This window comes from Ascaphus truei, unplaced genomic scaffold (assembly GCF_040206685.1).
Source record: "Ascaphus truei isolate aAscTru1 unplaced genomic scaffold, aAscTru1.hap1 HAP1_SCAFFOLD_311, whole genome shotgun sequence".
NCBI classification, from domain to species: Eukaryota; Metazoa; Chordata; class Amphibia; order Anura; family Ascaphidae; genus Ascaphus; species Ascaphus truei.
Genome location: NW_027456082.1, coordinates 222,908 through 365,438, shown reverse-complemented (window position 1 = coordinate 365,438; position 142,531 = coordinate 222,908). Strand labels below are relative to the sequence as shown.

The following is a 142,531-nucleotide window of genomic DNA, read 5'->3' as shown; positions in this document are numbered from 1 at the left end:
ATGCTCCAATGAGACAGACCACTTTAATGAAAGAGACTGCACTCTAATGAGACAGGCCGCGCTCTGAGACAAACCACGCTCCAATGAAAGAATCCACGTTCCAATGAGTCAGCCGGCCCTCCAGTGAAAGAGACCATGCTCCAATGAGACAGACCACTTTAATGAAAGAGACTGCACTCTAATGAGACAGGCCGCGCTCTGAGACAAACCACGCTCCAATGAAAGAATCCACGTTCCAATGAGTCAGCCGGCCCTCCAGTGAAAGAGACCATGCTTCAATGAGACAGACCACTTTAATGAAAGAGACTGCACTCTTAATGAGACAGGCCGCGCTCTGAGACAAACCACGCTCCAATGAAAGAGACCGTGCTCCAATGAGACAGACGAGACCTTCTCCCAGCGAGAAACACTCTCCAGTAAGTGGGAGACTCGGACCCTCCTTAGAGGCGAGGAGGAGGGCGGCCTTTCTGATGACACCCAAGGGATAAGGAGGGGAGGGTGTGGGGGATGGATAAGGGAGAGAGGGGGTGCGGGAGGGATAGGGGGGAGCGGGAGGGAGAGAGTGGGAGCTAATCTACCAATCTAATTGGTAGGTAGGAAGAACGTACAGAGACAGTAGGAGGGAGTTCTGGTAAGTGCGTCTGCAGGGGGCCAAGCTTTATGTATCATGTATCGTGCATACGGTGATACCCATATGCTTCGTTAAGCAGGTGTGTTTTATGTTGGGCCTTAAAGGTGGATAGAGAGGGTGCTAGTCGGGTACTGAGGGGAAGGGCATTCCAGAGGTGCGGGGCAGTCAGTGAGAAAGGTTTAAGGCGGGAGAGAGCTTTAGATACAAAGGGGGTAGAAAGAAGACATCCTTGACCGGACGCAAGAGTCGGGGTGGTGCATAGCGAGAAATTAGGGCTGAGATGTAAGATATCGTAACCACATTGTGCCTGACGGATACAGTTTGGATATATTCTATTTGTAATTCTATGACTTATTACAATCTCAATGACAAGCCTGTGAGCCACTGGTTGTTGTACCTGGTCGGCTATGTATCTGGCACGTGACATCATAATGCACATAGCCTGGTGGCAGATAGGGAGAGTCGGCTTGCTATAAAGTTTACCCAGGAAGCAGACGAAGAAAGAGAGAGAGGAAGTCAGTGTGTCGCGTGACATCATAATGCACATAGCCTGGTGGCAGATAGGGAGAGTCGGCTTGCTATAAAGTTTACCCAGGAAGCAGACGAAGAGAGAGAGAGAGGAAGTCAGTGCGTTGCGTGACATCATAATGCACATAGCCTGGTGGCAGATAGGGAGAGTCGGCTTGCTATAAAGTTTAACCAGGAAGCAGACGAAGAGAGAGAGAGAGGAAGTCAGTGCGTCGCGTGACATCATAATGCACATAACCTGGTGGCAGATAAAGAGTGTCAGGTAGCTATAAAGTCTACCCAGGAAGCAGACGAAGAAAGAAAGAGAGGAAGTCAGTGTGTCGCGTGACATCATAATGCACATAACCTGGTGGCAGATAAAGAGTGTCAGGTAGCTATAAAGTTTACCCAGGAAGCAGACGAAGAAAGAAAGAGAGGAAGTCAGTGTGTCGCGTGACATCATAATGCACATAGCCTGGTGGCAGATAAAGAGTGTCAGGTAGCTATAAAGTTTACCCAGGAAGCAGACGAAGAAAGAAAGAGAGAAAGTCAGGGTGTCGCGTGAGGACAGAGTTAGGCTACGGCCCCTGTGCCTGCGCTGCGCCTGCGAGGCTGGCGGCGCGTGCAGCCGAGTTCCCCGGTCTGCAGTGAGCTGCAGGGGGAAAGACGGGGGGGGACAGGGGTATCCGAGGGGGCAGGAGAGATACGAATCTGAGGGGGCAGTGAGTCACAGGAGGCAGGGAATCAGATGGGGCAGGGAAGTCAGAGAAAGTCACAGAAAACACACACCCACACAGCCTCACCTCTCTACTACCCATGCTGCTTCCCCCTGCTCTGCTTGGCCACACCCCACAGGCTCCTGACACAAACGGGTGCGGTATTGTAACATTTTTCGGACCTGACTCCATGACTTTGTGTCTGCCCTTGGATGGGCTGGCCGGATGCTTCAAACACAGTTTGTTTCCATTGTTTCTATTTAATTTGAATGTGCGACTTGTACGATGTCTGTATACTTTGGGTACGAGTTTTCCGTACGTGGCATCCTGTTTTCATGCGCCATCATCTACTACCCTTATATCACCATTTGAATGTCTCCTATAACTCCCTAAGCCCCGGTGTCAGTGCGTTGGGACTTCTTCAAAATCTCTGTTCGCACGAAATAGTTTCAAGTGGGTCTTCTTTCTTCAACCTTGAAACTTTGCTGATGTCAGAGGTCGCATTGACGATGCGTTATTCTAATTTTTCGCGCCGTTAGTTTGGGTTGTTAAATTGGGGTTTGGTGTATTTGCGCCTGCTTGAGAAAAATTCTGTTGGGCACCGAAACGTCGGAAGAATGAAGTCATTTTGATTGAAAGTGGGGTGCCTGTACCTTACTGAGGGAGAGTGCCCTCTAATGAGTGAGACTGCCCTCCTGTGAGTGAGACTGCCCTCCCAATGAGTGGTGACTTCCCTCCCAATGAGTGGTGACTGCCCTCCCAATGAGTGGTGACTTCTCTCCCAATGAGTGGTGACTGCCCTCCCAATGAGTGGTGACTTCCCTCCCAATGAGTGGTGACTTCCCTCCCAATGAGTGGTGACTACCCTCCCAATGAGTGGTGACTACCCTCCCAATGAGTGGTGACTTCCCTCCCAATGAGTGGTGACTGCCCTCCCAATGAGTGGTGACTTCCCTCCCAATGAGTGGGAGTGCCCTCCCAATGAGTGGTGACTGCCCTCCCAATTAGTGAGACTGCCCTCCCAATGAGTGGTGACTGCCCTCCCAATGAGTGAGACTGCCCTCCCAATGAGTGAGACTGCCCTCCCAATGAGTGGTGACTGCCCTCCCAATGAGTGGTGACCTGCCCTCCCAATGAGTGGTTACTGCCCTCCTAATGAGTGAGACTGTCCCACAATAAGAGTGAGTCTGCCCTTCCAATGAGTAAGACTGCCCGTCCATTGAGTGGTTACTGCCCTCCTAATGAGTGAGGCTGTCCCACAATGAGTGAGTCTGCCCTTCCAATGAGTGAGACTGCCCTCCAATGGGTGAGATTGCCCTCCAATGAGTGAGACTGCCCTCCAATGGGTGAGACTGCCCTCCAATGGGTGAGACTGCCCTCCAATGGGTGAGACTGCCCTCCAATGGGTGAGACTGCCCTCCAATGAGTGAGGCTGTACTCCCAATGAGGGAGACTGGCCCCTAGTGACTGAGACTGCCCTCCCAATGAGTGAGACTAAGATATAAATAAATATATTTATTAAATACACAGTGTATATAAACCCCATGTGTGAGGCATAAATCATACTTCACAATACTTTGTAGTACTACATAATACTACTCATACTCTTTGATACTCTGTCACACTCCCATTAATCTCCCATACTCATTAATACTCTCCCATACTCCCTGATAGTTTCATAGTCACTTTCACTCTCCCATACTTCCCATTCCTCTCACACTCCCTGAGACTCTCGCACTCTGTTACACTCTCACACTCCCTGAGACTCTCGCACTCTGTTACACTCTCACACTCACTGAGACTTTACATTACTCTCACACTCTCACACGCCCATTGGTTTCTCGTACTTCATGATACTCTGTCATACTCCCTGATACTCTCTCAGCCCTCTTCCCCCACCCCGCAGGCTGACAGACGGGCGTTTGGCTCATGGGCGTTTTGGCTCGTCTCCCTGTCACTGTGAAAGACGGGGGGGACGTGGGACGACGACGACGAGCCCTGGGCGTCACCGCGCTGTCACGCAGGCGAGCGCGCCGTACTCAGGGCTCCATGACCTGTCCCAAGAAGAGCAGTGACCCTGCGAGACAAACAGAGAGAGCGTCACCGAGGCGTCTTACAAGTCGTGTGTTTTTAGCATCTCGTTAGGTTAACGTCCATGTGTAATTAGTGGGTATAATGTGTAATTAGCCTTTTGTGATGTTGACGTCTGTGTGTATTTAAGCTTCTAGCTACAGTAGGTTGATATCGAGGTGTAATTAGCCTCCCGTTAAGTTGAAGTCGCTATATAATCAGCCACTCGTTAGGTAGAAGGTGTGTAATTAGCCTTTCACAGTGTAGAAGTCTGTGTGTAATTAGCCTCTTGTTAGATTGAAAATCGGTGTGTCATTAGCCTCTATGGTTTAAGTCGGTGTGCAATTAGCCTTTCGTTAGCGGAACGGGACGTTGAGCCACAACAAAAACGTCGCCGGCATCAGGGCAGGTCGCCGCAAGATATTTTACCGCGATATCTGCCTGCACGCCCGACCCAACAAGCCAGGATTGCCATGCCCGCCATGCCATGCCCGCTCCGACAACTGCGTGTTTAAATGACCCCGCCTGGAACGGCTACACAGACTAGACAGGCCGCTCATGCGCGTCATCTTTAAATATCGTAGCGGTCTGTCTAGGCCGTGTAGCGGCCCCCACGCCGGACGCGTAAACATGCAGTTGTCGGAACTGGCGCTCGGGCACGGCAGACCTGACTTGTCGGGGTCGCTAACACGTCGAACAGCGGGCGTTCGGACGCGGGAGCGGATATGGCGGCTACACGTGTCCGGCGGCGAAATGCCAGTGGCGTTCTGGTCGCGGCCAAGCGTCCTAGATCGCTCGTTAGGTCGAAATCGGTGTGTAATTTCGGGAGCCAGTTAGGTATGGAGGACAGGGGGTGTAATTTAGAGGGGAACAATTAGTTTGAGTGGAAAATTATTTGGGGAGGATAAAGCAGTTATTGGGAGGAGGGCAAATTGTAGGTGGGGGGCAGTTATTGAAAAGGGGATTGCTGAGGGAGTCGTCAGGTTGTCCCGGTCAGGTCATGTGATGTTGGAGGTGGTGGCAGGTCCAGATCCTCACCGGTTGGGTTGTGTCTCACGATGAACAGGAAGGGACGATCCATGATGACCTCGAGAGGGGACATCCGGGCGAAGAAGACAGCGGCTGAAGGGGAAAGCAAGGGGTTAAACACAGCTCTCTGGCATAACTGACTACTGTCTCCTACCGAGCGGTCTCTTCCCAAACTGTGTGTCTTACCCCACCTGCCTCTTTTTCCTGTCTCTCTTCTGTAACTGGCTGTCGGTGTCACACCTTGGCGCCTGTCTCTGTATCCCAATTATCTCACTATTCTTTCTTTTTCTGTCTTCATACACGTGAAAGATACGCGCGCTCGTCTCTTTTAAACAAGACCCTCAGAACATTTATTAAGAATATATACGGTAGAAGACTATTAGAGCACGACGTTTCAGGGTATACACGATCCCTTCTTCTGGTGAAATACAGCTTATTGTGATCTCCTATCCCATCACAGGAGGACAATGCAATATGCAAAATGTAGTATCTAGAGCAGTGTTTTTCAACACGGTTCTTAGGAACACTTGGGTTCTCCGGGCATCCCTGAAGGGTTCCCTGCAATTTTCAGGCCATTTGAAAATTGTACCAAATACAGAAGAATCTACAATGCATCTGATCTCAGACGCGCTATTAGAGAGGGTTGGGGTTCCTTACAATGCATCTGATCTCAGACGCGCTATTAGAGAGGGCCGGGGTTCCTTACAATGCATCTGATCTCAGACGCGCTATTAGAGAGGGTTGGGGTTCCTTACAATGCATCTGATCTCAGACGCGCTATTAGAGAGGGTTGGGGTTCCTTACAATGCATCTGATCTCAGACGCGCTATTAGAGAGGGTTGGGGTTCCTTACAATGCATCTGATCTCAGACGCGCTATTAGAGAGGGATGGGGTTCCTTACAATGCATCTGATCTCAGACGCGCTATTAGAGAGGGTTGGGGTTCCTTACAATGCATCTGATCTCAGACGCGCTATTAGAGAGGGTCGGGGTTCCTTACAATGCATCTGATCTCAGACGCGCTATTAGAGTGGGTCGGGGTTCCTTACAATGCATCTGATCTCAGATGCGCTATTAGAGAGAGTTGGGGTTCCTTACAATGCATCTGATCTCAGACGCGCTATTAGAGAGGGTCGGGGTTCCTTACAATGCATCTGATCTCAGACGCGCTATTAGAGTGGGTTGGGGTTACTTACAATGCATCTGATCTCAGACGCGCTATTAGAGTGGGTTGGGGTTCCTTACAATGCATCTGATCTCAGACGCGCTATTAGAGAGGGTTGGGGTTCCTTACAATGTATCCGATCTCAGACGCGCTATTAGGGATAGTTGGGGTTCCTTACAATGCATCTGATCTCAGACGCGCTATTAGAGAAGGTTGGGGTTCCTTACAATGTATCCGATCTCAGACGCGCTATTAGGGAGAGTTGGGGTTCCTTACAATGCATCTGATCTCAGATGCGCTATTAGAGAGGGTTGGGGTTCCTTACAATGCATCTGATCTCAGACGCGCTATTAGAGAGGGTTGGGGTTCCTTATAATGCATATGATCTCAGACGCGCTATTAGAGAGGGATGAGGTTCCTTACAATGCATCTGATCTCAGACGCGCTATTAGAGAGGGTTGGGGTTCCTTACAATGCATCTGATCTCAGACGCGCTATTAGAGAGGGTTGGGGTTCCTTACAATGCATCTGATCTCAGACGCGCTATTAGAGTGGGTCGGGGTTCCTTACAATGCATCTGATCTCAGACGCGCTATTAGAGAGGGTTGGGGTTCCTTACAATGCATCTGATCTCAGACGCGCTATTAGAGAGGGTTGGGGTTCCTTACAATGCATCTGATCTCAGACGCGCTATTAGAGAGGGTTGGGGTTCCTTGCAATGCATCTGATCTCAGACGCGCTATTAGAGAGGGTTGGGGTTCCTTGCAATGCATCTGATCTCAGACGCGCTATTAGAGAGGGTTGGGGTTCCTTACAATGCATCTGATCTCAGACGCGCTATTAGAGTGGGTTGGGGTTCCTTACAATGCATCTGATCTCAGATGCGCTATTAGAGAGGGTTGGGGTTCCTTACAATGCATCTGATCTCAGACGCGCTATTAGAGAGGGTTGGGGTTCCTTACAATGCATCTGATCTCAGACGCGCTATTAGAGAGGGTTGGGGTTCCTTACAATGCCTCTGATCTCAGACACGCTATTAGAGAGGGTTGGGGTTCCTTACAATGCATCTGATCTCAGACGCGCTATTAGAGAGGGTTGGGGTTCCTTACAATGCATCTGATCTCAGACGCGCTATTAGAGAGGGTTGGGGTTCCTTACAATGCATCTGATCTCAGACGCGCTATTAGAGAGGGTTGGGGTTCCTTACAATGCATCTGATCTCAGATGCGCTATTAGAGAGAGTTGGGGTTCCTTACAATGCATCTGATCTCAGACGCGCTATTAGAGAGGGTCGGGGTTCCTTACAATGCATCTGATCTCAGACGCGCTATTAGAGAGGGTTGGGGTTCCTTACAATGCATCTGATCTCAGACGCGCTATTAGAGAGGGTTGGGGTTCCTTACAATGCATCTGATCTCAGACGCGCTATTAGAGAGGGTCGGGGTTCCTTACAATGCATCTGATCTCAGACGCGCTATTAGAGAGGGATGGGGTTCCTTACAATGCATCTGATCTCAGACGCGCTATTAGAGAAGGTTGGGGTTCCTTACAATGCATCTGATCTCAGACGCGCTATTAGAGTGGGTTGGGGTTCCTTACAATGCATCTGATCTCAGACGCGCTATTAGAGTGGGTTGGGGTTCCTTACAATGCATCTGATCTCAGACGCGCTATTAGAGAGGGTTGGGGTTCCTTACAATGTATCCGATCTCAGACGCGCTATTAGGGGTAGTTGGGGTTCCTTACAATGCATCTGATCTCAGACGCGCTATTAGAGAAGGTTGGGGTTCCTTACAATGTATCCGATCTCAGACGCGCTATTAGGGAGAGTTGGGGTTCCTTACAATGCATCTGATCTCAGACGCGCTATTAGAGAGGGTTGGGGTTCCTTACAATGCATCTGATCTCAGACGCGCTATTAGAGAGGGTTGGGGTTCCTTATAATGCATATGATCTCAGACGCGCTATTAGAGAGGGATGAGGTTCCTTACAATGCATCTGATCTCAGACGCGCTATTAGAGAGGGTTGGGGTTCCTTACAATGCATCTGATCTCAGACGCGCTATTAGAGAGGGTTGGGGTTCCTTACAATGCATCTGATCTCAGACGCGCTATTAGAGTGGGTCGGGGTTCCTTACAATGCATCTGATCTCAGACGCGCTATTAGAGAGGGTTGGGGTTCCTTACAATGCATCTGATCTCAGACGCGCTATTAGAGAGGGTTGGGGTTCCTTGCAATGCATCTGATCTCAGACGCGCTATTAGAGAGGGTTGGGGTTCCTTACAATGCATCTGATCTCAGACGCGCTATTAGAGTGGGTTGGGGTTCCTTACAATGCATCTGATCTCAGATGCGCTATTAGAGAGGGTTGGGGTTCCTTACAATGCATCTGATCTCAGACACGCTATTAGAGAGGGTTGGGGTTCCTTACAATGCATCTGATCTCAGACGCGCTATTAGAGAGGGTTGGGGTTCCTTACAATGCATCTGATCTCAGACGCGCTATTAGAGAGGGTTGGGGTTCCTTACAATGCATCTGATCTCAGACGCGCTATTAGAGAGGGTTGGGGTTCCTTACAATGCATCTGATCTCAGACGCGCTATTAGAGAGGGTTGGGGTTCCTTACAATGCATCTGATCTCAGACGCGCTATTAGAGAGGGTTGGGGTTCCTTACAATGCATCTGATCTCAGATGCGCTATTAGAGAGAGTTGGGGTTCCTTACAATGCATCTGATCTCAGACGCGCTATTAGAGAGGGTCGGGGTTCCTTACAATGCATCTGATCTCAGACGCGCTATTAGAGAGGGTTGGGGTTCCTTACAATGCATCTGATCTCAGACGCGCTATTAGAGAGGGTTGGGGTTCCTTACAATGCATCTGATCTCAGACGCGCTATTAGAGAGGGTCGGGGTTCCTTACAATGCATCTGATCTCAGACGCGCTATTAGAGAGGGATGGGGTTCCTTACAATGCATCTGATCTCAGACGCGCTATTAGAGAAGGTTGGGGTTCCTTACAATGCATCTGATCTCAGACGCGCTATTAGAGTGGGTTGGGGTTCCTTACAATGCATCTGATCTCAGACGCGCTATTAGAATGGGTTGGGGTTCCTTACAATGCATCTGATCTCAGACGCGCTATTAGAGAGGGTTGGGGTTCCTTACAATGTATCCGATCTCAGACGCGCTATTAGGGATAGTTGGGGTTCCTTACAATGCATCTGATCTCAGACGCGCTATTAGAGAAGGTTGGGGTTCCTTACAATGTATCCGATCTCAGACGCGCTATTAGGGAGAGTTGGGGTTCCTTACAATGCATCTGATCTCAGACGCGCTATTAGAGAGGGTTGGGGTTCCTTACAATGCATCTGATCTCAGACGCGCTATTAGAGAGGGTTGGGGTTCCTTATAATGCATATGATCTCAGACGCGCTATTAGAGAGGGATGAGGTTCCTTACAATGCATCTGATCTCAGACGCGCTATTAGAGAGGGTTGGGGTTCCTTACAATGCATCTGATCTCAGACGCGCTATTAGAGAGGGTTGGGGTTCCTTACAATGCATCTGATCTCAGACGCGCTATTAGAGAGGGTTGGGGTTCCTTACAATGCATCTGATCTCAGACGCGCTATTAGAGAGGGTTGGGGTTCCTTACAATGCATCTGATCTCAGACGCGCTATTAGAGAGAGTTGGGGTTCCTTACAATGCATCTGATCTCAGACGCGCTATTAGAGAGGGTTGGGGTTCCTTACAATGCATCTGATCTCAGACGCGCTATTAGAGAGGGTTGGGGTTCCTTACAATGCATCTGATCTCAGACGCGCTATTAGAGAGGGTTGGGGTTCCTTACAATGCATCTGATCTCAGATGCGCTATTATATATATATATATATCTACTAGATACACTCTGAAACACTAACGGGAAGTGCAGGGCAAGTACTTTTTCTTCTTGGTTTCTTTCTCTGTCTCCCAGTCTCCCCATCGCTCGCTCTCATATCTCTTCTGTCTTTGGTTGTCTCTTCCTTTCCCAAAGCCCGGAGACTCTCTCCATAGTTGTCACTCCCCCCGCCCCTACTTCCCAGACTGTCTCCCTTCTACTGTTCCTTTCCCCAGCTGCCTTGCACTTTCTTTTTTTCGGGGCTGTCTCTCACCAGTAGCTGCGGACGCTCTCGTCCCACTCTCGGTCACCTCCACCTTGATTTTCTGGAAGGCTTGAGACACGTAGAGAGGTCTCTCGGCTAAAACCAAAAAGAGAGACAGTGTGAGTGCAAGCCTGTTCTACCCAGCCCTGTCAGACCGACAAGACCAACCTCTTGTGTTCCCATTATCTCCTCTGCTGTCACTTACGAGACAGGCGGCTGAAGTCTGCAGTCTCCGCGCTGAACATGTCGGTGACACCGAGACGCTCCAAAGGAGACTTTAGATCCACCTCACTCTGCAAGGAGAACCTGGGGACAAGGTTACACGTTATTACACGAGGACATGTCATGGCACAGGGACACAATACAACATTGGGACAGATATGACACGGGGACATGTAACTATACAGGGACACTGACACATCATGATAAAAGGGCACTTTATTACACAGGGACACCCATAGCTCTGTGTCACTGTGTCACCCTACGGGGGGAGGGACGAGCTCATAGCTTCCTTCTGTCTGTGTCACTGTGTCACCCTGCGGGGGGAGGGACAGACTCATAGCTCCCTTCTGTCTGTGTCACCCTGCGGGGGGAGGGACAGACTCATAGCTCCCTTCTGTCTGTGTCACTGTGTCACCCTGCGGGGGGAGGGACAGTCTCATAGCTCCCTTCTGTCTGTGTCACTGTGTCACCCTGTGGGGGGAGGGACAGACTCATAGCTCCCTTCTGTCTGTGTCACTGTGTCACCCTGCGGGGGGAGGGACAGACTCAGCTCCCTTCTGTCTGTGTCACTGTGTCACCCTGCGGGGGAGGGACAGACTCATAGCTCCCTTCTGTCTGTGTCACTGTGTCACCCTGCGGGGGAGGGACAGGCTCATAGCTCCCTTCTGTCTGTGTCACTGTGTCACCCTGCGGGGGGAGGGACAGACTCATAGCTCCCTTCTGTCTGTGTCACTGTGTCACCCAGCGGGGGGAGGGACAGGCTCATAGTTCCCTTCTGTCTGTGTCACTGTGTCAGCCTGCGGGGGGAGGGACAGGCTCATAGCTCCCTTCTGTCTGTGTCACTGTGTCACCCTGCGGGGGGAGGGACAGTCTCATAGCTCCCTTCTGTCTGTGTCACTGTGTCACCCTGCGGGGGGAGGGACAGGCTCATAGCTCCCTTCTGTCTGTGTCACTGTGTCACCCTGCGGGGGGAGGGACAGGCTCATAGCTCCCTTCTGTCTGTGTCACTGTGTCACCCTGCGGGGGGAGGGACAGGCTCATAGCTCCCTTCTGTCTGTGTCACTGTGTCACCCTGCGGGGGGAGGGACAGGCTCATAGCTCCCTTCTGTCTGTGTCACTGTGTCACCCTGCGGGGGGAGGGACAGGCTCATAGCTCCCTTCTGTCTGTGTCACTGTGTCACCCTGCGGGGGGAGGGACAGACTCATAGCTCCCTTCTGTCTGTGTCACTGTGTCACCCTGCGGGGGGAGGGACAGACTCATAGCTCCCTTCTGTCTGTGTCACTGTGTCACCCTGCGGGGGAGGGACAGACTCATAGCTCCCTTCTGTCTGTGTCACTGTGTCACCCTGCGGGGGGAGGGACAGGCTCATAGCTCCCTTCTGTCTGTGTCACTGTGTCACCCTGCGGGGGGAGGGACAGACTCATAGCTCCCTTCTGTCTGTGTCACTGTGTCACCCTGCGGGGGGAGGGACAGACTCATAGCTCCCTTCTGTCTGTGTCACTGTGTCACCCTGCGGGGGGGGGACAGACTCATAGCTCCCTTCTGTCTGTGTCACTGTGTCACCCTGCGGGGGGAGAGACAGACTCATAGCTCCCTTCTGTCTGTGTCACTGTGTCACCCTGCGGGGGAGGGACAGACTCATAGCTCCCTTCTGTCTGTGTCACTGTGTCACCCCGCGGGGGGAGGGACAGACTCATAGCTCCCTTCTGTCTGTGTCACTGTGTCATGGAACAGACAGCGTATGGGAGCGGGACACACCATATGTGAAAAGATAAATCAAACAGTGTACAGTGCAACACTGTATGTAACGGAAATGCTGGATCAGCTTCAGAACCCTCCAATGGTTATACTCACATATGTGTGAGCTGACTAAGCATGTCACACAATAACCTCACAAACGCGCACTCACGTCGTGCAATAACAATAAGCACAGGATAATCAGCGCGGAGCGAGGACGACCTCCCCACTCCTCGTGTCAGGACCGCGCTGCTGGGCACGAACGTCGAGCGGCTGCTGCTCCTTGATGCGGCCGCTAGAAGCAGCAGGACTGCTCCGCGAGGCCCTATCATGAGGTGGCTCCGTCTCCTCTCAGATCCTACGCGTTTCGCAATCTAAAAATACCTTCGGATCCTACGCGTTTCGCAATCTAAAAATGGCTTCGGCAATTGCGAAACGCGTAGGATCTGAGAGGAGACGGAGCCACCTCCGGATAGGGCCTCGCGGAGCGGTCCTGCTGCTTCTAGCGGCCGCATCAAGGAGCAGCAGCCGCTCGACGTTCGTGTCCAGCAGCGCGGTCCTGACACAGTGAGAGAGGAGTGGGGAGGTCGTCCTCGCTCCGCGCTGATTATCCTGTGCTTGTTGTTATTGCACGACGTGAGTGCGCGTTTGTGAGGTTATTGTGTATTACATTTTCTGCATATACAGTCTGCGCCGCGGTGCGCTCTTGTCTTGTACCATAGGACACCGTGCAGCTCCCCTCATCCCAGAGGTCACTTGGTTCGCCCTGGATCCGTGTCACTGCACATCAAACGATTGCGTGTGACATGCCTAGTCAGCTCACACATATGTGAGTATAACCATTGGAGGGTTCTGAAGCTGATCCAGCATTTCCGTTACATACAGTGTTGCACTGTACACTGTTTGATTGATCTTTTCACATATGGTGTGTCCCGCTCCCATACGCTGTCTGTTCCATGTTCTCTAAGGAAAAAGAAGACTTTTCCCCACACGTAGTGCGAGTGGGACTACCTTTTTGTGATTATTTGGTGTCACTGTGGGTTTATGAGTGTCACTTTTGAGTCTGTTCCAAATTTTCTCGCTCGTGGTGTCATGTTCACGTTTCACCACTAGAGGTCATTTGTTCACGACTGGATTTTCCCTATCTCACTGTATCTCTGCCTTTCTGTTATAATCTCCACCTGTCGCGCCATTCCTGTGTTTGTGTTTGCATATCTGTGTCACTGTGTCACCCTGCGGGGGGAGGGACAGACTCATAGCTCCCTTCTGTCTGTGTCACGGTGTCACCCTGCGGGGGGAGGGACAGACTCATAGCTCCCTTCTGTCTGTGTCACTGTGTCACCCTGCGGGGGGAGGGACAGGCTCATATCTCCCTCCTGTCTGTGTCACTGTGTCACCCTGCGGGGGGAGGGACAGGCTCATAGCTCCCTTCTGTCTGTGTCACTGTGTCACCCTGTGGGGGGAGGGACAGACTCCTAGCTCCCTTCTGTCTGTGTCACCCTGCGGGGGAGGGACAGGCTCATAGCTCCCTTCTGTCTGTGTCACTGTGTCACCCTGCGGGGGGAGGGACAGACTCATAGCTCCCTTCTGTCTGTATCACTGTGTCACCCTGCGGGGGGAGGGACAGGCTCATAGCTCCCTTCTGTCTGTGTCACTGTGTCACCCTGCGGGGGGAGGGACAGGCTCATAGCTCCCTTCTGTCTGTGTCACTGTGTCACTCTGCGGGGGGAGGGACAGTCTCATAGCTCCCTTCTGTCTGTGTCACTGTGTCACCCTGCGGGGGGAGGGACAGGCTCATAGCTCCCTTCTGTCTGTGTCACCCTGCGGGGGGAGGGACAGGCTCATAGCTCCCTTCTGTCTGTGTCACTGTGTCACCCTGCGGGGGGAGGGACAGGCTCATAGCTCCCTTCTGTCTGTGTCACTGTGTCACCCTGCGGGGGGAGGGACAGTCTCATAGCTCCCTTCTGTCTGTGTTACTGTGTCACTCTGCGGGGGGAGGGACAGTCTCATAGCTCCCTTCTGTCTGTGTCACTGTGTCACCCTGCGGGGGAGGGACAGACTCATAGCTCCCTTCTGTCTGTGTCACCCTGCGGGGGGTGGGACAGGCTCATAGCTCCCTTCTGTCTGTGTCACTGTGTCACCCTGCGGGGGGAGGGACAGGCTCATAGCTCCCTTCTGTCTGTGTCACTGTGTCACCCTGCGGGGGAGGGACAGATTCATAACTCCCTTCTGTCTGTGTCACTGTGTCACCCTGCGGGGGGAGGGACAGTCTCATAGCTCCCTTCTGTCTGTGTCACCGCGTCACTTTCCGGAGGGAAGAACAGTTCTTACTTGGGCAGAACGAGGAGGCGGGTCGCTCGCACCATGCTCGCTTTCCATTGGCTAATGAGTTTGGGCGTCAGGATGTCGGTGATCACAGACAGGGGGACACCCTTCTCATAGGGGGCAGCGATCAGCATGCTAAGTTCTGTCCCCTCGTACGGCAGCTCGATGACATCATAGAACTCTCCGTCCTTGGTTGTGAACTCACCTGCAGGGGGAAGTCACCATGAGTATTATAAGTGTGTTACTCTAGCTTACAGGCACCAGTAAGCAGCACATTGCAATTCACAAGTTACATATATCAATGCAGTGTCTGTCTCTGTGTGTGTGTGTCTGTCTGTGTCTTTGTGTGTGTGTGTCTTTGTGTGTGTGTGTCTTTGTGTCTTTGTGTGTGTGTGTGTGTGTGTGTGTATCTGTGTGTGTGTGTCTCTGTATCTGTGTGTTTGCATCTCTGTGTGTCTGTGTCTCTGTGTGTCTGTGTCTCTGTGTGTCTCTGTCTGTGTCTCTGTCTGTGTGTCTGTGTGTCTGCATCTCTGTGTGTCTGTGTGTCTGTGTCTCTGTCTGTGTGTCTGCATCTCTGTGTGTCTGTGTCTCTGTCTGTGTGTCTGCATCTCTGTGTGTCTATGTCTCTGTGTGTCTGTGTCTCTCTGTGTCTGTGTCTATGTGTCTGTGTGTTTGCATCTCTGTGTGTCTGTGTGTCTCTGTCTCTGTGTCTCTGTGTGTCTCTGTGTCTGTGTCTCTGTGTCTCTGTCTGTGTGTCTGTGTCTCTGTCTCTGTGTCTCTGTCTGTGTGTCTGTGTCTCTGTGTGTCTCTGTGTCTGTGTCTCTGTGTCTCTGTCTGTGTGTCTGTGTCTGTGTCTCTGTGTCTCTGTGTCTGTGTCTCTGTCTGTGTGTCTGTGTCTGTGTCTCTGTCTGTGTGTCTGAGTCTGTGTCTCTGTGTGTCTCTGTGTCTGTGTCTCTGTGTCTCTGTCTGTGTGTCTGTGTCTCTGTGTCTCTGTCTGTGTGTCTGTGTCTCTGTCTGTGTGTCTGTGTGTCTGTGGTTTCCATGCTGTTTTCAGTATTTTTAATGTATATTTACCCCTCAGTGGGGTAGGTATGCTTCCATAGTGTCTCCTGTACTGCTTGCTTGGTATTTATTTACCCCTTAGTGGGATAGTTATATATTTCCATGTTATCTCCTGTAACATGTGGTAGATATTTGCCCCACAACGGGGTATTTGGATAGGACACTCACTATAGTTGTACCGCCCGGTATTTGCCATCATGGCGACTTGCACCCGAGACCCATCAGATCGGTAGAATGGCCGATCACGAGTCGCTTTCTCCGGGAACGGGAGGAGCCAGCGACCCCCGAAATGCACAGCGCTGAGCAGGACGAGGCGGGTGAGAGGGGGGAGGGAGGTGCTCCCCAACAAATCCTGGATCATCCCTGAGAGAGGAGAGGAGTGTCAGAGCAGGGAGAGAAGAGGACGGCCAGAGGAGGGAGAGAAATGTCAGAGCAGGGAGAGAAAAGGAAGGGGGAGAGAAGAGAGGAGGGATAGAAGAGGATGAGAGGAGGGAGAGGAGTGTCAGAACGGAGAGAAAAGGAGGTAGAGGAGAAGAGGAGGGTCAGAGGGGGGAGGGAGGAGAGTCAGAGCAGCCCCCAAGGAAATCCCAGATCACCTGGCATGGAAAGGGTTAACCATCTGATCTCGTCTCTCTTGGCCTCTCTTCCTCCCTCTCCTCTGGTGGCTTTTTCTCCTTCTTTTGACCTCTCTGACCTACCCATGGGCTTCTCCCCAGCTTTGCTTTGCCCTGTATCCTTACCCCCATCCCCCGGACCTTTACCCATCATTGACATGTCCACTTCCTCCCCTCTTCCCTTTCCGACCTTCCCCTGACATTTCACCCCAGTGGACCTCTTGTGCCCTTTGACCTCCCAAGCGCCCTGAACTTTTCATGACCTTTTAACCTTCAGTGTGCCTCTTATCTGCCTGACCTTCCCCCAGCCAATGGCCTCTCCCCGTCCCACCCCAAGACCTTTCACCCATGCCCTCACCTTGGGTGTGGTTCTCTACCCAATGGTTCAGGATGTCCCTGGCCTGTGACTGGTCTGTGAAGTTGACTTGGGTTACATGGCGCTGGAAGGTGGTGTGGAATCTCCGCAGGAAGCCGGGGGTCAGAGGAAGGTCGCGCTGCACAAAGAGACCGTCCGCAATGTGCACCGACCCCGGGTCATCCGTGAGGACCTCGCTGGAACCCGGGGATCCGCATATTGTCTCTCTCAGCCTGCGGACAGAAGCAGTCACAGCCCGCTCTGCAAGACAGAGGGGGGAGTTAGGGGGAGATACATATACACCCCAACACTGATACCTGTATCTTTCACTCACACATCCCAATACATTACTACAACACCTAATACCCATAATGTTACCTCCCGATACCATCATTACTGCACACTCTCACATCCCAATACATTACTACTACACCTAATACCCGTAATGTTACCTCCCGATACCATCATTACTGCCCACTCACACATCCCAATACATTACTACTACTGCACCTAATACCCGTAATGTTACCTCCGATACCATCATTACTGCACACTCACACATCCCAATACATTACTACTACACCTAATACCCATAATATTACCTCCCGATACCATCATTACTGCACACTCACACATCCCAATACATTACTACTACACCTAATACCCGTAATGTTACCTCCCGATACCATCATTACTGCACACTCTCACATCCCAATACATTACTACTACTGCACCTAATACCCATAATGTTACCTCCCGATACCTTCATTACTGCACACTCACACATCCCAATACATTACTACTACACCTAATACCCATAATGTTACCTCCCGATACCATCATTACTGCACACTCACACATCCCAATACATTACTACTGCACCTAATACCCATAATGTTACCTCCGATACCATCATTACTGCACACTCACACATCCCAATACATTACTACTACTGCACCTAATACCCATAATGTTACCTCCCGATACCTTCATTACTGCACACTCACACATCCCAATACATTACTACTACACCTAATACCCATAATGTTACCTCCCGATACCATCATTACTGCCAACTCACACATCCCAATACATTACTACTACACCTAATACCCGTAATGTTACCTCCCGATACATCATTACTGCACAATCACACATCCCAATACATTATTACTGCACCTTATACCCGTAACATTACCTCCTTATACCATCGCAAGCTGTAATTGTGTCTTTCACTAACAAATCACCATCTGTTACTAATTCAGGTAATACCTATAATACCTCACTGATACCAACATAGCCCTTCCTAATACCACCAAATACCCCAGTACGTCTAATCAATAATTCTAAACATCCAAGAATTCCTCACTCATACTCTAGTATCTGATTCAGTACACACGTTTATATACCAAAACAATGCACTAATACCCCAGTAACTATTTCTGCAGCCCCCTTACACCCCCTTCATACAGTATGTAATTACTAGCCACTTATACCATAGTACCTAATACTAATGGTCCAATACACTCCTTCCAAACAAGACAAGTATCTGTGGTATTCATACGTCCCATGTCATCCTGAATACTTGCTAATACTCAAATACCCATCACTAGTACTCCTGTTTAGTTGATGCCCCCGTTCTGTATCTGCTCGCTCTCACCTTTGGGTCCATACTGCAGGGATCTGTGGATCTGATCCAGCGTTGCCCCCGCCGCCCCGGCCTGGAGTATGTTTAGAGCAGAGGTCGCCCCATAGGGCGAGAAGCCCAGGTTCCTCTCCCCGTGATCCCGCAGAACCTCACGGAACAGGCGTACCCCCAAATCAGCGCCCCGGCGCGCCATGCGGACCAGCGGAGGGGGACCAGCGGCTACCGAGGTCAGGGAGAGGAGGGTGACCACTATCAGCCTGGGGAGGAGAGAGGTGAGGAGGAGGAGGGTCAGCGAGATCAAATTGTAGGAGAGGAGTCCGCATGATGAAAGTATTGGGGAAGAGAGGGTCAGCATGAAGGTATGGGGGGAGAGAGGAGAGGGGTCAGTATGATGAAGGTATGGAGGAGAGGAGAGGGTCAGCAGGATGAAGGTATGGGGGAAGAGGAGAGGGTCAGCATGATGAAAGTATTGGGGAGAGAGGAGAGGGGTCAGTATGATGAAGGTATGGGGGAAGAGGAGAGGGTCAACAGGATGAAGGTATGGGGGAAGAGGAGAGGGTCAGCAGGATGAAAGTATGGGGAGAGAGAGGAGAGGGGTCAGTATGATGAAAGTATTGGGGGAGAGAGGAGAGGGGTCAGTATGATGAAAGTATTGGGGGAGAGAGGAGAGGGTCAGCAGGATGAAAGTATGGGGAGAGAGAGGAGAGGGGTCAGTATGATGAAAGTATTGGGGGAGAGAGGAGAGGGTCAGCAGGATGAAAGTATGGGGAGAGAGAGGAGAGGGGTCAGTATGATGAAAGTATTGGGGGAGAGAGGAGAGGGTCAGCAGGATGAAAGTATGGGGGAGAGGAGAGGGGTCAGTATGATGAAAGTATTGGGGGAGAGAGGAGAGGGGTCAGTATGATGAAGGTATGGGGGAGAGGAGATGGTCAGCAGGATGAAGGTATGGGGGAAGAGGAGAGGGTCAGCATGATGAAAGTATTGGGGAGAGAGGAGAGGGGTCAGTATGATGAAGGTATGGGGGAAGAGGAGAGGGTCAGCAGGATGAAGGTATGGGGGAAGAGGAGAGGGTCAGCATGATGAAAGTATGGGGAGAGAGGAGAGGGGTCAGTATGATGAAAGTATTGGGGGAGAGAGGAGAGGGGTCAGTATGATGAAAGTATTGGGGGAGAGAGGAGAGGGTCAGCAGGATGAAAGTATGGGGAGAGAGAGGAGAGGGGTCAGTATGATGAAAGTATTGGGGGAGAGAGGAGAGGGTCAGCAGGATGAAAGTATGGGGGAGAGGAGAGGGGTCAGTATGATGAAAGTATTGGGGGAGAGAGGAGAGGGTCAGCAGGATGAAAGTATGGGGGAGAGGAGAGGGGTCAGTATGATGAAAGTATTGGGGGAGAGAGGAGAGGGTCAGCAGGATGAAAGTTTGGGGGGTGGGGTCAGTATGATGAAAGTATTGGGGGAGAGAGGAGATGGTCAGCAGGATGAAGGTATGGGGGAAGAGGAGACGGTCAGCATGATGAAAGTATGGGGGGAGAGAGGAGAGGGTCAGCAGGATGAAGGTATGGGGGAGAGGAGAGGGTCAGCAGGATGAAGGTATGGGGGAGAGGAGAGGGGTCAGTATGATGAAAGTATTGGGGGAGAGAGGAGAGGGGTCAGTATGATGAAAGTATTGGGGGAGAGAGGAGAGGGGTCAGTATGATGAAGGTATGGGGGAAGAGGAGAGGGTCAGCATGATGAAGGTATGGGGGAAGAGGAGAGGGTTAGCAGGATTACAGTATGGGGGAGAGGGGTCAGCGTGATGAAAATTTTGGGGGGTGGAGAGGTCAGGAGTGGAGAGGTCAACGTGATTAAAGTGTTGGGGGAGAGGAGAGGGTCAGCAGGATGAACGTATTGGGGGGAGAGGAGAGGGTCAGTGTGATGAAAGTATTGGGGGGAGAGAGGTCAGCGTGATGAAAATATGGGGGGAGAAAGTGAGAGGCAGAAAACATGACTTAGTCAGGTTGCTGAGGTCCTTGGCCGCAGAGCTGACACTCGTACAACATCCCTCCAGACTACGGGCGCACTCACCTCATCTTATCCATCATCCGCTCCAGGCTCTGACACTCCAGATGTTGTGTGGACGCTGGACTCTCAGGCTCTGACACTCCAGATGTTGTGTGGACGCTGGACTCTCAGGCTCTTGACACTCCAGATGTTGTGTGGACGCTGGACTCTCAGGCTCGGACACTCCAGATGTTGTGTGGACGCTGGACTCTCAGGCTCTGACACTCCAGATGTTGTGTGGACGCTGGACTCTCAGGCTCTTGACACTCCAGATGTTGTGTGGACGCTGGACTCTCAGGCTCTTGACACTCCAGCTGTTTATACCAGAGGCTCTGAGGCTCCCAGCTGTTGTGTGACTGAGCAGTGCCGGCTCTGACTTTATACCCACTCCCCTCCTGACGCTCCTCCCCGGGTGTTTCCCAACACGTGAGGAAACCCTCAGCTCTGCCTGGAATTCCAGATGTGAATAATACCACCGCCCCCCTCCCGTGTCTCGCCCTGTCAGAGCACGGCTGAACTGTTCTAATGTGTGCTGATATATATATTTATTTATAAAAACGTGTTACCAGGAAGTAATACAGTGAGAGTTACCGCTCGTTTTCATGTGTGTCCTGGGCACAGAGTTATGGTAACAGATTCATGGTTACAAATACATAGTTACATTATGTGAGCAGGGTTAAACATTATATACAAGACATTACATGCACAGTTAGGGATAATATATGTTATAGGCGTATGTAACAGTTACAGGTAATATATATTATAGGCGTATGTAACAGTTACAGATAATATACATTATAGGCGTATGTAACAGTTACAGATAATATACGTTATAGGCGTATGTAACAGTTACAGATAATATACATTATAGGCGTATGTAACAGTTACAGATAATATACGTTATAGGCGTATGTAACAGTTACAGATAATATACGTTATAGGCGTATGTAACAGTTACAGATAATATATATTATAGGCGTATGTAACAGTTACAGATAATATATATTATAGGCGTATGTAACAGTTACAGATAATATATATTATAGGCGTATGTAACAGTTACAGGTCATATATATTATAGACGTATGTAACAGTTACAGATAATATATATTATAGGCGTATGTAACAGTTACAGATAATATATATTATAGGCGTATGTAACAGTTACAGATAATATATATTATAGGCGTATGTAACAGTTACAGGTAATATATATTATAGGCGTATGTAAAAGTTACAGATAATATATATTATAGGCGTATGTAACAGTTACAGATAATATATATTATAGGCGTATGTAACAGTTACAGATAATATATATTATAGGCGTATGTAACAGTTACAGATAATATATATTATAGGCGTATGTAACAGTTACAGGTAATATATATTATAGGCGTATGTAACAGTTACAGATAATATATATTATAGGCGTATGTAACAGTTACAGATAATATATATTATAGGCGTATGTAACAGTTACAGGTAATATATATTATAGGCGTATGTAACAGTTACAGATAATATATATTATAGTCCCATGTAACAGTTACAGATAATATATATTATAGGTGTATGTAACAGTTACAGATAATATATATTATAGGCATATGTAACAGTTACAGATAATATATATTATAGGCGTATGTAACAGTTACAGATAATATATATTATAGGCGTATGTAACAGTTACAGATAATATATGTTATAGGCGTATGTAAGTTACAGATAATATATATTATAGGCATGTGTAACAGTTTCAGATAATATATATTATAGGCGTATGTAACAGTTACAGATAATATATATTATAGGCGTATGTAACAGTTACAGATAATATATGTTATAGGCGTATCTAACAGTTACAGATAATATATATTATAGGCGTATATAACAGCTACAGATAATATATATTATAGGCGTATGTAACAGTTACAGATAATATATATTATAGGCGTGTGTAACAGTTACAGATAATATATATTATAGGCGTATGTAACAGTTACAGATAATATATATTATAGGCGTGTGTAACAGTTACAGATAATATATATTATAGGCCCATGTAACGGTTACAGATAATATATATTATAGGCGTATGTAACAGTTACAGATAATATATATTATAGGCGTATGTAACTGTTACAGACCAGATTACAATGTGAGACAGCTTTAGTTATGAAAGAACTTAGACTGGTGGTGGCTGTGAGAGTCTCCGGTAGACTGTCCCAGTTTTGGGGTGCACGGTAAGAGAAGGAGGAGCGGCCGGATACTTTGCTGAACCTTGGGACCATGAACAGTCTTTTGGCGTCAGATCTCAGATAAGTGCTGGGTGTGGTAGGGGCGAGGAGCTTGTTCAGGTGTTCAGATATCTGTCTATATATATATAATAGAAGGGATATATTGGGATGGAATACTGCTATTTAAGTTTAATATAGGGGAGGAATCCTGCTATTTAAGTTTAATATAGGGGAGGATATATTGGGATGGGATCCTGCTATTTAAGTTTAATATAGGGGATATATTGGAATGGATCCTGCTATATGAGTTTAATATATGAGTTTAATATAGGGGAGGATATATTGGGATGGGATCCTGCTATTTAAGTTTAATATAGGGGATATATTGGGATGGATCCTGCTATATGAGTTTAATATAGGGGATATATTGGGATGGATCCTGCTATATGAGTTTAATATAGGGGATATATTGGAATGGAGTGGGCCACCCCGGGTTTAAATAAACCTTTTTGTGGGATCTGGAAGTGTCCTGTGCTGGTTCCTATGTCCCTGTTGGGAATTAGTAGGACATTTATATTCGCTCTGCACGGACTGGCGTTCTCCAGCCATTTCATCTTGTTGGTCTGGACTGTGCAGAACCCCCCCCCCCCCCCCCTGTGCTACTATTGTCCTCATACATATTGGGATATTTGCCATGACATATTGGGATATTAGTCATGACATATTGGGATAATTGTCATGACGTATTGGTATATTCATCCTGACATATTGGGATATTCGTCATGACATATTGGGATATTCGTCATGACATATTGGGATATTCGTCATTACATATTGGGATATTTGCCATGACATATTGGGATATTCGTTATGACATATTGGGATTTTCACCATTACAGATTGGGATATTTGCATCATGACATATTGGGATAATCGTCATTACATGGTGGAATATTTGTCATGACATATTGGGATATTCACAATTACCTATTTGGATATTGCTTATTACAGATTGGGATATTCATGTCATGATATATTGGGATAATCGTCATGACATATTGGGATATTTGTCATGGCATTGGGATATTCGTCATGACATATTGGGATATTTGTCATGACATATTGGGATATTTGTCATGACATATTGGGATTTGTGTCATGACATTTTGGGATATTCCTCATTACAGATTGGGATATTCGCTTCGAGATATTGGGATATTTGTCATGACATATTGTGATATTCCTCATTACATATCGGGATATTCCTCATTATACATTGGGATATATCTCATGACATATTGGGATATCCCCCTCAGTTTAATCCGCATGGAACGACCCTGTGTATAGGAAGCTGACTCGGGTTGGGGGGGGGGGGAGAGGAGCGGGACGTTTGGGGAATGTTGGAAGCTTGCTTACCACATTCTCAGAGTCGTGGGGGGGGGGGGATCATGACGGGATTTGATTGGGAAGGAGGGGGGTGTTGGAATTGAGTCACTGCCTGTCACATGCAGACACCCCCCCCCCCCCTCCCGTTAAGGTGACAGGGTCTGTGGGGGTATGTCCCTGAGTCACAGATTTGCCAGAATTCTGAATCAGCCACAATATGCACACTGACTGCAGCACGTCCCCCCAGCCCCGGCGTCTGTCACTGTCACTGACCTGTCTACTCTCTCTGCTCTGTCTCTCCCTGCTGTTATTTCCCATCCTCTCTCCTCCTCTCTCTGTCCTCCATCTCTCTCCCTCCCTCCCTCCCTCTCTCCCTCCATCTCTCTCCCTCCATCTCCCCCTCTCTCTCCCCCCTCTCTCTCTCCCCCTCTCCCTCTATCTCCCATTTTCACACACATATGGGATATTCTGTGTGGGTTTCTGTTTGTATCGTCATCAAAACACAGTTTAAAAATAGCCTCTTTATCTCCCCCCCCAGCGCCTGTCAGAACTGGAACATGCTGGGATCAAAGACCAAAATAAAGGAGATTTGGAAAATCTGAGGCAAATTATGACATTTTAATGAAATGACTCTTAGCTCAGAAAGTGGCACTATTTATATCCATGGTATCTAAAAATAATTCTGCCTGTGTCATGCTGCGGGGTTAGGGACAGGCTCATAGCTCCCTTCTGTCTGTGTCACTGTCACCCTGCGGGGGGAGGGACAGACTCATAGCTCCCTTCTGTCTGTGTCACTGTGTCACCCTGCGGGGGGAGGGACAGACTCATAGCTCCCTTCTGTCTGTGTCACTGTGTCACCCTGCGGGGGGAGGGACAGACTCATAGCTCCCTTCTGTCTGTGTCACTGTGTCACCCTGTGGGGGGAGGGACAGTCTCATAGCTCCCTTCTGTCTGTGTCACTGTGTCACCCTGCGGGGGGAGGGACAGACTCATAGCTCCCTTCTGTCTGTGTCACTGTGTCACCCTGCGGGGGGAGGGACAGTCTCATATCTCCCTTCTGTCTGTGTCACTGTGTCACCCTGCGGGGGGAGGGACAGGCTCATAGCTCCCTTCTATCTGTGTCACTGTCACCCTGCGGGGGGAGGGACAGACTCATAGCTCCCTTCTGTCTGTGTCACTGTGTCACCCTGTGGGGGGAGGGACAGTCTCATAGCTCCCTTCTGTCTGTGTCACTGTGTCACCCTGCGGGGGGAGGGACAGTCTCATAGCTCCCTTCTGTCTGTGTTATCCAGTGTTAAAATAATCCCCTTTTTATCTCTCTGTGTGTCACTGTCCCCCCCCCTGAATTAACATGGTCCCCTCTCTCTCTGTGTGTCACTGTGTCCCCCTCGTGATAACATGGTCCCATCTCTGTGTGTCACTGTGTCCCCCCTGTGATAAGATGCCCTCTCCCTCTCTGTCACTTGATGGTCCCCTATGGCTGTCACTGTGTCCACCTGTGATAAGATGCCCTCTCCCTCTCTGTCACTTGATGGTCCCCTATGGCTGTCACTGTGTGCCCCTGTGATAAGATACCCTCTCTCGGTCACCTGATGGTCCCCTATGCCTGTGACGGTCCCCTCCCTTCTCTCAGGCGCTCTGCGTATAGTACAGTTACACCACCCTCTGCCTCACGCACAGACGAGTCACAGATTGTAACCCTGCTGATAAGCTTCCCCAGCACTGGGTGATCAGTCTGTGACCCTTGGTGGAATGTGATAAGCTCGCCGGGGTTAGCGTGGGGTCAGGATATCCGGTGGGACAACCTCACAGCCACGTCAGGCCCGGAGAGACCTTCTCAGCCCGTTATTTAGGGGAAATGGAAAGTGGGAAATAACCCTAATTTCTCTGACTCCCGGACCTCACGTCAAATCCATGACTTATCTTTCTATGTCTCAACTTGTAGGGTCAGCGGAGATTCGGGCAGAGAGAGGGGCCACCTAAGCAACCCACTCTCCTACATGTAGGAGCTCTCTCTGTGTGTGTCTGTCCCTCCCTCTCTCAGAGAGTGACTGTCTCTCGTCTGCCCTCTCCATCCAACTCTTATTCTCTACCTATCTGATTCCCTCTCTCCATCACTCTCCCTCCCTCTATCTCCATCACTCTCCCTCCCTCTATCTCCATCACTCTCCCTCCCTCTATCTCCATCACTCTCCCTCCATCACTCTTCTTTTCCCCTCCTCTCTCCCTCCATCACTCTTCTTTTCCCCTCCTCTCTCCCCCCATACTCTTCTCTTCCCCCCCCATACTCTTCTCTTCCCCCCCATACTCTTCTCTTCCCCCCCATACTCTTCTCTTCCCCCCCATACTCTTCTCTTCCCCCCCATACTCTTCTCTTCCCCCCTCTCCAGCATATGCATCTCTCTCTCTCTCTCTCTCTCTCTCTCTCTCTCTCTCTCTCTCTCTCTCTCTCTCTCTCTCTCTCTCTCTCCCTCCCTCCCTCCCTCCCTCACTCCTTCCCTCCCTCCCTCCATCTCTCTCTCTCCATCTCTCTCCCTATCATAGTCTTCTCCCCCCCCTCTCTCTCTCTGCCCCTCCCTTCTGTTCTCTCCCTCTGGCTCTCTCCCCCTCACTATGCTGGGGTCTCTGTGGTAGGAAGCCAAGAAAGGAAAGTTTTGACAGTGAAGTAAGAAACTGAGGCCTTCAGGAAAGAGATAACATGTGTAACCAGTAACCCTTTAAACTGTCCCCCAATGTGTAACCAGGAACCCTATTAACCCTCCTCCCGTGTCTGTAACCAGTAACCCCTTAACCTCTCCCTAAGTATGTAACCAGTGACCGCTTAACCCCTCCCCCAGTCTATAACCAGTAACCCCTCCCAGTTTGTAACCAGTAACTCCTTATCCTCTCTCCCAGTGTGTACCCAGTAACCCCTTAACCTCCCCCCAGTCTGTACCCAGTAACCCCTTAACATCTCCCCTAGTCTGCAACCAGTAATTCTTTAACCTCTCCCCAGTCAGTAACCAGTAACCCCTTAACATCTCCCCAGTCTGTAACCAGTAACCCCATAACCTCTCCCCCAGTCTGTAACCAGTAACCCCATAACCTCTCCCCCAGTCTGTAACCAGTAACCCCTTAACCTCTCCCCCAGTCTGTAACCAGTAACCCCTTAACCTCTCCCAGTCTGTAACCAGTAACCCCTTAACCTCTCCCCAGTCTGTAACCAGTAACCCCTTAACCTCTCCCAGTCTGTAACCAGTAACCCCTTAACCTCTCCCAGTCTGTAACCAGTAACCCCTTAACCTCTCCCCCAGTCTGTACCCAGTAACCCCTTAACCTCTCCCAAGTCTGTAACCAGTAACCCCTTAACCTCTCTCCCAGTCTGTAACCAGTAACCCCTTAACCTCTCTCCCAGTCTGTAACCAGTAACCCCTTGACCTCTCCCCCAGTCTGTAACAGGTAACCCCTTAACCTCTCCCAGTCTGTAACCAGTAACCCCTTAACCTCTCCCCAGTCGCTAACCAGTAACCCCTTAACCTCCCCCAGTCTGTACCCAGTAACCCCTTAACCTCTCCCAAGTCTGTAACCAGTAACCCATTAACCTCTCTCCCAGTCTGTAACCAGTAACCCCTTAACCTATCTCCCAGTCTGTAACCAGTAACCCCTTAACCTCTCCCCCAGTCTGTACCCAGTAACCCCTTAACCTCTCCCAGTCTGTAACCAGTAACCCCTTAACCTCTCCCCAGTCTATAACCAGTAACCCCTTAACCTCTCTCCCAGTCTGTACCCAGTAACCCCTTAACCTCTCCCCCAGTCTGTACCCAGTAACCCCCCTCCCATGTCTGTAAGCAACACCCTCCCCTGTGAGTATATACCCCTGTCTGTAAGCAGCACCCTCCCCCCTGTGAGTATATACCCCTGTCTGTAAGCAGCACCCTCCCCCCCTGTGAGTATATACCCCTGCGGATGGGGCGGGATTGGATGGGGAATTTGGGTCGCTGCTTTAACCTGTCGGGGATTCATTTTGACAAATTCATAACATTCCCCCTGAGGTAAAACTGTCTCATGTAACAATAATAATAATACAAATCACTGTGTATACAGCGCAGGCGGCTGTAACACTATACACAGGGCCATTAATAAGAAGAATATCATTATTACTGAAAATTATATCTCTCCTTTCTTTCTCCCCCCTCTCCTCCTTTCTCCCCTCTCCCTCTCTTTCCTTCTCCCCCACTCTTCTCCCCCCTTCCTTCCTCCCCCTCTCTACCCCTCTCTCCTCTCCTCCCTTATCCCCCTTTCCTCTCCTCCCCCCCCCACTCCTCTCCATCTCTCTCTCCTTCCCCCTTTCCTCACCTCCACCCTCACTCCTTCTCCTCTCCCTCCTCTTCCTCCTCTCTCTCCCTCTGTCTCTCCCCTGGTGACACCGCCCTTGTTCACTTTGCTAGGTGAGTCTCCCTTGTGTCTGCCTTCTTATCTTCAACGCCCACTGCTAACAGTCACCCAGCTGAAATACTCACCACCACTCTATCAGCCAGCGCCTTCCCCTCCCTGCTCATACACAAACAACCTTTTCACACTTATTATCCCAATGTATTCCCATGAGGCAGCGTCTGTCTGGGACTACAGACACTATATTTATAGCAACTGCTCACAACACGCAAAAGGGTTAGGAGAGTAGTGTAACTGTCTGAAAATGGCAATAATCACAAACAATGCAATATACAGCCATAAAGGTTCTTATTCTATCAAGTGCAATGGGGCAATAGGAGGAGTTATAGGGAGGGGATATATGGGGCAATAGGAGTTATAGGGAGGGGATATATGGGGCAATAGGAGGAGTTATAGGGAGGGGATATATGGGGCAATAGGAGGAGTTATAGGGGGGGGTATATGGGGCAATAGGAGGAGTTATAGGGAGCAATAAGAGGAGTTATAGGGAGGGGTTATATGGGGCAATAGGAAGAATTATAGGGAGGGGTTATATGGAGTAATAGAAGGAGTTATAGGGAGGGGCTATACAGCTCTTGCTGAATCCGAATTTTCTATTCAAACATCCCAACATTTACGCTCAAACCTTCTTGCATTGCAACGCACATAAGACCCACTCCTGTCGTATATCAACTACATGGACTGACATTTTTTGTGACTGGGAAAGAGCCCTCTAAAAAGACGTTTTAAACCTGGCTAAATATATGAGAGTCGACAGAGAGAGACCTCTCTCAGTCTGAAGAAGATGCAGTGAAGAAGGTTGTGTGCTACCTGGGAGGTTATCAAGGGTACAATAAAAAAACGTACAGCTCAACCCCCTTATAACGCTGTGCTTGGGGGTCCAAAGAATCACATGGCGCTATAAGCGGATCGCGTTAAAAATAATGTACAACTGTATGCATTGTACAATAAAGTATTTAAGACACCAATAACCGTGTTGTAAAGTATTCATAAATATGAAAATTGGGAGCCACGCTTACATCGCGCTATAAGCGAATCCGCGTTGTAACGGATCGCGCTATAGCGGGGTTGAGCTGTACAAGGTTGTACTAGAAAGGAAATCCCAGCTCCAATGTAGTAATGATAATTGTCACGTACACCCAACCCCCCCCCCCACCCGGAAACCCCAAATATTGTATTTTTAAACCTAACTGATTGCACCATTAACCCCCGAGACACCCGGTGGATTAAAATACATAATATCTCATGATATTATCATGACAGTAATACTAATAATAATAACGTCTTCAAACTTTAATCAGCACATTTAAAATAAAGGCGAAGTGCAGAACAAACATAATATTCCACATATAATTAATACGAATAAAAAATGTGTACAGTCCTATACAAAGATACCAGGCAGTAAACAAATATCTAATTCACACTATAAATATGTACAAATGATTATATAAATACACGTACACACGCTAGTGTATAGGGGGCTGTGAGTATTGGTGTCAGTGTTGCCCGTCACGGGTCACTCCGGAAGCGTTTGGGACAGTAATACCCTGTTTACATGCTCAGGGAAGAGTTAAGTATATTAAAGGGATAGAGGAACGTATATTAAAGGGTTAGAGCAAGGGGGCGGGTTAGGAAAGGGTTACATTGATGAAAAGGAGGAGTTATAGGGAGGGGTTATATTGATAAATAGGAGGAGTTATTGGGAGCGGTTATATTGATAAATAGGAGGATTAATTGGGAGAGTTTATATTGATAAATAGGAGGAGTTATAGGGAGAGGTTATATTGATAAATAGGAGGAGTTATAGGGAGAGGTTATATTGATAAATAGGAGGAGGTATTGGGAGAGGTTATATTGATAAATAGGAGGAGTTATAGGGAGAGGTTATATTGATAAATAGGAGGAGTTATAGGGAGAGGTTATATTGATAAATAGGAGGAGTTATAGGGAGGGGTTATATTGATAAATAGGAGGAGTTATAGGGAGAGGTTATATTGATAAATAGGAGGAGTTATTGGGAGAGGTTATATTGATAAATAGGAGGAGTTATAGGGAGAGGTTATATTGATAAATAGGAGTTATAAGGAGACGTTATATTGATAAATAGGAGGAGTTATAGGGAGGGGTTATATTGATAAATAGGAGGAGTTATAGGGAGAGGTTATATTGATAAATAGGAGGAGTTATAAGGAGACGTTATATTGATAAATAGGAGGAGTTATAGGGAAGGGTTATATTGATAAATAGGAGGAGTTATAGGGAGAGGTTATATTGATAAATAGGAGGAGTTATAAGGTGACGTTATATTGATAAATAGGAGGAGTTATTGGGATCGGTTATATTGATAAATAGGAGGAGTTATAGGGAGCGGTTATATTGATTGATAAATAGGAGGAGTTATAGGGAGAGGTGATATTGATAAATATCATGGAACAAGAACTGCACTTCTGTTTCACCCCCCCCCCCCCCCCCCCCTTTCCTTGCAGCCCTGCTTGTCAGCTTCTTAGTGCCAGCTGTATGTGTTTGGCTCTGTACACAAACACAGGGCTTGTGTGATAAATACAGTGCCATTTCCTCTCTCCTAGCAGCTTGCTGTATTAGAGATGCAACATTATTGCTACATGTTGTAGCTCCCCCAGACACTCCTGTGAGTTGCCATAGCAGCCCCAGCCTTTCTCTCTAATGGGCTAGTCTGCTCTCTCCCCCTCTGCTTTGCCCACAGATGGTCTGTCCCCAGACTATCTTACTACCCAGCATACATTGGCACTTCCTTTCCACCACACCGCTGGACGAGTGAGTACCTTGCTGTAACCCCTGTAATGGTACTGCAGGATTATCTTTTCACCTCCCTTTACTACTAAGCACACACAGAGATATTTAGACCTACACCTCTACACAAGAGACTGTTTTTCCCCTGCTTTCTACAAATAAAGTAAGAAAAGAAACAGACCTTGTCGTGCTTGGAAAAGAGGGCCGAGTTGACACTATCTGAGCTAAGTCATCTTACACGTGACCCTCTGGCTTCCAGAATAGTGAAAAGATATCGTGTGCCTTACAGACACTTACAGGAGCTGCTACTCCAGACTCCATGATAAAACAGAGCAGTCTCTGCAGACAAAGGAAGCACCAAGTAGCTCAAACTGCACACAGCCTGCAGCCTTAACAGACAAGCAGTAGCCTACACTGCACAGCAGCTTTGCAACAAACAGTGCTTCTTACACAAAACCTAACTGCCTTTCTCTGTCTGAGTTCACCCTCTGCACAGCCCCATAGTGAGGAGCCACCATCTCACCTACCCCTGCGCACGTCCCCACGGCTAGCGCCATCAAGGGCCACGCTACCGGACACCCGCCAGGACACGGGTCAGGGCCACCGGACACCTGTGAGTACAGCTACCCCTACGCTGCACGCTGCAGGACACCGCTCGGCATCATCTGAGACAGACGCCCATCGCTGACAAGGTAAAAGACCGCACGCCACACGCACTGGCAAAAGGCCTATACACACCTACAGCATGGCAGAACTCAGAGCCTCATCAGAGATATCACGCAGGAGAGCGATCACTCAGACACAGAGACCGCTGCGCAACTGCAACAGGCGCAGGCAGAGGCAAGGCCCAAATGGACAGTCACACTGACACAAAAGGCCCGCGAAAAATACGAGACTGACATTGAAGCGCACCGCGCTAAATTAGAGTTGGCCTGGAACACTACCACACTTGGGATACGCAATGTCGCCGCCGCTTGTCAATTCTGTACAACAGCTCGAGCAGGCAATAACTCAATTAAAGATAGATCACTTATGCTACCAAGGGCTATCAGAGGCATACGTCACTTACCTGGCCAGGGCTAATACCGGCGAAAGCCTGCATGAAAGGGACTTACAGCATAACATTGACTTGACACGTGACAGCCGCGTGCGAACCTCTATCACGGAAGCCGAGAGTAAGAGGAAAGACCTTTTGCTGGAAACCGCATCGCAGCGCTCAAGCACATCCAGCCATTCTTCAAGGTCAGCAAGATCAGCGTGATCTAACGCGTCCAGCGCTAGCACAAGCGCTACCAAGGCACGAGCCTCCGCAGAGGCTGCACGTGCCAGGGCCGAATATGGTCGAAGAGAGGCAGCCGTAAGGGCAGAAAGGGCGCGCATAGAAGAGGAGGAGCAGAACGCCGCTGCTGCCAATGCCGCCACCGCTGCTACTGCCGCCGCTGCCAATGCCGCCGCCGATGCTACTGCCGCCGCCGCTAATGCTGCCGCCGCTACCGCCGCCACCGCTGCGCGCAGAAAGGCCGAATTAGACGCGGATCTAGAAGCTCTAAGCAAAGAAGAGGACGCCGCTGACGCCATGGCCCAAGCCGAAGTCCTAGAAGCAGCCGCGCAACAGGATGGCGGGGAGCAACCGTACAGACGGATTGCCTCAGAGGATCCAGTCCAACGCACTGAAGACTACGTAAGGAGCCTTTTCAGCGTAAACACCAGCGCGCCATCTCAACACGGGGGGAGTGACTCCACAGACACCAAAGACTTGCTAGGGCCACAAGGAGAAGACGCTGTTCCTTCAATGGTACATGCTGCCTGGGATAGCCACAGCCGCAACAGTGATCCACACGCCAGCGCGCACACGGATGCACTGCAACAGGCTCGCCATCCAGGTGCACCCACACGGGAAAACACAGCCCCTCACACCGGCCAGCAGCCATCACGCGTCCACGCCAAGGAAGAGGCGACCGCACGGACCCTCCCAGCAATTACCTCAGAACGGGACCAACACGCCGATGCCTCAGGCCTGACAGACATAGCCAAGTACATGATCCGGCGTGACCTGGTGCACGCAGGACTCATCAGCTTCGACGACCGCCCTGAGAACTACCGGACGTGGAAGTTCACGTTCAAAGATGCAATCAGCAGCTTGGACTTCTCAGCAAGGCAAGAGCTCAACCTGCTATTCAAGTTCCTGGGGAACGAATCCAGGAAGCACGCCAAGCGGCAAACGCGCATCAACCCCAAGTGGGTCTTGACCTAGTGTGGGAAAGGTTAGAAGAGACCTACGGCAGCCCCGAAGCGGTCGAGGATTCGCTCTTCAAAAGAATCGACAGCTTCCCCAGGATCACAACTTAAGACTACTCGAAGTTACGAGAGCTCGTGGACCTGCTGCAAGAAATGGAGTTCGCGAGGAAAGACCATTCCTTAATAGGTCTCAATGCCCTAGACTCAGCTCGTGGAGTGAGACCCATCCTGGAGAAGCTACCCTACAACCTCCAAGAAAAATGGATGTCACAAGGCTCCAAATACAAAAGGGAGAAGCAAGTCGCCTTCCCCCCATTCTCATTCTTCGTGAGCTTCGTCCGCGAAGCGGCAAGGACAAGGAACGATCCCAGCTTCATCTTAGGTGCGCAAACCACACACAGTGCAAGCAGCCTGAGGAATGAGAGACCCGTGGTGAGATACGGTAACACTCAAACACCCATCTCGGTCCACAGGACGGACGTGCCTCCCACGACCCAAACTACTCCCGATCAGTCGGTCGCCGGAGACAAGGAACCGAGGGACCCAAACAAGGAATGTCAAATACACAAGAAGCCACACCCACTTAACGAGTGCTTTGGGTTCAGGATGAGGTCACTAGAGGAACGCAAGAAGTTACTTGGAGAATTCAGAGTTTGCTTCAGGTGCTGCGGTTCCACAACTCACCTAGCCAGAGACTGAAAAGAAGAGATCAAATGCACAGTGTACGAAAGTGACAAGCACATGACATCGTTACACCCAGAGGCACTGACACTCCACCAACTCCACAACCCATCCTCCGTAGCGGAGCATGGCGGTGAGAAAGAAGAAGGAGAACCAACATCCGTCACATCTCAGCGCACCGAGGTTTGCGGAAAGGAAGGTGACAAAATGTCCTGCTCAAAAATATGCCTTGTCGCATTACACCCCCAGGGTCAACCTGAGAAGGCTATTCGGATGTACGCAATCCTCGATGACCAAAGCAACAGATCATTGGCGAAGACGGAGTTCTTCAACCTATTCAACTTACAGGACAATGCCTCACCCTACACCCTCAGAACCTGTGCAGGGTCAACTGAGTCAACAGGGAGAAGAGCAAGCGGTTACGTCATATGTTCAGTGGATAACAGAGTGAAGATAGCCCTCCCCACACTCATCGAGTGCAACCACATGGCCACAAACAGGGACGAGATCCCCACACCAGACGTGGCACGCCATTACCCGCACCTCAAAGGAATAGCCAACTACATCCTGCCGGTAGAACAAGGCGCCAAGATCTTGCTGCTGCTCGGCAGGGACATCATGAGGGTACATAAAGTCCGTAAACAGCATAACGGACCCCACAACGCGCCATACGCCCAAAGACTTGACCTAGGATGGGTGATAGTGGGCAACGCGTGCACTGACAAAGAGCACGGACAAGACTGTGTTGACGCCCGCAGAACGGTGGTAACAGAATGTGGACGCACATCTCTCTCTGAACCATGTCTTGGCCATCTCCAAGTGACCGAAGGGCCAAGTGAAGAGAAAAGACAAGGTCATATCCCTGAGATCAACAAAAACATCCTCGCATCGAGGGGATGTGACAATGGCCTAGGATGCTCAGCAGTCCAGACAGCTAAGGATGATGAGTCGATTCCACCGAAGGAAGAAAGTAACCTCCCAAAGGTGACCGACAAAGGGGTCATCCAAAAGACAATAAACAATCGGACGATCCTCTCGCGAGCAATGGCACGGCTAGGACGTACAGTCGCTCCTCTCCACAGAGTATCCAGCGACAAAGCAGCCAGCTGCCACGGCTGGCTTAACCGCAAAAGATTGCGCCCTACAGGTGACGCCACAGTGTCAAAGGCACTGTTCGTTCACACACGTAAGAGGAGACAGTTGCAGAGACATTTCCCAAAAGGATTTACAAGGACAAAAGAGACTGTTCTTCGTCATGTCCAGGGAGAGAACAACCTCCTGAGGGCAGTCAACAAAGAGACACAAAAGCGTTTCACCAAATTACGTGGAGATGTTCTCGTGCAAGAGAAAAGCACCGATGACCTACGGTGCACAGCGTTCCAGACAACAAGGGACAACGACAAGCAAACACCATCGAGGGAAGATAGAGGATTCCTGAGGTTAACAACCAAGGAGCTCTCCAAAGACGGACCAGGCAGTTGGGTGAACCCGCTACCATTCCGTTCACCAAGAAGGCGCTTCCCAAACAATGGAAAACATGCCATCTCTAGGTTCACTTTGCACCTCTGCGACCTACAAAGGGAACCAGAGTACCAAAAACAACTTTGTGGCCTTCATCCAGAAGATATTCCTTACCGGCCACGCAATGCCAGCACCTCTAATGAAGGAAGGTGAAGAATGCCGGTACCTCCAATCATCTAGGGCCTACCACTCTCAGGAACCCGATCAAATCCGGGTAGTGTTCGGCCCCAGCGCTCAGCTCCAGGGAGTCTCCCTGAACGACGCCCTCTTTACTGGGCTAGACTCGACAACCAGTCTTCCAGGAGTGTTGTCCCGCTTCCACAAGGAGCCAAAAGCCATCTCCTTCTGCCAAACGCCAGGTGATAGAGCGACAAGCTACCACAACTGGCACACCTACAAGGGGATGCACTCTGTGGGTAAAACTACAGAGACAAAATGACTGTTTTCTCACAAGGCTAAAAGGAAACAGTGCCAGAGACTCTTACAAAAGGACATTGTGGTGCAACCAGCAAACCTGGAGCGGTTCATCCACCCAACATCCTTTGCTAAAAGACTTTGCCAAGGGATTTCGACGCCAGTGGTACCGAACGGTATCACCTCGTTATATGGACATGGACTTTGCATTATTATGTTGTTATGTCTGTTTGCATTGCACATATGTTCCACACATCCAAGTCACATAGTGGTATCTCCAGATACCAGACGGGGAGTATCATGGAACAAGAACTGCACTTCTGTTTCACCCCCCCCCCCTTTCCTTGCAGCCCTGCTTGTCAGCTTCTTAGTGCCAGCTGTATGTGTTTGGCTCTGTACACAAACACAGTGCTTGTGTGATAAATACAGTGCCATTTCCTCTCTCCTAGCAGCTTGCTGTATTAGAGATGCAACATTATTGCTACATGTTGTAGCTCCCCCAGACACTCCTGTGAGTTGCCATAGCAGCCCCAGCCTTTCTCTCAAATGGGCTAGTCTGCTTTCTCCCCCTCTGCTCTGCCCACAGATGGTCTGTCCCCAGACTATCTTACTACCCAGCATACATTGGCACTTCCTTTCCACCACACCGCTGGACGAGTGAGTACCTTGCTGTAACCCCTGTAATGGTACTGCAGGATTATCTTTTCACCTCTCTTTACTACTAAGCACACACAGAGATATTTAGACCTACACCTCTACACAAGAGACTGTTTTTCCCCTGCTTTCTACAAATAAAGTAAGAAAAGAAACAGACCTTGTCGTGCTTGGAAAAGAGGGCCGAGTTGACACTATCTGAGCTAAGTCATCTTACACGTGACCCTCTGGCTTCCAGAATAATAAATAGGAGGAGTTATTGGGAGAGGTTATATTGATAAATAGGAGGAGTTATAGGGAGACGTTATATATTGATAAATAGGAGGAGTTATAGGGAGACGTTATATTGATAAATAGGAGGAGTTATTGGGAGCGGTTATATTGACAAATAGGAGGAGTTATAGGGAGAGGTTATATTGATAAATTGGAGGAGTTATTGGGAACGGTTATTGTCACGGTAGCTTATGATAAGGTATAATGAACACCAAATACCTGGGTTGAACTGAACGAGGCTTAGATATAATAAAATATAATTTATTCCTTAAAAAAAGGCGAACACAGCAATATAGTACAATTAACAGACAAGATGGTAACACTTACTTAGGGTTGGGGAATGGAGAAGTATCAGCTAGCAATTCTCCAGCAATCCGGTGACATTCAACATGGTATCAGAAGCACAACTAAAAACTGTAGGGTTGACACAGTTTATATACATGTGAACCCTATTCTTAACATTGAATACAGACTATTGGTGAACAATTATCTGTATCCAATCCCTAACGTGGAGACACAGATTAAATCATGCCCCCCAGCTAATTAGCCCATGTGTACTGGGACTCTATGGGTAGCCACATAATTAAATCAGGGGCGACGACCAATCTACAAAATGAAGTATCTGGTAGGATCTGCATTGTTTGTAGGTGTAGACATAACACTACAAAACACTCCAGTTTGATGATTCTCCGCCCTCAGGTAACAATTAGAGTGGCAGAGTCTGTTGATTAGTACTTGGTCTGTTGATTAGTACTTAGGCTCAATCATCTGGCTGCCCTTCCTGACCTATTTAGCATAGCAGATGGAGTCTGCATTTTTCAGAGCAGATCCAAAATACCATACATATACTTTAATATCTACACATATTAATAAGTTCCATTCTGGTGGGCTCAGTGGGTCAAAATTTGCCAGTTTTTAATGCCTACAGTGACTCCGCATATTGGCCAAATATCAACTCTCTGCGACCTCCAGAACTGGAGATACAGAAATGCACTTTAAAACATTAAAATACAGGATTATAATGAAACATGGGAACAGGGGAACATACATTTTTCATGACATGACAAGGTGTAAGCCACATTCCTGGACCGCAGTCCAGTTAACCCCTTGCCTCCCTGGTGAGGTCAGGGGGTGGCCATATGGGGTGCAACCCCTTTAATACCGGGCCAACCCCCCTCTCCCTCTACAGTTATATTGATAAATAGGAGGAGTTATTGGGAGAGGTTATATTGATAAATAGGAGGAGTTATAGGAAAGGGTTATATTGATAAATAGGAGGAGTTATAGGGAGAGGTTATATTGATAAATAGGAGGAGTTATAGGGAGACGTTATATTGATAAATAGGAGGAGTTATTGGGAGCGGTTATATTGACAAATAGGAGGAGTTATAGGGAGAGGTTATATTGATAAATTGGAGGAGTTATTGGGAACGGTTATTGTCACGGTAGCTTATGATAAGGTATAATGAACACCAAATACCTGGGTTGAACTGAACGAGGCTTAGATATAATAAAATATAATTTATTCCTTAAAAAAAGGTGAACACAGCAATATAGTACAATTAACAGACAAGATGGTAACACTTACTTAGGGTTGGGGAATGGAGAAGTATCAGCTAGCAATTCTCCAGCAATCCGGTGACATTCAACATGGTATCAGAAGCACAACTAAAAACTGTAGGGTTGACACAGTTTATATACATGTGAACCCTATTCTTAACATTGAATACAGACTATTGGTGAACAATTATCTGTATCCAATCCCTAACGTGGAGACACAGATTAAATCATGCCCCCCAGCTAATTAGCCCATGTGTACTGGGACTCTATGGGTAGCCCCATAATTAAATCAGGGGCGACGACCAATCTACAAAATGAAGTATCTGGTAGGATCTGCATTGTTTGTAGGTGTAGACATAACACTACAAAACACTCCAGTTTGATGATTCTCCGCCCTCAGGTAACAATTAGAGTGGCAGAGTCTGTTGATTAGTACTTGGTCTGTTGATTAGTACTTAGGCTCAATCATCTGGCTGCCCTTCCTGACCTATTTAGCATAGCAGATGGAGTCTGCATTTTTCAGAGCAGATCCAAAATACCATACATATACTTTAATATCTACACATATTAATAAGTTCCATTCTGGTGGGCTCAGTGGGTCAAAATTTGCCAGTTTTTAATGCCTACAGTGACTCCACATATTGGCCAAATATCAACTCTCTGCGACCTCCAGAACTGGAGATACAGAAATGCACTTTAAAACATTAAAATATAGGATTATAATGAAACATGGGAACAGGGGAACATACATTTTTCATGACATGACAAGGTGTAAGCCACATTCCTGGACCGCAGTCCAGTTAACCCCTTGCCTCCCTGGTGAGGTCAGGGGGTGGCCATATGGGGTGCAACCCCTTTAATACCGGGCCAACCCCCCTCTCCCTCTACAGTTATATTGATAAATAGGAGGAGTTATTGGGAGAGGTTATATTGATAAATAGGAGGAGTTATAGGAAAGGGTTATATTGATAAATAGGAGGAGTTATAGGGAGAGGTTATATTGATAAATAGGAGGAGTTATAGGGATAGGTTATATTGATAAATAGGAGGAGTTATAGGAAAGGGTTATATTGATAAATAGGAGGAGTTATTGGGAGCGGTTATATTGATAAATAGGAAGAGTTATTGGAAGCGGTTATATTGATAAATAGGAGGAGTTATTGGAAAGGGTTATATTGATAAATAGGAGGAGTTATAGGGAGAGGTTATATTGATAAATAGGAGGAGTTATAGGGAGGGGTTATATTGATAAATAGGAGGAGTTATAGGAAATGGTTATATTGATAAATAGGAGGAGTTATAGGGAGAGGTTATATTGATAAATAGGAGGAGTTATAGGAAAGGGTTATATTGATAAATAGGAGGAGTTATAGGGAGAGGTTATATTGATAAATAGGAGGAGTTATAGGAAAGGGTTATATTGATAAATAGGAGGAGGTATAGGGAGAGGTTATATTGATAAATAGTAGGAGTTATAGGGAGGGGTTATATTGATAAATAGGAGTTATTGGGAGAGGTTATATTGATAAATAGGAGGAGTTATTGGGAGAGGTTATATTGATAAATAGGAGTTATTGGGAGAGGTTATATTGATAAATAGGAGGAGTTATTGGGAGAAGTTATATTGATAAATAGGAGGAGGTATAGGGAGCGGTTATATTGATAAATAGAAGGAGTTATAGGGAGCGGTTATATTGATAAATAGGAGGAGTTATTGGGAGTAGTTATATTGATAAATAGGAGGAGTTATTGGGAGAGGTTATATATTGATAAATAGGAGGAGTTATAGGGAGAGGTTATATATTGATAAATAGGAGGAGTTATAGGGAGAGGTTATATTGATAAATAGGAGGAGTTATAGGGAGCGGTTATATTGATAAATAGGAGGAGTTATAGGAAGACGTTATATTGATAAATAGGAGGAGTTATAGGGAGACGTTATATTGATAAATAGGAGTTATAGGGAGAGGTTATATTGATAAATAGGAGGAGTTATAGGGAGCGGTTATATTGATAAATATGAGGAGTTATTGGGAGAAGTTATATTGATAAATAGGAGTTATTGGGAGAAGTTTTATTGATAAATAGGAGTTATTGGGAGAGGTTATATTGATAAATAGGAGGAGTTATAGGGAGAGGTTATATTGATAAATAGGAGGAGTTATAGGGAGGGGTTATATTGATAAATAGGAGGAGTTATTGGGAGAGGTTATATTGATAAATATGAGGAGTTATAGGGAGCGGTTATATTGATAAATAGGAGGAGTTATAGGGAGGGGTTATATTGATAAATAGGAGGAGTTATAGGGAGAGGTTATATTGATAAATAGGAGGAGTTATTGGGAGAGGTTATATTGATAAATAGGAGGAGTTATAGGGAGGGGTTATATTGATAAATAGGAGGAGTTATTGGGAGAGGTTATGTTGATAAATAGGAGGAGTTATTGGGAGAGGTTATATTGATAAATAGGAGGAGTTATTGGGAGAGGTTATATTGATAGATAGGAGGAGTTATTGGGAGAGGTTATATTGATAAATAGGAGGAGTTATTGGGAGAGGTTATATTGATAAATAGGAGGAGCTTTTGGGAGGGGTTATATTGATAAATAGGAGGAGTTATAGGGATGGGTTATATTGATAAATAGGAGTTATTGGGAGAGGTTATATTGATAAATAGGAGGAGTTATTGGGAGAAGTTATATTGATAAATAGGAGTTATTGGGAGAAGTTATATTGATAAATAGGAGGAGTTATAGGGAGCGGTTATATTGATAAATAGGAGGAGTTATTGGGAGAGGTTATATTGATAAATTGGAGGAGTTATAGGGAGGGGTTATATTGATAAATAGGAGCAGTTATTGGGAGAGGTTATATTGATAAATAGGAGGAGTTATAGGGAGAGGTTATATTGATAAATAGGAGGAGTTATATGGAGAGGTTATATTGATAAATAGGAGGAGTTATTGGGAGAGGTTATATTGATAAATAGGAGGAGTTATTGGGAGAGGTTATATTGATAAATAGGAGGAGCTTTTGGGAGGGGTTATATTGATAAATAGGAGGAGTTATAGGGATGGGTTATATTGATAAATAGGAGTTATTGGGAGAGGTTATATTGATAAATAGGAGGAGTTATTGGGAGAAGTTATATTGATAAATAGGAGTTATTGGGAGAAGTTATATTGATAAATAGGAGGAGTTATAGGGAGCGGTTATATTGATAAATAGGAGGAGTTATTGGGAGAGGTTATATTGATAAATTGGAGGAGTTATAGGGAGGGGTTATATTGATAAATAGGAGGAGTTATTGGGAGAGGTTATATTGATAAATAGGAGGAGTTATAGGGAGAGGTTATATTGATAAATAGGAGGAGTTATATGGAGAGGTTATATTGATAAATAGGAGGAGTTATTGGGAGAGGTTATATTGATAAATATGAGGAGTTATAGAGAGGGGTTATATTGATAAATAGGAGTTATTGGGAGAGGTTATATTGATAAATAGGAGGAGTTATAGGGAGAGGTTATATTGATAAATAGGATAAGTTATTGGGAGAGGTTATATTGATAAATAGGAGGAGTTATATGTCTTGGCATAGTATGTGTATATGTGTATAGTCTGGCTGTGTATTTGCATGGTTGGCCTGTGTGCATTTGTACAGTCTGTGTACATTATTAGTCTGTGTACATTGGATGTGTGGGCCTCAGGGTGCATGTTCTGTGTGTGTCTTTGCCTGTCTGTGTGAGTCACACAGCGGTGACGACACGATGCAGTATGTGTGTCTGAGTCACAGCCCGGCAGCACAGACTGTTCTGTCACCTCTCCTTACAGGGGAAGAAAGGAAAGTTATGCACACAATACACAGCTCTGCATGTGAAGGGGTCTCCTGCAACTGCTCCCTGTGTGTGACAGGGGGGACAGAGACAGGGGCAGAGGGGACAGAGACAGGGGCAGAGGGGAGAGCAGAGGGGACAGTGACAGGGGCAGACGGAAGAGCAGAGGGGACAATGACAGGGGCAGAGGGAAGAGCAGAGGGGACAGGGGCAGAGGGAAGAGCAGAGGGGACAGGGGCAGACGGAAGAGCAGAAGGGACAGGGGCAGATGGAAGAGCAGAGTGGACAGGGGCAGAGGGAAGAGCAGATGGGGCAGAGACAGGGGCAGAGGGGACAGTGATAGGGGCAGAGGGAAGAGCAGAGGGGACAGTGACAGGGGCTGAGGGGACAGTGACAGGGGCAGAGGGAAGAGCAGAGGGGACAGTGACCGGGGCAGAGGGAAGAGCAGAGGGGACAGTGACCGGGGCAGAGGGGACAGTGACCGGGGCAGAGGAGACATTGACCGGGGCAGAGGGAAGAGCAGAGGGGACAGTGACCGGGGCAGAGGGAAGAGCAGAGGGGACAGTGACCGGGGCAGAGGGAAGAGCAGAGGGGACAGTGACCGGGGCAGAGGGAAGAGCAGAGGGGACAGAGACAGGGGCAGAGGGAAGAGCAGAGGGGACAGAGACAGGGGCAGAGGGAAGAGTAGAGGGGACAGTGACAGGGGCAGAGAGAAGAGCAGACGGGACAGTGACCGGGGCAGAGGAAAGAGCAGAGGGGACAGAGACAGGACAGGGGCAGAGAGGAGATCAGAGGTGACGGGGACAGGACATAGGGGCAGAGAGAATACCAGAGGGGGATAGCTATCTCTCCATCTATCTACATAACATATATATATATATACACACACACACACACATATACACACATATACACACATACACACACTATGTGCTCAGCTCACATGTTTGAGCCATATGTGGAAAGGAGTTTGGGGGAATCAGGTATTCAGTGGTTGATGGTGTGTGTGTGGGGGGGGGGGGGGAGGATTGGGGGTCTCCTCTGGGGGTCATTGGTTTTCCCTCTGACTAAGGATGTGGGAATTTGGCATCTGAGCTGACGCTTCATCCGGTGAATGTCCTCATTCCATAATATCTCCCCTGAGGGAGCAGAGGAAATTCCACACTCTCCATCAAAGTATTAATGGGAAACAGGGAGTCAGAGCAGGGGGCACAGGGAGTCACAGAGCAGGGAATCACAGAGCAGGGAGCACAGGGAGTCACAGAGCAGGGAGCACAGGGAGTCACAGGGCAGGGAGCACGGAGTCACAGAGCAGGGGGCATAGGGAGTCACAGAGCAGGGAGCACAGGGAGTCACAGAGCAGGGAATCACAGAGCAGGGAGTCACAGAGCAGGGATCACAGGGAGTCACAGAGCAGGGAGCACAGGGAGTCACAGAGCAGGGAATCACAGAGCAGGGAGCACAGGGAGTCACAGAGCAGGGAGCACAGGGAGTCACAGAGCAGGGAGCACAGGGAGTCACAGAGCAGGGAGCACAGGGAGTCACAGAGCAGGGAGCACAGGGAGTCACAGAGCGTGGAGCACAGGGAGTCACAGAGCAGGGGGCACAGGGAGTCACAGTGCAGGGGGCACAGGGAGTCACAGAGCAGGGAGTCACAGAGCAGGGGGCACAGGGTGTCACAGAGCAGGGAGCACAGGGAGTCACAGAGCAGGAAACACAGGGAATCACAGCACAGGTAGTCACAGAGCAGGGGGCACAGGGAGTTACAGAGCAGGGAGCACAGGGAGTCACAGAGCAGGAAACACAGGGAATCACAGCACAGTGAGTCACAGAGCAGGGAGCACAGGGAGTCACAGTGCAGGGGGCACAGGGAGTCACAGAGCAGGGAGTCACAGAGCAGGGAGCACAGGGAATCACAGAGCAGGGAGCACAGGGAGACACAGTGCAGGGGGCACAGAGAGTCACAGAGCAGGGAGCACAGGGAGTCACAGAGGAGAGAGTCACAGGGCATTGGGTACAGGGTTCTCTCCCTGGAATGCATGGAACGCTTTCTGAGGTAATAGACAGTGTGTGACTTCATTATTTCCTCTCACGTGTGTCAGACACGCAGGGCCCAGATGTCTGCTCTCCCCTTCTCCCCCCCTTCCTCCTTTTCTCTCCTATCTTCTCCCCTCTTTTCTCATCTACTGCCTGCCTCTCTCCTTCTTCCCCTCTCCTTCTTCCCCTCTCCTCCTACCCTCCTCCTCCCTTTTTTCTCCTCTCTCCTAAAAACCCTCCTCCTCCCTTCCTTCTCTTCCTCCTCCTCTTCCCCTCTTCTTCTTTTTCTTCTCTCCTCCTTTTCTCATCTCCTCCTCATCCTCTCTTACTTTCCCTCTTCCCCTCATCTCCTTCTCCTCTCACCCTTCCCCTCTTCTCCTTCCCTCCTCCTCCTCCTCTTCCCCTCTCTTCCTCCTCTTCCCCTCTCCTCCTCATCTTCTCTTCCTTCCCCTCTCTACCTTTTCCTCTTCCTCCTCTTCTTCTCCCCTTCATCTCATCTCCTTCGCCCCTCCTCTCTTCCTCTCGTGTATCTACTACAGCCCACAACATTTCAACATCCCTCCCGTGAAACCCCCTGACATGTTTGGCTCACGCGTAGAGGTGAAAAAACACATCGACCCAAACATCTATATCTGTCTTTGCCCTGTACGGCTGGGCTGGTAAGTCTCGGGGAGCACTTATCCCAGTAATGTTCTTCGTCACCCCCCCCAACTCTGGGGATTGTAGTATTTTTACACTGTAAATAACCTTCACGTGTGTATATTAGTTGATGTAATAAAATGGTATTATTGTTGGTTCTTATTGGACCCCCTTTGGATGTTTAAAAGTATAGTTCACCACATGGTGAGGTTTGACAGCCATACGTATGAGATATATCTGACAGACTTACTGTATATAGGCTTATCCTAACCTTCCGCCGTGAGTGCATTTAATAGAGACCTTTTTTGACCCTTTGGGGATCATTGATGTACAGTTCAACCCCCTTATAACGCTGTGCTTGGGGTCCAAAGAATCACATGGCGCTATAAGCGGATCGCGTTAGAAATAATGTACCATTGTATGCCTTGTACAACAAAGTACTTAAGACGCCAACAATCGTGTTGTAAAGTATTCATAAATACGACAATTGGGAGCCACGCTCACATCGCGCTATAAGCGGATCCGCGTTGTAACGGATCCGCGCTATAACGGGGTTGAGCTGTACCTGACCGATCACATCCTCTACTTCCACTATCCTGCTCGGCTAAACGACTGATCGTTGTGTTAACACAGGGAGACTTCCTCCCCAAATATACACCCACCCCAGAAGAAGAATATTATCAATATCAGCAACAACCGCCTCGAGTGTCAGAGAGACCAGCGCCGTATAATATTATTACTACTGATGCGATGAGAAGGAGAATAATGGTATTTAGTGGCGGGAAAAACGGCCGTCCTCTTGCCCTGTGTGAAACCACAGAGGCACCCCCAGCTCGTTATAACCGCCCCGAGCTAACGATCTCCGCAAAACGTTTCCCGGCTACAAAACGGACAGGAAAGAGGATTCTCTCAGAGAGAGGCCGGAGCGTTTCCTGAGGATTATAATGCTGGGACCGTTTTATTTTCACCCATTTTCCCTCCAGTTTTGCAGTTGTCAATGTTTAGTAAACAACCCCTATAATATCTGGGGCGGCATCTGTAACCATGCAGTCTTTTTTGCATGTAAATAGCATATGTAAATTATAGGGACTGGGGCTTGACCTGTTTTAGCCGTTATTAGGTAAATCAGAGGGATTTTTGAAAGCACTTATCCAATGTATTTTGCTTACATACAGTACATATATACACACACACATACTGTATATACATGCACACACAGTTATATATATATATATATATATATATATATATATATATATACTGTAAAGCTGTGTAATGCAGCGAGCATAAGCTTATAGGGGTCCATGTCAAAATGGATTTCAAGCAAAAGGTGGCACTCTGTGCTCATTTGCATGTAATTTCCGAGAATCCCTTGCTGCAGTGGAAGCACTGTATGCTGGGCGATAATGGTGAAAGGCAGGGCTGCAGACCTGAGTAAGACATGTGAATGCGCACACAGTAATAATCTCTCTCTCTCTCTCTCTCTCTCTCTCTCTCCACATATATCTATATCTATATATATATAACTGAAATGTTTGTCTGTGGTGTTGTCTGTGGTGTTGTGCGTTATGTGATTGGTTGGCCCCTCTCAATGGCAAGCTCTCCCTTGGCTGAGGGGCGGGGTTCTGCACGTCGCTCCCACACATTCCCTCATCCCATCCTCTCCAGCCCGTGTCTCCCCACTGCTGGATGAAGCCTCCCCAGTGATCCCCCAGGTCCTGCGGTTACAGCCTCTCTTCTCCACGTCGCTCCCACACACTCCCTCATCCCATCCTCTCCAGCCCGTGTCTCCCCACTGCTGGATGAAGCCTCCCCAGTGATCTCCCAGGTCCCGCGGTTACAGCCTCTCTTCTCCACGTCGCTCCCACACATTCCCTCATCCCATCCTCTCCAGCCCGTGTCTCCCCACTGCTGGATGAAGCCCCCCCAGGTCCTGCGGTCACAGCCTCTTCTCCACGTCGCTCTTACACATTACCTCATCCCATCCTCTCCAGCCGTGTCTCCCCACTGCTGGATGAAGCCTCCCCAGTGATCTCCCAGGTCCTGCGGTTACAGCCTCTCTTCTCCACGTCGCCCCCACACATTCCCTCATCCCATCCTCTCCAGCCCGTGTCTCCCCACTGCTGGATGAAGCCCCCCCAGGTCCTGCGGTCACAGCCTCTTCTCCACGTCGCTCCCACACATTCCCTCATCCCATCCTCTCCAGCCCGTGTCTCCCCACTGCTGGATGAAGCCTCCCCAGTGATCTCCCAGGTCCTGCGGTTACAGCCTCTCTTCTCCACGTCGCTCCCACACATTCCCTCATCCCATCCTCTCCAGCCCGTGTCTCCCCACTGCTGGATGAAGCCTCCCCAGTGATCTCCCAGGTCCCAGACATCTCTCTTTACTTCTTTGCGCTTTGCCGAGTTCGTGCATGTGCAGAAGGGGGGAGGGGCCGAGTTTACGCATGCGCAGAAGTGGTAGGAGACACGAAAAATCCCAGATGGACATAGCAAATGCTATGTTCCGCTTTTCGATGATTTTCGGTTTCCATTGGCGGCCTGGAACGGAACCCGCTATATGAGCATATATATGTCCTGTGAATTTGATACAAGTTTCTAATGTAACATACAGAGAGAACCTAAAAGAAGGGCTCAAAGAACCCCACTAGAATGCACTCATAGCATTTAATCCTATATAGAGATACCCTCCTGAGGTCAAACGAACAGATCAAACATAGTGATTAAAAGGGTGACTGTAACAAGGGACTTGTCGCTGTTCAAAAATATGCCTCTAATCCAGCAGTTTGGTGGTTAACTGCTGGTAGTCAATTAACCAACACCACCTGGCTGATTAGAGGTTTGTTAGAATAGCCTGCCTTTGAGACCGGAAGAGAGATTCCTGAGTCTCACAATTGGGGGGACTGACCAGAGGAACGGCTGTCTTGAGCTGCAGAAGGACTGGACTGTAATGCTGATAGCAAGACAAGGGGACCAGACCTCAAAACCTGGACAAACATTGCTGTAGCACACAAAGGTGCTTACCCAAGATAGCAGAGAGGACTTCCCCTACAGCTTCAGGAGACAGATAAGACTTTCTTTTGGAACTGGTACATATCTGTATATATGTTTATATTTTGGGGCTGGTAAATAGCTTAGCTAACCAACTCAGTCAGAGAGGGCTGAGCTACATGTGTAGATAGTCTCCAAAGCGGAGATAGGTTTTTGTTTGGCTTATTTTCAGATGTTTTGCTATGTTAAAGGGACAGGCGCAATAAAGCCTAATTTTAATTTCACCTTTAAAACAGTCTCCATTGCATACCTCTGAACACGTCTCTTACAGTGACCAAAACAAAAACGTTTTATTACATCAATTAATACACACTAAATGGTTAAATTTCATAAAATTGTTCCCCACGGAGGAGATCCGGAGAAAAAGAGGGATTAATTGCCACTGGATTTAATTGCCACTGGATAGCTATAATTAGACTGCTGGCAAAACACTCCTTATCTCCTGCGGTCCCATGTATCATATAGTAACCATTATCCATATGTGGTGGGAGTACTATTGTACTCAAAATACAGATCTAATTAGATACTCTTTAAGTCTCACACTAGCCCAGTAGGTAGTATGGATTACACTATATACATAAAAAGAGTAGATGGTAGGTATAAGTCCAGATGTGATATCAATTAGTAAGGGGTTAATACCAAAGCTTGCCTTACCACAAAGACTATGCAATTGGTACTGTAGAATTGAATATCAAACTGCCAGTATGGCAGATCTCAGGTATTTTGTACTATCCACCATATAATGTAACATTGGTGTATCTGTGTACCCCAGGCAGTGTAGTGTAGAATGTAGACCGACGTTTCTAACGTAGAAAGAGCTGGTGACCCTATAGATATAGCATGTTTACAGTGTGCATCGTGTAAATACCCTCTCCCTGTGGTCTATGCATTGCAGCACCACCTGCTGCTCAGCGGAGGTATTGCTAGTTATCTGTGTGTGTGACGGGAAAACTGCAGAAGGAACCGATAACTGATAACTAGTTGTGTGTGTGTGTGTGTGTTAGATGGAGGCTACTGTAACTAATCACATGTGGCAGAAATAACTGACTATAACTAGTCCCTAATATGTGGTGTGATACTGTGCGTTTAACCAGTTCTGTATGTAACATAACACATACTGTAAGTACAGATATAGGATAAGTATCTGTCGTCTAAATTTAGCAGAGGTTGAACTTGATGGACGCCTGTCTTTTTTTCAACCTCATCAACTATGTGACTATGCAACTATGTGACTATGTAACTACTATGTAACTATGTGACTATGTAACTACTATGTGACTATGTAATTACTATGTAACTATGTAAGATGAATTGGTAATTATAACTAGTCCCACATGTGTGGTGTGATAGTGTGTATAACTAGTTCCATATGTAACATGAGTTGGTAACTATAACTAGTCCCTCACGTATGGTGTGATACTGTGTGTTTTAACTAGTTCTTTATGTAACATTAATTGGTAACTATAACTAGTCTTGTTACCCACACGTGTTATGTGACGTGGTGTGTGCCACTAGTTCTCTGTGTGACAGGAGCTGGTAACTATAACTAGTCCTATATGTGGTGACCCTGTGGCTTTCACCCTGCGGGCAGCAGCAGTGCCAGCCTCCCCCGCTCACACATTACTCAGGGCAAAGCCTTTCACAATATCAGCAGATTCTCACTAATTTGGCAGCAGGAATGTCTCTCTGCCAGTAACCCACTTAACCCTGTCACTGCCAGGTACCCACCTAATAACCCTCTCACTGCCAGATACCCACCTAATAACCCTCTCACTGCCACATACCCACCTAATAACCCTCTCACTGCCACATACCCACCTAATCACCCTCTCACTGCCAGCTACCCGCCTAATCACCCTCTCACTGCCACATACCCGCCTAATAACCCTGTCACTGCCAGATACCCGCCTAATAACCCTGTCACTGCCAGCTACCCGCCTAATAATCCTCTCACTGCCACATACCCGCCTAATAACCTTCTCACTGCCATATACCCGCCTAATAACCCTGTCACTGCCAGCTAACCACCTAATCACCCTCTCACTGCCACATACCCGCCTAATAACCCTGTCACTGCCAGCTACCCGCCTAATCACCCTCTCACTGCCACATAACCGCCTAATAACCCTCTCACTGCCAGATACCCACCTAATCACCCTCTCACTGCCAGATACCCACCTAATAACCCTCTCACTGCCAGATACCTACCTAATAACCCTCTCACTGCCAGATACCCACCTAATAACCCTCTCACTGCCAGATACCCACCTAATAACCCTCTCACTGCCAGATACCCACCTAATAACCCTCTCATTGCCAGATACCCGCCTAATAACCCTCTCACTGCCAGATACCCACCTAATAACCCTCTCACTGCCAGATACCCACCTAATAACCCTCTCACTGCCAGATACCCACCTAATAACCCTCTCACTGCCAGATACCCGCCTAATAACCCTCTCACTGCCAGATACCCACCTAATAACCCTCTCACTGCCAGATACCCGCCTAATCACCCTCTCACTGCCAGATACCAGCCTAATAACCCTCTCACTGCCAGATACCCGCCTAATCACCCTCTCACTGCCACATACCCACCTAATAACCCTCTCACTGCCAGATACCCGCCTAATCACCCTCTCACTGCCACATACCCACCTAATAACCCTCTCACTGCCAGCTACCCACCTAATCACCCTCTCACTGCCAGGTATCCACCTAATCACCCTCTCACTGCCAGCTACCCGCCTAATCACCCTCTCACTGCCAGCTACCCGCCTAATAACCCTCTCACTGCCAGATACCTACCTAATAACCCTCTCACTGCCAGATACCCACCTAATAACCCTTTCACTGCCAGATACCCGTCTAATAACCCTCTCACTGCCAGATACCCACCTAATCACCCTCTCACTGCCACATACCCGCCTAATAACCCTCTCACTGCCAGCTACCCACCTAATCACCCTCTCACTACCACATACCCGCCTAATAACCCTGTCACTGCCAGCTAACCACCTAATCACCCTCTCACTGCCAGCTACCCACCTAATAACCCTCTCACTGCCAGATACCCACCTAATCACCCTCTCACTGCCAGCTACCCACCTAATCACCCTCTCACTGCCACATACCCACCTAATAACCCTGTCACTGCCACATACCCGCCTAATAACCCTCTCACTGCCACATACCCGCCTAATAACCCTCTCACTGCCACATACCCACCTAATAACCCTCTCACTGCCAGCTACCCACCTAATCACCCTCTCACTGCCACATACCCGCCTAATAACCCTCTCACTGCCAGCTACCCGCCTAATCACCCTCTCACTGCCACATACCCACCTAATAAACCTCTCACTGCCAAATACCCACCTAATAACCCTGTCACTGCCAGATACCCACCTAATAACCCTCTCACTGCCAAATACCCACCTAATCACCCTCTCACTGCCAGCTACCCGCCTAATAACCCTGTCACTGCCAGCTACCCGCCTAATAACCCTCTCACTGCCACATACCCGCCTAATAACCCTGTCACTGCCAGCTAACCACCTAATCACCCTCTCACTGCCAGATACCCGCCTAATAACCCTCTCACTGCCAGCTAACCACCTAATAACCCTCTCACTGCCAGATACCCACCTAATCACCCTCTCACTGCCAGCTACCCGCCTAATCACCCTCTCACTGCCAGATACCCGCCTAATAACCCTCTCACTACCAGCTACCCACCTAATAACCCTCTCACTGCCAGATACCCGCCTAATAACCCTGTCACTGCCAGCTACCCGCCTAATCACCCTCTCACTGCCAGCTAACCACCTAATAACCCTCTCACTGCCAGATACCCACCTAATAACCCTCTCACTGCCAGATACCCACCTAATAACCCTCTCACTGCCAGATACCCGTCTAATAACCCTCTCACTGCCAGATACCCGTCTAATAACCCTGTCACTGCCAGATACCCGCCTAATAACCCTCTCACTGCCAGCTACCCACCTAATAACCCTGTCACTGCCAGATATCCGCCTAATAACCCTCTCACTGCCAGCTACCCACCTAATCACCCTGTGACTGCCAGATACCCGCCTACTAACCCTCTCACTGCCAGCTTCCCACCTAATAACCCTCTCACTGCCAGCTACCCGCCTAATAACCCTGTCACTGCCAGCTACCCGCCTAATCACCCTCTCACTGCCAGATACCCACCTAATAACCCTCTCACTGCCAGATACCCACCTAATAACCCTCTCACTGCGCAGATACCCACCTAATAACCCTCTCACTGCCAGATAACCACCTAATAACCCTCTCACTGCCAGATACCCACCTAATAACCCTGTCACTGCCAGATACCCACCTAATAACCCTGTCACTGCCAGATACCCGCCTAATAACCCTGTCACTGCCACATACCAGCCTAATAACCCTGTCACTGCCAGATACCAGCCTAATAACCCTCTCACTGCCAGATACCCATCTAATAACCCTCTCACTGCCACATACCAGCCTAATAACCCTGTCACTGCCAGATACCCGCCTAATAACCCTGTCACTGCCACATACCAGCCTAATAACCATGTCACTGCCAGATACCCGCCTAATAACCCTCTCACTGCCACATACCCACCTAATAACCCTCTCACTACCACATACCCACCTAATAACCCTCTCACTGCCAGATACCCACCTAATAACCCTCTCACTGCCAGATACCAGCCTAATAACCCTCTCACTGCCACATACCCACCTAATAACCCTGTCACTGCCAGCTACCCACCTAATAACCCTGTCACTGCCAGATACCCGCCTAATAACCCTGTCACTGCCACATACCCGCCTAATAACCCTGTCACTGCCAGATACCAGCCTAATAACCCTCTCACTGCCAGCTACCCACCTAATCACCCTCTCACTGCCAGATACCCACCTAATAACCCTGTCACTGCCAGATACCCGCCTAATAACCCTGTCACTGCCAGATACCCGCCTAATAACCCTCCCACTGCCAGATACCCGCCTAATAACCCTCCCACTGCCAGATACCCGCCTAATAACCCTGTCACTGCCAGATACCCGCCTAATAACCCTGTCACTGCCAGATACCACCTAATAACCCTGTCACTGCCAGCTACCCACCTAATAACCCTGTCACTGCCAGCTACCCACCTAATAACCTTCTCACTGCCAGGTACCCACCTAATAACCCTCTCACTGCCAGATACCCGCCTAATAACCCTGTCACTGCCAGATACCCGCCTAATAACCCTGTCACTGCCAGCTACCCGCCTAATAACCCTGTCACTGCCAGCTACCCACCTAATAACCCTGTCACTGCCAGCTACCCACCTAATAACCCTCTCACTGCCAGATACCTACCTAATAACCCTCTCACTGCCAGCTACCCGCCTAATAACCCTCTCACTGCCAGATACCCACCTAATAACCCTCTCACTGCCAGTTACCCACCTAATAACCCTCTCACTGCCAGATACCCATCTAATAACCCTCTCACTGCCAGCTACCCGCCTAATAACCCTCTCACTGCCAGCTACCCACCTAATAACCCTCTCACTGCCAGCTACCCGCCTAATAACCCTCTCACTGCCAGCTACCCGCCTAATAACCCTGTCACTGCCAGCTACCCGCCTAATAACCCTCTCACTGCCAGCTACCCGCCTAATAACCCTGTCACTGCCAGATACCCGCCTAATAACCCTCTCACTACCAGATACCCGCCTAATTACCCTGTCACTGCCAGATACCCGCCTAATAACCCTCTCACTACCAAATACCCGCCTAATAACCCTGTCACTACCAGATACCCATCTAATAACGTCAGGAAAGTCCTGTCGGCACTCGCTCCAGACCAGCTGGTGGCCGGATGGCTCCTCCGACTCCGCAGGTCTCTCTCGGCCAATCCCCCTCCTACTGGTGTCCAACTCGTTGTTTGGTATGTCTACTAGATTACTCAGTTAGGTATGATTACCTTTTTGGTAGTGTGTCTCCTTTAATAAGCAAATTGCTGGACTATTTAAGAAGCTAGGACAGGTCTAATTTCCATACACTAAGCCCCTGAGGAAAGCGGAGGTACCCGTGAAACGCGTAGGGCGGAGCTACCATATCCCCTACGTCATCGCGGATCAACGTGCACATGCTTGCGCAATCATGTCTTGGAGGACGTTTGCTCAGCCTTTGGCGGTCTGCCTGGGATCTGTTTCCTGGAGTCCCGCTGCACTATCAACACTAGCGGGCGCAGCAACAACAGGACGGATTCCAAACAACAAGTTGGACACCAGTAGGAGGGGGATTGGCCGAGAGAGACCCGCGGAGTTGGAGGAGCCACCTGGCCACCGGCTGGCCTGCAACGAGTGCCGACGGGACTTCCCGGTCTGCGGAGCGCTGACGGCAAACCCAGCAAAGAACGCATTGAAGGCACATTTCCTACTGTCTTAGCGGACGGGAGGAGTAGATTCATTTGGCTGACAGCACCTGTGTTTTATATTTCAGTATTAAATGTTCCTTTTTTTTATCTTCCTTTCTGGATCTTTTTTCCTACCTCTGAGGAATTATACAGTATGTTCCTTATTTATGTAGTTTAGCCTGCTTTAGTTTAACACAGAACTTTTTTGTTTCCGTGGCCCGGTTATTGTTATACTTCTCCTTCGTGACCCACTAAAATAGTGAGCGTCCGGCCCCGCGCACTGGGACACACCGACGCCACAACGCGACTGCGTGACTTCCGGGTGTTGCGTGTTCTCGCGATTACCCGGATCCTACAGTCTCCCACGTCACCGCACCTCAGAATGTTTCCCAATGAAACTGACTGAACGTACTACTACGGAGCTTCAACCGGCAACCAGATCGCAAGTCGCGCGCCTCTCCCGCCGACCGCGCAGCCTGGCCATTGGTTGGGCTGCCTTGCCGCGAGCGACGAGACTCCGAAACGGCGCGGACGGAGCGCGTCGTTCGTCTCGATTTCATTGAATTATTTATTCAACAGTCCCGATTCAACGCTATTTACTCGAGTGTCGGGGGAAAAAAACGAAAACCCAAAAAACGAAACCCCCTAGGTTTTCGAGAGTTTTTTTTTTAGGCGACCCGGCATTTTGCTTTCGTGGCCCGGTGCCGGTCGCGGCCCACCGTCTGCGAAACGCTGGTGTAACAGTATTACACTATGTTGTTTTTTTCTCTTTTCTTACATGTGCTGAATACCATCACATCAAGCACGTATGGATTAAGTTGGACTCCTTGCGTGTATATCACAACCACGGTGATATTGTTTGGTTCTATTTTATTAGCACTATACAGGCATACCCCGCATTAACGTACGCAATGGGACCGGATCATGTATGTATAGTGAAAATGTATTTAAAGTGAAGCACTACCTTTTTCCCACTTATTGATGCATTCACTGTACTGCAATCGTCATATACATGCATAACTGATGTAAATAACGTATGCGTAACAGGCTCTATAGTCTCCCCACTTGCGCACAGCTTCGGTGCAGGTAAGGAGCCGGTATTGCTGTTCAGGACGTGCTGACAGGCGCATGCGTGAGCTGTCGTTAGCCTATTGGGCGATATGTACTTACTCGCGAGTGTCCTTAAAGTGAGTGTCCTTAAACCGAGGTATGCCTGTATACAGTTGATGTTACAATTGCTCTTATATGTTTAGGCGCCCTCTAGTGCTGTTCTTTTCATTCTGTATATTTTTCTCTGTCCCGGGTGCTCAGAATCACTGGATAGGCAGCCGCACTATTAACACTAAAATATTTTATTTAAGTGGTAGTTACACCTATTCATATTTTCCTTAAATCGGATAGCGCAACACATTTTTTTCTTTATATATATATATATATATATATATATATATACTAGCTTTTGTACCCGGCTTCGCCCATGGAATGTAATACTGAATATATGTCCCCGCCCAAGCCCCTCCCCCAGTGCCACACACACACAGTGCCACACACACACAGTGCCACACACAAAGTGTCACACATACACACACACTAAGTTTGCAGCAAGCAAAAGCAGCCTCTCTCCCTACCTCAGCTCACATGTAAGGAGAAGAAGCAGCAGCCCCCCCTCCTTCCCCCCCTCCCAAGTGCCGGGCTGCTAGAGCAGCTCCGAGGAGGGAGAGCGGAGGGGGGAGAGGAGGGGAAGGGGGATAGGAGGGAGGAGGAGAGCGGAGGGACACTTCTCCACGGAGCCCCGGCAGAGAATCACATTCACTGCACATGACACGCACAGCTCCGTCACAGGCAAGGACACGCCCCCTCCCTTAGTAGCCACGCCCCCCGCCCCTCTGTTCCAGCACTAAGGTTTTTGCCTGACATTAGAATGTCCATAACTTGGCTGGTGAGTGACATGTGAAGCCCAAAATAGTTGCGTTGACCTACAAATCCGCCGCAGAATGTACAGTGAAAGTTTCGTGGTGCTACGTGGTGCCGTTTGTGAGATTTCGATGCTTCTGACATACAAACGGAATCCAACTTAGAATTATAGTATAGATATAAATATGAAACTATTCTTTAAAAAGTGATGCTTTGGGCTCTGAAGTAACTGTTGCACGCTCTGGACAGAGTATTTACATGTTCGGACACATTTAGCTACAACGGATTTTTGTGTGTTAAGTGCATAGTTTTTTTCCCCCTATATTTAACAGGGACCCGAGACCCTGGCAGAGATATATTAATGATATATTTTGCATAGTTCTTGGGTGGTGGAAGCAGATAGATATTATTGCAATGGAGTAAGGGGTTAATTTTAACTCATTGTAAGTACCTTGCGCAGAAGAAAGGCGAGTTGGCTAGAGTGTGTATTAAAGCTGCAGACCAAGCAATATGCTGCATGTGTGTTTTTAATAAATCAGTTCAGTACTCTGAGAAAATACTTGTAGCATGTAAAAAAAAAAACAACTCTGAAAGACATTTTTAATGTATTATAATGTAACAAGCATTTATTTTTCTATAGCAACCATTTACAAAGTCACATCCCCTTCCTCTTCTGAAACAGGCTCTGGCACACACCCCTTTTTGAGCCCCGCCCTCTCTCTAGCAGTGCACCAATTGTATCTAGTGACTGCCTGGTCACATGATCTTCCCCCGCAGAAATTTGCATCTTTGGTCCTCTTCTGCCGCACCGACAGCCATTTAGTGAACCCCCCCCCCGAGCCGAATCTTCGCCGATCGATCACAGGAGAACGGAACGATCGGCAACTTAGGTAATGACTTATCATTGTGTGGATTGTATTGATGCGCATATTAAAGGGGGAGGGGGGGAATACCGACAGCTTTAACCCTGGTTACATATCTAAGTTACGTGCTCACTTGTGCGCTGTTCGTGACAGGTGGTATATGGGGGCGGAGTGAGGGGAGATATTGGTTCTTTGAGGGACCTTTGTGAAGGTGAGAAGTAGGAGCGCTTGCGAGCTGTGTATTAACCCTTGTCCCGTATACAGATCACATGCTCACAGGCGTGCCGTATGTGAGAGGGGGGGAATGTAGCATTGCTGCTGTAACGCAGCGTTGCAGAGCTTTGAAGCTACCCGCTGGCACGTAATGAGTTAAAACAATACCGGTGCTATGTGGATCTGGGCCGAAGGGCCGACGGTGTGAACAGCTTCCTACACGAATAACAGTAAATTGTCCAGTTACAAAAACGACATTCTCTAAGTGACCACTAGAGGGCATCATAAGACAGAACACAAATCACGTGAACGCAGGGCACAGAGCGATTTATATTCTCACAGTGTAACATACAGAGTGCTGTGTAAAAAATATATATATATTCCTCTGGCTTTGCATCTGATTCCCAAGCTGTGCTTTAAAGCTGTGTTAGCAGCGAGCATTAGCTTATATGGGCTCCATGTAACAATGGGTTTTCAGGCAAAAGGTGACACGTGTGCTCATTTGCATGCCATTTCCCAGAATCCCTTGCTGCAGTGGGAGCACTGTGTGCTGGGTGATAATGGTGAAAGGTGGGGCTGCATGTCATTTCCCAGAATCCCTTGCTGCAGTGGGAGCACTGTGTGCTGGGGGATAATGGTGAAAGGCGGGGGGTGCAGACCTGTCTAAGACATGTGAATGTGCTCACAAGTGATATTCTTTATTTGCTATATGCAAAACGGTGGAGGTTTCTTGTTGCCTTTTTCACCCACCATAACTTAAAACGTGTGTGTGTGTATATATATATATATATTATAATATATTTTAGATAGATGTGTGTGTGTATATACACTCCCCTTTTATACATAGGTTATGACAAACACATTACTATTTTTTCTCGTTTAATATAAAACTCTGGTTTAAATCAAATAAATTATAGAATTATGTAAATGACAAAAAAAAAGTTATAAATATATATGAGAGATAAAGTGACTGCAGCATGGGGGGGGGCTGAGACAGGGTACAGAGAACGTGGGGGAGGAGTGGGGGGCAGAGAGACAGGGTACAGAGAACGTGGGGGAGGAGTGGGGGGGGGCAGAGAGACAGGGTACAGAGAACGTGGGGGAGGAGTGGGGGGGGGCAGAGAGACAGGGTACAGAGAACGTGGGGGAGGAGTGGGGGGGGGGGCAGAGAGACAGGGTACAGAGAACGTGGGGGGAGGCAGAGAGACGGTACAGAGAACGTGGGGGAGGAGTGGGGGGGGGGCAGAGAGACAGGGTACAGAGAACGTGGGGGAGGAGTGGGGGGGGGGGCAGAGAGACAGGGTACAGAGAACGTGGGGGAGGAGTGGGGGGGCAGAGAGACAGGGCACAGATAACATGGGGGAGGGGGCAGAGAGACAGGGTACAGAGAACGTGGGGGAGGAGTGGGGATGGAGACAGGGTCCAGTTCATGGCAATGGCAGGGGGGGGAGGGGGGTGGAGAAGAGGCCTGATCCAGTACACAGCAACGCAGTGACATCTTAACCCCCCCCCCCCCCCACTCCTGGGGGTGGGAGGTCGTTCCTGTGAGTGTGATATTAACTAGAAATTGCTGCCTATCGGCTTCCCTCACTCCATCTCTCCTCCACCCACTCTAGCCTCTCTCTATTTTCTCCCTCTCTCTATCCTCTCCCTCCCTGTATCCTCTCTGGCCACGTCTCTCCCTCCCTATCTTCTCTCACCTCTCCCTGCTTCTCTCACCTTGAACCTCTTCTGCTCTCTCCTTATAATCATTGCTGTAGTTATGTAGGTGCAGGACAAGGTGCGTCTCAGATAGGCCCCCCCCCCCTGCCCGTTGCCCGGTGACATCCTCTGAGCGTGTACAACAACACACACTGTACAGTACAAGGGACAATTACAGGGCTGTAAAGCCATAACATAGGGATCAAAAGGCACCGCTTGGCCCGCAGCGCGCTCTGCTCTTTTCAGGGGCCATACCACACTCTCTGCTGTGCTGGGGGCCAGACTTCACTCTCCTGGGGGCCACTCCTAACTCTACTGTTCCGGCGTCCACTCATTGCTGTCTGCTGTTCCGGGGGGCCACTCCTCAGTCTCTGCTGTTCCTGGGGCCACTCCTCAGTCTCTGCTGTTCCGGGGGCCACTCCTCACACTCTCTGGATGTGGCCCCCAGGAGCCACAGTGCCTTGGGCGTCACCCTCCTCGCTGTGTTGCCTTCTCCCCCACCTTTGTGGTTGGGTTTCGGTGTGAGAGAGGGGGTGGTTTTGGGGCAGGGCTGGGTCATGCTTGGGAGATTTCCGGCCGCTGAATTTTCACCTGGGCAGGAGGGGGAAGAGAGAGGTGAGGAGGAGCGGGAGAAGGGAAGGGTGGGAAAGGGGGTGGTCGGCTCAGGGGAAGTGAGAGAGGGACTACTTCTTCACAGAAAGAGTGGTGGATTCATGGAGCCACACCCCAGCACAGGTGGTAGAGGATGACACAGTAAGGGAATGTAATAATGATTGGGATGAAACAGAAGTCTCGTACTGTACATGAGAGGAACCTAATGATCTAACGGGGTCTGCGGCTTCGTAGATATCTGCCATTCGTTCTCTAACAAGAGGCAACTAGGATTTGGAGAGGGAGAGAAAGACTGACAAGAGTAGGGGAGGGAGGGCCGGCCAGCGGAGGGGAGGGAGGGCCAGCGGAGGGGTGGGAGGGAGGGCCGGCGGAGGGGAGGGAGGGAAGGCCAGCGTAGGGGCGGGAGGGCCGCCCAGCGGAGGGGAGGGAGGGCCAGCAGAGGCGAGGGAGGGCCGGCCAGCGGAGGGGAGGGTCAGCCAGCGTAGGGGAGGGAGGGCCAGCGTAGGGGAGGGAGGGCCAGAGTAGGGGAGGGAGGGCCAGCCAGAGTAGGGGAGGAAGGGCCAGCCAGAGTAGAGGAGGAAGGGCCAGCCAGTGTAGGGGAGGAAGGGCCAGCCAGCGGAGGGGAGGGAGGGCCAGCGGAGGGGGTGGAGGGCCAGCAGAGGGGAGGAAGGGCCAGCCAGCGGAGGGGAGGGCCAGCGGAGGGGAGGGAGGGTCAGCCAGCGTAGGGGAGGGAGGGCCAGCGTAGGGGAGGGAGGGCCAGAGTAGGGGAGGGAGGGCCAGCCAGAGTAGGGGAGGAAGGGCCAGCCAGAGTAGAGGAGGAAGGGCCAGCCAGTGTAGGGGAGGAAGGGCCAGCCAGCGGAGGGGAGGGAGGGCCAGCGGAGGGGGGGGAGGGCCAGCAGAGGGGAGGAAGGGCCAGCCAGCGGAGGGGAGGGAGGGCCAGCGGAGGGGAGGGAGGGCCAGCCAGAGTAGGGGAGGAAGGGCCAGCCAATGTAGGGGAGGAAGGGCCAGCCAGTGAAGGGGAGGGAGGGCCAGCGGAGGGGAGGGAGGGCCAGCCAGCGGAGGGGAGGGAGGGCCAGCCAGCGGAGGGGAGGGAGGGCCAGCCAGCGGAGGAGAGGGAGGGCCAGCCAGGGGAGGGGAGGGAGGGCCAGCCAGCGGAGGGGAGGGAGGGCCAGCCAGCAGAGGGGAGGGAGGGCCAGCCAGCGGAGGGGAGGGAGGGCCGTCCAGCAGAGGGGAGGGAGGTCCAGCCAGGGGAGGGAGGGCCAGCGTAGGGGAGGGAGGGCCAACCAGAGTAGGGGAGGAAGGGCCAGCCATCGTAGAGGAGGGAGGGCCGCCAGCGTAGGGGAGGAAGGGCAAGCCAGCGTAGGGGAAGGAGGGCCAGCCAGCATAGGGGGAGGAGGGCCAGCCAGTGTACGGGAGGGAGGCAGGTACAGCCAGCAGAGGGGAGGGAGGGCCAGCCAGCGGAAGGGAGGTCCAGCCAGCGGAGGGGAGGGAGGGCCAGCCAGCGGAGGGGAGGGAGGGCCAGCCATCATAGCGGAGGGAGGGCCAGCCAGCGTAGGGGAGGGAGGGCCAGCCAACGCAGGGGAGGGAGGGCCAGCGGAGGGGAGGGAGGGCCAACGGAGGGGAGGGAGGGCCAGCGTAGGGGAGGGAGGGCCAGCCAGCATAGGGGAGGGAGGGCCAGCCAACGCAGGGGAGGGGGGGCAAGCGGAGGGGAGGGAGGGCCAACGGAGGGGAGGGAGGGCCAGCGTAGGGGAGGGAGGGCCAGCCAGCATAGGGGAGGGCGGGTCAGCCAGCGTAGGGGAGGGAGGGCCAGTGGAGGGGAGGGAGGGCCAACGGAGGGGAGGGAGTGCCAACGGAGGGAAGGGAGGGCCAGCCAGCGTAGGGGAGGGCGGTTCAGCCAGCGTAGGGGAGGGAGGGCCAGCGGAGGGGAGGGAGGGCCAGCGGAGGGGAGGGAGGGCCAACGGAGGGGAGGGTCAGCCAGCGTAGGGGAGGGCGGGTCAGCCAGCTTGGGGAGGGAGCTCCATCGTAGGGGAGGGAGGGCCAGCAGGGGGGTTAGGGAGGGCTAATGTTGGAGAAGAGGGCCAGAGAAGGGGAAAAGGAGTGCAAAGTGAGGATAGGAGGGGGTAAAAGTGTCCGAACAGAGGAGAGATTCTGTAGATGAGGACGAGAGAAAAGTAGAGGATATGGGATAATAAAAATCTCTTTATTTACCTGGATGGTTGTGTCTACATTTTCCAGTGAAGGTCGGAAGACGGATTTATTGGAAGAATAACTGCTCTTAGAGGTGTCTGTATGGAAGGGAAGAAAGTGAGACACTGCAGGTTGACACAGTGACACGGACAGAAGGGTCCCTCCCCCCCGCAGGTTGACACAGACAGAAGGGAGCTATGAGCCTGTCCCTCCCCCTGCAGGGTGACAGTGACACAGACAGAAGGGAGCTATGAGTCTGTCCCTCCCCCGCACGGTGACACAGTGACACAGACAGAAGGGAGCTATGAGTCTGTCCCTCCCCCCGCAGGGTGACACAGTGACACAGACAGAAGGGAGCTATGAGCCTGTCCCTCCCCCCGCAGGGTGACACAGTGACACAGACAGAAGGGAGCTATGTGTCTGTCCCTCCCCCCGCAGGGTGACACAGTGACACAGGCAGAAGGGAGCTATGAGCCTGTCTCTCCCCCTGCAGGGTGACACAGACAGAAGGGAGCTATGAGCCTGTCCCTCCCCCTGCAGGGTGACAGTGACACAGACAGAAGGGAGCTATGAGTCTGTCTCTCCCCCCGCAGGGTGACACAGTGACACAGACAGAAGGGAGCTATGAGTCTGTCCCTCCCCCCGCAGGGTGACACAGTGACACAGACAGAAGGGAGCTAGGAGTCTGTCCCTCCCCCCGCAGGGTGACACAGTGAGACAGACAGAAGGGAGCTATGAGTCTGTCCCTGCCCCCGCAGGGTGACACAGTGACACAGACAGAAAGGAGCTATGAGTCTGTCCCTGCCCCCGCAGGGTGACACAGTGACACAGACAGAAGGGAGCTATGAGTCTGTCCCTCCCCCCGCAGGGTGACACAGTGACACAGACAGAAGGGAGCTATGAGTCTGTCCCTCCCCCCGCAGGGTGACACAGTGACACGGACAGAAGGGGGATATGAGCCTGTCCCTCCCCCCGCAGGGTGACACAGTGACACAGACAGAAGGGAGCTATGAGCCTGTCCCTCCCCCCGCAGGGTGACACAGTGACACAGACAGACGGGAGCTATGAGACTGTCCCTCCCCCCGCTTGGTGACACAGTCACACAGACAGAAGGGAGCTATGAGTCTGTCCCTCCCCCCGCAGGGTGACACAGTGACACAGACAGAAGGGAGCAAGGAGTCTGTCCCTCCCCCCGCAGGGTGACACAGTGACACAGACAGAAGGGAGCTATGAGTCTGCCTCCCCCCGCAGGGTGACACAGTGACACAGGCAGAAGGGAGCTATGAGCCTGTCTCCCCCCCTGCAGGGTGATACAGACAGAAGGGAGCTATGAGCCTGTCCCTCCCCCTGCAGGGTGACAGTGACACAGACAGAAGGGAGCTATGAGTCTGTCTCTCCCCCCGCAGGGTGACACAGTGACACAGACAGAAGGGAGCTATGAGTCTGTCCCTCCCCCTGCAGGGTGACAGTGACACAGACAGAAGGGAGCTATGAGTCTGTCTCTCCCCCCGCAGGGTGACACAGTGACACAGACAGAAGGGAGCTATGAGTCTGTCCCTCCCCCCGCAGGGTGACACAGTGACACAGACAGAAGGGAGCTAGGAGTCTGTCCCTCCCCCCGCAGGGTGACACAGTGAGACAGACAGAAGGGAGCTATGAGTCTGTCCCTGCCCCCGCAGGGTGACACAGTGACACAGACAGAAAGGAGCTATGAGTCTGTCCCTGCCCCCGCAGGGTGACACAGTGACACAGACAGAAGGGAGCTATGAGTCTGTCCCTCCCCCCGCAGGGTGACACAGTGACACAGACAGAAGGGAGCTATGAGTCTGTCCCTCCCCCCGCAGGGTGACACAGTGACACGGACAGAAGGGGGATATGAGCCTGTCCCTCCCTCCGCAGGGTGACACAGTGACACAGACAGAAGGGAGCTATGTGTCTGTCCCTCCCCCCGCAGGGTGACACAGTGACACAGGCAGAAGGGAGCTATGAGCCTGTCTCTCCCCCTGCAGGGTGACACAGACAGAAGGGAGCTATGAGCCTGTCCCTCCCCCTGCAGGGTGACAGTGACACAGACAGAAGGGAGCTATGAGTCTGTCTCTCCCCCCGCAGGGTGACACAGTGACACAGACAGAAGGGAGCTATGAGTCTGTCCCTCCCCCCGCAGGGTGACACAGTGACACAGACAGAAGGGAGCTAGGAGTCTGTCCCTCCCCCCGCAGGGTGACACAGTGAGACAGACAGAAGGGAGCTATGAGTCTGTTCCTGCCCCCGCAGGGTGACACAGTGACACAGACAGAAAGGAGCTATGAGTCTGTCCCTGCCCCCGCAGGGTGACACAGTGACACAGACAGAAGGGAGCTATGAGTCTGTCCCTCCCCCCGCAGGGTGACACAGTGACACAGACAGAAGGGAGCTATGAGTCTGTCCCTCCCCCCGCAGGGTGACACAGTGACACGGACAGAAGGGGGATATGAGCCTGTCCCTCCCCCCGCAGGGTGACACAGTGACACAGACAGAAGGGAGCTATGAGCCTGTCCCTCCCCCCGCAGGGTGACACAGTGACACAGACAGACGGGAGCTATGAGACTGTCCCTCCCCCCGCTTGGTGACACAGTCACACAGACAGAAGGGAGCTATGAGTCTGTCCCTCCCCCCGCAGGGTGACACAGTGACACAGACAGAAGGGAGCAAGGAGTCTGTCCCTCCCCCCGCAGGGTGACACAGTGACACAGACAGAAGGGAGCTATGAGTCTGCCTCCCCCCGCAGGGTGACACAGTGACACAGGCAGAAGGGAGCTATGAGCCTGTCTCCCCCCCTGCAGGGTGACACAGACAGAAGGGAGCTATGAGCCTGTCCCTCCCCCTGCAGGGTGACAGTGACACAGACAGACGGGAGCTATGAGACTGTCCCTCCCCCCGCTTGGTGACACAGTCACACAGACAGAAGGGAGCTATGAGTCTGTCCCTCCCCCCGCAGGGTGACACAGTGACACAGACAGAAGGGAGCAAGGAGTCTGTCCCTCCCCCCGCAGGGTGACACAGTGACACAGACAGAAGGGAGCTATGAGTCTGCCTCCCCCCGCAGGGTGACACAGTGACACAGGCAGAAGGGAGCTATGAGCCTGTCTCCCCCCCTGCAGGGTGACACAGACAGAAGGGAGCTATGAGCCTGTCCCTCCCCCTGCAGGGTGACAGTGACACAGACAGAAGGGAGCTATGAGTCTGTCTCTCCCCCCGCAGGGTGACACAGTGACACAGACAGAAGGGAGCTATGAGTCTGTCCCTCCCCCCGCAGGGTGACACAGTGACACAGACAGAAGGGAGCTAGGAGTCTGTCCCTCCCCCCGCAGGGTGACACAGTGAGACAGACAGAAGGGAGCTATGAGTCTGTCCCTGCCCCCGCAGGGTGACACAGTGACACAGACAGAAAGGAGCTATGAGTCTGTCCCTGCCCCCGCAGGGTGACACAGTGACACAGACAGAAGGGAGCTATGAGTCTGTCCCTCCCCCCGCAGGGTGACACAGTGACACAGACAGAAGGGAGCTATGAGTCTGTCCCTCCCCCCGCAGGGTGACACAGTGACACGGACAGAAGGGGGATATGAGCCTGTCCCTCCCTCCGCAGGGTGACACAGTGACACAGACAGAAGGGAGCTATGAGTCTGTCACTCCCCCCGCAGGGTGACACAGTGACACAGACAGAAGGGAGCTATGAGCCTGTCCCTCCCCCGCAGGGTGACACAGTGACACAGACAGAAGGGAGCTATGAGCCTGTCCCTCCCCTCGCAGGGTGACACAGTGACACAGACAGAAGGGAGCTATGAGACTGTCCCTCCCCCCGCAGCGTGACACAGTGACACAGACAGAAAGGAGCTATGAGTCTGTCCCTGCCCCCGCAGGGTGACACAGTGACACAGACAGAAGGGAGCTATGAGTCTGTCCCTCCCCCCGCAGGGTGACACAGTGACACAGACAGAAGGGAGCTATGAGTCTGTCCCTCCCCCCGCAGGGTGACACAGTGACACGGACAGAAGGGGGATATGAGCCTGTCCCTCCCCCCGCAGGGTGACACAGTGACACAGACAGAAGGGAGCTATGAGCCTGTCCCTCCCCCTGCAGGGTGACACAGTGACACAGACAGACGGGAGCTATGAGACTGTCCCTCCCCCCGCTTGGTGACGCAGTCACACAGACAGAAGGGAGCTATGAGTCTGTCCCTCCCCCCGCAGGGTGACACAGTGACACAGACAGAAGGGAGCAAGGAGTCTGTCCCTCCCCCCGCAGGGTGACACAGTGACACAGACAGAAGGGAGCTATGAGTCTGTCCCTCCCCCCGCAGGGTGACACAGTGACACAGGCAGAAGGGAGCTATGAGCCTGTCTCTCCCCCTGCAGGGTGACACAGACAGAAGGGAGCTATGAGCCTGTCCCTCCCCCTGCAGGGTGACAGTGACACAGACAGAAGGGAGCTATGAGTCTGTCTCTCCCCCCGCAGGGTGACACAGTGACACAGACAGAAGGGAGCTATGAGTCTGTCCCTCCCCCCGCAGGGTGACACAGTGACACAGACAGAAGGGAGCTAGGAGTCTGTCCCTCCCCCCGCAGGGTGACACAGTGAGACAGACAGAAGGGAGCTATGAGTCTGTCCCTGCCCCCGCAGGGTGACACAGTGACACAGACAGAAAGGAGCTATGAGTCTGTCCATGCCCCCGCAGGGTGACACAGTGACACAGACAGAAGGGAGCTATGAGTCTGTCCCTCCCCCCGCAGGGTGACACAGTGACACAGACAGAAGGGAGCTATGAGTCTGTTCCTCCCCCCGCAGGGTGACACAGTGACACGGACAGAAGGGGGATATGAGCCTGTCCCTCCCCCCGCAGGGTGACACAGTGACACAGACAGAAGGGAGCTATGAGTCTGTCACTCCCCCCGCAGGGTGACACAGTGACACAGACAGAAGGGAGCTATGAGCCTGTCCCTCCCCCGCAGGGTGACACAGTGACACAGACAGAAGGGAGCTATGAGCCTGTCCCTCCCCCGAAGGGTGACACTGAGATGATTTCACACTTCTGTCAGATCAAATTCCACATGTCATAGCCCGTCCCCTGTGTACCCATGTTGTGGGGTTGTCACGTTGTGGGGTTGTCATGTTGTGGGGTTGTGGTTCTGTGCACGTACCCTCGTCTCCTGCCATCGCCCCCGCATTCTGGAAGGTGAAACCTCGCTCAATGTTCCACTCATCATTGTTATCCTCAAACCACTGCTCCTCCTTATCCGCGAAGAACGCGTCCCTGGGACCACAAAATAAAACATAGTGACACAACTACACAGTGACCCAATTACACAACCACACAGTAACACAACTACACAACCACGCAGTCACATAGTGACACAAAAGCTTGGCTACACAATTACACAGTGACAACTACACAAAGTGACAGTAACTAAACCACACACAGCTACAAGCTAACAACTACATAAGGAGCAAAATTACACAGATACACAACCAGAATGAGCACCACACAGTGCCATAAATGCACAACCAAACACCTACACAACAAACATAGGGACACTAAACACAATCACACAAACCATGCAACAAACATGGCGCAACTACATAACAAAACCTAATGACACAACTATACAACAGAACACAACACAAATCAATTACACAGCGACACAACTTCCCGTTCGCCTGGCAGCCATAGGCAGGGACAGCACAACCCGTGTAACGGCCTTAATATACGGCCGTGCGTTCCTATGCGAACGCGCGTGCACGCGCCGCAAGCTTTTCCTGTATATAGTGCCGGGAGCTGCAGGTAATGTGTGTGTATATGTGTGTGTGTGTATGTGTGTGTGTATGTGTGTGCACGGGTTGTGCGAGTGAAAGGAAGTCCTAGATAAGATTTAAAAAAAACAAAAAAACTTTAATAAATATTTTTTTTACTTCTGCAATTATTTACACACGCGCACACACACGCACACACACGCACACACACATCCATACAAACACAGAGGTGCCGCTCTCACCCGGTCTTGGGGCGTCTCGCCCTGTACAGGAGGATTCCCACGGTGACAATGACAATGAGCAGGACGGCGATGGCAGCGCCTACGCCCCCATACACACCCGACTTCAACACACGCCCTGTACACATCGGGGAGGTGTATATGTAGAGATCTGTTTCTGGGCAGCTGCAGAGAGACACAACAACACAACGTTAGGGACAACTATACAATGACACAGTGTTATTATGAACCGTACAATGACGCAGTGTTACTAACAAGCGCACAATGACGCAGTGTTACTATCAACTGCACAATGATAGTGTTACTCACAACCGCACAATGACAAAGTGTTACTAACAACTATACAATGACAGTGTGAGGGTGAAGGGGTAGACAGGCCATTAATAATGGTATTTGGCCCAGCTGGGTGCCCCTGAGCCATATTGGGGAATTGTGAGTGTCAGCTCTTCAACCCAATGGTGGCATCTAACTGCATGTGTAATAAATGTACAGTATGTGTATTTTTACTGTTCTAGGAGTGCCAGTCAGCGGAGATGCGCAGGGCGTGATTTTCGGGGGTGATTTTACGGTAAAATGTTGTCAGGGTGTGTTTGGGTAGAAGGGGGCCAATGTTGCGGGTTACCCCGAAACATGCACTCAGGAATCTCCCCAGACTCCTGAGGACACGAGGAACACAGACCGCCGGATAAAATCCTCCCAAAAAGCAGTTTGCAGCTCACCGCCAAATCTCCCTGCTTCAGCACAAACCAGGGCAGTAAGACCGGGCAGGGAACTGGGTTACATTACAGGTCCCGGGATATGCCCAAATCCCAGAACCCAGTGAGGGGTTCCGTACCTCTCTCACCAGGGATAAGGTGAAGAGAGTTATAGGGGTTTTAAGTTAAAGTGTAGAGTGTCAGCTCTGCAACCCAGTGAGAGCTGTCATACTGTAATTATAGTGGGGACCGTCTGTGTGTCTCCCACCAGGGCTAAGGGGGCGAGAAACATCCTGTTTTAATGGTATGGGTTATTGTAACAATGTTTTTCTGTATAAGGGGGATAGAAAATGGTTTTTAACAATCCCCAAAGTTTATATTTTTATTCTAGTACTGTTCAGAGGAAGGCATTTAATATGGATAAAAATCCATTTGCATAGGAAGCAGGGGAAGCTACTCCGCCTCTGAGCTTCAAAGAATCAGCTTCAAAGGCCATCCAGTATGAAGGTGGTAACCATGGGTTAGCAAGGATATGGAGGTGTTAACCATTTGGTAGCAGGGAGGAGAAAAGGAAGAGAAGTTCAATAAGCCATCCTGGCAAATGGCTACTCGGTCCAGACTCTCCGGCGCTGAATCGGCAGGGGGTCTCGCATGACAAGTGGGGGAAGATGGCGCTTCGCACATGCTCAGTTGCTATACTGCAGCTCTCTGCCAGGTTCTGTAAGAGACTGGCAAAACCTGACGATAGGTGAGCTATTTAGTTTCCACGCAGCGGTTGGCTGCAGACTGTACAGATAGGGACTTGGAGGGTTTACAAATCTGTGCAGCCCCTCAGGTAGCAGTTCCATCTGAGATTCACCTAAGATCCATCTAAGATTCATCCTGCGGTAAAGAATTCCATCTAAGATCTTTCCTGTAACCAGATTTAACAACGTAACTAGTACAGTATGTGTATTTTCGTAATATTTTGTAAATCAAGCTGTGTGTGTTCATTCTGTGAATAAATTACAATTTATTTTATTTTCTGCTTTGCTCAGTCAAAGGATCCGGGTATTAAGGTGTTAATAGCGCTGGTCTCCCTTGACAGACAGTGTTACTGACAACTATACAATGACACAGCGTTACTAACAACCGCACAATGACACAGTGTTACTAACAACCGCACAATGACAGTGTTACTAACAAGCGCACAATCACACAATGTTACCAACAACCGTGATATTTACAGACAGAGGGGGATACATTGGGGGTATGTACAGACATAGGGATATTTATATACATTGGTGATTGTGACGGGAGGGGTAAATATGGCTGCTGTTAGAAAAGGTTAACCCCAGCATTCTCCCTACTTGTCAGTAATACAGCTGTATGATGTTATATATGTATGTATATCTGTCTTGTAAATCTGGTTCCAGCACGTCAGGGACCAGGGGTTGTTTTGCACTCATGTTTTTTGATATTTTTATTATTTTTGATTATTGCTGCACAGGGTTTGAGTACTTTTCATCTTATTTTCCCCTCCGTCTCTCCCTTGGTTTAAGATATATTATTTTTTTCTTATGTTCACTATTGTGTATATAAGTTTATTCATTGTATATACTTAATTATTTTTTCTTTTGGGTTTAGTTATATTATTTGTAGCTAGGATCCTTAGGGGGTGTTGTAATCCTTTAGCTCATTTGTAGCACCTCATATTTTTGAGAGGTATATTATTATATTTTTGATACATTTAAGCTCTTGGTTTTACTTTCAGAGATATTAAATGCATTATTTTTCTAGTCACAGCTTTTTTATTTTTGTTATGCTGCCTACAGTGTGTTTATGTTTTTAATGTTAGTGTGTCTTATTGCTCGTTATTAAAATCATTTCCTTTTTCTATTTTGACTTAGAATCCAAGTCTTTTTTTCTTTATATTAGATTAGTTATTCTGTGGTATATTTAGAGTGCTATTTTGGGGAATGTCTCAGCCTTTTTGTGTGTTATATGTATGTATATCTGTCTTGTAAATCTGGTTCCAGCACTTCAGGGGTTAACTTTATGTCCAGTTGGAAAGTTCCAGAGCCGCCTGCCACCTTTCCATGTAACTCCTTTTCTGTCGCTCTTTTTAATGTTGCATTTCTACCCACCAATCAGGGGCTGGGCACCTAGCCAGTACCTGGCCCTGAATGCTGCAACATGGTGGGTTAAGGGTATAAACAGGTGGGGAGGGAGACCCCTAGCAGCTCAGCTCAGTTCACAGCCAGAAGAGTTGCAAAGTTTGCTGTAACTTAGGCTGGGGCCATGGTGCCCATGCGCAGGCGTGCGGAAGGTTGGTCAGTGAGCGGGCGCTTACCTGGTCATGTTGGATGGGCCGTGGGGGGCGTGCCTGGGGGAGTCACGGAGCTAGGTCGCCCTCATTTTGCGAACCGCTCACGTGACCGGGCCTGTCACGCCAAGAAATCAGTCTGAACTGATTTCTTGCGCAACGCACGCCCCCCTCCCGCTTCTACGTGCACACGCCCGCACGGTCTGCGGTACCATGGACCCTGCCTAAGGGACGCTGCAGCGTCCCCTCCTGTGCTGGTGCCAGGCCTGGAATCAAATTCAGAGGACATTGCAGGGGGAAGATCAGGGGAAATCTCTCTAGGGAGGTCCCTGCACCTAGTACTATAGGTTACCCCAGTATTCCCCAGTTGGGTATGTTATGTCTCTGTATATGTATTGTTGTTGATTACTGTTTTCCAATAAATTAATCTTCTAAACTCTTTGTTTCAGTGTTTTTGTCAGGCGATATTGATCTCTGGTATTAGTCCTGTTCGCCCGTGACATTTATATACAGGATGGGGAGTTGGTATTTATATATATGATGGGGAGTATTTATATAACGAGGGGTTATATATACTCACAAACACTGTGGGCCTTTGCTCTTTATGATCCGACAAGCCCCCTGGTTGCAGTTCACTATATCAGGGGCTTGGTCACTGCAGAGAGATAGGCACGTCAGTCCGGACGCGGTGACTTTGGGGAAGTAATATTGCTTGAAGCCTTCTTCTATCCGCTCTGTGCAGAGAGCTGAGGGGCAGGAAGAGGGAGAGCAAGGGGAAAGCAGGGGGTCAGCATGGAGATCAGGGGGGCAGGAAGGAGAGCAGGGGTCAGCATGGATATCAGGGGGGCAGGAAGGAGAGCAGGGGGTCAGCATGGAGAGCAGAGGGGCAGGAAGGAGAGCAGGGGGGCAGCAGGGGGGCAGGAAGGAGAGCAGGGGGTCAGCATGGAGAGCAGGGGGGCAGGATGGAGGAGAGGGGGTGGGGGGCAGAACAGAGTCGAGCAAGGGAATCAGCAATAAGGAGACCAGGGGTGCAGGAAGTAGTAGAGGCGGGGGCAGGAAGATGGAGGTAAGGGAGAGGGGGGCAGAATGGAGGGGATCCGGGGGTTGAAAGTTGGGGATGATGGAAGCAAGGAATAAGGCCCAATGGAGGTGAGGGGGTGGGGAAGGGGTATGTACATGGGCAGGATGAGGTGAGGGGACGGGGAAGGGGTATGTACATGGGCAGGATGAGGTGAGGGGACGGGGAAGGGGTATGTACATGGGCAGGATGAGGTGAGGGGACGGGGAAGGGGTATGTACGTGGGCAGGATGAAAGACTCACCTTCAGCATCTGGAACCTCTGTAGTTTCGATTCGCGTAACATTAGAAATACACAGGTCGGCTGTGAAAAGAACAGGTTGGGTGAGGTTGTAGGGGAAGCCTGTATACAATAATACTGCAGACACAATAAGACAGATACACACACAGACACAGACACAGACAAGTGAGATGTAAGGGTGGCAGACACAGGAACTGCAGGAAATTGGGGAATGAATGAAAATAGACACACAGACACACAATCAGAAACATACGCACCCAGTCATACAAAAGGACACACAATCAGAAACATACGCACCCAGTCATACAAAAGGACACACAATCAGAAACATACGCACCCAGTCATACAAAAGGACACACAATCAGAAACTTACGCACCCAGTCATACAAAAGGACACACAATCAGAAACTAACGCACCCAGTCATTGTATTGTATTGTATGTCTTTATTTATATAGCGCCAAAAGTGTACTCGGCGCTTCACAAAGAATACAGTACAGGGAATTATAATTATACAATAAGTGCAGCAAAATCAGACAATAGGAAAGGAAATCCCTGCCCTGAAGAGCTTACAATCTAAGGGGTTTAATGGGAAACTTACAGAGACAGCAGGTGAGGGAGTAAGTGCTGTAGATGGCAGTGCTTGGCCACACTGGGGGGTAGGAGTGACTGAGTGTGGGACACTGGCCATGAGTGCAGGCTATTGGGATGCTTGATTTGTGGGGTAAAATTTAAGGAAGGTCAGTGTTAAATGAAAAGGTTAACACCATTTACAGGGGAAGAGATGGCAGGGAGGCATGAGTGAGATCAGGTGTGTATGTCTGGCTTCAGGCTATGGGGAGATCCCCAGCAGTGGGAAGGAGTAGATAGAGGGTGTAAATAAAGGATTTGTGTGGGTGTTTTTTATTGAGGGGTAAATAAGTTGTTGGGAGAGAGGTGTATAAATAACGGTGCAGTGGGGAGTTGAGATATTGTAGAGAACAGAAATGCTCACAAAGGAGTGAGGAAACAGTAAACAGAAAAAGAAATAGGGAGGGCATAGTAGGAGAGTTCCAAGGTACTGGAGGATAAAAGTGTACAAATAAATCACAGATGTTAAAAGTGAATGTCTCACAGCGGCAACGTTGTAATGCAGAGTCCAGATCTTCCTCCAATCTTCACCTCCAATTTCACCTCCAAAATTAACTCTTTTAGACACTTTTGATGTACACTTATGATGTGACGCTTTTGATGTTACACAGCCTTATGGCTAAATAGCCATGCTGCAGTGACTTAAGTACCCTATTCACATGCATTTGACTAACACTTAAGGGAGGGGTTTGTCTAATCAACTCAGACTTACAAAATAGTTAATTAGATTATCATTTCTCTCTCAATTGATAGGAATCAGCTCACAAACATACCACAAAAGCCAATTCAATCTTAATTTCTCTGGTTGGTAGAATGCAGCTCAATGACACATACAACAGGTCACACAATCAGAAACAATCTGATAGATACTGCAGACACAAAGTCATTTACACAGATGCACCATGGAAAACAATCGGACGGACGGACGGACGGACACACACACTAGCAGATTTTGATTAAACGCCAAAACATAGAAACCGTTACTCAATACAGGCATACCCTGCATGGGGATAGGCTAAACCATAATACTGAGTTAAGTTATGGTGAGTAAAAAAAGTGACAAAAACCCTCCACAGGAAAGCAAATATGCAAATATAGCTGTATGCTCATCTGCATGTCTTAGGCAGGTCTGCAACCCCGCCTTTCCCCATTATCACCCAGCATACAGCACTTCCACTGCAGCAAGGAAGTCTGTGGGTGGTTTTCTGGGTATGCACCTTAACCCTGGCTGTGCTCAAAGCTGTGACCATGCAGCAAGCTTAAGCCTATAGGGAACCATGTTAAAAATGGTTATTGAGGCAAAAAGTGACACTGTGTGCTCATTTGCATGTCATTTCCCAGAATTCCTTGCTGCAGTGGAAGTGCTGTATGCTGGGTGATAATGGGGAAAGGCGGGGTTGCAGACCTGCCTAAGACATGCAGATGAGCATACAGCTATATTTGCATATATATATATATACTAGCTGAGAGCCCCGGCGTTGCCCGGGATGTTTGTGGTGTGGGTGTGGCATTTGGGTGGGGAGTGGTCCACACGGCCCATGTGCGGTGGTAGTCCTGCTGTGGCTGTACTGATGGTGATTGTATCGGTGTGCTGATTTGGGAGGGTTTGGTGCTGATGTGGGGGTACGGATGTGGGTGTGCCGATGGGGGAGGTGCAAAGGTGGCGATGTGTGGGTGCTGATGGTGTTGATGGGGGCTGGGAATGGCGGGGAGCCGAGAATGCCAGTGTGCTGGGGGGGCATGGGATACCGGTGTGCTGATGCTGGGGATAGTGTGTGTGTGTATACATGTTTGTGTGTATTTATTGTATGTGTGTGTGTGTGTGTGTATACATGTGTGTGTGTGTATGTGTACGTGTGTGTGTGTATACATGTGTGTGTATACATGTGTGTGTGTGTGTATACATGTGTGTATGTATACATGTGTGTATGTATACATTGTGTGTATGTATACATTGTGTGTATACAACATGTTTGTGTGTGTGTGTGTGTGTGTGTCTGTGTGTGTGTGTGTGTGTCCCTGTGTGTGTGTGTGTCCCTGTGTGTGTGTGTTTGTGTCCCTGTGTGTCCTTTGGCCCGTCACTCCGCCTCAGGCCAATGAGAGGTGTGTGGGGGCGGGCCAAGGGACCAATGAGATTTCCCCTAGGCAGGCAGGCATACAGTGCTTTCAATTATATAGTATAAGATATATATATATATATATATATATATATATATTGGTTCCCAGCAGTCAGTAAGAAAAAACAGACAAAAGCGTCAATTTCGAAATAGCAACGATACATTGAAAAAAAATGATACAGATCCATAGCCAATCCTAATAATGGCTTAGAGGATACCGATAACCAATAAGTGAATAATAAAGTGGGAGAGGGGTGTGGAGGGAAAACAAGAGGAACAATACAGAGAGGGGAAAAAAAGAAGAGGGGGGGGGGGGGTGGGGAGGGGTTAAAGACAACGTATAACAAACGCTAAGGTCAAGGTGATAATACAGGGGGGCAACGTTTCGGGGACCCTTCTTCAGGCCCGTTCCCACAGACTGGAATGGCCCATGGTACTTCCCTAAATCATACACCTCCACCCAGAACACCTCTCAAATTACAAAAAAAATGACAAAGACTGCTAAGCAGGGCCTATTCCAGCTCCAACCCAGTGTTAAACAATGAGAGTAAATGCCCCCCTAGCCAGCCCGCGCCTGCGTATGGCTCATGGCAAACTACCGCACAGTCAGGAAGAATGTGACAAACAACCACACACTGATACACGGTTACGCACACGACAAATGACACTTACTGGTATTAGTGATATCGCTGCAGTTGTTATTAGTCACGAGCTCCTTCAGAGTTTCCGTCACCAGATTGAACGTAGCGTCGTAATCCTCGGTCACCGTGGTGTTCTCCTTATATTCAATCTCCACAATCACATCGTGATCCACGACAATACTCCCCTGCCTACCACAAGCAACAGAGGGATGTGTGCATGGGAGTAACGCAGCAACACGCAGCAGGGGTCGTGTGCAGAGCAGTAACAAGGCATAGTAACAGTGGGTAAGGAAAGAGTAACAATCCATAGAGCAGTAACAAAACCTTAGCAATCTCGTGGTAAGAAAAGAGTAACAATCCATAGAGCAGTAACAAGGTTTAGTAACAGAGGGATATATACATGGGGGTAACAAGGCAATACACAGGGGTCGTGAGCAGAGCAGTAACAAGGCTTAGTAACAGAGGGTAAGCAAAGAGTAACAATAAACAGAGCAGTAACAAGGATTAGTAGTAATACACATACCTCACAGACAAGATGATCACGTCTTTGTAACCCGGGACACTACTATAAACGGATTTCATCTGTACAACGAGAGAGGTGAGGGGTCGCAGGTCAAAGTTTACACAGGGTTAGATGTCACAGGGATAGTCACACAGGGTTATAGGTTACAGGTTGAAGGTCACACAGATGGTTACAGGGTACAGTTAGAGGTCACACAGGGTTATTAAAGTTTACAGGTTAAGGTCCCACAGATGGTTAAAGAGTAGAGTTAGAGGTCACACAGGGTTAGAGGTTACATGTAAAGGTCACAGAGGGTTAAACGTTACATGTACACGCATGAGCCATGTCAGGCCGCTCACTCACCTTGTCCTTAAAATCCTGACTGAAGCTCTGATACTCCTCACTGGCATTATTACTCAGCTCCGGGGTAAACTCTTTCTGAATTTTGACCTCCACTTTCACAACGGTTTCAACGGTGGTACCTGTGAGGGGAGCGACACGCCATGAGGAACCGGCACGCAGTGAGGAACCGAGCTGTATACTCCATAAAGGGAGGAGAACAGGGTGTGCGTGTCTCTTTCCCATAAAGGCGAGGCCAACTTTATTCCTAGCCGCATACTCCGTGAAGGTATTGAAAGGTATCGTGTTACTGATACATTCCTACACACGGGGTAGATACTGTTCTGCTTGGAGGCGTCTGGCACATACGTTCAGGCTCTGAGCTCTTTACCAAGTCTCCAATTAACAAATAGAGATATACAGGCATACCCCGGTTTAAGGACACTCACTTTAAGTACACTCGCGAGTAAGGACATATCGCCCAATAGGCAAACGGCAGCTCGCGCATGCGCCTGTCAGCACGTCCTGAACAGCAACGCCGGCTCCCTACCTGTACCGAAGCTGTGCGCAAGCGGGGGAGACTCTAGAGCCTGTTACGCATGCATTATTTACATCAGTTAGGCACATATATGACGATTGCAGTACAGTACATGCATCGATAAGTGGGGAAAAAGGCAGTGCTTCAGTTTAAGTACATTTTGGCTTTACATACATGTTCCGGTCCCATTGCGAAAGTTAATGCGGGGTTACGCCTGTAATACATTTCTGTGGCAGTCTGAAGTTCACTCTCTACTGAAAAGGGGGCGAGTGTCTCTGACTGACGTAAATTAGAGAAATATGTGAACAGTATAGGGGGATCATCATTTTCCCGGGACAAATGTTGACCTTACGCGGTCGGCGCTTGTTATTGGCGCACGCTCGGCTGACGCCTGCAGGATACGTCAGCGCAACCAAAAAACGGGACGTTTACTACAATTTCGGGACGCCGGACAAAGAACAAAAAAAACGGGGCTGTCCCCGCTGAACCGGGACCTCTGGTCACCCTAGTACAGTGTGTATCATTTTTGTTCACTAACGCACTTGTGCACACGCGGCATTCCTTCGTAACGCGGAGGGAACCTTGTCTCTGGCGTTTATAACGTAGCATTAGGCTACCTTCATTTAACCCTTTAGGACTATGGTGACCACACGTCCCCGGTTTAGCCGGGTACAGCGCCCCCCGGATCTTCATTAAACGTCGCGGTGTCCCGAAACGTTTCTCGAAATCGTTTAAGTGTCTCGGTTTTTAGCTTTGCGCTGAACTCACTTAAAACTCTTAAAAATACACGTTTTGTATGTGACTGATCGTACCAAAGAGTAAAACATTTGAAATATATTGGCAGACTCTCGTTAAAACGACGTATTACTGTAAACCAAACGCTCATTTATAGACTTTGTGTTGTGTATCTAAAGAGCGGGGTAATTTGGGGTCAATTTGATGCTAAGGCGCACACACAAGGAATTTACAGTTACTATACATATAGAAGTGCAAAGAGCCAAAACACGCGTTGTAAGGCAAACTTCTTTGCGTTTTGGCACGGAAATTGTGTTTGTGATTTTTAATTAAAAACATCACCATCACAAATACAATTTCTGTGACAAAACAGTGACAAAAGACAAGGAAGTTTAACTTACAATGTGCGTGCTCGGCACACACACTTTTTTGCTGTTACAGTTTGTTCACCCCCATCACATTTGGTGTTTATAAGGATATATTAAAGTAATTTAAACTAGTCATATACCCTACTTTGTCCCTGGGGGGGAGGCGGGGGGGAAGGCGTGGATTCTACATATATAGTATTAGGCATCATTGGTCTTTGCCCCATGCTGGTCTTTAATTACCTACACTAGTATCCTTGATACATCTATATCAGACCAGTGCACACGATTGGGTTCTCTGTTTTTATTTCACCGTGGAGTTAAAATCACAATCGTTGTGTATGGTGGCTGCATCTGTAGGTACCTGCTAGAATGAGGTTTGCCTTGCCAGGGGGGACAGACTTAATCATTTTCTGAACTGCTAAACTGGCTACTTTTGTTATTGGACTTAGAATCAACATGTAGACATCAAACTAGCAAATCGCCAGCCAGTTCGGGAGGGATGCAGGCATTGCGTATGTGTTTTCGAAGAACCCACGGGCATATATACCCGTGTGACCTATATAATGATACCGAGATCGGTATAGATAAATCAGGAACCACGAGGACCTCGTATGCCAGAGGAATTGCTAAAGTTATGATTACAGAAAAATGGTGATGCCCTATGGCAGGAGTGGGCTACACCGGCTATCAGGGGGCTACCCACAGCTCTGCTCCAGCACAGGGGGTGCAGTCTTGGACTGAGCCACTTGTGCAGAAGCAGGTGTATCCTGCAAACGTGGCCTGTTGGTGGCCCTTGAGGACAGGAGCTGCTCCAACATATCACGGGATAAAGTAAATATAGGATTATACCCATAGCCAGGGGTGGGAAAAAAAGTCCATATATAGGTAAAGAAACATAGTTTGCAAAAACTGTTACCGACTCATGGGAGATAATATATCACAATATCCACAGTGGGGGAAATGTCTCACGAACCCCTCGTTAAATACTCACTGATCACGACTCGGTCCAAGATGAACTCGCACAAGGGGCCGTAGAAATCGTCACGGCAAATACATTTAACGGAATCCGGGGTCCCTCCGTTCTGACACGCCACTGAGGGGAAAATAATATATATATATATACTGTATATGTATGGATTGAAATGGAGCCAAATGTACAGTAACTGAGACGTGGACAAGGGGACACAGCAGGACATGGTGGCGCTACTCCATAAGGGACAATCTGGAGCCCCGAATACACCTTGCAGCACATTAACTTGCATGGGATATAATGTGTCGTGTAGCACCCCTTAGTAAATATGGGCCTATATGTATAAGACAAAGAACATCGTGGACCAGATCTACTAAGCACAGACCCGGGCAAGACTGATTTCCCCCCCGAGTCTCACACATAAGGGCTCTGTCTCCCGGTCTCACGTAGCACAAGGCCAAATCTCACTCTAACGAGAGACCTGAGAGTCCTAAACCCTCATCCCTCAGAGTGTCCTAACTACACCCAATCGCGTCATAACCCCGGCCCTTGTGCCATAACCCTGCTCATTGTGCCATAACCCTGCTCATTGGGTAATAACCCTGCCCATTGGGTAATAACCCTGCCCCTTGTGCCGCAACCCCGCCCCTTATGCCAAAACGCCACCCCTTGTGCCATAACCCCGCCCCCTGTGCCATAACTCATCCCCTTCTTCAGACAATACTCGACCCCCTGCATCGTGAAGCCCGCTTAACTCCATGTTATCTCACTAGCACAGGCTTAACTCCATGTTATCTCATTAGCACAGGCTTAACACCATGTTATCTCATTAGCACAGGCTTAACACCATGTTATCTCATTAGTACAGGCTTAACACCATGTTATCTCATTAGCACAGGCTTAACACCATGTTATCTCATTAGCACAGGCTTAACACCATGTTATCTCATTAGCACAGGCTTAACACCATGTTATCTCATTAGCACAGGCTTAACACCATGTTATCTCATTAGCACAGGCTTAACACCATGTTATCTCATTAGCACAGGCTTAACTCCATGTTATCTCATTAGCACGGGCTTAACTCCACGTTATCTCATTAGCACAGACTTAAATCCATGTTATCTCATTAGCACGGGCTTAACACCACGTTATCTCATTAGCACAGGCTTAACTCCATGTTATCTCATTAGCACAGGCTTAACTCCATGTTATCTCATTAGCACAGGCTTAACTCCATGTTATCTCATTAGCACAGGCTTAACACCATGTTATCTCATTAGCACAGGCTTAACACCATGTTATCTCATTAGCACGGGCTTAGCTCCATGTTATCTCATTAGCACAGACTTAACTCCATGTTATCTCACTAGCACAGGCTTAACTCCACGTTATCTCATTAGCACAGGCTTAACTCCATGTTATCTCATTAGCACAGGCTTAACTCCACGTTATCTCATTAGCACAGGCTTAACTCCATGTTATCTCATTAGCACAGGCTTAACTCCACGTTATCTCATTAGCACAGGCTTAACTCCACGTTATCTCATTAGCACAGGCTTAACTCCACGTTATCTCATTAGCACAGGCTTAACTCCACGTTATCTCATTAGCACAGGCTTAACTCCATGTTATCTCATTAGCACAGAATTTATTCCATGTTATCTCACCAGCACAGGCTTAACTCCATGTTATCTCACTAGCACAGGCTTAACTCCACGTTATCTCATTAGCACAGGCTTAACTCCATGTTATCTCATTAGCACAGGCTTAACACCATGTTATCTCATTAGCACAGGCTTAACTCCATGTTATCTCATTAGCACAGGCTTAACTCCATGTTATCTCATTAGCACAGGCTTAACTCCACGTTATCTCATTAGCACAGACTTAACACCATGTTATCTCATTAGCACAGGCTTAACTCCATGTTATCTCACTAGCACAGGCTTAACTCCATGTTATCTCACTAGCAAGGCTTAACTCCATGTTATCTCACTAGCACAGGCTTAACTCCATGTTATCTCATTAGCACAGGCTTAACACCATGTTATCTCATTAGCACAGGCTTAACTCCATGTTATCTCATTAGCACAGGCTTAACTCCATGTTATCTCATTAGCACAGGCTTAACTCCATGTTATCTCATTAGCACAGGCTTAACTCCATGTTATCTCATTAGCACAGGCTTAACTCCATGTTATCTCATTAGCACAGGCTTAACTCCATGTTATCTTATTAGCACAGGCTTAACTCCATGTTATCTCATTAGCACAGGCTTAACTCCATGTTATCTCATTAGCACAGGCTTAACTCCATGTTATCTCATTAGCACAGACTTAACACCATGTTATCTCATTAGCACAGGCTTAACTCCATGTTATCTCATTAGCACAGACTTAACACCATGTTATCTCATTAGCACAGGCTTAACACCATGTTATCTCATTAGCACAGGCTTAACTCCATGTTATCTCATTAGCACAGGCTTAACTCCATGTTATCTCATTAGCACAGGCTTAACTCCACGTTATCTCATTAGCACAGGCTTAACTCCATGTTATCTCATTAGCACAGGCTTAACTCCATGTTATCTCATTAGCACAGACTTAACACCATGTTATCTCATTAGCACAGGCTTAACTCCATGTTATCTCATTAGCACAGGCTTAACTCCATGTTATCTCATTAGCACAGGCTTAACTCCATGTTATCTCATTAGCACAGGCTTAACTCCATGTTATCTCCTTATAGCAGGATGTCCCCCAAGCGGGGAGAGAGCAGGGCTGTTGCTAGGGGGCTGGGCAGCTTCTCCCATCCCGATTGGCAGCTGCTGGGTAATGCAGCAAATCAGGAGGAGGTGTCAGGAGACCTGGGGGTGTGGCCAAGGAGAGGAGGAAACAACATGGAGGCGAGAGAGGGGGTCAGCAAGGCAGCGCCTGTTTTTAAAATGGCTTCATTCTCAAATAGGCTCGTCCGGGGATAACGAGAAATTATTGGCGATGTATTTCACGGCGGGACTTATTATTAGTATTATTATTATTACTATTACATGGGAGCGGTGCGATCAGCCTGTTTGAAGCTTACTAAATGAGTCCCTTTAGTATTTATACCATGCCCCCAACAACTATTGAGAGAAGCTCATCAATACTTACATGGTGGTTTCGTTGTTGTTGGAGTAGTTGTTGTGGGAGTAGTTGTGGTGGGAGTAGTTGTGGTGGGAGTAGTTGTGGTGGGAGTAGTGGTGGTGGGAGTAGTGGTGGTGGGAGTAGTGGTGGTGGGAGTAGTTGTGGTGGGAGTAGTGGTGGTGGGAGTAGTTGTGGTTGGAGTAGTGGTGGGAGTAGTTGTGGTGGGAGTAGTTGTGGTGGGAGTAGTTGTGGTTGGAGTAGTGGTGGTGGGAGTAGTTGTGGTGGGAGTAGTTGTGGTGGGAGTAGTTGTGGTGGGAGTAGTGGTGGTGGGAGTATTTGTTGTGATAGTAGTTGTGGTGGGAGTAGTTGTGGTGATAGTAGTTGTGGTAGGAGTAGTTGTGGTGGGAGTAACTTGTGAGGTAGTAGCAGTTGGGGTTATAGATGGAGGGATAGTTGTATGGAATGGTGTGGTCTCAGCGGCTGTGGTTGTTCTCCATTGTGCTGTGGTCTCAGAGGCAGTGGTTGTTCCCCATAGTGCTGTGGTCTCAGCGGCTGTGGTTGTTCCCCATGGTGCTGTGGTCTCAGCGGCTGTGGTTGTTTCCATTGATGGTGTTGTATCAGTGGCTGTGGTGGTTTCCCCAGGGGCTGTGGTCTCAGCGGCTGTAGTGGTTTCATGTGGTGCTGTGGTCTCTGTGGCTGTGGTGGTATCGCCTTGTGCTGCTGTCTTAGGGGCTGTAGTTGTTCCCTGTGGTGCTGTGGTGGTTTCTCCTGGTGCTGTGGTTGCCGCGGCTGTGGTGGTTTCCCCTGGTGTTGTAGTCTCAGTGGCTGTGGTTGTTTCCCCGGGAGGTGTGGTCTCTGTGTTTGTGGTGGTTTCCTCTGGGACTGTGGTCTCCGCAGCTGTGGTAGTTTCCAATGGTGCTGTGGTCTCAACGGCTGTGGTCTCGATGGCTGTGGTTGCTTCCCCCGGTGCTGTGGTCTCAGCGCCTGTGGTAGTTTCTATTTGTGCTGTGGTCTCAGCGACTGTGGTGGTTTCACCAGGTGATGTGGTCTTAGCGGCTGTAGTGGTTTCACCTGGTGCTGTGGTCTCAGAAGCTGTGGTTGTTTCTATCTGTGCTGTGGTCTCAGTGTCTGTGGTGGTATCACCTTGTGCTGCTGTCTGAGGAGCTGTAGTTGTTCCCTGTGGTGCTGTGGTAGTTTCCCTTGGTGCTGTGGTTTCAGACTCTGTGGTTATTTGTATTTGTGCTGTGGTCTCCGCACCTGTGGAGGTTTCCCCTGGTGTTGTAGTCTCTGTGGCTGTGGAGGTTTCTTCTGGGGCTGTGGTCTCAGCGGGTTTGGTGGTCGCACCAGGTGTGGTCGTCTCTGCAGCTGTGGTAGTTTCCAATGCGGCTGTGGTTTCCACTGCTGTGGTCTCAGTGGCGGTTGTAGTTTTGCCAAGTGTTGTGGTCTCAGTAGCTGTGGTGGTTTCTATTTTTGCTGTGGTCTCAACGTCTGTGGTGGTTTCCTGTGGTGCTGTGGTCTCAGCAGCTGTGGTGGTTTCCTGTGGTGCTGTGGTCTCAGCAGCTGTGGTGGTTTCTATTTGTGCTGTGGTCTCAACGTCTGTGGTGGTTTCCTGTGGTGCTGTGGTCTCAGCAGCTGTGGTGGTTTTCTGTGGTGCTGTGGTCTTAGCAGCTGTGGTTGTTTCCTGTGGTGCTGTGGTCTCAGCAGCTGTGGTAGTTTCTATTTGTGCTGTGGTCTCAACATCTGTGGTTGTTTCTATTTGTGTTGTGGTCTCAGCGTCTGTGGTAGTTTCCTCTGGTGCTGTGGTTTCAGCGTCTGTGGTTGTTTCTATTTGTGCTGTGGTCTCAGCGGCTGTGGTAGTTTCCTCTGGTGCTGTGGTCTCAACGTCTGTGGTAGTTTCTATTTGTGCTGTGGTCTCAGCGACTGTGGTGGTATCGCCTTGTGCTGCTGTCTCAGGGGCTGTAGTTGTTCCCTGTGGTGCTGTGGTGGTTTCTCCTGGTGCTGTGGTTGCCGCGGCTGTGGTGGTTTCCCCTGGTGTTGTAGTCTCAGTGGCTGTGGTTGTTTCCCCGGGAGGTGTGGTCTCTGTGTTTGTGGTGGTTTCCTCTGGGGCTGTGGTCTCCGCAGCTGTGGTAGTTTCCAATGGTGCTGTGGTCTCAACGGCTGTGGTCTCGATGGCTGTGGTTGCTTCCCCCGGTGCTGTGGTCTCAGCGCCTGTGGTAGTTTCTATTTGTGCTGTGGTCTCAGCGACTGTGGTGGTTTCACCAGGTGATGTGGTCTTAGCGGCTGTAGTGGTCTCACCTGGTGCTGTGGTCTCAGAAGCTGTGGTTGTTTCTATCTGTGCTGTGGTCTCAGTGGCTGTGGTGGTATCACCTTGTGCTGCTGTCTGAGGGGCTGTAGTTGTTCCCCGTGGTGCTGTGGTAGTTTCCCTTGGTGCTGTGGTTTCAGACTCTGTGGTTATTTGTATTTGTGCTGTGGTCTCCGCACCTGTGGAGGTTTCCCCTGGTGTTGTAGTCTCTGTGGCTGTGGAGGTTTCTTCTGGGGCTGTGGTCTCAGCGGGTTTGGTGGTCGCACCAGGTGTGGTCGTCTCTGCAGCTGTGGTAGTTTCCAATGCTGCTGTGGTTTCCACTGCTGTGGTCTCAGTGGCGGTTGTAGTTTTGCCAAGTGTTGTGGTCTCAGCAGCTGTGGTGGTTTCTATTTGTGCTGTGGTCTCAACGTCTGTGGTGGTTTCCTGTGGTGCTGTGGTCTCAGCAGCTGTGGTGGTTTCTATTTGTGCTGTGGTCTCAACGTCTGTGGTGGTTCCCTGTGGTGCTGTGGTCTCAGCAGCTGTGGTGGTTTTCTGTGGTGCTGTGGTCTTAGCAGCTGTGGTGGTTTCCTGTGGTGCTGTGGTCTCAGCAGCTGTGGTAGTTTCTATTTGTGCTGTGGTCTCAACATCTGTGGTTGTTTCTATTTGTGTTGTGGTCTCAGCGTCTGTGGTAGTTTCCTCTGGTGCTGTGGTTTCAGCGTCTGTGGTTGTTTCTATTTGTGCTGTGGTCTCAGCGGCTGTGGTAGTTTCCTCTGGTGCTGTGGTCTCAACGTCTGTGGTAGTTTCTATTTGTGCTGTGGTCTCAGCGACTGTGGTGGTATCGCCTTGTGCTGCTGTCTCAGGGGCTGTAGTTGTTCCCTGTGGTGCTGTGGTGGTTTCTCCTGGTGCTGTGGTTGCCGCGGCTGTGGTGGTTTCCCCTGGTGTTGTAGTCTCAGTGGCTGTGGTTGTTTCCCCGGGAGGTGTGGTCTCTGTGTTTGTGGTGGTTTCCTCTGGGGCTGTGGTCTCCGCAGCTGTGGTAGTTTCCAATGGTGCTGTGGTCTCAACGGCTGTGGTCTCGATGGCTGTGGTTGCTTCCCCCGGTGCTGTGGTCTCAGCGCCTGTGGTAGTTTCTATTTGTGCTGTGATCTCAGCGACTGTGGTGGTTTCACCAGGTGATGTGGTCTTAGCGGCTGTAGTGGTCTCACCTGGTGCTGTGGTCTCAGAAGCTGTGGTTGTTTCTATCTGTGCTGTGGTCTCAGTGGCTGTGGTGGTATCACCTTGTGCTGCTGTCTGAGGGGCTGTAGTTGTTCCCCGTGGTGCTGTGGTAGTTTCCCTTGGTGCTGTGGTTTCAGACTCTGTGGTTATTTGTATTTGTGCTGTGGTCTCCGCACCTGTGGAGGTTTCCCCTGGTGTTGTAGTCTCTGTGGCTGTGGAGGTTTCTTCTGGGGCTGTGGTCTCAGCGGGTTTGGTGGTCGCACCAGGTGTGGTCGTCTCTGCAGCTGTGGTAGTTTCCAATGCTGCTGTGGTTTCCACTGCTGTGGTCTCAGTGGCGGTTGTAGTTTTGCCAAGTGTTGTGGTCTCAGCAGCTGTGGTGGTTTCTATTTGTGCTGTGGTCTCAACGTCTGTGGTGGTTTCCTGTGGTGCTGTGGTCTCAGCAGCTGTGGTGGTTTCCTGTGGTGCTGTGGTCTCAGCAGCTGTGGTAGTTTCTATTTGTGCTGTGGTCTCAACGTCTGTGGTGGTTTCCTGTGGTGCTGTGGTCTCAGCAGCTGTTGTGGTTTTCTGTGGTGCTGTGGTCTTAGCAGCTGTGGTGGGTTCCTGTGGTGCTGTGGTCTCAGCAGCTGTGGTAGTTTCTATTTGTGCTGTGGTCTCAACATCTGTGGTTGTTTCTATTTGTGTTGTGGTCTCAGCTGCTGTGGTAGTTTCTATTTGTGCTGTGGTCTCAGTCTCTATGGTAGTTTCTATTTGTGCTGTGGTTTCAACATCTGTGGTTGTTTCTATTTGTGCTGTGGTCTCAGCGTCTGTGGTAGTTTCTATTTGTGCTGTGGTCTCAACGTCTGTCGTGGTTTCTTCTGTTGCTGTGGTCTCAGCGTCTGTGGTAGTTTCCTCTGGTGCTGTGGTTTCAGCGTCTGTGGTTGTTTCTATTTGTGCTGTGGTCTCAACGTCTGTGGTAGTTTCTATTTGTGCTGTGGTCTCAGCGACTGTGGTGGTTTCACCAGGTGATGTGGTCATAGCGGCTGTAGTGGTTTCACCTGGTGCTGTGGTCTCAGAAGCTGTGGTTGTTTCTATCTGTGCTGTGGTCTCAGTGTCTGTGGTGGTATCACCTTGTGCTGCTGTCTGAGGGGCTGTAGTTGTTCCCCGTGGTGCTGTGGTAGTGTCCCTTGGTGCTGTGGTTTCAGACTCTGTGGTTATTTGTATTTGTGCTGTGGTCTCCGCTCCTGTGGAGGTTTCCCCTGGTGTTGTAGTCTCTGTGGCTGTGGAGGTTTCTTCTGGGGCTGTGGTCTCAGTGGGTTTGGTGGTCGCACCAGGTGTGGTGGTCTCAGTGGCTGTTGTGGTTTCATGTGGTACTATTGTCTCTGCAGCTGTGGTAGTTTCTAATGCTGCTGTGGATTCCACTGCTGTGGTCTCAGTGGCGGTTGTAGTTTTGCCAAGTGTTGTGGTCTCAGCAGCTGTGGTGGTTTCTATTTGTGCTGTGGTCTCAACGTCTGTGGTGGTTTCTTGTGGTGCTGTGGTCTCAGCAGCTGTGGTGGTTTCCTGTGGTGCTGTGGTCTCAGCAGCTGTGGTGGTTTCCTGTGGTGCTGTGGTCTCAGCAGCTGTGGTGGTTTCCTGTGGTGCTGTGGTCTCAGCAGCTGTGGTAGTTTCTATTTGTGCTGTGGTCTCAACGTCTGTGGTAGTTTCTATTTGTGATGTGGTCTCAGCTGCTGTGGTACTTTCTGTTTGTGCTGTGGTCTCAACGTCTGTGGTGGTTTCTATTTGTGCTGTGGTACCAATGTCTGTGGTGGTTTCCTGTGGTGCTGTGGTCTCAGCAGCTGTGGTGGTTTCTATTTGTGCTGTGGTCTCAACGTATGTGGTGGTTTCCAGTGGTGCTATGGTCTCAGCAGCTGTGGTGGTTTCCTGTGGTGCTGTGGTCTTAGCAGCTGTGGTGGTTTCCTGTGGTGCTGTGGTCTCAGCAGCTGTGGTAGTTTCTATTTGTGCTGTGGTCTCAACGTCTGTGGTAGTTTCTATTTGTGCTGTGGTCTCAACATCTGTGCTTGTTTCTATTTGTGTTGTGGTCTCAGCTGCTGTGGTAGTTTCTATTTGTGCTGTGGTCTCAGTCTCTGTGGTAGTTTCTATTTGTGCTGTGGTCTCAGCGTCTGTGGTAGTTTCTATTTGTGCTGTGGTCTCAACGTCTGTCGTGGTTTCTTCTGGTGCTGTGGTCTCAACTTCTGTGGTAGTTTCTATTTGTGCTGTGGTCTCAGCATCTGTGGTAGTTTCTATTTGTGCTGTGGTCTCAGCAACTGTGGTGGTTTCACCAGGTGATGTGGTCTTAGCGGCTGTAGTGGTTTCACCTGGTGCTGTGGTCTCAGAAGCTGTGGTTGTTTCTATCTGTGCTGTGGTCTCAGTGTCTGTGGTGGTATCACCTTGTGCTGCTGTCTGAGGAGCTGTAGTTGTTCCCTGTGGTGCTGTGGTAGTTTCCCTTGGTGCTGTGGTTTCAGACTCTGTGGTTATTTGTATTTGTGCTGTGGTCTCCGCACCTGTGGAGGTTTCCCCTGGTGTTGTAGTCTCTGTGGCTGTGGAGCTTTCTTCTGGGGCTGTGGTCTCAGTGGGTTTGGTGGTCGCACCAGGTGGGGTGGTCTCAGTGGCTGTTGTGGTTTCATGTGGTACTATTGTCTCTGCAGCTGTGGTAGTTTCCAATGCTGCTGTGGTTTCCACTGCTGTGGTCTCAGTGGCGGTTGTAGTTTTGCCAAGTGTTGTGGTCTCAGCAGCTGTGGTGGTTTCTATTTGTGCTGTGGTCTCAACGTCTGTGGTGGTTTCCTGTGGTGCTGTGGTCTCAGCAGCTGTGGTGGTTTCCTCTGGTGCTGTGGTCTCAGCGTCTGTGGTAGTTTCTATTTGTGCTGTGGCCTCAACATCTGTGGTTGTTTCTACTTGTTCTGTGGTTTCAACATCTGTGGTTGTTTCTATTTGTGCTGTGGTCTCAGCGGCTGTGGTTGTTTCTACTTGTTCTGTGGTCTCAGTGGCTGTGGTTGTTTCTATTTGTGCTGTGGTCTCAACATCTGTGGTGGTTTCGCCAGGTGCTGTGGTCTCAGCGGCTGTGGTGGTTTCTTCTGGTGCTGTGGTCTCAGTTGCTGTGGTGGTTTCTATTTGTGCTGTGGTCTCAACGTCTGTGGTGGTTTCGCCAGGTGCTGTGGTCTCAGCAGCTGTGGTAGTTTTGTCTGTTGCTGTGGTCTCAACATCTGTGGTAGTTTCCTCTGGTGCTGTGGTCTCAGCTGCTGTGGTAGTTTCTATTTGTGCTGTGGTCTCAACATCTGTCGTGGTTTCCTCTGGTGCTGTGGTCTCAGCTGCTGTGGTAGTTTCTATTTGTGCTGTGGTCTCAGCAGCTGTGGTCATTTCTATTTGTGCTGTGGTCTCAATGTCTGTCGTGGTTTCTTCTGGTGCTGTGGTCTCAACATCTTGGGTAGTTTCTATTTGTGCTGTGGTCTCAACGTCTGTGGTGGTTTCTATTTGTGCTGTGGTCTCAAAGTCTGTGGTGGTTTCCTGTGGTGCTGTGGTCTCAGCAGCTGTGGTGGTTTCCTGTGGTGCTGTGGTCTCAGCAGCTGTGGTGGTTTCCTGTGGTGCTATGGTCTCAGCAGCTGTGGTGGTTTCCTGTGGTGCTGTGGTCTCAGCAGCTGTGGTAGTTTCTATTTGTGCTGTGGTCTCCACGTCTGTGGTAGTTTCTATTTGTGCTGTGGTCTCAACATCTGTGGTTGTTTCTTTTTGTGTTGTGGTCTCAGCTGCTGTGGTAGTTTCTATTTGTGCTGTGGTCTCAGCCTCTGTGGTAGTTTCTATTTGTGCTGTGGTCTCAGCGTCTGTGGTAGTTTCTATTTGTGCTGTGGTCTCAACGTCTGTCGTGGTTTCTTCTGGTGCTGTGGTCTCAGCGTCTGTGGTAGTTTCCTCTGGTGCTGTGGTTTCAGCGTCTGTGGTTGTTTCTATTTGTGCTGTGGTCTCAGCGGCTGTGGTAGTTTCCTCTGGTGCTGTGGTCTCAACGTCTGTAGTAGTTTCCTCTGGTGCTGTGGTCTCAGCGTCTGTAGTAGTTTCCTCTGGTGCTGTGGTCTCAACGTCTGTGGTAGTTTCTATTTGTGCTGTGGTCTCAGTGTCTGTGGTCGTTTCTATTTGTGCTGTGGTCTCAGCATCTGTGGTCGTTTCTATTTGTGCTGTGGTCTCAGCATCTGTGGTAGTTTCTATTTGTGCTGTGGTCTCAACATCTGTGGTAGTTTCTATTTGTGCTGTGGTCTCATCATCTGTCGTGGTATCCTCTGGTGCTGTGGTCTCAGCGTCTGTGGTTGTTTGTATTTGTGCTGTGGTCTCAGCAACTGTGGTCATTTCGCCAGGTGCTGTGGTCTCATCAGCTGTGGTAGTTTTGTCTGTTGCTGTGGTCTCAACATCTGTGGTAGTTTCTTCTGGTGCTGTGGTCTCAGCTGCTGTGGTAGTTTCTATTTGTGCTGTGGTCTCAGCAGCTGTGGTCATTTCTATTTGTGCTGTGGTCTCAACATCTGTGGTAGTTTCCTCTGGTGCTGTGGTCTCAGCGTCTGTCGTGGTTTCTTCTGGTGCTGTGGTCTCAGTGTCTGTGGTCGTTTCTATTTGTGCTGTGGTCTCAACATCTGTGGTAGTTTCCTCTGGTGCTGTGGTCTCAGTTTTTGTGGTCGTTTCTACTTGTGCTGTGGTCTCAGCATCTGTGGTAGTTTCTACTTGTACTGTAGTCTCAGCATCTGTGGTAGTTTCTATTTGTGCTGTGGTCTCAACATCTGTCGTGGTATCCTCTGGTGCGGTGGTCTCAGCGGCTGTGGTGGTTTCACCAGGTGCTGTTGTCTCAGCAGTTGGTATAGTTGTGTCTGTTGCTGTGGTCTCAGCTGCTGTGGTAGTTTCTATTTGTGCTGTGGTCTCAGCTGCTGTAGTAGTTTCTATTTGTGTTGTGGTCTCAACATCTGTCGTGGTATCCTCTGGTGCGGTGGTCTCAGCGGCTGTGGTGGTTTCACCAGGTGCTGTTGTCTCAGCAGTTGGTATAGTTGTGTCTGTTGCTGTGGTCTCAGCTGCTGTGGTAGTTTCTATTTGTGCTGTGGTCTCAGTGTCTGGGGTAGTTTCTATTTGTGCTGTGGTTGTTTCTACTTGTTCTGTGGTTTCAACATCTGTGGTTGTTTCTATTTGTGCTGTGGTCTCAACATCTGTGGTAGTTTCCTCTGGTGCTGTGGTCTCAGCTGCTGTGGTAGTTTCTATTTGTGCTGTGGTCTCAACATCTGTCGTGGTTTCCTCTGGTGCTGTGGTCTCAATGTCTGTCGTGGTTTCTTCTGGTGCTGTGGTCTCAACATCTTGGGTAGTTTCTATTTGTGCTGTGGTCTCAACGTCTGTGGTGGTTTCTATTTGTGCTGTGGTCTCAAAGTCTGTGGTGGTTTCCTGTGGTGCTGTGGTCTCAGCAGCTGTGGTGGTTTCCTGTGGTGCTGTGGTCTCAGCAGCTGTGGTGGTTTCCTGTGGTGCTGTGGTCTCAGCAGCTGTGGTGGTTTCCTGTGGTGCTGTGGTCTCAGCAGCTGTGGTAGTTTCTATTTGTGCTGTGGTCTCCACGTCTGTGGTAGTTTCTATTTGTGCTGTGGTCTCAACATCTGTGGTAGTTTCTATTTGTGCTGTGGTCTCAACATCTGTGGTTGTTTCTTTTTGTGTTGTGGTCTCAGCTGCTGTGGTAGTTTCTATTTGTGATGTGGTCTCAGCCTCTGTGGTAGTTTCTATTTGTGCTGTGGTCTCAGCGTCTGTGGTAGTTTCTATTTGTGCTGTGGTCTCAACGTCTGTCGTGGTTTCTTCTGGTGCTGTGGTCTCAGCGTCTGTGGTAGTTTCCTCTGGTGCTGTGGTTTCAGCGTCTGTGGTTGTTTCTATTTGTGCTGTGGTCTCAGCGGCTGTGGTAGTTTCCTCTGGTGCTGTGGTCTCAACGTCTGTGGTAGTTTCTATTAGTGCTGTGGTCTCAACGTCTGTCGTAGTTTCTTCTGGTGCTGTGGTCTCAGCAGCTGTGGTAGTTTTGTCTGTTGCTGTGGTCTCAACATCTGTGGTAGTTTCCTCTGGTGCTGTGGTCTCAGCTGCTGTGGTAGTTTCTATTTGTGCTGTGGTCTCAACATCTGTCGTGGTTTCCTCTGGTGCTGTGGTCTCAGCTGCTGTGGTAGTTTCTATTTGTGCTGTGGTCTCAGCAGCTGTGGTCATTTCTATTTGTGCTGTGGTCTCAATGTCTGTCGTGGTTTCTTCTGGTGCTGTGGTCTCAACATCTTGGGTAGTTTCTATTTGTGCTGTGGTCTCAACGTCTGTGGTGGTTTCTATTTGTGCTGTGGTCTCAAAGTCTGTGGTGGTTTCCTGTGGTGCTGTGGTCTCAGCAGCTGTGGTGGTTTCCTGTGGTGCTGTGGTCTCAGCAGCTGTGGTGGTTTCCTGTGGTGCTGTGGTCTCAGCAGCTGTGGTGGTTTCCTGTGGTGCTGTGGTCTCAGCAGCTGTGGTAGTTTCTATTTGTGCTGTGGTCTCCACGTCTGTGGTAGTTTCTATTTGTGCTGTGGTCTCAACATCTGTGGTTGTTTCTTTTTGTGTTGTGGTCTCAGCTGCTGTGGTAGTTTCTATTTGTGCTGTGGTCTCAGCCTCTGTGGTAGTTTCTATTTGTGCTGTGGTCTCAGCGTCTGTGGTAGTTTCTATTTGTGCTGTGGTCTCAACGTCTGTCGTGGTTTCTTCTGGTGCTGTGGTCTCAGCGTCTGTGGTAGTTTCCTCTGGTGCTGTGGTTTCAGCGTCTGTGGTTGTTTCTATTTGTGCTGTGGTCTCAGCGGCTGTGGTAGTTTCCTCTGGTGCTGTGGTCTCAACGTCTGTGGTAGTTTCTATTTGTGCTGTGGTCTCAACGTCTGTCGTAGTTTCTTCTGGTGCTGTGGTCTCAGTGTCTGTGGTAGTTTCCTCTGGTGCTGTGGTCTCAGCGTCTGTAGTAGTTTCCTCTGGTGCTGTGGTCTCAACGTCTGTGGTAGTTTCTATTTGTGCTGTGGTCTCAGTGTCTGTGGTCGTTTCTATTTGTGCTGTGGTCTCAGCATCTGTGGTCGTTTCTATTTGTGCTGTGGTCTCAGCATCTGTGGTAGTTTCTATTTGTGCTGTGGTCTCAACATCTGTGGTAGTTTCTATTTGTGCTGTGGTCTCATCATCTGTCGTGGTATCCTCTGGTGCTGTGGTCTCAGCGTCTGTGGTTGTTTGTATTTGTGCTGTGGTCTCAGCAACTGTGGTCATTTCGCCAGGTGCTGTGGTCTCATCAGCTGTGGTAGTTTTGTCTGTTGCTGTGGTCTCAACATCTGTGGTAGTTTCTTCTGGTGCTGTGGTCTCAGCTGCTGTGGTAGTTTCTATTTGTGCTGTGGTCTCAGCAGCTGTGGTCATTTCTATTTGTGCTGTGGTCTCAACATCTGTGGTAGTTTCCTCTGGTGCTGTGGTCTCAGCGTCTGTCGTGGTTTCTTCTGGTGCTGTGGTCTCAGTGTCTGTGGTCGTTTCTATTTGTGCTGTGGTCTCAACATCTGTGGTAGTTTCCTCTGGTGCTGTGGTCTCAGTTTTTGTGGTCGTTTCTACTTGTGCTGTGGTCTCAGCATCTGTGGTAGTTTCTACTTGTGCTGTAGTCTCAGCATCTGTGGTAGTTTCTATTTGTGCTGTGGTCTCAACATCTGTCGTGGTATCCTCTGGTGCGGTGGTCTCAGCGGCTGTGGTGGTTTCACCAGGTGCTGTTGTCTCAGCAGTTGGTATAGTTGTGTCTGTTGCTGTGGTCTCAGCTGCTGTGGTAGTTTCTATTTGTGCTGTGGTCTCAGTGTCTGGGGTAGTTTCTATTTGTGCTGTGGTTGTTTCTACTTGTTCTGTGGTTTCAACATCTGTGGTTGTTTCTATTTGTGCTGTGGTCTCAGCTGCTGTGGTAGTTTCTATTTGTGCTGTGGTCTCAACATCTGTCGTGGTTTCCTCTGGTGCTGTGGTCTCAGCTGCTGTGGTAGTTTCTATTTGTGCTGTGGTCTCAGCAGCTGTGGTCATTTCTATTTGTGCTGTGGTCTCAATGTCTGTCGTGGTTTCTTCTGGTGCTGTGGTCTCAACATCTTGGGTAGTTTCTATTTGTGCTGTGGTCTCAACGTCTGTGGTGGTTTCTATTTGTGCTGTGGTCTCAAAGTCTGTGGTGGTTTCCTGTGGTGCTGTGGTCTCAGCAGCTGTGGTGGTTTCCTGTGGTGCTGTGGTCTCAGCAGCTGTGGTGGTTTCCTGTGGTGCTGTGGTCTCAGCAGCTGTGGTGGTTTCCTGTGGTGCTGTGGTCTCAGCAGCTGTGGTAGTTTCTATTTGTGCTGTGGTCTCCACGTCTGTGGTAGTTTCTATTTGTGCTGTGGTCTCAACATCTGTGGTAGTTTCTATTTGTGCTGTGGTCTCAACATCTGTGGTTGTTTCTTTTTGTGTTGTGGTCTCAGCTGCTGTGGTAGTTTCTATTTGTGATGTGGTCTCAGCCTCTGTGGTAGTTTCTATTTGTGCTGTGGTCTCAGCGTCTGTGGTAGTTTCTATTTGTGCTGTGGTCTCAACGTCTGTCGTGGTTTCTTCTGGTGCTGTGGTCTCAGCGTCTGTGGTAGTTTCCTCTGGTGCTGTGGTTTCAGCGTCTGTGGTTGTTTCTATTTGTGCTGTGGTCTCAGCGGCTGTGGTAGTTTCCTCTGGTGCTGTGGTCTCAACGTCTGTGGTAGTTTCTATTAGTGCTGTGGTCTCAACGTCTGTCGTAGTTTCTTCTGGTGCTGTGGTCTCAGTGTCTGTGGTAGTTTCCTCTGGTGCTGTGGTCTCAACGTCTGTGGTAGTTTCTATTTGTGCTGTGGTCTCAGTGTCTGTGGTCGTTTCTATTTGTGCTGTGGTCTCAGCATCTGTGGTAGTTTCTATTTGTGCTGTGGTCTCAACATCTGTGGTAGTTTCTATTTGTGCTGTGGTCTCATCATCTGTCGTGGTATCCTCTGGTGCTGTGGTCTCAGCGTCTGTGGTTGTTTGTATTTGTGCTGTGGTCTCAGCAACTGTGGTCATTTTGCCAGGTGCTGTGGTCTCATCAGCTGTGGTAGTTTTGTCTGTTGCTGTGGTCTCAACATCTGTGGTAGTTTCTTCTGGTGCTGTGGTCTCAGCTGCTGTGGTAGTTTCTATTTGTGCTGTGGTCTCAGCAGCTGTGGTCATTTCTATTTGTGCTGTGGTCTCAACATCTGTGGTAGTTTCCTCTGGTGCTGTGGTCTCAGCGTCTGTGGTTGTTTCTATTTGTGTTGTTGTCTTAGCAGCTATGGTAGTTCCCTCTGGTGCTGTGCTCTCAACGTCTGTCGTGGTTTCTTCTGGTGCTGTGGTCTCAGCGTCTGTGGTTGTTTCTATTTGTGTTGTTGTCTTAGCAGCTGTGGTAGTTCCCTCTGGTGCTGTGGTCTCAACGTCTGTCGTGGTTTCTTCTGGTGCTGTGGTCTCAGTGTCTGTGGTCGTTTCTATTTGTGCTGTGGTCTCAACATCTGTGGTAGTTTCCTCTGGTGCTGTGGTCTCAGTTTTTGTGGTCGTTTCTACTTGTGCTGTGGTCTCAGCATCTGTGGTAGTTTCTACTTGTGCTGTAGTCTCAGCATCTGTGGTAGTTTCTATTTGTGCTGTGGTCTCAACATCTGTGGTTGTTTCTATTTGTGTTGTGGTCTCAACATCTGTCGTGGTATCCTCTGGTGCTGTGGTCTCAGCGGCTGTGGTGGTTTCGCCAGGTGCTGTTGTCTCAGAAGTTGGTATAGTGGTGTCTGTTGCTGTGGTCTCAGCTGCTGTGGTAGTTTCTATTTGTGCTGTGGTCTCAGTGTCTGTGGTAGTTTCTATTTGTGCTGTGGTTGTTTCTATTTGTGCTGTGGTCTCAACGTCTGTCGTGGTTTCTTCTGGTGCTGTGATCTCAGCGTCTGTGGTAGTTTCCTCTGGTGCTGTGGTCTCAGCGTCTGTGGTAGTTTCCTCTGGTGCTGTGGTCTCAACGTCTGTGGTAGTTTCTATTTGTGCTGTGGTCTCAGTGTCTGTGGTCGTTTCTATTTGTGCTGTGGTCTCAACATCTGTGGTAGTTTCCTCTGGTGCTGTGGTCTCAGTTTTTGTGGTCGTTTCTACTTGTGCTGTGGTCTCAACATCTGTGGTAGTTTCCTCTGGTGCTGTGGTCTCAGCTGCTGTGGTAGTTTCTATTTGTGCTGTGGTCTCAATGTCTGTCGTGGTTTCTTCTGGTGCTGTGGTCTCAACATCTGTGGTAGTTTCTATTTGTGCTGTGGTCTCAAAGTCTGTGGTGGTTTCCTGTGGTGCTGTGGTCTCAGCAGCTGTGGTGGTTTCCTGTGGTGCTGTGGTCTCAGCAGCTGTGGTGGTTTCCTGTGGTGCTGTGGTCTCAGCAGCTGTGGTGGTTTCCTGTGGTGCTGTGGTCTCAGCAGCTGTGGTAGTTTCTATTTGTGCTGTGGTCTCCACGTCTGTGGTAGTTTCTATTTGTGCTGTGGTCTCAACATCTGTGGTTGTTTCTTTTTGTGTTGTGGTCTCAGCCTCTGTGGTAGTTTCTATTTGTGCTGTGGTCTCAACGTCTGTCGTGGTTTCTTCTGGTGCTGTAGTCTCAGCGTCTGTGGTAGTTTCCTCTGGTGCTGTGGTCTCAACGTCTGTGGTAGTTTCTATTTGTGCTGTGGTCTCAACGTCTGTCGTAGTTTCTTCTGGTGCTGTGGTCTCAGTGTCTGTGGTAGTTTCCTCTGGTGCTGTGGTCTCAGTGTCTGTGGTAGTTTCCTCTGGTGCTGTGGTCTCAACGTCTGTGGTAGTTTCTATTTGTGCTGTGGTCTCAGCATCTGTGGTCGTTTCTATTTGTGCTGTGGTCTCAGCATCTGTGGTAGTTTCTATTTGTGCTGTGGTCTCAGCAATTGTGGTCATTTCGCCAGGTGCTGTGGTCTCATCAGCTGTGGTAGTTTTGTCTGTTGCTGTGGTCTCAACATCTGTGGTAGTTTCTTCTGTTGCTGTGGTCTCAGCTGCTGTGGTAGTTTCTATTTGTGCTGTGGTCTCAGCAGCTGTGGTCATTTCTATTTGTGCTGTGGTCTCAGCATCTGTGGTAGTTTCTATTTGTGCTGTGGTCTCAGCATCTGTGGTCGTTTCTATTTGTGCTGTGGTCTCAGCATCTGTGGTAGTTTCTATTTGTGCTGTGGTCTCAACATCTGTGGTAGTTTCTATTTGTGCTGTGGTCTCATCATCTGTCGTGGTATCCTCTGGTGCTGTGGTCTCAGCGTCTGTGGTTGTTTGTATTTGTGCTGTGGTCTCAGCAATTGTGGTCATTTCGCCAGGTGCTGTGGTCTCATCAGCTGTGGTAGTTTTGTCTGTTGCTGTGGTCTCAACATCTGTGGTAGTTTCTTCTGTTGCTGTGGTCTCAGCTGCTGTGGTAGTTTCTATTTGTGCTGTGGTCTCAGCAGCTGTGGTCATTTCTATTTGTGCTGTGGTCTCAACATCTGTGGTAGTTTCCTCTGGTGCTGTGGTCTCAGCTGCTGTGGTAGTTTCTATTTGTGCTGTGGGATCAGTGTCTGTGGTAGTTTCTATTTGTGCTGTGGTCTCAACGTCTGTCGTGGTTTCTTCTGGTGCTGTGGTCTCAGCGTCTGTGGTAGTTTCCTCTGGTGCTGTGGTCTCAGCGTCTGTGGTAGTTTCCTCTGGTGCTGTGGTCTCAACGTCTGTGGTAGTTTCTATTTGTGCTGTGGTCTCAGTGTCTGTGGTCGTTTCTATTTGTGCTGTGGTCTCAGCATCTGTGGTAGTTTCTATTTGTGCTGTGGTCTCAACATCTGTGGTAGTTTCTATTTGTGCTGTGGTCTCACCATCTGTCGTTGTATCCTCTGGTGCTGTGCTCTCAGCGTCTGTGGTAGTTTCTATTTGTGCTGTGGTCTCAGCAATTGTGGTCATTTCGCCAGGTGCTGTGGTCTCATCAGCTGTGGTAGTTTTGTCTGTTGCTGTGGTCTCAACATCTGTGGTAGTTTCTTCTGTTGCTGTGGTCTCAGCATCTGTGGTAGTTTCTATTTGTGCTGTGGTCTCAGCATCTGTGGTCGTTTCTATTTGTGCTGTGGTCTCAGCATCTGTGGTAGTTTCTATTTGTGCTGTGGTCTCAACATCTGTGGTAGTTTCTATTTGTGCTGTGGTCTCATCATCTGTCGTGGTATCCTCTGGTGCTGTGGTCTCAGCGTCTGTGGTTGTTTGTATTTGTGCTGTGGTCTCAGCAATTGTGGTCATTTCGCCAGGTGCTGTGGTCTCATCAGCTGTGGTAGTTTTGTCTGTTGCTGTGGTCTCAACATCTGTGGTAGTTTCTTCTGTTGCTGTGGTCTCAGCTGCTGTGGTAGTTTCTATTTGTGCTGTGGTCTCAGCAGCTGTGGTCATTTCTATTTGTGCTGTGGTCTCAACATCTGTGGTAGTTTCCTCTGGTGCTGTGGTCTCAGCTGCTGTGGTAGTTTCTATTTGTGCTGTGGTCTCAGTGTCTGTGGTAGTTTCTATTTGTGCTGTGGTCTCAACGTCTGTCGTGGTTTCTTCTGGTGCTGTGGTCTCAGCGTCTGTGGTAGTTTCCTCTGGTGCTGTGGTCTCAGCGTCTGTGGTAGTTTCCTCTGGTGCTGTGGTCTCAACGTCTGTGGTAGTTTCTATTTGTGCTGTGGTCTCAGTGTCTGTGGTCGTTTCTATTTGTGCTGTGGTCTCAGCATCTGTGGTAGTTTCTATTTGTGCTGTGGTCTCAACATCTGTGGTAGTTTCTATTTGTGCTGTGGTCTCACCATCTGTCGTTGTATCCTCTGGTGCTGTGCTCTCAGCGTCTGTGGTAGTTTGCATTTGTGCTGTGGTCTCAACGTCTGTCGTGGTTTCTTCTGGTGTTGTGGTCTCAGTGTCTGTGGTCGTTTCTATTTGTGCTGTGGTCTCAACATCTGTGGTAGTTTCCTCTGGTGCTGTGGTCTCAGTTTCTGTGGTCGTTTCTACTTGTGCTGTGGTCTCAGCATCTGTGGTAGTTTCTACTTGTGCTGTGGTCTCAGCATCTGTGGTAGTTTCTATTTGTGCTGTGGTCTCAACGTCTTTGGTGGTTTCTACTTGTGTTGTGGTCTCAGCGTCTGTGGTTTTTTCTGTTTGTGCTGTGGTCTCAGCAGCTGTGGTAGTTCCCTCTGATGCTGTTGTCTCAGCAGCTGTGGTAATTTCCCCTGGTGCTGTGGTCTCAACGTCTGTGGTGGTTTCCTCTGGTGCTGTGGTCTCAACATCTGTGGTAGTTCCCTCTGGTGCTGTGGTCTCAATGTCTGTGGTTGTTTCTATTTGTGCTGTGGTCTCAGCAGCTGTGATAGTTCCCTCTGGTGCTGTCGTCTCAATGTCTGTGGTTGTTTCTACTTGTGCTGTGGTCTCAGCGGCTGTGGTAGTTCCCTCTGGTGCTGTGGTATCAACATCAGTGGTCATTTCTATTTGTGCTGTGGTTTCAATGTCTGTCGTGGTTTCTTCTGGTGCTGTGGTCTCAGCTGCTGTGGTAGTTTCCTCTGGTGCTGTGGTATCAGCGCCTGTGGTGGTTTCTATTTGTTCTGTGGTCTCAACGTCTGTCGTGGTTTCCCCTTGTGCTGTGGTCTCAGCGTATGTGGTAGTTTCTATTTGTGCTGTGGTCTCAACGTCTGTCGTGGTTTCCTCTGGTGCTGTGGTCTCAGCGTCTGTGGTAGTTTCTATTTGTGCTGTTGTCCCAGCGTCTGTGGTAGTTTGTATTTGTGCTGTGGTCTCAGCTGCTGTGGTAGTTTCTATTTGTGCTGTGGTCTCAGCGTCTGTGGTAGTTTCTATTTGTGCTGTGGTTTCAGCATCTGTGGTAGTTTCTATTTGTGCTGTGGTCTCAACGTCTGTCGTGGTTTCCCCAGGTGCTGTGGTTTCAACGTCTGTCGTGGTTTCCCCTGGTGCTGTGGTTTCAGCGTCTGTTGTAGTTACCTCTGTTGCTGTGATCTCAACGTCTGTGGTGGTTTCTATTTGTGCTGTGGTCTCAGCGTCTGTGGTAGTTTCCTCTGGTGCTTTGGTCTCAGCGTCTGTGGTAGTTTCTATTTGTGCTGTGGTCTCAGCAACTGTGGTGGTTTCTATTTGTGCTGTGGTCTCAGCAACTGTGGTGGTTTCCCCAGGTGCTGTGGTCTCAGCGTCCGTGGTAGTTCCCTCTGGTGCTGTGGTCGCAGCAGCTGTGGTGGTTTTTATTTGTGCTGTGGTAGTTTGTATTTGTTCTGTGGTATCAACATCAGTGGTCATTTCTATTTGTGTTGTGGTCTCAGCTGTTGTGGTGGTTTCCCCTGCTGCTGTGGTCTCAACGTCTGTGGTTGTTTCTATTTGTGCTGTGGTCTCAGTGGCTGTTGTGGTTTCGCCAGGTGCTGTGGTCTCAGCGTCTGTGGTAGTTTCTATTTGTGCTGTGGTTGTTTCTACTTGTTCTGTGGTTTCAACATCTGTGGTTGTTTCTATTTGTGCTGTGGTCTCAACATCTGTGGTAGTTTCCTCTGGTGCTGTGGTCTCAGCTGCTTTGGTAGTTTCTATTTGTGCTGTGGTCTCAATTTCTGTCGTGGTTCCCTCTGGTGCTGTGGTCTCAGCATCTGTGGTTGTTTCTGTTCGTGCTGTGGTCTCAGCGTCTGTGGAAGTTTCTATTTGTGATGTGGTCTCAACGTCTGTCGTGGTTTCTTCTGGTGCTGTGGTCTCAATGTCTGTGGTAGTTTCTACTTGTTCTGTGGTTTCAACATCTGTGGTTGTTTCTATTTGTGCTGTGGTCTCAACATCTGTGGTAGTTTCCTCTGGTGCTGTGGTCTCAGTTTCTGTGGTCGTTTCTACTTGTGCTGTGGTCTCAGCATCTGTGGTAGTTTCTACTTGTGCTGTGGTCTCAGCATCTGTGGTAGTTTCTATTTGTGCTGTGGTCTCAACGTCTTTGGTGGTTTCTACTTGTGTTGTGGTCTCAGCGTCTGTGGTTGTTTCTGTTTGTGCTGTGGTCTCAGCAGCTGTGGTAGTTCCCTCTGGTGCTGTTGTCTCAGCAGCTGTGGTAATTTCCCCTGGTGCTGTGGTCTCAACGTCTGTGGTGGTTTCCTCTGGTGCTGTGGTCTCAACATCTGTGGTAGTTCCCTCTGGTGCTGTGGTCTCAATGTCTGTGGTTGTTTCTATTAGTGCTGTGGTCTCAGCAGCTGTGATAGTTCCCTCTGGTGCTGTCGTCTCAATGTCTGTGGTTGTTTCTACTTGTGCGGTGGTCTCAGCGGCTGTGGTAGTTCCCTCTGGTGCTGTGGTATCAACATCAGTGGTCATTTCTATTTGTGCTGTGGTTTCAATGTCTGTCGTGGTTTCTTCTGGTGCTGTGGTCTCAGCTGCTGTGGTAGTTTCCTCTGGTGCTGTGGTATCAGCGCCTGTGGTGGTTTCTATTTGTTCTGTGGTCTCAACGTCTGTCGTGGTTTCCTCTGGTGCTGTGGTCTCAGCGTCTGTGGTAGTTTCTATTTGTGCTGTTGTCCCAGCGTCTGTGGTAGTTTGTATTTGTGCTGTGGTCTCAGCTGCTGTGGTAGTTTCTATTTGTGCTGTGGTCTCAGCGTCTGTGGTAGTTTCTATTTGTGCTGTGGTTTCAGCATCTGTGGTAGTTTCTATTTGTGCTGTGGTCTCAACGTCTGTCGTGGTTTCCCCAGGTGCTGTGGTTTCAACGTCTGTCGTGGTTTCCCCTGGTGCTGTGGTTTCAGCGTCTGTTGTAGTTACCTCTGTTGCTGTGATCTCAACGTCTGTGGTGGTTTCTATTTGTGCTGTGGTCTCAGCGTCTGTGGTAGTTTCCTCTGGTGCTTTGGTCTCAGCGTCTGTGGTAGTTTCTATTTGTGCTGTGGTCTCAGCAACTGTGGTGGTTTCTATTTGTGCTGTGGTCTCAGCAACTGTGGTGGTTTCCCCAGGTGCTGTGGTCTCAGCGTCTGTGGTAGTTCCCTCTGGTGCTGTGGTCGCAGCAGCTGTGGTGGTTTTTATTTGTGCTGTGGTAGTTTCTATTTGTTCTGTGGTATCAACATCAGTGGTCATTTCTATTTGTGTTGTGGTCTCAGCTGCTGTGGTGGTTTCCCCTGCTGCTGTGGTCTCAACGTCTGTGGTTGTTTCTATTTGTGCTGTGGTCTCAGTGGCTGTTGTGGTTTCGCCAGGTGCTGTGGTCTCAGCGTCTGTGGTAGTTTCTATTTGTGCTGTGGTTGTTTCTACTTGTTCTGTGGTTTCAACATCTGTGGTTGTTTCTATTTGTGCTGTGGTCTCAACATCTGTGGTAGTTTCCTCTGGTGCTGTGGTCTCAGCTGCTTTGGTAGTTTCTATTTGTGCTGTGGTCTCAATGTCTGTCGTGGTTCCCTCTGGTGCTGTGGTCTCAGCGTCTGTGGTTGTTTCTGTTCGTGCTGTGGTCTCAGCGTCTGTGGAAGTTTCTATTTGTGATGTGGTCTCAACGTCTGTCGTGGTTTCTTCTGGTGCTGTGGTCTCAATGTCTGTGGTAGTTTCTACTTGTTCTGTGGTTTCAACATCTGTGGTTGTTTCTATTTGTGCTGTGGTCTCAGCGTCTGGGGTGGTTTCACCAGGTGCTGTGGTCTCAGCGTCTGTGGTAGTTTCCTCTGGTGCTGTGGTCTCAGCGTCTGTGGTAGTTTTTATTTGTGCTGTGGTCTCAGCAGCTGTGGTAGTTTCTATTTGTTCTGTGGTATCATCATCAGTGGTCATTTCTATTTGTGCTGTGGTCTCAGCTGCTGTGGTAGTTTCTTCTGGTGCTGTGGTCTCAACGTCTGTCGTAGTTTCTATTTGTGCTGTGGTCTCAACGTCTGTGGTGGTTTCTATTTGTGCTGTGGTCTCAGCCTCTGTGGTAGTTTCTATTTGTGTTGTGGTCTCAACGTCTGTGGTGGTTTCTATTTGTGCTGTGGTCTCAACGTCTGTCGTGGTTTCCTGTGGTGCTGTGGTCTCAGCAACTGTGGTAGTTTCTATTTGTGCTGTGGTCTCAGCCGCTGTGGTAGTTTTCTCTGGTGCTGTGGTCTCCACAGCCCGGGTAGTTCCCTCTGGTGCTGTGGTCTCAGCAGCTGTGGTGGTTTCTATTTGTGCTGTGGTCTCAACGTCTGTCGTGGTTTCTTCTGGTGCTGTGGTCTTAGCGTCTGTGGTAGTTTCTACTTGTTCTGTGGTTTCAACATCTGTGGTTGTTTCTATTTGTGCTGTGGTCTCAGCAGCTGTTGTTGTTTCTATTTGTGCAGTGGTCTCAGTGGCTGTTGTGGTTTCGCCAGGTGCTGTTGTCTCAGCGTCTGTGGTAGTTTCCTCTGGTGCTGTGGTCTCAACATTTGTGGAAGTTTCTTCTGCTGCTGTGGTCTCAGCAGCTGTTGTTGTTTCTATTTGTGCTGTGGTCTCAGCAGCTGTGGTAGTTTCTATTTGTGCTGTGGTCTCTGCCTCTGTGGTAGTTTCTATTTGTGCTGTGGTCTCAGCCTCTGTGGTTGTTTCTATTTGTGCTGTGGTCTCAACGTCTGTGGTAGTTTCTATTTGTGCTGTGGTCTCAACGTCTGTCGTGGTTTCCCCTGGTGCTGTGGTCTCAGCAACTGCGGTAGTTTCTTGTGGTGCTGTGGTCTCAGCGTCTTTGGTAGTTTCCCCTTGTGCTGTGGTCTCAGCAACTGTGGTAGTTTCTTCTGGTGCTGTGGTCTCAGCGTCTGTGGTAGTTTCTATTTGTGCTGTGGTTGTTTCTACTTGTTCTGTGGTTTCAACATCTGTGGTTGTTTCTATTTGTGCTGTGGTCTCAACATCTGTGGTAGTTTCCTCTGGTGCTGTGGTCTCAGCTGCTTTGGTAGTTTCTATTTGTGCTGTGGTCTCAATGTCTGTCGTGGTTCCCTCTGGTGCTGTGGTCTCAGCGTCTGTGGTTGTTTCTGTTCGTGCTGTGGTCTCAGCGTCTGTGGAAGTTTCTATTTGTGATGTGGTCTCAACGTCTGTCGTGGTTTCTTCTGGTGCTGTGGTCTCAATGTCTGTGGTAGTTTCTACTTGTTCTGTGGTTTCAACATCTGTGGTTGTTTCTATTTGTGCTGTGGTCTCAGCGTCTGTGGTAGTTTCCTCTGGTGCTGTGGTCTCAGCGTCTGTGGTAGTTTTTATTTGTGCTGTGGTCTCAGCAGCTGTGGTAGTTTCTATTTGTTCTGTGGTATCATCATCAGTGGTCATTTCTATTTGTGCTGTGGTCTCAGCTGCTGTGGTAGTTTCTTCTGGTGCTGTGGTCTCAACGTCTGTCGTAGTTTCTATTTGTGCTGTGGTCTCAACGTCTGTGGTGGTTTCTATTTGTGCTGTGGTCTCAGCCTCTGTGGTAGTTTCTATTTGTGTTGTGGTCTCAACGTCTGTGGTGGTTTCTATTTGTGCTGTGGTCTCAACGTCTGTCGTGGTTTCCTGTGGTGCTGTGGTCTCAGCAACTGTGGTAGTTTCTATTTGTGCTGTGGTCTCAGCCGCTGTGGTAGTTTTCTCTGGTGCTGTGGTCTCCGCAGCCCGGGTAGTTCCCTCTGGTGCTGTGGTCTCAGCAGCTGTGGTGGTTTCTATTTGTGCTGTGGTCTCAACGTCTGTCGTGGTTTCTTCTGGTGCTGTGGTCTTAGCGTCTGTGGTAGTTTCTACTTGTTCTGTGGTTTCAACATCTGTGGTTGTTTCTATTTGTGCTGTGGTCTCAGCAGCTGTTGTTGTTTCTATTTGTGCAGTGGTCTCAGTGGCTGTTGTGGTTTCGCCAGGTGCTGTTGTCTCAGCGTCTGTGGTAGTTTCCTCTGGTGCTGTGGTCTCAACATTTGTGGAAGTTTCTTCTGCTGCTGTGGTCTCAGCAGCTGTTGTTGTTTCTATTTGTGCTGTGGTCTCAGCAGCTGTGGTAGTTTCTATTTGTGCTGTGGTCTCAGCCTCTGTGGTAGTTTCTATTTGTGCTGTGGTCTCAGCCTCTGTGGTAGTTTCTATTTGTGCTGTGGTCTCAACGTCTGTGGTAGTTTCTATTTGTGCTGTGGTCTCAACGTCTGTCGTGGTTTCCCCTGGTGCTGTGGTCTCAGCAACTGCGGTAGTTTCTTGTGGTGCTGTGGTCTCAGCGTCTTTGGTAGTTTCCCCTTGTGCTGTGGTCTCAGCAACTGTGGTAGTTTCTTCTGGTGCTGTGGTCTCAGCGTCTGTGGTAGTTTCTTCTGGTGCTGTGGTCTCAGCTGCTGTGGTAGTTTCTATGTGTTCTGTGGTTTCAACATCTGTCGTGGTTTCCCCTGCTGCTGTGGTCTCAGCCGCTGTGGTAGTTCCCTCTGGTGCTGTGGTCTCAACGTCTGTGGTTGTTTCTACTTGTTCTGTGGTTTGAACATCTGTGGTAATTTCTATTTGTGCTGTGGTCTCAACGTCTGTCGTGATTTTCCCTGGTGCTGTGGTCCCAGCGTCTGTGGTAGTTTCCTCTGGTGCTGTGGTCTCAACGTCTGTGGTGGTTTCTATTTGTGCTGTGGTCTCAGCGTCTGTGGTAGTTTCTATTTGTGCTGTGGTCTCAGCGTCTGTGGTAGTTTCTATTTGTGCTGTGGTCTCAACGTCTGTGGTTGTTTCTATTTGTGCTGTGGTCTCAACGTCTGTCGTGGTTTCCCCTGGAGCTGTGGTCTCAGCTGCTCTGGTAGTTCCCTCTGGTGCTGTGGTCTCAACGTCTGTGGTTGTTTCTACTTGTGCTGTGGTCTCAACGTCTGTCGTGGTTTCCCCTGGAGCTGTGGTCTCAGCTGCTCTGGTAGTTCCCTCTGGTGCTGTGGTCTCAACGTCTGTGGTTGTTTCTACTTGTTCTGTTGCTTCAACATCTGTGGTAGTTTCTACTTGTGCTGTGGTCTCAACAGCTATGGTAGTTTCTATTTGTGTTGTGGTCTCAACGTCTGTGGTGGTTTCTATTTGTGCTGTGGTCTCAGCGGCTGTGGTAGTTTCTATTTGTGCTGTGGTCTCAGCAGCTGTGGTAGTTTCTATTTGTGCTGTGGTCTCAACGTCTGTCGTGGTTTCCTCTGGTGCTGTGGTCTCAACGTCTGTGGTAGTTTCTATTTGTGCTGTGGTCTCAACATCTGTGGTAGTTTCTACTTGTTCTGTGGTTTCAACATCTGTGGTTGTTTCTATTTGTGCTGTGGTCTCAGTGGCTGTTGTGGTTTCGCCAGGTGCTGTGGTCTCAGTGGCTGTTGTGGTTTCGCCAGGTGCTGTGGTCTCAGCAGCTGTGGTAGTTTCCTCTGGTGCTGTTGTCTCAACATCTGTGGTAGTTTCTTCTGGTGCTGTGGTCTCAACGTCTGTGGTTGTTTCTACTTGTTCTGTGGTCTCAGCAACTGTGGTAGTTTCTATTTGTGCTGTGGTCCCAACGTCTGTCGTGGTTTCCCCTGGTGCTGTGGTCTCAACGTCTGTGGTGGTTTCTATTTGTGCTGTGGTCTCAGCGGCTGTGGTAGTTTCTATTTGTGCTGTGGTCTCAACATCTGTGGTAGTTTCCTCTGGTGCTGTGGTCTCAACATCTGTGGTAGTTTCTATTTGTGCTGTGGTTTCAACATCTGTTGTGGTTTCTATTTGTGCTGTGGTCTCAACATCTGTCGTGGTTTCCCCTGGTGCTGTGGTCTCAACGTCTGTGGTAGTTTCTATTTGTGCTGTGGTCTCAATGTCTGTGGTAGTTTCCCCTGGTGCTGTGGTCTCAGCGTCTATGGTAGTTTCTTCTGGTGCTGTGGTCTCAACGTCTGTGGTTGTTTCTACTTGTTCTGTGGTTTCAACATCTGTGGTAGTTTCTATTTGTGCTGTGGTCTCAACATCTGTGGTGGTTTCTATTTGTTCTGTGGTCTCAGCAGCTGTGGTAGTTCCCTCTGGTGCTGTAGTCTTAACGTCTGTGGTTGTTTCTACTTGTTCTGTGGATTCAACATCTGTGGTAGTTTCTATTTGTGTTGTGGTCTCAACGTCTGTGGTGTTTTCTATTTGTGCTGTGGTCTCAGCAGCTGTGGTAGTTTCTATTTGTGCTGTGGTCTCAGCAGCTGTGGTAGTTTCTATTTGTGCTGTGGTCTCAACGTCTGTCGTGGTTTCCTCTGGTGCTGTGGTCTCAACGTCTGTGGTTGTTTCTATTTGTTCTGTGGTATCAACATCAGTGGTCATTTCTATTTGTGCTGTGGTCTCAACGTCTGTTGTGGTTTCCTCTGGTGCTGTGGTCTCAGCCTCTGTGGTAGTTTCTATTTGTGTTGTGGTCTCAACATCTGTGGTGGTTTCTATTTGTGCTGTGGTCTCAACGTCTGTGGTAGTTTCAACTTGTTCTGTGGTTTCAACATCTGTGGTTGTTTCTATTTGTGTTGTGGTCTCAGTGGCTGTTGTGGTTTCGCCAGGTGCTGTGGTCTCAGCAGCTGTGGTAGTTTCCTCTGGTGCTGTGGTCTCAACATCTGTGGTAGTTTCTTCTGGTGCTGTGGTCTCAACGTCTGTGGTTGTTTCTACTTGTTCTGTTGTCTCAGCAACTGTGGTAGTTTCTATTTGTGCTGTGGTCCCAACGTCTGTCGTGGTTTCCCCTGGTGCTGTGGTCTCAACGTCTGTGGTGGTTTCTATTTGTGCTGTGGTCTCAGCGGCTGTGGTAGTTTCTATTTGTGCTGTGGTGTCAACATCTGTGGTAGTTTCCTCTGGTGCTGTGGTCTCAACATCTGTGGTAGTTTCTATTTGTGCTGTGGTCTCAACATCTGTCGTGGTTTCCTCTGGTGCTGTGGTCTCAACGTCTGTGGTTGTTTCTATTTGTTCTGTGGTATCAATATCAGTGGTCACTTCTATTTGTGCTGTGGTCTCAACGTCTGTCGTGGTTTCCTCTGGGTCTGTGGTCTCAGCCTCTGTGGTAGTTGCTATTTGTGTTGTGGTCTCAACGTCTGTGGTGGTTTCTATTTGTGCTGTGGTCTTAACGTCTGTCGTGGTTTCCTGTGGTGCTGTGGTCTCCGCAACTGTGGTAGTTTCTATATGTGCTGTGGTCTCAGCAGCTGTGGTAGTTTCTTCAGGTGCTGTGGTCTCAACGTCTGTGGTGGTTTCTATTTGTTCTGTGGTTTCAACATCTGTCGTGGTTTCCCCTGGTGCTGTGGTCTCAGCAGCTGTGGTAGTTTCTTCTGGTGCTGTGGTCTCAGTGTCTGTGGTAGTTTCTTCTGTTGCTGTGGTCTCTGCTGCTGTGGTAGTTTCTATTTGTTCTGTGGTTTCAACATCTGTCGTGGTTTCCCCTGCTGCTGTGGTCTCAGCCGCTGTGGTAGTTTCTTCTGGTGCTGTGGTCTCAGCAGCTGTGTTTTTTCCCTCTGGTGCTGTGGTCTCAGCAGCTGTGGTAGTTTCTATTTGTGCTGTGGTTTCAACGTCTGTGGTAGTTTCTACTTGTTCTGTGGTTTCAACATCTGTGGTTGTTTCTATTTGTGCTGTGGTCTCAGTGGCTGTTGTGGTTTCGCCAGGTGCTGTGGTCTCAGCAGCTGTGGTAGTTTCTTCTGGTGCTGTGGTCTCAATGTCTGTGGTTGTTTCTACTTGTTCTGTGGTCTCAGCAAATGTGGTAGTTTCTATTTGTGCTGTGGTCCCAACGTCTGTCGTGGTTTCCCCTGGTGCTGTGGTCTCAACATCTGTGGTGGTTTCTATTTGTGCTGTGGTCTCAGCGGCTGTGGTAGTTTCTATTTGTGCTGTGGTATCAACATCTGTGGTAGTTTCCTCTGGTGCTGTGGTCTCAACATCTGTGGTAGTTTCTATTTGTGCTGTGGTTTCAACGTCTGTTGTGGTTTTTATTTGTGCTGTGGTCTCAACGTCTGTCGTGGTTTCCCCTGGTGCTGTGGTCTCAACGTCTGTGGTAGTTTCTATTTGTGCTGTGGTCTCAATGTCTGTGGTAGTTTCCCCTGGTGCTGTGGTCTCAGCGTCTATGGTAGTTTCTTCTGGTGCTGTGGTCTCAACGTCTGTGGTTGTTTCTACTTTTTCTGTGGTTACCACATCGGTGGTAGTTTCTATTTGTGCTGTGGTCTCAACGTCTGTGGTGGTTTCTATTTGTGCTGGGGTCTCAGCAGCTGTGGTAGTTTCTATTTGTGCTGTGGTCTCTGCAGCTGTGGTAGTTTCTATTTGTGCTGTGGTCTCAACGTCTGTCGTGGTTTCCTCTGGTGTTGTGGTCTCAACGTCTGTGGTTGTTTCTATTTGTTCTGTGGTATCAACATCAGTGGTCATTTCTATTTGTGCTGTGGTCTCAACGTCTGTTGTGGTTTCCTCTGGTGCTGTGGTCTCAGCCTCTGTGGTAGTTTCTATTTGTGTTGTGGTCTCAACATCTGTGGTGGTTTCTATTTGTGCTGTGGTCTTAACGTCTGTCGTGGTTTCCTGTGGTGCTGTGGTCTCAGCAACTGTGGTAGTTTCTATTTGTGCTGTGGTCTCAATGTCTGTGGTAGTTTCAACTTGTTCTGTGGTCTCAACGTCTGTGGTGGTTTCCTCTGGTGCTGTGGTCTCAGCGTCTGTGGTAGTTTCTATCTGTGCTGTGGTCTCAGCGTCTGTAGTAGTTTCTATTTGTGCTGTGGTCTCAGCAACTGTGGTAGTTTCTATTTGTGCTGTGGTCTCAGCGGCTGTGGTAGTTTCTATTTGTGTTGTGGTCTCAACGTCTGTCGTGGGTTCCTCTGATGCTGTGGTCTCAACATCTGTGGTAGTTTCTATTTGTGTTGTGGTCTCAACGTCTGTCGTGGTGTCTTCTGGTGCTGTGGTCTCAGCTGCTGTGGTAGTTTCTATTTGTGCTGTGGTCTCAACGTCTGTCGTGGTTTCCGCTGGTGCTGTGGTCTCAACGGCTGTGGCAGTTTCTATTTGTGCTGTGGTCTTAACGTCTGTGGTTGTTTCTACTTGTTCTGTGGTTTCAACATCTGTGGTAGTTTCTATTTGTGCTGTGCTCTCAACGTCTGTGGTTGTTTCTACTTGTTCTGTGGTTTCAACATCTGTGGTAGTTTCTATTTGTGCTGTGGTCTCAACATCTGTGGTAGTTTCTATTTGTGCTGTGGTCTCAACGTCAGTGGTAGTTTCTATTTGTGCTGTGGTCTCAACGTCTGTGGTTGTTTCTACTTGTTCTGTGGTTTCAACATCTGTTGTTGTTTCTATTTTTTCTGTGGTCTCAGCCTCTGTGGTAGTTTCTACTTGTTCTGTGGTTTCAACATATGTGGTAGTTTCTATTTGTGCTGTGGTCTCAACGTCTGTGGTAGTTCCCTCTGGTGCTGTGGTCTCAACATCTGTGGTGGTTTCTGTTTGTGCTGTGGTCTCAGCCTCTGTGGTAGTTTCCTCTGGTGCTGTGGTCTCAGCGTCTGTGGTAGTTTCTATTTGTGCAGTGGTCTCAACGTCTGTCGTGGTTTCCTCTGGTGCTGTGGTCTCAGCTGCTGTGGTAGTTCCCTCTGGTGCTGTGGTCTCAACGTCTGTGGTTGTTTCTACTTGTTCTGTTGCTTCAACATCTGTGGTAGTTTCTATTTGTGCTGTGGTCTCAACAGCTGTGGTAGTTTCTATTTGTGTTGTGGTCTCAGCGGCTATGGTAGTTTCTATTTTTTCTGTGGTCTCAGCGGCTGTGGTAGTTTCTATTTTTTCTGTGGTCTCAGCGGCTGTGGTAGTTTCTATTTTTTCTGTGGTCTCAGCGGCTGTGGTAGTTTCTACTTGTGTTGTGGTCTCAACGTATGTGGTGGTTTCTGTTTGTGCTGTGGTCTCAGCGGCTGTGGTAGTTTCTACTTGTGTTGTGGTCTCAACGTCTGTGGTGGTTTCTTCTGGTGCTGTGGTCTCAGCAGCTGTGGTGGTTTCTTCTGGGGCTGTGGTCTCAACAGCTGTGGTAGTTTCCTCTGCTTCTGGGGAGAGAGAGAGGGAGAGGGAGGGAGGGAGGGAGGTGTGAGTGAGTGGCTGCCTTTTCCACGTGCAAAGATCATTTGGGTTCCTCAATCTCACAGATATTTGGGGCTTTGTAGCAGATCACTATCAATATTTACTTGGTACTTTTTCCTCCACCGCTAGTTCCCACCCACCCAGCCTCTCTGCATTGTCTTACTCCCTTCATGAACCTCTTCCCTTATACAGTAATAGGTTTTAAATCTGGTTTTACATATAAGCATCCATTACTACCTCTCCCGTGTGCCTGATCCCTCTCGAAAAAAGGGAATCGCTCTCTAAATCAGGGGTGGCGAACCCCCAGTCCGGAGGGGCCACCAACAGCTCAGGTATTCAAGATGTCCCTGCTTCAGCACTGGTGGCCGTCATCATGACCGGGCTACTGGTGGAGCCACCTTTGCTGACACAGGGGTATCCTGAAACCCTGACCTGTTGTTGGCCCTTCAGGACTGGAGTTGGTGAACCCCTACTCTAATTAACTAACCAGTCCTGAGTTTCATCCCACCATGTTGTAGTATTGCCTCTCGGGGGGTTATGTTACCTGCATAGGAAGCCTGCTCCGTGTTTACGACTCCGTGGCTTTGGTCTCCCTGACCCGTGTCATTGATCTTCTTCCACCCACCATCATCCGGTGAGAGACCCCGGACCTCGTCGCTTATCTGCTCGCTCTCGATCAGAACCTCTCTCGACGCCCGGCCGGGCAGCTCTCCCGAACTAAACCTCCACCCCGCGGCTGTGAGGAGAGATCAGGGCGGGCGTTAGTATCCTGCGTCTGCGGGGCCTGTACATTGACCACATCCAATTTGTGCTTCAAAATTCATGCATCCCAAACGCCAGATTCTTACAACGACCTTGCCGGGGTCTGCCACCTGAGACCCGGGCAAGGTTTTCCCGACCCAGATTGAAAGAAGAAAAAGTGGCGGCGTCTGACGCATCGCGACGTTATCAGGGCGCCGTGTAACTCCCAACACATTGACCCACAAAAGTGACCCGGTGTTCGCCCACTTCCCTCCTACATTGCTTTCATTCAGGAGTGGGCAACTCCAGTCCTCAAGTGTCACCAACCAGATCAGGTCTTCAGGATATCCATGCAGGGATCTCCTGAACACCTGGCTTCTTGGTGACCTTTGAGGACTGGAGTTGCCCACCCCTGTTTTAGTTCCTATTACACGCCCGTGTGTCCTGGATCTTTCCAATACATACACTGCTTTGCCCAACTTCATGCACTGTCTGCCAGATACCACAGCACCTGGGGGTGGGGGGTTTCTGTACTCAGGCAATGTTGGTGAGCATTGCCTGATTTTTGTGTCGCGCCTTTTTGCGCCGATGTGACAAGGAAAACCTGCTGGTGGCTTTCGAAGACTGGCGTTGCTGACCCCTGCTTTAGTTCCGACTGCCCGCCCGTGTCCCCTGGGGTTTTTTTTTTTTTTCAATCTTTTTTTTACTTTATTGGAATCACAGAATAAAAACAACACGAACAGAGACAGAGACAGCGAAGTCATGGGGACTTGACTAAATTATGTAGAGATTGAGTCCAATAAAGCCTTTTCCTTTTTTTACAGTTTAGAGTAGAGAAAGGGACAGAAGTAGGGTGACCATTTGTCCCGGTTTTGCCGGGACAGTCACGGTTTTTTCTCTCCTGTCCCGAATGCCCGTCTGTCCCGGAAATGTCCCGGTTTTTGTCCCTGGTCCCGGTATTTAGATGCGGGACGGCGGCGGTGAGCAGGATGCGGCAGCCGGTAAGTATTCTCTATCCGGGGGTGGGAGGCATGGGGGAGGAGACAAACAGAGAGGAGGGAGGGAAGGGTCGGTGCAGGGGGAGGGTGGGAGGGCGGTGGGGAGGGGGGGATGGGAGAAGGACGAGGGGATGGGTGACCATCTCCTCCCCATCTCCATCTACCCGGCCGACCCGTATCTCACAGCGCGGGTCTATAGAGTGGCTGATCCTTGCCATGGTTCCCTGATCTTGTAAAATCGGGGCGTTTTCTGCCGGACCATAGCAGTGAGCCTTCCCTTGGACATAACTGTATTTACTCTCTTAACGACGATGCTTTTATCTGTTTCCGGGCTGCTGCGATTGAGCATCTTGCAGCCGTAAGAATAGAGGAGATCAGTCTTGTTGATGGTGTGTGTGGGTAGGTCTTCGATTGATATTCCCAGCAAAAAAGTCAGAGGGTGTCCCCTGGGTATATCTAATACACAGTGGCGAGAAAACGTTTGTGAACCCCAATGATAATTACAGACGTTCCATAGTTTTTCCATGATAACCTTCTTGTATCAATATCAGTCTTTTATTAATTATTCAGTAGGGTTTATATGAACCAATTCCATGTCTTTTGAGACAAAATGATGTATGAATTAGACAAACAATGGGTAATTAAGAGTCAGGGTACGTGCAAAAGTAAGTGAAACCCTGGTTTTATCAGCTACATTTAAAGGGATTATTAAAAACAGTGTTTAAATAATGAGGTAGATTTTCAGGTGTGAGTTTGGGAGGCCCCACCCTATATAAAGATCAGAAACGTTGTGAGTTTGGTCTTCAACATACAGGTGTGTAGGAACACGTTGTGCCATGATCAAAAGAAATGTCTGAGGGCCTCAGAAAAGCCGTTATTGATGCTCATCAGCCTAGAAAGGGTTACAAAACCAGTTTTAAGGATTTGGGACACCACCAATCCAATATCAACCAAATAGAGAAAGTTCAAGACCACAGTCACTCAACCCAGGAGCGGTCATCCTTCCAAAATCTCTCCAAGAACAAACCGGCAAATCATCCAGGAAGTCACAGAGAAGCTGTTCTGAGAAGAAAACGACTTGTTCAAGAGATTGATTCGGGTTGTCGGTCTCAGCCACGAGTGCGTGCATTGTATTGTATGTCTTTATTTATATAGCGCCATTAATGTACATAGCGCTTCACAGTAGTACTACATGTGGTAATCAAATAAATAACAGATAATATAAATAATAGATCATGGGAATAAGTGCTTTAGACATAAAAGTAACATTAAGGAAGAGGAGTCCCTGCCCCTAGGAGCTTACAGTCTAATTGGTAGGTAGGGAGAACGTACAGAGACAGTAGGAGGGAGTTCTGGTAAGTGCGTCTGCAGGGGGCCAAGCTTTATGTAACATGTGTTCAGAATATCCACAGTGCTATTCATATGCTTCTTTAAGCAAGTGTGTCTTAAGGTGGGTCTTAAAGGTGGATAGAGAGGGTGCTAGTCGGGTACTGAGGGGAAGGACATTCCAGAGGTGTGGGGCAGTCAGTGAAAAAGGTTTAAGGCGGGAGAGGGCTTTAGATTCAAAGGGGGTAGAAAGAAGACATCCTTGAGAAGAACGCAAGAGTCTGGATGAAATTATCTGGATTTCAGCGAGAAATTATGGCTGAGATGTAAGGAGGGGCAGAAGAGTGTAACGCTTTAAAAGTGAGGAGAAGAATGGAGTGTGAGATGCGGGATTTGATCGGAAGCCAGGAGAGGGATTTCATGAGGGGAGATGCTGAGACAGATCTAGGAAAGAGTAGAGTGATTCTGGCAGCAGCGTTTAGGATAGATTGAAGGGGAGACAGGTGAGAGGCAGGAAGGCTGCACAGCAGGAGGTTACAGTAATCAAGACGTGAGAGAATGAGGGCCTGAGTCAGAGTTTTAGCAGTCGAGCAACAGAGAAAAGGGCGTATCTTTGTTATATTGCGGAGGAAAAAGCGACAGGTTTTAGATATGTTTGGAATGTGAGGGGCGAATGTGAGAGAGGAGTCGAGTGTGACCCCTAGGCAGCGTGCTTGGGCTACTGGGTGAATGATCGTAGTTCCAACAGTAATGTGGAAGGAGGCAGTAGGGCCAGGTTTGGGAGGAAGTATGAGGAGCTCTGTTTTAGCCATGTTGAGTTTAAGGCGACGGAGGGCCATCCAGGATGATATAGCAGAGAGACATTCAGAAACTTTGGTTGTAAGGTCGGGTGTTGAAAAGTACATTTGTGTGTCGTCAGCATAGAGGTGATATTTAAACCCAAAAGATGTGATTAGGTCACCTAGAGAGAGTGTGTATAGAGAAAAGAGGAGAGGTCCCAGGACAGAGCCCTGGGGTACTCCCACACAGAGATCCATAGAGGAGGAGGAGGTGTTAGCAGAAGAGACACTGAAAGTACGATGGGAGAGGTAGGATGAGATCCAGGATAGAGCTTTGTTCCGAATACCAAGAGTATGGAGAATGTGAAGGAGAAGAGGGTGGTCCACGGTGTCAAATGCTGCAGAGAGGTCGAGTAATATGAGCAGAGTGTAATGACCTCTGTCTTTGGCAGCATGGAGGTCGTCAGTTATTTTAGTGAGGGCTGTTTCCGTGGAGTGAGCAGTGCGGAAGCCAGATTGTAGAGGGTCTAGGAGAGAATAGGTGTTGAGAAAATGGAGAAAGCGAGAGAATACAAGACGTTCAAGGAGTTTAGAGGCAAAAGGCAGGAGGGAGACAGGTCGATAGTTAGAAAGACAGGTAGGGTCAAGCTTGCTGTTTTTGAGTAATGGTATAACTGTTGCATGTTTGAATGAGGATGGAAAAGTTCCAGAGCAGAGGGAGGAGTTAAAAATGGGTGTGAGCGTAGGGATTATAGTAGGAGCAAGAGGTTTTAGGAGATGGGAGGGAATGGGGTTAAGAGAGCAAGTGGTAGAGGGAGAAGAGGCGATCAACAGCGACACATCCTCCTCTGGACAGTGGAAAAAGAGTCAAGGAAGGCAGGAGGAGAGTTAGGAAGAGGTGTAGGATGGGAGGAAGAGACAGAGGGGGTGTTCTGGCGTATGGATTCCACCTTTTCCTTAAAATAGTCAGCAAAGTCCTGAGCGGAGATGGAGGAAGGAGAGGCAGCTGAGGGTGGTTTGAGTAGAGCATCAAAGACAGAGAACAGTCGGCGTGGGTTAGACTTGTGCATGTTGATTAGTGCAGAAAAGTAGGCTTGTTTAGCTTGCGAGAGGGCAGAGTTGAAACAGGATAGCATAAATTTGTAGTGAAGGAAGTCTGCGAGAGTGTGAGATTTCCTCCAGAGGCGTTCAGAGGAACGAGTGGAGGAACGCAGCATGCGCGTGTGGGAATTTAGCCAGGGTCTAGGGTTAGAAGGGCGAGGGCGGCAGAGAGAAAGTGGGGCATGTAGATCAAGAGAGGAGGACAGGGCAGAGTTGTAGTTCCGGACCAGGTTGTCAGGGTCTGTAGCAGAGCAGAGAGAGGACAGGGAGGAGCGTAAAGTGGAATCAAAGTCAGGTAAGTGAATAGAGTGCAGGTTTCTGCAGAAACGGGGGGTAGATGGAGGGGGAGAAGGGGAGAAGCGAGATAATGAGATGAATGAACACCAACACCAGTTGTTATGAGTAAATATAATTTATTGGGTACTTGGCTTCGGATATATTTCACCATTCTAAGGCACTCAGGATACCGCTCATGATGTAATCAACAACCAGGGGACTGCCCGGCCAATGGTTGCTATTCTGTGCTCCATTTGGCTCTATTCGCAGCCTACACACAAGATGTGAGATGAAATAAAGCAGATAACACAAATAGTGCTGTGGCTGGAGATTCTCTGAAAGTGTGTGGTAATCAAGGGTTCTCTCAGATGGCTCGGGGGGGCGGGGGGACGACGACGACACACCAATCCAATATAGGGAAATATAAGATTACCACACACTTCCAGAGAGTATCCAGCCACTGCACTTTGTGTTACCTGGTTTATTTCATCTAACAACTTGTGAGTAGGCTGTGTACATTTTCCAGCATTTTCAATACGTCTGCACTTAAATTGTCTGCATTGCTGTCTTCCTCTCCCCGTACGCTCCCCTGGATTGTATGTATATTCGCACGTTGGAACCAGTGAAGACAGGTCCCACCGGAGGGAGTATACACGCATTCATTTATATTCCACCAAATACTCACGCTGTGTTATATTTGTATACTTACACCTTTTGTGTTATAATTATTCACTACAGTTATAATTATTTATTCACTATGGATTTCTAGTGAGCACTTCATATTGTTTGCGCCTTTCTGTCACCTTCACTTGTGCACTTTGCAGGAAGCCCTCACATGTCCCTGAGCTGAAGCAGTTCTGTAAGGAGGGATGGGTCAAAATTCCTCAGACCCGATGTGAGAGACTGACCCGCGGTTACAGGACACGCGCAGGTGAAGTCACTGCTGCTCAGGGGGGCGCCAGCAGGTACTGAAGGTAACGGGGGCGCCGCCAGGTACTGAACCTAACTGGGGCGCTACCGGGTACTGAATCTAATGGGGGCTCCGCCAGGTACTGAATGTAACAGGGGCGCCAGCAGGTACTGAATGTAACGGGGGCGCCGCCAGGTACTGAACCTAACTGGGGCGCCACCAGGTACTGAATCTAATGGGGGCGCCACCAGGTACTGAATGTAACAGGGGCGCCAGCAGGTACTGAATGTAACGGGGGCGCCGCCAGGTACTGAACCTAACTGGGGTGCCACCAGGTACTGAATCTAATGGGGGCGCCGCCAGGTACTGAATGTAACGGGAGCACCGCCAGGTACTGAATCTAATGGGGGCGCCAGCAGGTACTGAATGTAACGGGGGCGCCAGCAGGTACTGAATGTAACGGGTCACAGAGCAGGGAGCACAGGGAGTCACAGAGCAGGGAGCATAGGGAGTCAAAGAGCAGGGGGCACAGGAAGTCAGAGCAGGGAGCACAGGGAGTCACAGAGCAGGGAGCACAGGGAGTCACAGAGCAGGGGGCACAGGAAGTCACAGAGCAGGGAGCACAGGGAGTCACAGAGCAGGGAGCACAGGGAGTCACAGAGCAGGGGGCACAGGAAGTCACAGAGCAGGGAGCACAGGGAGTCACAGAGCAGGGAGCACAGGGAGTCACAGAGCAGGGGGCACAGGGAGTCACAGAGCAGGGAGCACAGGGAGTCACAGAGCAGGGAGCACAGGGAGTCACAGAGCAGGGAGTCACAGAGCAGGGGGCACAGGGAGTCACAAAGCAGGGAGCACAGGGAGTCACAGAGCATGGAGCACAGGGAGTCACAGAGCAGGGAGCACAGGGAGTCACAGAGCAGGGGGCACAGGGAGTCACAGAGCAGGGGGCACAGGGAGTCACTGAGCAGGGGGCACAGGAAGTCACAGAGCAGGGAGCACAGGGAGTCACAGAGCAGGGAGCACAGGGAGTCACAGAGCAGGGGGCACAGGGAGTCACAGAGCAGGGGGCACAGGGAGTCACAGAGCAGGGGGCACAGGAAGTCACAGAGCAGGGAGCACAGGGAGTCACAGAGCAGGGAGTCACAGAGCAGGGGGCACAGGGAGTCACAGAGCAGGGAGCACAGGGAGTCACAGAGCATGGAGCACAGGGAGTTACAGAGCAGGGAGCACAGGGAGTCACAGAGCAGGGAGCACAGGGAGTCACAGAGCAGGGGGCACAGGGAGTCACAGAGCAGGGGGCACAGGGAGTCACAGAGCAGGGGGCACAGGGAGTCACAGAGCAGGGGGCACAGGAAGTCACAGAGCAGGGAGCACAGGGAGTCACAGAGCAGGGAGTCACGGAGCAGGGGGCACAGGGAGTCACAGAGCAGGGAGCACAGGGAGTCACAGAGCATGGAGCACAGGGAGTCACAGAGCAGGGAGCACAGGGAGTCACAGAGCAGGGAGCACAGGGAGTCAGAGCAGGGAGCACAGGGAGTCACAGAGCAGGGGGCACAGGGAGTCACAGAGCAGGGAGCACAGGGAGTCACAGAGCAGGGGGCACAGGGAGTCACAGAGCAGGGGGCACAGGGAGTCACAGAGCAGGGGGCACAGGAAGTCACAGAGCAGGGAGCACAGGGAGTCACAGAGCAGGGAGTCACAGAGCAGGGGGCACAGGGAGTCACAGAGCAGGGGGCACAGGGAGTCACAGAGCAGGGGGCACAGGGAGTCACAGAGCAGGGGGCACAGGAAGTCACAGAGCAGGGGGCACAGGGAGTCACAGAGCAGGGAGTCACAGAGCAGGGAGCACAGGGAGTCACAGAGCAGGGGGCACAGGGAGTCACAGAGCAGGGGGCACAGGGAGTCACAGAGCAGGGGGCACAGGAAGTCATAGAGCAGGGAGCACAGGGAGTCACAGAGCAGGGAGTCACAGAGCAGGGGGCACAGGGAGTCACAGAGCAGGGAGCACAGGGAGTCACAGAGCATGGAGCACAGGGAGTCACAGAGCAGGGAGCACAGGGAGTCACAGAGCAGGGAGCACAGGGAGTCACAGAGCAGGGGGCACAGGGAGTCACAGAGCAGGGGGCACAGGGAGTCACAGAGCAGGGGGCACAGGAAGTCACAGAGCAGGGAGCACAGGGAGTCACAGAGCAGGGAGTCACAGAGCAGGGGGCACAGGGAGTCACAGAGCAGGGAGCACAGGGAGTCACAGAGCATGGAGCACAGGAAGTCACAGAGCAGGGAGCACAGGGAGTCACAGAGCAGGGAGCACAGGGAGTCACAGAGCAGAGAGCACAGGGAGTCACAGAGCAGGGGGCACAGGAAGTCACAGAGCAGGGAGCACAGGGAGTCACAGAGCAGGGAGCACAGGGAGTCACAGAGCAGGGAGCACAGGGAGTCACAGAGCAGGGAGCACAGGGAGTCACAGAGCAGGGAGCACAGGGAGTCACAGAGCAGGGGGCACAGGGAGTCACAGAGCAGGGAGCACAGGGAGTCACAGAGCAGGGGGCACAGGAAGTCACAGAGCAGGGAGCACAGGGAGTCACAGAGCAGGGAGTCACAGAGCAGGGAGCACAGGGAGTCACAGAGCAGGGGGCACAGGGAGTGAGAGCAGGGGGCACAGGGAGAGACAGGACAGGGAGCACAAGGAGTCATAGAGCAGGGGGCACGGAGTCAAGCAGCAGGGAGTCACAGAGCAGGGAGCACAGGGAGTCAGAGCAGGGAGCACAGGGAGTCACAGAGCAGGGGGCACAGGGAGTCACAGAGCAGGGAGCACAGGGAATCAGAGCATGGAGCACAGGGAGTCACAGAGCAGGGAGCACAGGGAGTCAGAGCAGGGAGCACAGGGAGTCACAGAGCAGGGGGCACAGGGAGTCACAGAGCAGGGAGCACAGGGAGTCACAGAGCAGGGGGCACAGGGAGTCACAGAGCAGGGAGCACAGGGAGTCACAGAGCAGGGGGCACAGGAAGTCACAGAGCAGAGGGCACAGGAAGTCACAGAGCAGGGAGCACAGGGAGTCACAGAGCAGGGAGCACAGGGAGTCACAGAGCAGGGGGCACAGGGAGTCACAGAGCAGGGAGCACAGGGAGTCACAGAGCAGGGGGCACGGAGTCACAGAGCAGGGGGCACAGGAAGTCACAGAGCAGGGAGCACAGGGAGTCAGAGCAGGGGGCACAGGGAGAGACAGGACGGGGAGTCACAGAGCAAGGGGCACAGGGAGTCACAGAGCAGGGGGCACAGGGAGTCACAGAGCAGGAGGCACAGAGAGTCACAGAGCAGGGAGCACAGTGAGTGACAGAGCAGGGGGCACAAGGTGTCACAGGACACGCGCAGGTGAAGTCATTGCTGCTCAGGGGGGCGCCAGCAGGTACTGAATATAACGGTGGCGCCGCCAGGTACTGAACCTAACTGGGGCGCCACCAGGTACTGAATCTAATGGGGGCGCCACCAGGTACTGAATGTAACAGGGGCGCCAGCAGGTACTGAATGTAACGGGGGCGCCGCCAGGTACTGAACCTAACTGGGGCGCCACCAGGTACTGAATCTAATGGGGGCGCCACCAGGTACTGAATGTAACAGGGGCGCCAGCAGGTACTGAATGTAACGGGGGCGCCGCCAGGTACTGAACCTAACTGGGGTGCCACCAGGTACTGAATCTAATGGGGGCGCCGCCAGGTACTGAATGTAACGGGAGCACCGCCAGGTACTGAATCTAATGGGGGCGCCAGCAGGTACTGAATGTAACGGGGGCGCCAGCAGGTACTGAATGTAACGGGTCACAGAGCAGGGAGCACAGGGAATCACAGAGCAGGGAGCATAGGGAGTCAAAGAGCAGGGGGCACAGGAAGTCAGAGCAGGGAGCACAGGGAGTCACAGAGCAGGGAGCACAGGGAGTCACAGAGCAGGGGGCACAGGAAGTCACAGAGCAGGGAGCACAGGGAGTCACAGAGCAGGGAGCACAGGGAGTCACAGCAGGGGGCACAGGGAGTCACAGAGCAGGGAGCACAGGGAGTCACAGAGCAGGGAGCACAGGGAGTCACAGAGCAGGGAGTCACAGAGCAGGGGGCACAGGGAGTCACAAAGCAGGGAGCACAGGGAGTCACAGAGCATGGAGCACAGGGAGTCACAGAGCAGGGAGCACAGGGAGTCACAGAGCAGGGGGCACAGGGAGTCACAGAGCAGGGGGCACAGGGAGTCACAGAGCAGGGGGCACAGGAAGTCACAGAGCAGGGAGCACAGGGAGTCACAGAGCAGGGAGCACAGGGAGTCACAGAGCAGGGGGCACAGGGAGTCACAGAGCAGGGGGCACAGGGAGTCACAGAGCAGGGGGCACAGGAAGTCACAGAGCAGGGAGCACAGGGAGTCACAGAGCAGGGAGTCACAGAGCAGGGGGCACAGGGAGTCACAGAGCAGGGAGCACAGGGAGTCACAGAGCATGGAGCACAGGGAGTTACAGAGCAGGGAGCACAGGGAGTCACAGAGCAGGGAGCACGGAGTCACAGAGCAGGGGGCACAGGGAGTCACAGAGCAGGGGGCACAGGGAGTCACAGAGCAGGGGGCACAGGGAGTCACAGAGCAGGGGGCACAGGAAGTCACAGAGCAGGGAGCACAGGGAGGGACAGAGCAGGGAGTCACGGAGCAGGGGGCACAGGGAGTCACAGAGCAGGGAGCACAGGGAGTCACAGAGCATGGAGCACAGGGAGTCACAGAGCAGGGAGCACAGGGAGTCACAGAGCAGGGAGCACAGGGAGTCACAGAGCAGGGGGCACAGGGAGTCACAGAGCAGGGGGCACAGGGAGTCACAGAGCAGGGGGCACAGGAAGTCACAGAGCAGGGAGCACAGGGAGTCACAGAGCAGGGAGTCACAGAGCAGGGGGCACAGGGAGTCACAGAGCAGGGGGCACAGGGAGTCACAGAGCAGGGGGCACAGGGAGTCACAGAGCAGGGGGCACAGGAAGTCACAGAGCAGGGGGCACAGGGAGTCACAGAGCAGGGAGTCACAGAGCATGGAGCACAGGGAGTCACAGAGCAGGGAGCACAGGGAGTCACAGAGCAGAGAGCACAGGGAGTCACAGAGCAGGGGGCACAGGAAGTCACAGAGCAGGGAGCACAGGGAGTCACAGAGCAGGGAGCACAGGGAGTCACAGAGCAGGGAGCACAGGGAGTCACAGAGCAGGGAGCACAGGGAGTCACAGAGCAGGGAGCACAGGGAGTCACAGAGCAGGGGGCACAGGGAGTCACTGAGCAGGGAGCACAGGGAGTCACAGAGCAGGGGGCACAGGAAGTCACAGAGCAGGGAGCACAGGGAGTCACAGAGCAGGGAGCACAGGGAGTCACAGAGCAGGGAGCACAGGGAGTCACAGAGCAGGGGGCACAGGGAGTGAGAGCAGGGGGCACAGGGAGAGACAGGACAGGGAGCACAAGGAGTCATAGAGCAGGGGGCACGGAGTCAAGCAGCAGGGAGTCACAGAGCAGGGAGCACAGGGAGTCAGAGCAGGGAGCACAGGGAGTCACAGAGCAGGGGGCACAGGGAGTCACAGAGCAGGGAGCACAGGGAGTCAGAGCATGGAGCACAGGGAGTTACAGAGCAGGGAGCACAGGGAGTCAGAGCAGGGAGCACAGGGAGTCACAGAGCAGGGGGCACAGGGAGTCACAGAGCAGGGAGCACAGGGAGTCACAGAGCAGGGGGCACAGGGAGTCACAGAGCAGGGAGCACAGGGAGTCACAGAGCAGGGGGCACAGGAAGTCACAGAGCAGAGGGCACAGGAAGTCACAGAGCAGGGAGCACAGGGAGTCACAGAGCAGGGAGCACAGGGAGTCACAGAGCAGGGGGCACAGGGAGTCACAGAGCAGGGAGCACAGGGAGTCACAGAGCAGGGGGCACGGAGTCACAGAGCAGGGGGCACAGGAAGTCACAGAACAGGGAGCACAGGGAGTCAGAGCAGGGGGCACAGGGAGGGACAGGACGGGGAGTCACAGAGCAGGGGGCACAGGGAGTCACAGAGCAGGGGGCACAGGGAGTCACAGAGCAGGAGGCACAGAGAGTCACAGAGCAGGGAGCACAGTGAGTGACAGAGCAGGGGGCACAAGGTGTCACAGAGCAGGGAGCACAGGGAGTCACAGAGCAGGGAGCACAGGGAGTCACAGAGCAGGGGGCACAGGAAGTCACAGAGCAGGGAGCACAGGGAGTCACAAAGCAGGGAGCACAGGGAGTCACAGAGCAGGGAGCACAGGGAGTCACAGAGCAGGGGGCACAGGGAGTCAGAGCAGGGGGCACAGGGAGAGACAGGGCTGGGAGCACAAGGAGTCATAGAGCAGGGGGCACGGAGTCAAGCAGCAGGGAGTCACAGAGCAGGGAGCACAGGGAGTCACAGAGCAGGGGGCACAGGGAGTCACAGAGCAGGGAGCACAGGGAGTCACAGAGCAGGGGGCACAGGGAGTCACAGAGCAGGGGGCACAGGAAGTCACAGAGCAGAGGGCACAGGAAGTCACAGAGCAGGGAGCACAGGGAGTCACAGAGCAGGGAGCACAGGGAGTCACAGAGCAGGGGGCACAGGGAGTCACAGAGCAGGGAGCACAGGGAGTCACAGAGCAGAGGGCACAGGGAGTCAGAGCAGGGTTCACAGGGAGAGACAGGGCAGGGAGCACAAGGAGTCATAGAGCAGGGGGCACGGAGTCAAGCAGCAGGGAGTCACAGAGCAGGGGGCACAGGGAGTCACAGAGCAGGAGGCACAGAGAGTCACAGAGCAGGGAGCACAGTGAGTGACAGAGCAGGGGGCACAAGGTGTCACAGAGCAGGGAGCACAGGGAGTCACAGAGCAGGGAGCACAGGGAGTCACAGAGCAGGGGGCACAGGGAGTCACAGAGCAGGGAGCACAGGGAGTCACAGAGCAGGGGGCACAGGAAGTCACAGAGCAGGGAGCACAGGGAGTCACAGAGCAGGGAGCACAGGGAGTCACAGAGCAGGGGGCACAGGGAGTCAGAGCAGGGGGCACAGGGAGAGACAGGGCAGGGAGCACAAGGAGTCATAGAGCAGGGGGCACGGAGTCAAGCAGCAGGGAGTCACAGAGCAGGGAGCACAGGGAGTCAGAGCAGGGAGCACAGGGAGTCACAGAGCAGGGAGCACAGGGATTCACAAAGCAGGGAGCACAGGGAGTCAGAGCATGGAGCACAGGGATTCACAGAGCAGGGAGCACAGGGAGTCAGAGCAGGGAGCACAGGGAGTCACAGAGCAGGGGGCACAGGGAGTCACAGAGCAGGGAGCACAGGGAGTCACAGAGCAGGGGGCACAGGGAGTCACAGAGCAGGGAGCACAGGGAGTCACAGAGCAGGGGGCACAGGAAGTCACAGAGCAGAGGGCACAGGAAGTCAGAGAGCAGGGAGCACAGGGAGTCACAGAGCATGGAGCACAGGGAGTCACAGAGCAGGGGGCACGGAGTCACAGAGCAGGGGGCACAGGAAGTCACAGAGCAGGGAGCACAGGGAGTCAGAGCAGGGGGCACAGGGAGAGACAGGACAGGGAGCACAGGGAGTCACAGAGCAGGGGGCACAGGGAGTCACAGAGCAGGAGGCACAGAGAGTCACAGAGCAGGGAGCACAGTGAGTGACAGAGCAGGGGGCACAAGGTGTCACAGAGCAGGGGGCACAGGGAGTCACAGAGCAGGGAGCACAGGGCATCACAGAGCAGGGAGCACAGGGCGTCACAGAGCAGGGGTCACAGGGAGTCACATAGCAGGGGGCACAGGGAGACACAGAGCAGGGAGCACAGGGAGTCACAGAGCAGGGAGCACAGGGAGTCACAGAGCAGGGGTCACAGGGAGTCACATAGCAGGGGGCACAGGGAGTAACAGAGCAGGGAGCACAGGGAGTCACAGAGGAGGGAGCACAGGGAGTCACAGAGCAGGGAGCACAGGAAGTCACAGAGCAGGGAGCACAGGGGGTCACAGAGCAGGGAGCACAGGGAGTCACAGAGCAGGGAGCACAGGGAGTCACAGAGCAGGGAGCACAGGGAGTCACAGAGCAGGGAGCACAGGGAGTCACAGAGCAGGGAGCACAGGGAGTGACAGAGCAGGGGGCAAAGGGAGTCACAGAGCAGGGAGCACAGGGAGTGACAGAGCAGGGGGCACAGGGAGTCACAGAGCAGGGGGCACAGGGAGCACAGGGAGTCACAGAGCGTCACAGGGAGTCACAGAGCAGGGGGCACAGGGGGCACAGGGAGTCACAGAGCAGGGAGCACAGGGAGTCACAGAGCGGGGAGCACAGGGAGTCACAGAGCAGGGAGCACAGGGAGTCACAGAGCAGGGAGCACAGGGAGTCACAGAGCAGGGGTCACAGGGAGTCACATAGCAGGGGGCACAGGGAGTCACAGAGCAGGGAGCACAGGGAGTCACAGAGCAGGGAGCACAGGGAGTCACAGAGCAGGGGTCACAGGGAGTCACATAGCAGGGGGCACAGGGAGTCACAGAGCAGGGGGCACACGGAGCACAGGGAGTCACAGAGCGTCACAGGGAGTCACAGAGCAGGGGGCACAGGGAGTCACAGAGCAGGGAGCACAGGGAGTCACAGCAGGAGGCACAGGGAGTCACAGAGCTGGGGGCACAGGTTGTCACAGAGCAGGGAGCACAGGGAGTCACAGAGCAGGGAGCACATGGAGTCACAGAGCAGGGAGCACAGGGAGTCACAGAGCAGGGGTCACAGGGAGTCACATAGCAGGGGGCACAGGGAGTCACAGAGCAGGGAGCACAGGGAGTCACAGAGCAGGGAGCACAGGGAGTCACAGAGCATGGGTCACAGGGAGTCACATAGCAGGGGGCACAGGGAGTCACAGAGCAGGGAGCACAGGGAGTCACAGAGCAGGGAGCACAGTGAGTCACAGAGCATGGAGCAGGGAGCACAGTGAGTCACAGAGCAGGGAGCACAGGGAGTCACAGAGCAGGGAGCAGGGAGTCACAGAGCAGGGAGCACAGGGAGTCACAGAGCAGGGAGCACAGGGAGTCACAGAGCAGGGAGCACAGGAAGTCACAGAGCAGGGAGCACAGGGAGTCACAGAGCAGGAAGCACAGGGAGTCACAGAGCAGGGAGCACAGGGAGTCACAGAGCAGGGAGCACAGGGAGTCACAGAGCTGGGGGCACAGGGAGTCACAGAGCAGGGAGCACAGGGAGTCACAGAGCAGGGAGCACAGGGAGTCACAGAGCAGGGGGCACAGGGAGTCACAGAGCAGGGAGCACAGGGTGTCACAGAGCAGGGAGCACAGGGAGTCACAGAGCAGGGAGCACAGGGAGTCACAGAGCAGGGAGCACAGGGAGTCACAGAGCAGGGAGCACAGGGAATCACAGAGCTGGGGGCACAGGGAGTCACAGAGCAGGGAGCACAGGGAGTCACAGAGCAGGGAACACAGGGAGTCACAGAGCAGGGAGCACAGGGAGTCACAGAGCAGGGAGCACAGGGAGTCACAGAGCAGGGAGCACAGGGAGTCACAGAGCAGGGAGCACAGGGAATCACAGAGCTGGGGGCACAGGGAGTCACAGAGCAGGGAGCACAGGGAGTCACAGAGCAGGGGCACAGGGAGTCACAGAGCAGGGGGCACAGGGAGTCACAGAGCAGGGAGCACAGGGAGTCACAGAGCAGGGGGCACAGGGACTCACAGGGAAAGAGTGAGAAAGGCTGGAGAGGGCGTTTCTCAGTGACTGGTTGTTAATATAAAACTACTGTAGTAGCAGCCAGGAGCCGGTAAAGCTCGCGATGAGCATCACAGAGATGCGAGCGCACGCCGCCTCCGTTCGAGGTTTAGCGCTGCGGCGATTTCATGCCGCAGCGATGAGGGGGACGTTACAGCACGTCACAGAGATGCCAGGTGTGCGATGTGATGGATAAAGGGGACAGAGAGCGTGCATCGGGGAGAGAAGTGAATGACCCCGTTACTGTACACGCGTATCTGTGTTCCTGATACACGCGCGCTCATTCCCTTCACCGAAGCTACCATTACGCCCGAGATAAAGGTAATAAAAGCCCGCAAGCAGGAAATAAACCGTTCTCTCCGCGTGATTTAAAGGCTGCTCAGCTTGTTCCCCTTCTAATATTACAATAACGTTATTTCATAAAGCGCTTTCCGCCCAGTGAGACTCGCAGCACATAGGAATGTTACAGGCACAGGTCCCTGCCCCGCAGAGCTTACACTCTATGTGTTTGGTGCCTGAGGCACAGGGAGATAAAGTGACTTGCCCAAGGTCACAAGGAGCCGACACCAGGAGAACAGATCGATCGTCAACTAGGCTAATTACTTATCATTGTGTGGATCCATTGTCAGGATCCCACCCCAGAGGCGGCTGCACTAATGTCAGGATCCCACCCCAGAGGCTGGTGCACTAATGTCAGGCTCCCACCCCAGAGGCGGCCGCACTAATGTCAGGCTCCCACCCCAGAGGCGGCTGCACTAATGTCAGGATCCCACTCCAGAGGCGGCTGCACTAATGTCAGGATCCCACCCCAGAGACGGCTGCACTAATGTCAGGCTCCCACCCCAGAGACGCTGCACTAATGTCAAGCTCCCACCCCAGAGACGGCCGCACTAATGTCAGATCCCACCCCAGAGGCGGCTGCACTAATGTCAGGATCCCACCCCAGAGGCTGGTGCACTAATGTCAGGCTCCCACCCCAGAGGCGGCCGCACTAATGTCAGGCTCCCACCCCAGAGGCGGCTGCACTATTGTCAGGATCCCACCCCAGAGACGCTGCACTAATGTCAGGCTCCCACCCCAGAGGCGGCTGCACTAATGTCAGGCTCCCACCCCAGAGGCGGCTGCACTAATGTCAGGATCCCACCCCAGAGGCGGCTGCACTAATGTCAGGATCCCACCCCAGAGGCGGCCGCTGCACTAATGTCAGGCTCCCACCCCAGAGGCGGCTGCACTATTGTCAGGATCCCACCCCAGAGGCGGCTGCACTAATGTCAGGATCCCACCCCAGAGGCGGCCGCTGCACTAATGTCAGGCTCCCACCCCAGAGGCGGCTGCACTATTGTCAGGATCCCACCCCAGAGGCGGCTGCACTAATGTCAGGATCCCACCCCAGAGACGGCTGCACTAATGTAAGGATCCCACCCCAGAGGCGGCTGCACTAATGTCAGGCTCCCACCCCAGAGGCGGCTGCACTAATGTCAGGCTCCCACCCCAGAGGCGGCTGCACTAATGTCAGGATCCCACCCCAGAGGCGGCTGCACTAATGTCAGGATCCCACCCCAGAGACGACTGCACTAATGTCAGGCTCCCACCCCAGAGACGGCTGCACTAATGTCAGGCTCCCACCCCAGAGGCGGCTGCACTAATGTCAGGGTCCCACCCCAGAGGCGGCCGCACTAATATCAGGCTCCCACCCCAGAGGCGGCTGCACTAATATCAGGCTCCCACTTCAGCGGTTTCATCAATGTAAAGCCCCCTATAATAACCAGACTTAATCTCCGGGGGACACTTACCAGCTGCTAGAAGCACAAGACAGGCCAGCACCGCAGTGCCCGCGGCCTTCATGCTTGGGCGACTCTTGTAATATCCAAATAGAGTTTCTGCTCATTAAGAGAACGAGGTGTCAAAGAGGCCGTCTTTCCCAAGAATGGGGAAGCTGGGAACGACACCTCGCTGATATCAGCCTGATCTTTGTCCTGTCTGCACGGGCCCGGCCTGGGCCAGCGTCATCATTAGAAGCTAATACGCCCTCCAAGATTGGCAGGCGCCCTTTGGACGCAGGATAGATAACATATCGAAGATTGCTTGTCATGGTAATAAAGGATCCCGAGGCCGATGTGAAGGAGAGGGGGGAATATCACTGATTAAGCAGCCACGGTAGCTTTGAGAGAAAGTGACAGGAAGTGCGAGTTAGAAGGGGCGCCCATTATGTGGTTGCATTATGACTTTTTGACCCGGTAAGTCCACCAGCGGGTGGGACCACTAACATACTCACTTCATCCCCATTATTCAGAACCTTTTACCTCTCCTCAGTCTGTAGGGCCAATGACCCTTTAACCTCTCTGTCAGTCTGTAAGACCACTAACTGCTAAAACCATCCCCAGCCAATATGACCAGTAACCCCCATCCTGGGGCACGTCCGTAGAGGAATTGGGTACTTGATAGTTCATCTTACTACGGAACTTTTCCATCGTTGACACCTCAGCTAGAAGCTCTGTGACCTTATCTACTATAGTGTGTGCAGTAACATGGCTAGGGCCCACAACAGGTTTACATCCCACAGTAACCCCCCCACATCTCCTGGTCCCTCCCCGCAATGGAGTGTTTGTGGATGAAGGAGTGGTGCTGATAACAATGATGCTGAGTGTGAAGCAGCAGGGACATCGGTTCCGTTGCAGGAGGTCAGCTCCTTGTGACTATGGGATAGTCACTTTATCTCCCTGTGCTTCAGGCATTAAAAACTCACCGATTGTAAGCTGTACGCTGCAGTCTCTGTAACAATCCTATTTACCATGCTATAGCAGAAAAATGATGATCATTACATAGATATATGTTTAGATGTGTGGATGCATCGGTCTCATTCATTCTTTCACACACTGAGTACAGTTTTTCTGTAGGGCACTTTATTACAATAAAAATCATCACCTGTTCCTCCTCCTCGGACGCTACACACATTACGATGTCCATGTTGTTGTGGATGTTTCTGGCTTGGTGACTCCTGCCCTTCATGACTCCAGTTGGTCAGCAGTGTCATTACATACTAGTACGGAGACGTCACTTATACCTTCTCGTACACTTTGCACAATCAATGTACAATACCTCAATTGGTTGTGTATCCTCTCCCACTGCAAACCACCCTACTACAAACTGCATATAGGTAGGTAGGTATTCTCCGTAGACGACATCTAGTGTTTCCACGCTTCGTAATTGTTGTCCTACCATTTGGTTCTTGGCTCATTTTCCAGTTCTGTTGCCACGGGAACCAACACTCCCCATTTTTCATCCGGGCTTGTGATGGCTTGGCTGGGTTACAAACTGTATCTAATCTCTCAATTGCTGTACACCTGCCAGACCTGGCCCCCCCTTTCCCCGTCCCACCTCCTGTTCCCGGGAAATTGGAGAGCTTGTTGTCCTGTCAACATGGTTAAACAAAAAGTATCATACTTACCTATACACCACAACCATACTGCCCTCATTGCTGTCTAAATACCCCTCCCTATACACCACAACAATACTGCCCTTTTCACTGCCTTAATACCCCTCCCTATACACCCCAACACATACTGTCCTCCTCACTGCCTTAATACCCCTCCCTATACACCCCAACACATACTGCCCTCCTCACTGCCTTAATACCCTTCCCTATACACCCCAACACATACTGCCCTCCTCACTGCCTTAATACCCCTCCCTATATACTGTGCGCCAACCATACTACCCTCCTCACTGCATTAATATACACCCCAACACATACTGCCCTCCTCGCTGCCTTAATAGCCCTTACTATACACCCCAACACACTACTGCCCCATGGTTTCATTTTCCCCTGATTAGGGACTCATTGGCAAATTTGGCAATTGTAGAACGGCAAATGTAGCAGAAATAACCAACCCGTCCTGTTACTCAGAGATTTAAACTCGAATGTCTAATCACTAACCTCATGAGATGTGCTTGATGTCCTCTTCTTGTCAGGGGTCTTACATAGACCTTAAATGGTGCTTTTGCAGGTTTGGGGGTTTTATTTTGTAAATACTCTCTGTTTTCTCTAAGTCTAAAATGCTCCAATATTTCATAACAATGTACCAGGAAGAAAAGGAGAATGGGGGATTTCATGACTTTGAGAAGAGTGGGGTTTCCTGATTTGAGGAGAGCGAGATTTCTTTATTAGAGAAGAGTGTGATTTCTTTATTAGAGAAGAGTGTGATTTCCTGATTTGAGGAGAGTGGGATTTCCTGATTTGAGGAGAGTGGGATTTCCTGATTTGAGGAGAGTGGGATTTTTTTATCAGAGAAGAGTGGGATTTCCTGACTTTGAGGAGAGTGGGATTTCCTGACTTTGAGGAGAGTGGGATTTCCTGAGTTAAGAAGAGTGGGATTTCCTGATTTTGAGGAGAGTGGGATTTCTTGACTTTGAGGAAATTGGGATTTCCTGACTTTGAGGAGAGTGGGATTTCCTGATTTGAGGAGAGTGGGATTTCCTGATTTGAGGAGAGTGGGATTTCCTGACTTTGAGGAGAGTGGGATTTCCTGATTTGAGGAGAGTGGGATTTCCTGACTTTGAGGAGAGTGTGATTTCCTGATTTGAGGAGAGTGTGATTTCCTGACTTTGAGGAGGGTGGGATTTCCTGACTTTGAGGAGAGTGGCATTTCCTGATTTGAGGAGAGTGGGATTTCCTGATTTGAGGAGAGTGGGATTTCCTGTTTTGAGGAGAGTGGGATTTCCTGACTTTGAGAAGAGTGGGATTTACTGACATTGAAGTGAGTGGGATTTCCTGACTTTGAGAAGAGTGTGATTTCCTGACATTGAAGTGAGTGGGATTTCCTGACTTTGAGAAGAGTGTGATTTCCTGACATTGAAGTGAGTGGGATTTCCTGATTTGAGGAGAGTGGGATTTCCTGATTTGAGGAGAGTGGAATTTCCTGACATTGAGGAGAGTGGGATTTCCTGACTTTGAGGAGAGTGGGATTTCCTGACTTTGAGGAGAGTGGGATTTCCTGATTTGAGGAGAGTGAGATTTCCTGTTTTGAGGAGTGGGATTTCCTGACTTTGAGGAGAGTGGGATTTCCTGATTTGAGGAGTGGGATTTCCTGACTTTGAGGAGAGTGGGATTTCCTGATTTGAGGAGAGTGGGATTTCCTGACTTTGAGGAGGGTGGGATTGCCTGACTTTGAGGAGAGTGGCATTTCCTGATTTGAGGAGAGTGGGATTTCCTGATTTGAGGAGAGTGGGATTTCCTGTTTTGAGAAGAGTGGGATTTCCTGACATTGAAGTGAGTGGGATTTCCTGACTTTGAGAAGAGTGGGATTTCCTGACATTGAAGTGAGTGGGATTTCCTGACTTTGAGGAGAGTGGGATTTCATGACTTTGAGGAGAGTGGGATTTCCTGACTTTGAGGAGAGTGGGATTTCCTGACTTTGAGAAGATTGGGATTTCCTGATTTGAGGAGAGTGGGATTTCCTGATTTGAGGAGAATGGGATTTCCTGATTTGAGGAGAATGTGATTTCCTGATTTGAGGAGTGGTATTTCCTGACATTGAGGTTAGTGGGATTTCCTGACTTTGAGGAGAGTGGGATTTCATGACTTTGATGAGAGTGGGATTTCCTGTTTTGAGGAGAGTGAGATTTCCTGACTTTGAGGAGAGTGGGATTTCATGACTTTGAGGAGAGTGGGATTTCCTGTTTTGAGGAGTGGGATTTCCTGACTTGAGAAGAGTGGGATTTCCTGACTTTGAGGAGAGTGGGATTTCCTGACTTTGAGGAGAGTGGGATTTACTGTTTTGAGGAGAGTGGGATTTCCTGATTTGAGGAGAGTGGGATTTCCTGATTTGAGGAGAGTGGGATTTCCTGACTTTGAGAAGAGTGGGATTTCCTGATTTGAGGAGATTGTGATTTCCTGATTTTGAGGAGAGTGGGATTTCCTGATTTGAGGAGAGTGGGATTTCCTGACTTTGAGGAGAGTGGGATTTCCTGATTTGAGGAGTGTGATTTCCTGACTTTGAGGAGGGTGGGATTTCCTGACTTTGAGGAGAGTGGCATTTCCTGATTTGAGGAGAGTGGGATTTCCTGATTTGAGGAGAGTGGGATTTCCTGTTTTGAGAAGAGTGGGATTTCCTGACATTGAAGTGAGTGGGATTTCCTGACTTTGAGAAGAGTGGGATTTCCTGACATTGAAGTGAGTGGGATTTCCTGACTTTGAGGAGAGTGGGATTTCATGACTTGGAGGAGAGTGGGATTTCCTGACTTTGAGGAGAGTGGGATTTCCTGACTTTGAGAAGATTGGGATTTCCTGATTTGAGGAGAGTGGAATTTCCTGATTTGAGGAGAATGGGATTTCATGACTTTGAGGAGAGTGGGATTTCCTGATTTGAGAATGGGATTTCCTGACATTGAGGTTAGTGGGATTTCCTGACTTTGAGGAGAGTGGGATTTCATGACTTTGATGAGAGTGGGATTTCCTGTTTTGAGGAGAGTGGGATTTCCTGACTTTGAGAAGAGTGGGATTTCCTGACTTTGAGAAGAGGGGGATTTCCTGACTTTGAGGAGAGTGAGATTTCCTGACTTTGAGGAGAGTGGGATTTCCTGATTTGAGGAGTGGGATTTCCTGACATTGAGGTTAGTGGGATTTCATGACTTTGAGGAGAGTGGGATTTCATGACTTTGATGAGAGTAGGATTTCCTGACTTTGAGGAGAGTGGGATTTCCTGACTTTGAGGAGAGTGGGATTTACTGTTTTGAGGAGAGTGGGATTTCCTGATTTGAGGAGAGTGGGATTTCCTGATTTGAGGAGAGTGGGATTTCCTGACTTTGAGAAGAGTGGGATTTCCTGATTTGAGGAGAGTGTGATTTCCTGATTTTGAGGAGAGTGGGATTTCCTGATTTGAGGAGAGTGGGATTTCCTGACTTTGAGGAGAGTGGGATTTCCTGATTTGAGGAGAGTGTGATTTCCTGACTTTGAGGAGGATGGGATTTCCTGACTTTGAGGAGAGTGGCATTTCCTGATTTGAGGAGAGTGGGATTTCCTGATTTGAGGAGAGTGGGATTTCCTGTTTTGAGAAGAGTGGGATTTCCTGACATTGAATTGAGTGGGATTTCCTGACATTGAAGTGAGTGGGATTTCCTGACTTTGAGGAGAGTGGGATTTCATGACTTTGAGGAGAGTGGGATTTCCTGACTTTGAGGAGAGTGGGATTTCCTGACTTTGAGAAGATTGGGATTTCCTGATTTGAGGAGAGTGGGATTTCCTGATTTGAGGAGAATGGGATTTCCTGATTTGAGGAGAATGGGATTTCCTGATTTGAGGAGAATGGGATTTCCTGACATTGAGGTTAGTGGGATTTCCTGACTTTGAGGAGAGTGGGATTTCATGACTTTGATGAGAGTGGGATTTCCTGTTTTGAGGAGAGTGAGATTTCCTGACTTTGAGGAGAGTGGGATTTCATGACATTGAGGTTAGTGGGATTTCCTGACTTTGAGGAGAGTGGGATTTCATGACTTTGATGAGAGTGGGATTTCCTGACTTTGAGGAGAGTGGGATTTCCTGACTTTGAGGAGAGTGGGATTTCATGACTTTGAGAAGAGTGGGATTTCCTGATTTGAGGAGTGGGATTTCCTGACTTTGAGAAGAGTGGGATTTCCTGACTTTGAGAAGAGTGGGATTTCCTGACTTTGAGGAGAGTGGGATTTCCTGACTTTGAGGAGAGTGGGATTTCCTGATTTGAGGAGAGTGGAATTTCCTGACATTGAGGAGAGTGGGATTTCCTGATTTGAGGAGAGTGGGATTTCCTGTTTTGAGAAGAGTGGGATTTCCTGACATTGAAGTGAGTGGGATTTCCTGACTTTGAGAAGAGTGGGATTTCCTGACATTGAAGTGAGTGGGATTTCCTGACTTTGAGGAGAGTGGGATTTGATGACTTTGAGGAGAGTGGGATTTCCTGACTTTGAGGAGAGTGGGATTTCCTGACTTTGAGAAGATTGGGATTTCCTGATTTGAGGAGAGTGGGATTTCCTGATTTGAGGAGAGTGGGATTTCCTGATTTGAGGAGAATGGGATTTCCTGATTTGAGGAGTGGGATTTCCTGACATTGAGGTTAGTGGGATTTCCTGACTTTGAGGAGAGTGGGATTTCATGACTTTGATGAGAGTGGGATTTCCTGTTTTGAGGAGAGTGAGATTTCCTGACTTTGAGGAGAGTGGGATTTCATGACTTTGAGGAGAGTGGGATTTCCTGTTTTGAGGTGTGGGATTTCCTGACTTGAGAAGAGTGGGATTTCCTGACTTTGAGGAGAGTGGGATTTCCTGACTTTGAGGAGAGTGGGATTTACTGTTTTGAGGAGAGTGGGATTTCCTGATTTGAGGAGAGTGGGATTTCCTGACTTTGAGAAGAGTGGGATTTCCTGACTTTGAGAAGAGTGGGATTTCCTGACTTTGAGGAGAGTGGGATTTCCTGACTTTGAGGAGAGTGGGATTTCCTGATTTGAGGAGAGTGGAATTTCCTGACATTGAGGTTAGTGGGATTTCCTGACTTTGAGGAGAGTGGGATTTCCTGACTTTGAGGAGAGTGGGATTTCCTGACTTTGAGGAGAGTGGTATTTCCTGACTTTGAGGAGAGTGGGATTTCCTGTTTTGAGGAGAGTGGGATTTCCTGACTTTGAGGAGAGTGGGATTTCCTGACTTTGAGGAGAGTGGGATTTACTGTTTTGAGAAGAGTGGGATTTCCTGATTTGAGGAGAGTGGGATTTCCTGACTTTGAGAAGAGTGGGATTTCCTGACTTTGGGAAGAGTTGGATTTCCTGACTTTGAGGAGAGTGGGATTTCCTGACTTTGAGGAGAGTGGAATTTCCTGACTTTGAGGAGAGTGGGATTTCATGACTTTGAGGAGAGTGGGATTTCCTGTTTTGAGGAGAGTGGGATTTCCTGACTTGAGAAGAGGGGGATTTCCTGACTTTGAGGAGAGTGAGATTTCCTGACTTTGAGGAGAGTGGGATTTCCTGATTTGAGGAGTGGGATTTCCTGACATTGAGGTTAGTGGGATTTCCTGACTTTGAGGAGAGTGGGATTTCATGACTTTGATGAGAGTGGGATTTCCTGTTTTGAGGAGAGTGAGATTTCCTGACTTTGAGGAGAGTGGGATTTACTGTTTTGAGGAGAGTGGGATTTCCTGATTTGAGGAGAGTGGGATTTCCTGACTTTGAGAAGAGTGGGATTTCCTGATTTGAGGAGAGTGTGATTTCCTGACTTTGAGGAGAGTGGGATTTCCTGATTTGAGGAGAGTGGGATTTCCTGACTTTGAGGAGAGTGGGATTTCCTGATTTGAGGAGAGTGTGATTTCCTGACTTTGAGGAGGGTGGGATTTCCTGACTTTGAGGAGAGTGGCATTTCCTGATTTGAGGAGAGTGGGATTTCCTGATTTGAGGAGAGTGGGATTTCCTGTTTTGAGAAGAGTGGGATTTCCTGACATTGAAGTGAGTGGGATTTCCTGACTTTGAGAAGAGTGGGATTTCCTGACATTGAAGTGAGTGGGATTTCCTGACTTTGAGGAGAGTGGGATTTCATGACTTTGAGGAGAGTGGGATTTCCTGACTTTGAGGAGAGTGGGATTTCCTGACTTTGAGAAGATTGGGATTTCCTGATTTGAGGAGAGTGGGATTTCCTGATTTGAGGAGAGTGGGATTTCCTGATTTGAGGAGAATGGGATTTCCTGATTTGAGGAGTGGGATTTCCTGACATTGAGGTTAGTGGGATTTCCTGACTTTGAGGAGAGTGGGATTTCATGACTTTGATGAGAGTGGGATTTCCTGTTTTGAGGAGAGTGAGATTTCCTGACTTTGAGGAGAGTGGGATTTCATGACTTTGATGAGAGTGGGATTTCCTGTTTTGAGGAGTGGGATTTCCTGACTTGAGAAGAGTGGGATTTCCTGACTTTGAGGAGAGTGGGATTTCCTGACTTTGAGGAGAGTGGGATTTACTGTTTTGAGAAGAGTGGGATTTCCTGATTTGAGGAGAGTGGGATTTCCTGACTTTGAGAAGAGTGGGATTTCCTGACTTTGAGAAGAGTGGGATTTCCTGACTTTGAGGAGAGTGGGATTTCCTGACTTTGAGGAGAGTGGGATTTCCTGATTTGAGGAGAGTGGAATTTCCTGACATTGAGGTTAGTGGGATTTCCTGACTTTGAGGAGAGTGGGATTTCCTGACTTTGAGAGTGGGATTTCCTGACTTTGAGGAGAGTGGTATTTCCTGACTTTGAGGAGAGTGGGATTTCCTGTTTTGAGGAGAGTGGGATTTCCTGACTTTGAGGAGAGTGGGATTTCATGACTTTGAGGAGAGTGGGATTTCCTGTTTTGAGGAGAGTGGGATTTCCTGACTTGAGAAGAGTGGGATTTCCTGACTTTGAGGAGAGTGGGATTTCCTGACTTTGAGGAGAGTGGGATTTCCTGTTTTGAGGAGAGTGGGATTTCCTGATTTGAGGAGAGTGGGATTTCCTGACTTTGAGAAGAGTGGGATTTCCTGACTTTGAGAAGAGTGGGATTTCCTGATTTTGAGGAGAGTGAGATTTCCTGACTTTGAGGAGAGTGGGATTTCCTGATTTGAGGAGAATGGGATTTCCTGACATTGAGGTTAGTAAGATTTCCTGATTTTGAGGAGAGTGGGATTTCATGACTTTGAGGAGAGTGGGATTTCATGACTTTGAGGAGAGTGGGATTTCCTGACTTTGAGAAGATTGGGATTTCCTGATTTGAGGACAGTGGGATTTCCTGATTTGAGGAGAGTGGGATTTCCTGATTTGAGGAGAATGGGATTTCCTGATTTGAGGAGAGTGGGATTTCCTGACTTTGAGGAGAGTGGGATTTCATGCTTTTGAGAAGAGTGGGATTTCGTGATTTGAGGAGAGTGGGATTTCCTGTTTTGAGGAGAGTGGGATTTCCTGACATTGAGAAGAGTGGGATTTACTGACATTGAAGTGAGTGGGATTTCCTGCCTTTGAGAAGAGTGTGATTTCCTGACATTGAGGTGAGTGGGATTTCCTGACTTTGAGAAGAGTGTGATTTCCTGACATTGAAGTGAGTGGGATTTCCTGACTTTGAGGAGAGTGGGATTTCCTGATTTGAGGCGAGTGGGATTTCCTGATTTGAGGCGAGTGGGATTTCCTGATTTGAGGAGAGTGGAATTTCCTGACATTGAGGAGAGTGGGATTTCCTGACTTTGAGGAGAGTGGGATTTCCTGACTTTGAGGAGAGTGGGATTTCCTGATTTGAGGAGAGTGAGATTTCCTGTTTTGAGGTGTGGGATTTCCTGACTTTGAGGAGAGTGGGATTTCCTGATTTGAGGAGAGTGGGATTTCCTGACTTTGAGGAGAGTGGGATTTCCTGATTTGAGGAGAGTGGGATTTCCTGACTTTGAGGAGGGTGGGATTTCCTGACATTGAAGTGAGTGGGATTTCCTGACTTTGAGAAGAGTGGGATTTCCTGACATTGAAGTGAGTGGGATTTCCTGACTTTGAGGAGAGTGGGATTTGATGACTTTGAGGAGAGTGGGATTTCCTGACTTTGAGGAGAGTGGGATTTCCTGACTTTGAGAAGATTGGGATTTCCTGATTTGAGGAGAGTGGGATTTCCTGATTTGAGGAGAATGGGATTTCCTGATTTGAGGAGTGGGATTTCCTGACATTGAGGTTAGTGGGATTTCCTGACTTTGAGGAGAGTGGGATTTCATGACTTTGATGAGAGTGGGATTTCCTGTTTTGAGGAGAGTGAGATTTCCTGACTTTGAGGAGAGTGGGATTTCATGACTTTGAGGAGAGTGGGATTTCCTGTTTTGAGGTGTGGGATTTCCTGACTTGAGAAGAGTGGGATTTCCTGACTTTGAGGAGAGTGGGATTTCCTGACTTTGAGGAGAGTGGGATTTACTGTTTTGAGGAGAGTGGGATTTCCTGATTTGAGGAGAGTGGGATTTCCTGACTTTGAGAAGAGTGGGATTTCCTGACTTTGAGAAGAGTGGGATTTCCTGACTTTGAGGAGAGTGGGATTTCCTGACTTTGAGGAGAGTGGGATTTCCTGATTTGAGGAGAGTGGAATTTCCTGACATTGAGGTTAGTGGGATTTCCTGACTTTGAGGAGAGTGGGATTTCCTGACTTTGAGGAGAGTGGGATTTCCTGACTTTGAGGAGAGTGGGATTTCCTGACTTTGAGGAGAGTGGGATTTCCTGTTTTGAGGAGAGTGGGATTTCCTGACTTTGAGGAGAGTGGGATTTCATGACTTTGAGGAGAGTGGGATTTCCTGTTTTGAGGAGAGTGGGATTTCCTGACATGAGAAGAGTGGGATTTCCTGACTTTGAGGAGAGTGGGATTTCCTGACTTTGAGGAGAGTGGGATTTCCTGTTTTGAGGAGAGTGGGATTTCCTGATTTGAGGAGAGTGGGATTTCCTGACTTTGAGAAGAGTGGGATTTCCTGACTTTGAGAAGAGTGGGATTTCCTGACTTTGAGAAGAGTGGGATTTCCTGACTTTGAGGAGAGTGAGATTTCCTGACTTTGAGGAGAGTGGGATTTCCTGATTTGAGGAGAATGGGATTTCCTGACATTGAGGTTAGTGGGGTTTCCTGATTTTGAGGAGAGTGGGATTTCATGACTTTGAGGAGAGTGGGATTTCATGACTTTGAGGAGAGTGGGATTTCCTGACTTTGAGAAGATTGGGATTTCCTGATTTGAGGACAGTGGGATTTCCTGATTTGAGGAGAGTGGGATTTCCTGATTTGAGGAGAATGGGATTTCCTGACATTGAGGTTAGTGGGATTTCCTGATTTTGAGGAGAGTGGGATTTCATGACTTTGAGGAGAGTGGGATTTCATGACTTTGAGGAGAGTGGGATTTCCTGACTTTGAGAAGATTGGGATTTCCTGATTTGAGGACAGTGGGATTTCCTGATTTGAGGAGAGTGGGATTTCCTGATTTGAGGAGAATGGGATTTCCTGATTTGAGGAGAGTGGGATTTCCTGACTTTGAGGAGAGTGGGATTTCATGCTTTTGAGAAGAGTGGGATTTCGTGTTTTGAGGAGAGTGGGATTTCCTGACTTTGAGGAGTGTGGGATTTCCTGACTTTGAGGAGAGTGGGATTTCCTGATTTGAGGAGAGTGGGATTTCCTGAGTTGAGAAGAGTGGGATTTCCTGAGTTTAGAAGAGCAGTATTTCATGAAATGAGGAGAGTGGGATTTCCTGACTTTGAGAAGAGTGGGTTTTCATGACTTGAGGAGAGTGGGATTTCCTGATTTGAGGAGAGTGGGATTTCCTGATTTGAGGAGAGTGGGATTTCCTGATTTGAGGAGAGTGGGATTTCCTGATTTGAGGAGAGTGGGATTTACTGTATTTGAAAAGAGTGGGATTTCCTGAGTTTAGAAGAGCAGTATTTCATGAAATGAGGAGAGTGGGATTTCCTGACTTTGAGAAGAGTGGGATTTCATGACTTGAGGAGAGTGGGATTTCCTGATTTGAGGAGAGTGGGATTTCCTGACTTTGAGGAAAGTGGGATTTCCTGACTTTGGGAATAATGGGATTTCCTGACTTTGAGGAGAGTGGGATTTCCTGACTTTGGGAATAATGGGATTTCCTGACTTTGAGGAGAGTGGGATTTCCTGAGTTGAGAAGAGCAGGGTTTGATGACTTGAGGAGAGTGGGATTTCCTGACTTTGGAAAGAGAGGGATTTCTTTATTAGAGAAGAGTGGGATTTCATTATTTGAGAAGGTTTGGGTTTCCTGATTTGAGGAGAGTGGGATTTCCTGACTTTGAGGAGAGTGGGATTTCCTGAAAGAAATTAACCGAATCACTGTGACACGCGCATATCTACAGTATATGACCTGGCAAAGAGGAGACATTTCCTGTCTGAAATAAGAGAGATCTATTTTTTGGGAGCGGGAAGGGTTAAGTGCTCTTATCTGTCTTGTTCTCCATCTACATACCTCCAGGCTGCTGTTCATTAACCAGAAAACAGAGATACAGTAACCCTCTCTAACCGTCCCGTGGCTTTCTCAGCTATATTAAGGAAAGTTCAGATACATTCCAGGGTGAGGCAGAAGGGTAATAAAAAAAAAGTGTGACAATCTCACCGTATAGATCCCCTAGTTTATTGGGATATATGATAGTGTCAGCAGGGCAGTGTGCGTTAATACTGTATATATATATACTGACTTTTACCTACTAACAGATGTAACATATCCTATATCTGAGCAACTGTAGAGAAGAAGGCCCCCAATTTGAGCACTCTCTCACTGAGATGGATGACGAATGTACAAATTCAAATAAATTTTATTACAACCAACCGATAAATTATAGGGCATTAAATGGTAATTAAGTAACGCATTGAGGATCCAATTGGGGTATGGGGACCCCGGATCCCAAATAATGCTGAAGCACAGTGTAATAATAGTAGGCACTGTACCTAGGTATGATCAGTTTAGAATCAACTGTCTATACCAGGGGTCTCCAAACTCAGTCTTCAAGAGCCACCATCAGGCCGGCTTTCATGGACATCCCTGTTTCCGTCAAAGACTGAGCCACTGATTGAGCCACCTGTGCTGAAACAGGGATGTCCATAAAAGCCGGCCTGTTGGCGGCTCTTGGGTACTGAGTTTGGAGACCCTTGGTCTAGGAGAACACGTATGACGTGTACAGGGGGGAACTCATATGAGAACCATGATTAGAAGTGCCAGCAGTTTGCCTGAGTGGCTAACACGTAAGTTAGACCAATTAGTACCGGCAACCAGTGGGTTAACAACAGCCACTGTTTGCGGGTAGTGGTCTGTGAATAAAATTGTCCACACTAATAGAACAGACCACTGATTGGCAAAAAACCCTAAGATAAGAAAATTGCCAACACCAAAGTAGATAGTCTTAAACCTAAAAAGGTTTAATTAGGTAGAATAACATTAATACCGTGGGTTAGTGTGTAGACACGGATCTTGCGATGTCAGTAATGAGGATAAAAAGCAGCTGCATGAGCAATAGGGCATCGTTGAGGACACACACGAAGACCGCAACTGCATGACCCACTGTGTTAGTGTAGGTATGTGAGTGTTCCCTAGTGCAACCAAGTGGTGTGCCATGCAAATAATCATTGTTGAATAACAGGCACCTCAGAGGTTGTATAGGTGTATAGACAATTCCCTGACAGAACACCAGGTATAATTCTGCACCATATGCCTAACGATAGCCCAGGATAGGGCAAATGTGCTTGTCTACAGTGTAGCAAGCACTACAGATGCCCAGGCTGTTATTACATAAAGTAAGGCATACAGGACACCTACAAGCTCATATTAGACCCCCAAAATAACCACAACATATATATATAAGCATATAAGTGTCACAGCGGAGTGCTACTGAGCATGGCAATATATATTTTAAAACCAGAGACAGAACATGAAACACAGACAGAGCTCAGTGCACATCCAGTGAAACTTATACACGGTACAGTGTCTAAATATATATGTATAGATATCTATTAAATAAAATGGTCTTTTAACATTTTGGCCAAATTGTTGTAAGCCCCTGAGCCACTGCACGGCAGACCACATCTCAAGGGTCCCTAACTCTAATATAAAGTCTTAATAACCTGTGCAATACCAGGAAGAATGATTTATAATAAATCTGTCAAAATTGCAAAGTTCTAAGTCTGATTGAAGCTTTTATTAACCTGTACATTCCCAGGAAAAGCACTCTGTATTAGATTTGTCACAATCACACTGCAAGCAGGCAAGTTGCCCTGAGAGTGGGAGATGCTATGGAGTGAGCTTTTAACCATTTAAATAAAGTAACCTGCAGCTCATAAGGTGGTTCGCAGCAGTGTAGGTGCGGTAAGTATGTTCCGTGTACCGAGTGGAAAAGGAGCCGTCCTCACTGCTTTAATACCCATCCCTATACACCCCAACACAATGCTGCCTTCCTCACTGCCGTAATGCCCCTCCCTGTACACCCCAACACACTACTGCCCTCACTTTCTTAATACCCCTCCCTATACACCTAAACACACTACTGCCCTATTCACTGCCTTAATATCCCTCCCTATACACCCCAACACTATCTGCCATCATCGCTGCCTTTATACCCCTCTCTAAACAGCCCAACACACTACTGTCCTCCTCAATGCCTTACTACCCCTCCTTACTGCCTTAACATCCCTCCATATACACTCCAACACATACTGCCCTTCTCACTGCCTTAATATCCCTCTC

The 142,531-nt window shown here is 49.8% G+C and overlaps 2 protein-coding genes across 2 annotated transcripts; both read right to left on the bottom strand.

Moving 5' to 3' along the window:
- Window positions 1–3,354: 3,354 nt before the first annotated feature.
- Window positions 3,355–21,023, bottom strand: SERPINE1 (serpin family E member 1). The gene is made up of 9 exons (XM_075583303.1): window positions 20,289–21,023; window positions 18,240–18,484; window positions 16,583–16,840; window positions 15,779–15,973; window positions 14,555–14,753; window positions 10,469–10,569; window positions 10,273–10,359; window positions 4,963–5,046; window positions 3,355–3,931 (listed from the first exon to the last, which is right to left on the bottom strand). The coding sequence occupies exons 1-9, from the start codon at window positions 20,303–20,305 to the stop codon at window positions 3,894–3,896; spliced, it is 1,224 nt and encodes a 407-aa protein (XP_075439418.1). The 5' UTR covers window positions 20,306–21,023; the 3' UTR covers window positions 3,355–3,893.
- A 35,907-nt stretch (window positions 21,024–56,930) lies between these two features.
- Window positions 56,931–128,787, bottom strand: LOC142483238 (uncharacterized). Its single transcript, XM_075583301.1, has 43 exons — window positions 128,772–128,787; window positions 128,110–128,196; window positions 111,012–111,203; window positions 110,087–110,433; window positions 109,673–109,993; window positions 108,719–108,949; window positions 107,921–108,424; window positions 107,315–107,848; window positions 106,667–107,272; window positions 105,820–106,057; window positions 105,227–105,480; window positions 104,651–105,076; window positions 104,099–104,536; window positions 103,190–103,888; window positions 102,235–102,427; window positions 101,399–101,964; window positions 100,610–101,125; window positions 100,220–100,513; window positions 99,629–100,153; window positions 98,750–99,283; window positions 98,330–98,383; window positions 97,274–97,390; window positions 95,966–96,475; window positions 94,865–95,446; window positions 93,857–94,510; window positions 93,128–93,445; window positions 92,036–92,680; window positions 91,100–91,753; window positions 90,179–90,889; window positions 88,012–88,513; window positions 87,487–87,672; window positions 86,716–87,348; window positions 82,252–86,196; window positions 79,118–79,219; window positions 76,510–76,628; window positions 76,168–76,226; window positions 75,676–75,833; window positions 72,262–72,321; window positions 71,521–71,686; window positions 67,944–68,105; window positions 67,092–67,204; window positions 61,936–62,012; window positions 56,931–59,706 (listed from the first exon to the last, which is right to left on the bottom strand). The coding sequence occupies exons 1-43, from the start codon at window positions 128,785–128,787 to the stop codon at window positions 59,671–59,673; spliced, it is 18,084 nt and encodes a 6,027-aa protein (XP_075439416.1). The 3' UTR covers window positions 56,931–59,670.
- Between the last annotated feature and the right edge of the window lie 13,744 nt (window positions 128,788–142,531).

Bases quoted from the DNA above. Each gene is read 5' to 3' on its own strand.
- SERPINE1 (XM_075583303.1), bottom strand. The intron at 15,974-16,582 runs GTGAGGGCATGG...CTCCTCTCTCAG, and splicing joins GGTAGAGAACCACACCCAAG to GGATGATCCAGGATTTGTTG. The intron at 14,754-15,778 runs GTGAGTGTCCTA...TTCCCCCTGCAG, and splicing joins TACCGGGCGGTACAACTATA to GTGAGTTCACAACCAAGGAC.
- LOC142483238 (XM_075583301.1), bottom strand. The intron at 111,204-128,109 runs GTAAGTGTCCCC...CTCTCCTCACAG, and splicing joins TCTTGTGCTTCTAGCAGCTG to CCGCGGGGTGGAGGTTTAGT. The intron at 86,197-86,715 runs GTGAAACCACCA...AAACTACCACAG, and splicing joins CGCTATGACCACATCACCTG to CTGCTGAGACCACAGCACCA.